This window comes from Antechinus flavipes, chromosome 3 (genome assembly GCF_016432865.1).
Source record: "Antechinus flavipes isolate AdamAnt ecotype Samford, QLD, Australia chromosome 3, AdamAnt_v2, whole genome shotgun sequence".
Lineage (NCBI taxonomy): Eukaryota > Metazoa > Chordata > Mammalia > Dasyuromorphia > Dasyuridae > Antechinus > Antechinus flavipes.
The window spans coordinates 454,255,004-454,359,641 of record NC_067400.1 but is presented as its reverse complement, the minus strand read 5'-3'; the positions used below and the strand labels follow the sequence as shown (position 1 = coordinate 454,359,641).

The window sequence follows — 104,638 nt, the reverse complement described above, 5'->3', positions numbered from 1 at the left end:
AGGGCAAGTAAAAGAATGTGGACATAACTAAAGATAACCTGGAACTAAAGTTTGGTCTATGAGGTGATTCATGAGTTTTACAGTATATAGAAGGAAGGTGGTCATGCAACCAATAGCACTATGATCTGTGGTAAGAAAAGGTGCTATAGAGACATAGCTAGGTCTGGAGCTTCTTGTGTAGTGGCACACAGATGTGTAACTTGTGTAACAAACACAAGTCTATAATAGAAAAGAGAGTCGGATAATAGGCAACTAGATGGCCCAGGGAAAAGAGCCTGGAATCAAGAAGACTCCAATTCAAATTTGATACTTATTATCTGTGTGATTTTAGCAAGTCATTTGACCCTCCATTTTGAATCCTCACCTCCTTGTCAATGTTATATAACATTGTCCTTTTTGATAAAGAATAATAAAAAATTATATTATTATAATTACATAATAATAATTTAATAAAACATAATAAATATAAAACAAATAGCACATGAAAGAATGCAATCCACTATGAAAATAAAATAAAGCAAAAAAATTTTTTTCATCTGTCAGCCTAGTTTTTTTCTAATGTAAAATGGGCTTAATGACTGTACCTATCTGGCAAGATTGTTGTCAGAATAAATTTGAGATATAATTTGTAATGTACTTATCACAATTCCTGGTACTCTGTAAGGAGTAGGATGTATGAAGTGTTCAGGGAGAACCAGCACTTCTGGTGTGATGGCTTGTGAGTACTATTCATTGACTTTTGGTGTCTATCTTTCATCCAATAGCTTTTGTTTGCATCTAGAAGCTGTCCAAGAAATGTATAACCATGATATATGAATGTTATGGAATATTATTGTTCTATGAGAAATGACCAGCAGGATGATTTCAGAGTGGCCTGGAAAGACTTAAATGAACTGATGCAAAGTGAAATGAGTAGAACCAAGATACCATTATACAAAGCAACAAGAAGATCATATAATGATCAATTCTTTTGTACGTGGCTCTTTTCAACAGAGAGGTGATTCAGGCCAGTTCCAATGGTCTGCTGATGGAAAGTATTATCTGCCTCTTGAAAGAGAACTATGGAGACTGAATATGGTTCACAACATACTTTTTTTTACCTTTTTGGTTGTTATTTGCTTGCATTTTGTTTTCTTTCTCAATTTTTTCCTTTTTGATCTGATTTTTTTGTGCAGCATGATAATTATAGAAATATATATAGAAGAACTGCACATGTTTAACATATATTGGATTGCTTGCCATCTTGGGAAGAGGATGGGAGGAAGGAATGGAGGAAAAAAATTGGAACACAAGGTTTTACATATGTATATGTTTTGAAACTAAAAAACTTTAAAAAGAAAAGAAAAATGTATTCTGCTTCATCACCTTTGTGCTTTTAGTTTGACCCCATTCTGCCCACTCTCTCTATGTGGTGGGATGTGCTGTAGGATTTGGGAAAGGAGAGATATTTTGTACCAACTATCCTTATTATGTCATCTTAATAAAGATCTTTACTGAAAGCTTAAAAAAAAACAACTGCATAACCAGATTAGTCAAGATCAAACAACAGAACAATTAAAGGGCAAGGGAGATTTAAAAACAAAAAAATAAAATAAAAACCAGCACTGTTACATTATATAGCACTTTAAGGTTCACATGTGGCGCCAAGAAACTAGAATATGCAGCGATCACACCTTGGTAAATCTGCCCTGACAAACAGCTAAACTAGGTTGAACATAATCAATAGAACTCAAATCTATCGTTGAGTTGGGAGTTGTACACCACAAGAGGTGAAGATTTCTCCTAGCAGAATGGGTACATGAGAACAATTCATTTCAAAGGCCATGAAGGCAATTAAAATGGGCATTGTGGAGCACTTAGAGCTTGGTTGGATATTGAAGACCCCAAAGTCTTCCACTGCATCCCAACTATTGTCAATCACCCTGATTTTTGTCTTGCCCCTAAAAGAGAGCGTGAGACCAGTGAATTTTTCCACTGTCTCATTTAAGTCTAGTCCAATTGAAAGTCAAGACATCATTCCATGATGTCATTGGTCCTCTTCAAAAACAAAGAATGAACAAGAATAAAGGGCTTATGTAAGTATTTATTCCCTTCCCTTCCCACCAATCCACCCTGATGGTACAAAGAACAAATCTGAAAAATGGACTAGAACGTATATATGGACTATAATATTCTGAAGTGAAGAATCCTGGTCCTCCGACTAATAAATTTTCTCATTTATAAAATAAGAGAATAGATAATCTCGAAGGTCTCTTCTGCCTGTATGATTCTGTGATTCTAACTACAATTTAAAATAAGAAAACAGCTGAGCAAATTCCAAAATTAAGGTTGGGGTGGAGAAGAGAAATAAATGGAGGGTTAGTAAATAACAAGAAAAATAAGAGCTGAAATAATTGAAATAAATATTAAAAAGCCATGGGTGAAATAGAAGATAGTAAAGAATATAGCCAAGAAGGAAGAGGTTTGTGATGTGGATAGCCTTAGACAGAGAATAGGAGAGGAGGAGTGTCAGTGTACTGAAGGTTTTAGGCAATGGAAGTAAATGGGAAATTGGATGCATAGCCCCAAATTGTGTTGAAGGAATTTCTCTAGTCCAAGGGAAGCTTTCATGAAGAGATTTGCCTTTAATTCCTTACCCTTAAGGAATAGAAATAGAAATTTTAGTTAGTTTTTCTCCCTTCAGTTTTAAAAGGATAAGCTTATGTTTCAATTTATCAATCTCTTCTTGGGTTTACAAATCCTTACTTTTTACCTACTAAAATTCCCTAATCTCTAATAGGAAGACTGCCAGATTTTTCTTCATCTCATTTCTCCCTCTGTTCCTGATTAGGACCCCAACCTCTTAAGTACGCAAAACAATTTGCCAAGATGCCATAGAAGGAAACATGCAATTGGATGATTTGTGTGTGTGTGTTCTATTGAGTGAAAAGACAGGAAAGAACATTTTATAAAGGTTTTTAAATTAGGTGACAGCTATTCTTCCACCAGCTGTAGGACATTTTCCATTCTACTTAGCTTCTCCCTGACACTAAATTCTTCTTCTCAATTTGGACTTTGATTTTAACTTAGATCTAGTTCCATGGCCTTGGTCTTGACTGTTCAGAGTTATATTTCACAGCCTTTGGAGACAAGCCTCTTTAGCTTTCTCCCTCAGGACAGAGGTGATGGAATTGGACAGAATATACATACTATCATCCAGGGTTTTTATATCAGATGTTTTTGCTTAATTGTTTTCAGTTTTCAAAAGGGAGATTTTGATCTGAGAGTGAATGTGGAAAATGACTACATTAAAGAACAAAAATGATTTTTAAAAACTTAATTCTTTGGTTCTCACAGACCTATATAGACATCTTATCCACTCAGCTCAGTCCACTTGGGTCTTCAATGTCAATCTACTTTATGAAATATGGCATTTATTTCCCTTCCCACTTCACAAAAGAAACTATAGGTGTGGAATATCACACATACTCTCAGATATAATTGATGTATTGAATAATTTTATTGAACTGGTTTTTTATCTCTTTTAAAATTTTTATTATAAGGGATGGCTTGCTGGTTAAGGGGGAGATATATATTCTGAAATAGTGATGAAAACAAAGATACTGAGAAAAATAATAATTTTTAAAAGAAAAAAGGAAATGTGGTAACCCAAACTGAACATCAAGCTAATTTAATAAATATGTATAAAATGCCTATTACATAGATACAAAGGAATAAACGGCATAGTACATGCCCTCAAAGAACTTAGAATCTAATGGGGAAGATATGGTTTATATGAAGCAACTAAGTAACATTGAAAATAGAATACCAGGCCTGGAGTCAGAAGGTTGTAAGTTCAAATCTGAACTCAGACACTTACCAGCTGTGTGACCCTGGGCAAGTCACTTAACCCTGTTTACCTCAGTAAATGGAGCTAGAAAAGGAAACGGCAAACCATTCCAATATCTCTGCCAACAAAACTGAAGTATTAGTCATGAAGAGCTGGTCACAATTGAAAACAACTGATCCACAACAATGAAAAAAAAACTTCTACCTTGCTTATCTGAATTAGCCATGTGAGTTTACTTAATAGAAAAATCTTATCCCTGTGATAAGCATTAAACTTTTAACAAAGACAGCCAAATTCTCTCAGCACTAACTCAAACTGCAGATTCTTATTGTGTCCACTAGCAATGCCTGGGTTTTTTCATAGGAACTACTTTCTAACCATAGTTCTCCTTCCTTCCCCTTCCCCTCACTCCCACATCATTTATTTGTGCAAATAATTTTTAATCTAAGTTTTGGAGTTTATATTCATCCTTACCAATCATCTTCTTAACTTCATTTTATTCTTCCAACCTACAGAGATCTTTTTGGATCCCAATTCTTTAATTCATTATATTAGTAATGCCTCACAGTTTTATGTTAAATTGAAGAGAAAAAAACCAAGGATGGGATCTAGGGATATTCCACTGGACATCTCTTTTCAGGTTGACATGAATCCACTAATGAAAGCTTTCTGAATCCCAGTAACCCAATTTAAATTCCCTACTGTGCTATTATTCAATCCAAATTTCTCCATTTTGTCTATAAGGATATTGCAAAAGATTGTCAAATGAGATATCTGCAAAGCACTTAGCACAGTGCTGGACACACAACAGGTACATTTTTAATTTCGCACTTCCTTCCCTCCTCCCTCCCCCCCTTAAAATGCCTTACTGAAAGCCAGCTGTACGATTTCTGCAGCATTTCTCTGATTTAGTATAGAGATGCTGTCAATAAAGATAATCAAGTTAGGCTGGCACAACTCATTCCTAATAAGCCTATGATTACTCTTAGTCATTATATCCTCCCTTTCAAAGTGCTCACAAAATACTCCTTTAATAATCTATTTCTGAGTTTTACCAGGAAGTGACATTAAGCTCATGCAGCCTAATGTTTACTATTTCTGTCTGCTTTATTTTTCCCCTTTTGAAAATTGGGATATTTACATCTACCTCCAGTCCCTTTAACCATATTTTTCAAAAATCATGTACCTGAACACAAATGCCCTCTACAGGGGTTTGAATAATGGTCATTCAGCTTCTAATTGAAAATCTCTAACGATGAGCTCACTACTTCCCTAAGCAATTCTATTCCACTTTTTGTTCAGTTGTTTTTTCAGTTGTGTCAGACTCTTTATGCCCTCATTTTCAGGTTTTCTTGGCAAAGATATTGGACTAGCTTGCCATTTCCTTCTCCAATTTATTTTTACAGATGAGGAAACTGAGGTAAACAAAGTTAAGTGACTTACTCAAGGTCACATGGCTAGTAAGTGTCTGCGGCCATATTTGATCACAAAATGAGTCTTCCTGACTCTAAACCCAGCTCTCTATCCATTAAACCACCAAACTATCCAATGTCCTTTTGGATAGCAATAATTACTGGGAACTTTCTTCTTACCATTTGCATGTTTGCCCTTTATATAGCAGAATAAATCTAATTCCCTAACCAAATGATAGCCCTTCAAAAACTCTGGATGGAAAAAAAAAACCAATTATGTCACCTCTCAAACTTCTTCAGGGTAAAACATTTCCAGTTCCTAATAATAAATATAACAATAAAATAATAATAATAATAATAATAATAGCATTTATATAGCCTACTTGTGATGACCGCATATTTAAAATCAGCCAAAGTCAGGAATTCAGGTTAAGGGGAAAATCTTCAATCTTTATTCTCAGTAGAGGAGAAGAAGGACTGTGATAGCAATATGGACAGCTGCCACAGGAAGACAACTAGCAGAGGGGGATCAGAGGTGAAGGGCGGTTGCGATGGCAATATGAGTAGCTGTGTCAAGACGCCAGCAAGCAGTCTCTCCTTCCGCTTCCCTTTCCACTCCCCTGCCTCCACCCACCAAAAACGTCATTTCCTATACAACACATCAGGACTTGCACAAAGAGTGGGTAGGGGCCATTCTTTCTCCAAGCATATATATTAATAGAGTGTGGTCCAATTGCTATTTAGCCTCACGTGCTTGGGACCTCAGTGCATCAACTCAAGCCTCATCCCATTACATCTCCCATGTGCCAAATATTGTGCTAAGCACTTAACAAATATTATTTCATTTGTTACTCCCAACAACCTTGCTATTACTATTCCCATTTTACAGCTGAGAAAACTTTGCAGAGAAAGGTTAATTAGCTTGCCCAGGGCCACACAGCTAATGAACGTCTGAAATCAGAGATGAATTCAGGTGTTTCTGACCTTGGGTCCAGCGCTCTGTGCCCTAATGGCACCTCCTACTTGCCCTTAATTACTAACTTCCTATAGCATGGTCTGCACTTTTCTGGTGGCACTCTGGAATCCTCGTTCTGGCTTCTCAGCTTCATTTCACATACTCTAAAACTGGCTATTCCGACTACTAGATATACTGATTTTATTTTGTTTGCATTGCCCCTAAATAAAGCTCAAAAAGCATTTTTAAAAAATTTTTGTTGTCTGTAGTATCAGTTCTTCTGCAATATTCTAGAAGAGAAGCCATCTACTTCAATTCTCCCATTTTAGAGATAAAAAATTGAGGGGCAGCAAGGTGAAGGGACATACAAAGACCACATAACTAGAGAGCAGCAGCGTTAGACCTATAATCTAGGCCTCCTGATTCCCAGTCTAGTGATCTTTCCACTACAATGTGTAGCCTCTCAATAGGGATGAATTTTATTTGGCTTGAAATTTCCAAGACTTCATCTTTTAGTGGTGACCTATGTTATACTTAGTTGTTATTAAATTGAGTTCCCCTTTTAGTCCAAGTCAAAAAGCATCTATGAAGCACCTAATTCTAACATGTGCAAGCCACCATACTAGTCATAAAAATTTTAAATATACCATTTTACTCCTCTAGAAACTTAAAATCAAAAAGACTAGAGAGACAAAGATTTAAAATATGATATTTTGATCTTCTGGGAGCTTGGAATTCAAAAGACAGACCTACACAACAAGAATAACACAAGACTGAGGGTGGAGAGAGAGGAGCTGTCCAAACAAAGTGCTGAGATTGGAGTGCCATTGCTTCCCCCACCAAATTCTCCATTCCACAGAATAATATCCTATTAAGACATCATATGCAGGGCAGCTAGGTGGCGCAGTGGATAGAGCACCAGCCTTAAAGTCAGGAGGATCTGAGTTCAAATGTGATCTCAGACACTTAATACTGCCTAACTGTGTGACCCTGGGCAAGTCCCCAATTGCCTCAGAAAATTAAAAAAAAAAAAAAACCCATCATATGCATTAAATGATCTGAATGAAATGGGAAAAGACAGAATATTGAACATATCTACCCCCTCCCAAAAAAAAACAATACACAGGAGTAATTCTTTTTGTTTTTTTCTTTTTGAGAGGCAATTGGGCTTAAATAAATGATTTGCCCAGGGTCACATAGCTAGGAAGTATTTAATGTCTGAGACCAGATTTGAATTCAGGTCTTCCTGACTCCAGGACTGGTGCTCTAAACACTGCACCATCTCGTTGCCCCAAACTAATATATAAATTAATATATCTTTCTGTTTATACGTTAAAGATTTTTGTTTTATTGTTATTTATTGTTTATTGATTAATGACCCTAATAGTCATTAATAAATAAAAATATTGTGATACATAAAGTAACTATAGAAAAAATGATGAACTTGGACTCCTGGAACCTAAGTCCATATCCCAACCCTACTACTTATTATTTCTGTCTTTGGACAAGTTAATCTCTAGAAGCTTCAAATCTTCATTTGGTTAGACTAGAAGCCCTCCACAGTCCATTCCAGCTCTAGATCTATACTCAAGTACAGTTACACCCAGGCCAAACTCAGTGCCTCGTCTTCTCACCACCTGCCTGTACCAAGAACATTATACGAGCTCTTTGAAAGAGAGGACGTGATGACTAAGAGTAATCATGGTCTATTAGGAATGAGTTGTGACAGCCTAATTTGATTTCCTTTATAGACAAGACTGCTATACTAGATCAAAGAAATGCTGTAGACATAGAGAGTGTATCTGGATTTTAGGAAGGCATTTGAGGGGGAGAAAGGGAGGGGACAAAGGAAGGGATCAAAGTGAAGATGGGCTCTCACATGGCAAAACTGAGGTGCAAGAGGTAAGCAGCCAGTGTTTTCTACGAGTGCCCTCATGACATCAGGAGAAATAAAAAATGCCTCTAGCATGCTGGACACCTTGCAGCAGCTTAATGGGGACATGAAGAAGAGTCACATAGGGCGGTCTCGTGTGGATGGTTGTGACCTATATCACTGGAGCAAACTCCCAAAGAGAGATGGTCAAGGTCCACACTAAGGCTACTGTGCGGCCGTAGAAAAGCCATATAAACTCCATCGGATCTCATTTTCTTCATAGACAAAATGTGGAGTCTGGGCTAGATCTTCCAACCAGTTCCATGACCTTTCGACGAGTCATTTCGTTTTCCTAGCTCTCATTTTCCAATTTTATAAAATGAAATGGTTGGATTAGATTGTGGTCAAGTTCCCATCCAGCTCTACAATTAATTGTGTAACTCATCCTGCTGGGATAGTCTTTACAAGTCATCTCCACAGGGTTCGTTCACTGCCGTCGGCTCCCCGCCACCCAGTGGCCTAAGCCCTAATTACACCTTTTATACACTTGGAAGGCAGGGCAAGTTTGGAGAGAGCGGGGAATGCCAAGGGTGTGCCGGGTGGCCATTTTCCTCGTTCTTCTGCAGACACTGCCATCTCTGAAGCAAGGAGGGTCCTGTTTTCCTCCTGAGCTGGTTCAGAAAAGCTTTTCTTTCCATCGCTTCATCGGCTGCAACCGCTAGATATTTCTTCCCTTCCTGGACTGACTTTATGTATAGATGGAGAGAGCAGACCGGTACAAAATGGCACAAAAAGCCAACCCTGGAACAGTTCCCCACTAACCTGGGCCAACCCGCAGAAGTCCACGATTAGATGCCCATCTTTGGGTAGACATGTTGGCTCTCCAGGGGGCATTTCTTAAACTGCAAATACATAACCTGGAAAAGAAAGAATATTAAAATCATAGAATCATGTTTACAACTAGAGAGGACCATGGATAATAAGGGATAGAGCCTTCAGATACATGTGTTAGAGATGTTCTAGATGACTATTTAAAGAGGATTCAAGTGAATTACCCAACATCATAAATCAAGCTAGTAAAAGAACCTGTTCTGGTCTAGAGTTCTTTTCTTTTTTTCCTAAAGTTTTATTTTTCTGAATACATGTAAAGAAAGTTTTCAAGATTTATTTTTGTAAAACTTTGTGTTCCAAATTTTTGTGTTTCCCTCCTTTACCTCTCCCTTCCCAAGGACAGCAAGCAATAGGTTAAACATGTGCAATCCTTTTAAACATATTTCTATCTTTGTCATGTTGTGCAAGAAAAATCAGATCAAAAGGGAAAAACAAGCACAAGAAAGAAAGAAACAAATAAAAAGGTGAAAATAATATGCTTCCATCCACATTTATTTCTCCATCATTCTCTCTGGCTGCAGATAACATTTTCCATCACAAATCTATTGGAGTTGCCTTGAACCACTGCTTTCTTGAGAACAGCCAAGTCCATTACAGTTGATCATCACATAATCTCATTACTGTGCACAATATTCTCCCAATTCTGTTCCCAGTGTTCTTTTCTAAATCCCTACTACAAGTACCCACCAAAACATTAATTTATCAGATGTTGTTGTCCCCATCATTTCAGTTATTATAACTTTTCATGATCCATTTGGGATTTTCTTGACAAAGATACTGGAATTGTTTGCCATTTCCTTCTCCAGATCATTTTACACATAAGGAAACTGAGACAAACAGGATTAAGTGACTTGCCCAGGGTCATACAACTTGTAAGTGTCTGAGGCCAGATTTAAACTCATGAAAATTAGTCTTCCTGATTCTAAGCCTGGGTCCTATCCACTTTGCTACCTAGCTGCCCATAGCTTACCTGATTAAGCTATTAGATATTAAACAGCATTCCATGGAATGTAACATAGAATAGATGAATTTTAATAGTGGAGACAACTGAAACAGGAAAGAGTTTAGGTGGGGAAGAGTGCCAAGTACAGTTGAGGGAATGCCAAAAGGAAAGGATAGGAGTCCTGGGAGACCAACGAGTAATATATGAAAATACTAGTCACTTGGGGATATGGGGATTACATGCTGATAAAGAGAGGGCGGATACTAGAAAACATCAGCTGTGCAATAATTCTGAAGAATCATCCTGAGGAAAACCTATGATACCAAGAGGGTAAATTTCAAGACATCTTAAATTAACACAAATAATTCATCCATTTAAGTATCATAAGTCCTACAATGCCAAGGAGTCCAGGAAAAAAAAGTGTCCAAGTTCTTAGAAGTTCTCAAAGATACAAATCTTAGAATAGAATGTAAAGGAATTAGTTAGAGAGATACCATTTACTTGATTATTATTAAAAGGAAATTATGGCAGTATAAATATATCTGTGTTTATTGAATCCATAACTCTGAAATGCACTGAGCTTATGAGGAAATACAATCCTAGGTACTCAGGACAAAATAAAAAAAAGAAGAAGAAGAAATCTGTGCTCTCAAAAAATTTACATTCTTCAAGAAACAATCCTAGTCCTTAATGAGATTACATTCTAGTTAACTTTTTAATGTGAAAAAAAATAAATGGCCAGAAATGATAAACCAAGACAATGAGCATTATGAAAGTTCTGCAGAAGAGAGAGGAGTAAATGAGGGAGAGAGAAAAAGAGAAAGAGGAAGAGGAGAGACAAAGAGAAGGGGAGGGAGGGAAGAAAAAGAGAGAGACATAGGGAGAAGAAGAAACAGAAACAAAGAGGGAGAGAGAGAAAGACAGAGGAAAAGAGAAAGACAGAGGAAAATAGAAAGAGAGGAGAGAGAGAGAAAGCGAAAGAGAGAAGGAGGAGGAGGAGGGAGAGAGGGAAGAAAGAGCGAGAAGAAGGTGTGGGCAATTTTTGCACACAGCTGGCCTCTGATCTGCATGGTTTCTATTCTACTATTTCCCTATTTTGTGTGTCCACAGGAAAAGTCTCACACTTGGTCATGTATAGGCTACAACACATGCTAGTGGTCACTGATACTCCAGGGTCCTTCTGAGTCCTTTCCCGTTCTCTCCAGAGTGCCCGTGGCAATGTTCCCAGGACCCTGACAACAACTGCAGCATTTCAAGCAGAAGGTGATAAGGATCTGAACTGGCAGCAGAAAAAAGAGAGGGGGCAATTGAAAGTGCTGAATAGACTTAGAATTTTTCTGGCAAGATTCCTTGAAAATACCTGTCGACTGGGACTACTTTTTATACTGGAGGCAATTAGGGAACTAGTAATTCCTGACTGTTCACACATGATAGGCTAGGAAATTAAGGAAATTAAAAAAGGAAGCAACAAGAAGTGTCCCTAAACAGCCTATGAATGCTGGGACCCCCAAATCCTTGATGATGGTGAGACAGGTGCAGCCAACAGGCAGTGTGCCACCAAAGTTCCCTGCGGGAGTAGTTGAGGGGAACCACAAATAACAGAACATCTCAATGACAGCAGCAACAGAGTGCCAGGGAACCACTCTGGTCCCCTGCTGAAATCTTATTGTGCTGCTATCAAGCAATCAACAAATACACGTGAAATAAGTCTCTCTGCTAAGAGGAGAAAGTGAAAAAGGATTATATTCTAATGACCAGGATGCAAATTTTCCCAAGGAAGAGGGATGAAAATACTCAAAAGGAAAACAAAAAAAGGGAACAAGGATACAGGAGAATCCAAGCCGAGGTTATGAGGATCAAGAAGTTAAAAGTGGGGAGAACGTGAGAGCAACAACTTGTCATGTTCTACAAAAGGTATAAGGGGAGTCTGTGAAGATACCCTCAAGAACAAAAGCACCTATTACTGTCCCCAGGAAGGAACAAGATGTTGGGTTGGTAGGCAACATCTTGTTAATAGAAACAGAAGTCTCCATATGTTGACCCAACATGAACCCAACATGGATGATGTGCTGTCTTCCAAGGCATGAATTCGTGATGTGACAGAGAGCCTCCTGAGACTTGTCAAACCTAAGGACTGCTATCCACTACTGGTGACCCATGTGGGAAGAAACAATACAGCCAGAAGGAACCTGAAAGCAATCCCTAAAGATCACGAACACCTAGACAAGATTTTGAAGAACTGGGAGGCAAGACTGATTTGTATCTCTGCTGTTTATTGAGAATAAAGACCTAAAAGATAGGATGAAAAGTAAATAGTTGGTTAAGAAAAAGGTATGGAAAATAGCAATAGCATTTGACTTTCTTAAAATACATGAATGATGGACTCTAGCCTAGGAACAGAGTACATCTAAGAAAAAAACCTATTTTCTGAAGAGTTGTAGGTCTGATGGACAAAATTTCCAAATTTGTAATTGCATAAGTAAAATGTCTAAAATGTAATTGGATATCACTTTATATTCAATAATATGAACAACAAAGTGGCCCAGTGGATAGAATGCTAGACCTAGAGTCAGAAAGACCTGAGTTCAAATGTAACCTCATATATCTACTAGCTATGTGATCTTGAACAAGTCATTTAACCTTATCTGCCTCAATTTCACTCTCTATAAAAAATGGAGATAATAATAATAATAATAATACTTACCTCCTAGAATTGTTGTGAGAATAAAGTGAGATAATATTTCTCAAGTATGTTGCATGCTTTAAAATGAAATATAATGCTAGCCAGCTATAGAGAAAGCATAAACCTAATCCAGATAAACTGATATGGATCCATAAATCTAAGGAAAAATCAAAGGGGATGATAATGGAGATATGTCAATCAATTGATCAATACATATTTGTTAAGCAACAACTCTGTGCCAGACACTGTGCTAGACTCTGTGCCTTTAAGGAGCTCACATTCTATTAGGGAAGATAACATATATATAAAATAAGCCAATTTTCAAATTTCAATTGACCTTACAATTTCTCTCAATGTATATAGTAAAAATTATATTGGAAAAAAAACCAAGAATCTGCTGTTAGAAAGTTTCCTATAGCAAAATATGAACAGGATATTCTAGGACGTTTTGGATTAAGATAGAAAAAGGTAGGTGGACTTATTCTCTGTTGCTTGAGTAGTAGCATAGAACAGAATGAAAAGAAAGCAATACATGCACAAGGTTCCAAAAGAAAAATCAATGCTATTTATATCTGATTTTATATAGGATATATAAGATGTGAGAGGCCTAAAAAGACTGAGTTTTTTAACCTGGGTTGAGTAGAGAAATGGTACTACTATCAATAGAAACAGGAAAATTAGGTAGATTTCAAGGGTAGATGAGTTAATGATTTTTTAAATAGTATTTTATATTTTCCCAATTGTATGTCAAGACAATCTTTAACATTCATTTTTATAAGATTTTGAGTTCCAGATTTTTTCCCTCCCTTCCTCCCCTCCCTTATTTCTAACATGGTAGGCAATATGATATAGGTTATACTTTTTTGTAATTATGTAAAATACATTTCTAAATTAGTCATAGTTGTGAAAGAAGAAACAGATCAAAAGGGGAGAAAAAGTGGGAAAAAATGAAGTGAAAAAAGCATGCTTCTATCTGCACTGGGTCCATCACTTTTTTATCTGGATGTGGATAGGATTTTCCATCAAGGGTCCTTTGTACTTGTCTTGGATCATTGTGTTGCCAAGAAGAGCTAAGTCATTCATAGATGATTATCATATAATATTACTGGTACTTTGTACAATGCCTCCTAGTTCTGCTCATTTTACTTTGCATTATTTCATATAAGTCTTTCCAGATTTGCTCGTTTTTTTAAAATCTGCCTGCTCATCATTTCTTACTGCAGAACTTGTTCCACCATTCCCCAATGATGGACATCCCCTCAGTTTCCAATATTTTGCCATCACAAAAAGGGCTGCTCTAAATATTTTTGTACAAGTAGGACTTTTTCCTTTTTTTTAATCATCTTTTTGGGATACAGATCTAGTAGTTGCATCGTTGGACCAAAGAGCATACACAGTTTTATAGCCCTTTGGGCATAGTTCCAAATTGCTCTTCAGATTGTTTGAATCAGTTCACAACTCCACCAACAATGCATCAGTGTTCCAGTTTTCTCACATCTTCGCCAACATTTATTATTTTTCTTTTTGTCATATTAACCAATATAACAGGTGTATGGTAGTACCTCAGAGTTTTCTTAATTTGTATTTCTTTAATCAAAAGTGATTTAGAGTATTTTTTCATATGTCTATATATAGTTTGGATTTCTTAGATGAGCTAATAATATTAACAGTTAATTAGAATTTACATATTACTTTAAAGTTTCAATATACTTTATTAATATTATCTAACTGATTATCATAACAACTGTGGGATACAGGTATTATTATCATCCCTGTTTTATAAATGAGGAAACCGAAGTGGGCAGGTGTTAATTGACAGTATATGAAGTTGGGTTTTTCTGATTTCAGGTCTAGCATTCTCTCCACTGGGCTGTATAAGTGTTTGTCTTGTTCATAAAGTGATGCCCAATTAGAAATACATAGTTAGTAGCTAGAGATAAGGCTGTGAGCAAGGCAAAATGATGGACATTTTGTTCCTGAGTGCAGAGTTTAAAAGACTTTAACAATTCAGTTGTCCCTTCACATCACAGGGGTTAGGGATGTGGAGCCCCCACCATCTGGAAAATCTGTATAAGAATTTCTGACCCTCTTTTTGTACTAGAGAAGTCTGAATTATTATGGTATTAAAAGATAAAAAATGTTATACAATGCATTTTTGAATTTCTAAACTTTTTTCTGTGTCATCTACTGTACTTTGCAGCTTCTGCAAAACTCCCCCAAAATTCTCATTTAATCTCTCAAGCCAACCGGTAATAGACTGAAAACATGATAGGAAAAGTCACAATGTGGAAGAAATAACTGTATTCACCATACAGCAGCAAAAACACCAGAGTTTAAGTAGGGAGCAAGAATAATTAGTTAAAACAGGAAGCTGCCAGATGGTATGCAGGGGTGCCCCAGATAACGGTTGATTCTCCGAGTGCAAAAATTCCTAGTTACAGCTCTAGTTGGAGACACAGGAACAAAGCTCAGAAAAAGGAGGTCAGGATGAGGATCTGGGAATCATCTAGAAAGGGTTCTAAATGAAGATATAGAAGTTTAAAGATAGACATGATCAGAAAGTAATATCATTTCAAGATCCTATAGCACCTAAAATAGTATTAGGTAAATGGGAGATTCTCAAATATTGCTTAATTGAGCCTAAGGAAAGAAATAATCAGGTTAAAAAGATAATACCAATCCATTTAAGTTTTAAATCATTATGGGCAATACTATAAGACCAAGCAGCTAATTTGTTCTCCCTTACAAAAGCAAACATAAACAAAAGTACACAGTAAAAGGGACACTCAAATGCTGACAGACCAATTTAATTTTCTTTTAGGATACATACTATAAATAAGGGAGCAAGCCAATAGATTTAATCTATCTGCTATGATACACTACTTTTAGGTCTCTTACACGCAACATATTCATCAACTAAATAGAAAAATACAAGTTAGATTTATAGACCTGAATACACAAAAGGCTAGAGAAATATCACCCAGAAAGTGGTCATCAGAGGCTCAACATCAACCTAGACTATATGCTGAATAGGCCCATGCTGGAGTTAGGCCCAAAGCCAACAAAGGCATCTTGGCTGAAGTAATTGAGAGGCCCTCTATTAAGTTTGTAGTTCCTGCCAAATTGTGTCAAACTGCTAGCATTTTCAGATAGAAACAGAATTCAAAGTAATCTTGACATGTTAACGAAACGGTTTATCAAGAACAAGATGAGCAAGTAATGATGGTGCAGACCCATAATCCCTGCTACCGGGGACCTCTACTGATGAGTTCTGAGCCCCAGTCAGACTCAGGCTCATCAGGCACCCTCATTAAGTATGGCCCTAATATGTGAAGCCCCAGGAGGAAGGGCCACCAGTTTGCCTGATGCAGTCAAAAATAGATGGTCACAAATAACTTGTACAATTAGTAGTGGGATTGGGTCCATGAGTGGCTGTTGCACTGCCCTCCCTGGCAAGATAGGGAGACTTAATCTTTTTTTTTTTCTTTTTGCTGAGGCAATTGGGGTTAAGTGACTTGCCCAGGATCACACAGCCAGGAAGTGTTAAGTGTCTGAGGTCAGATTTGAACTCAGGTCCTCCTGACTTCAGGGGTGCTATTCTATCCACTGCATCACCTAGCTGCCCTAGGGAGACTTATTCTTAAAGGGGAAAAAAAAAAAAAAACCAGGATCAAGTACCACAAAGATATACAAAGGGGGGAAAAACAGACCATAAAGAAACCAGGTGAGATAAACCACTTTGTTCAAAAAGAGGCAAAAGCAGTAATTAGTTTGGCCAAAAAGGCTAACTAGCAGATCCACCCATTAAATAGCACTGTGCACTACGGGCCTGCTTAAAGTAGAGTAAGAAAAGGAAGAAGGTGATGAGATAAAGGAGAATGAACAAAGTCCACTGGATAGTAAGGTAGGGGACAGCATCTGTACCTTCAGCGGATCCCACTGCAAGTTTGCAGGTGGCTGGCCAAGCCTAAAGCCTAGTAAAGTAGCCCATACCTATTTACCTGATAACCAACAGAAGTGCTCTACCCTTCTAGGGTTATTATTTCCTCAAATCCACTCATCTCGGCTGAAGGGATACTTCCCATTACTGTGCTTATAATGCAATTGGCAACAACCTCCTTGTTAACTCCTCATGTGTAAAATGTCCTACCATCACCACCACCCTGAAAAAAAAATTCCACCTTTTGAACGCCTGCTTATTTTTCAAGCCCCAACTCAAATGCTATTTCTGTTAAGCTTTTCCTGATCCTAATATCTCATTCTACCCCAATCATCTGCAGAGAGGCCACAGAACAGCTTCCTATTCCCCATTCCCATTTCTCTTTCCTCTCACTTTCTCCCTAGTTAACACTGATTTAATACTTGGTTTGTATATAGAAAATAATAATAAATTACTGAAGTAATTTAAAGGAACTGCTTACCATTCATGTCTATCAAATAGCAAATAAATTTTTTATTGAAGCTTTTTATTTTCAAAACATATGCATGAATAATTTTTCAACATTGACCCTTGTGTTCCAAATTTTCTCTCCTTCTTTCCATCCCCTCCCCTAGATGGCATGTTAAATGCAATATATGTATACATATTTATATAATTATTTTCCTGCACAAGAAAAATCAGATCAAAAGAAAAAAAAAAAAAACAAAATGCAAGCAAACGAGTGAAAATATAACAAATAAATTTAATCTGATTGTAATCTTTTTTAAAGTAGTTTTTATTTTTCTAAATATATGCTAGATAATATTCTTTTTTATTATTAAAGCTTTTTATTTTCAAAACAAATGCATAGATAATTTTCAACATTTATCCTTGCAAAACTGTGTTTCAAATTTTTTCCCTCCCTTTCCCCTATCCCCTCCTCTAGACACAAGCAATCCAATATAGATTAAACATGTGCAATTCTTCTAAAGATATTTCCATATCCATCATGCTAAACAAGAAAAATCAGATCAAAAGATGGAAGGAAAAAACAACAAACATACAACAACAAAGTGAAAATACCATGCTTTGATCCACATTCAGTCTCCATTGTTCTTTCTCAATGCGAATGGCTTTTTCCCTGATAATCTTAAAATCTGTTCAATTATGCTTTTTCTTAACAGTTTGTTGTTTATACAACATAGATATTCAATTAACAAATTTTTTTCTTTAGTGAGTAAGATTTTTGGTGAGGGGTTTGGAAGGTTAAAAAGGAATTATTGAAGGAACCAGATATATTTTAACTTAAAAAGAAGAAATCTAAGAGAAGGCATAATACTTGTCTTCACATTTTTGAAAGATTGCCATTTATGCAAAAGAAGGATTAGACAGATTCTGGGTTCTAAAAGGCAAAAGTAAGATCATGGATAGAAATCATTGGAGGTAAAACATAAAGAAAGAGCTTTCTTAAAAACCAGAGCTCTCCAAAAGCAAAATGGACTTTCTTATCAGGTAGCAAGCACACTCTAACTGGAGCTGTTTCAATAAAAGGTAGATGATAGAAGATCATATGTGTACATTTATATAGTTTACTTGATGTTTACAGAGACTTTTCATATAGTCTCATTTGATCCCTATAACACTACAAGGTGGGGAATATACGTATTATTCCCCTTCAGGGAGGCTGTAATTGGTCCAACATTGAAAATCTAATAAGTGACAAAGCTGGGAATCAAATCCAGGTCTTAACGTTCATCTCCAATCCCTCTCCAATTCAGCCTCCACAGACCTAGCAAAATAATCTTCCTAAAGCATGGATTTAACCATGTCGTTCCTCTGTTAGAAAGCTTCCAGTAGCTTCCTGTTGGCTCTAAGATACACTATAAACTCCTCATTTGGCTTAAGCCCTTCCCAATTGGCCTGAAACCTCTCTCTCTCCAGACTTTTGATTAAATGATCTTCCTCTCCGGTCTTGGAATTCTATTCTGCTTCCCCTTCTCCACTCCCCTCCCATCACTTGAACATGCTAATTCTTGTGTCTGTAATGTTCTTCCTTCTTCTTGACCATCTCTCTTAAAAGCCTTCAAGACTCAAGTTTTCCTGATCCTCTGAGTTATTAGGACTCTCCTCAAACGATCTTGCATCTACTTATTTTTGTATTCACTGTATCAAATATGAATCTTTTTAGCAAAGAAACTTTTCCGCTGTGTCCTCGGCCCCTTGCACAGTGCCTTCTATATATTAGGGGCTTAATAATTTTTTAATTGAATTCATAGTGCAAGGGAATGTTCAAGAAGAAAAAAGCACTCTTTTGACTGGAGTGTAAGGTGAGAAAGGGCCCAGATAAGATCTGATACTCTCCAGTTAGAATAGGGCTTAAATTACATTAAGAAAAAGTTTAGTTAGGAAGGGCTTCTTCCAGCAAAACAGGATCACAGAGTAATAGAATTTAATCAAGAGAGGAGCTTTAGATACCAACTAGTCCAATGCCTTTACAGATTTTTTACAGATGAGGAAACTGAGGCTCCAGGAGAAATAAAATGTTAAAGATCCTGCCAGTCGTATGCAGCACAGTTGGATTTTGGACTAACTTCATCTTTAAATAAAACATACTTTCCATTGCCTCTCATATAATCTCACAACTACTAGAACTCATTATCTTGTTCAGACCAGTTCCAATAATCTTGTGATGAAAAGAGCCATCTACATCCAGAGGAAGGACTGCAGAAACTGTGGACCACAACATAGCATTTTTACTCTTTTTGTTGTTGTTTATTTGCATTTTGTTTTCTCTCTCAGTTTTTTCTTCTTTCTTCATCTGATTTTTCTTGTGCAGCAGATAATTGTATAAATATGTATACATATATTGGATTTAATATATATTGGATTACCTGTCATCTAAGGTAGGGGGTGGGGAGAAAGAGAGGAAAATTTGGAACAGAAGGTTTTGCAAGGGTCAATGTTGAAAAATTACTCATGCATATGTTTTGTAAGTAAAAAGTTTTAATAAAAAAATAATAAAAAAAGAACTCTATCTTTTCCCCTCAGTTCACTCCTCCTGAGTCCCCTATTTCTGTGGAAGGTACCAATATTCTTCCAGTCACCCAGATACACAACCTAGGAGTCATCTTCTTCAGTATCACTCCCCTCCTCTCTCCCCCATCAGTAGCCAAGTCTTCACAATTTCATCTTTCTACTTATCTTGAATCTATTCACACTATAGCCATCTTAGTCCAAGCCTTGATCATTCTAGCCTGGATTATGATTGCCTCCTTACTGGTCTCCCTTTATCCCTTTTTTCCCTTTTATTCTCCATCTAATAATAATGATGATGATAACTAACATTTACATAATATTTACTATGTGCCAGATACTATGTAATATAGTTTGTAATATAGTACTATATAATATAGTATGTATATATATGTATATGTATATAATATAGTCAGGACTATGTACTTTTAAAACATCTCATTTGATCCTTATAATAACCCTGAGGTAGGTGCTATTATTATCCCCATTTTACAGACAAAGAAATTGAGGCAAACAGGTTAAATAACTTGTCCAAGGTCACACAGCTAGTAAACGCCTGCCTGAGGCTGCATCTGAATTTAGATCTTCCTGACTCCAGATCCAATTCTCAATCCATTATCCTGACCAGTTGCCATCTATCCAAAGGATGCACACTAAAGCTCAGGCCCAGTCATGTTACAGTCTAGCTAAAGAAGCTTCAGGAGTTCCCCCTTGCCTTTCAGATAAAACACAGATTTTAAAGGCCTTCACAATCTAGCTTCTGTTTATCATTCCCAGCTGATGACATAGCATTTCAGTTTACATGTTCTAGACCCAGCCAACCCAAGCTACTTGTTGGGGATGCCTGGGATGCTATATCTTCTCCCATGTGTCTTTGCCCGTGCCTTGAGCAGACATCCTCCTCAACTCCTACCTCTCTTCGAAGCTCAGATCATATACTACTTTCAAGAGACCTTTCCTGATTTCCCCAAAGGGTAATCAGTCATTAATCAATAAGCATTTATTAAGCACCTGCTATGAGCCAGATACTGTGCTAAGTGCTGAGGATACAAAGAAAGGAAAAAATAAAGTCCCTACTCTCAAGGACTTCTAATGAGAGAGATGATATAAGCAATCAATTATGTGAAAATGGTTAATAGTTAATAATTATAGCTATCATTTATTTGGCATTTAATATGTGCTAGGCAGGATGCTGAGTGCTTTACAATTATTACCTCACAACAAGCCAGTGAAGGAAGAGCTATTATTACAATGCTCATTTTACAGATGAGGAAACTGAGGCAAACAAGAATTAAATAATTTGCCCAGGGTCAGAAAACTAGTGAGTGTCTGGGGATGAATTTAAAACCAGGTCTTCCTGACTCTGGGTCTCCTGCTCTGTGACTCTAGCTGACTATCTCATACACACCCACAATGTTTGTATGTATTCATATTTTTGTGTCCTGTTTACATATACACATATGTATATTATATACACACATATGTGTGGTAACAAGTATGTTCCTGCACAATCCTGTGAATTACTAGTGCAATTACTATTATCACCATTTTAAGGACCACTAAGTCTCAAAAAAGTCACTCTTTCCATTGCCCAATCACAGCACCATTGTCAAGTCAAGGAATAAAACTCAGTGCAATGTAATTTCTACCATACTGCTGTCTCTCAAGAAAAGCGATTAAACCCTCCTCCAGCCTAGCAAGGGACACTGTCTGTCCCAAGGGGTCTCTAAAAACAAGATTGACAAGCATATGCTTTGGAGGGTGCAAGTATAGACTGGCCAGTCACAGGACATAATATAGGATGATCTCCTGGATTTTCTTCCAGAGCCATAATTTCATAGCGTGAAAGACGACAGAAGATGAATAGACAATAGTCAAAAGAGGCTCTCCTCCTTTTCCACTAACAGACAGATATGTGGCCAGTGAGAATTAATTCCCCAAGCCCCTGTTTATGTTGAAAACTCAATAAAAGAAATTACCTTGGAAATGTAATATTGGGCCATATGAACTTATATAGAAAGTCTACAAAAAGTCTAGGTCTTAACAGAAACATACAACTTATTTTAACTGCTGGATGACATTTGAAGAAATAATATCTATTTGAACTGATGGAAAAACATTTGAAGAAACATATGTATGTATGTGTGTGTATATATACACAAAGAGACAGAGACAGACAAAGAAAGAGACAGAGAGACAGAGACAGAGACAGAGAGAGATTCGGAGAGAGAAAGAAAGAAAGAATGAGAGAGAGAGAAGAGAGAGATAAAGGAGGGGAAGGGAGAAAGAGAGTAGGTTAGCTCTCAAAGTGGCCAATAATATATTGGGAAGGTGTTGGGTTGTTGAGATCTTAACACTTTCCCTTTAAAAGTGGTCAAGTAAGAATGTAAATGTAAATACAATCGTCATTTCATATTAAAGCTTTTTCCCATTCAGAATTCCTGGATGTCATTTTTTTTTTTCAGTTCCCAAGTAGGCAGCAGGTGGTTTTGTTGTTTCTTGGAGGAAAAGGGAGGAAACAGGATGGAGTGGGAGAATTGTTTTATGTAAAACAGGCGACATCTCCTCCTTGATATCTGCAAATAGGGATTTTCTTTCAGAAAATTGCTAGATGTTCAAACATAGATGACAATTGTGTCTGTTTTATAAGGGGCAAAATTCCATGTGCTTTGTTATTTCAACCTGTTAGCCTGATGATCATGAAAAGTCAACTGTCTCTCAGAAAATTTTGGTGTGTGATTAAAAAAAAACAAAAAACAAGTAAACCAAAAACGAGCTCCCAAGGAATAGACTGTGTAAGAGTGCACGTTTACTATTACTGGAGAAGCTGTTTTCAGATCGTCAGCCTTGAATGACCAGTTCCAGTTATCCAGTAAAGGCAGCTTAGAGAAGGCTGAAGGAATAATCCATATGGTTTCCTCTCATTTTCACTTAGCCAAGTCACCCAGCCAAACCACTCAGAGAAAGAGGCTTCAAGAGGTTCAAAAAAGCCTGCTTATTTACACCTCTGCTAGCTGGATCCTCCCTATTTTATTGTACATTCTTCCCTCCTTAGTCAGGACTCTATGGGACACCTCCACTCATTTCTACTAGCCATAAATGCATTTGCCTTTTTTCTTATTTTAAGATCTGAGTTCTTTTCTTGTACTACTGTCTTGAATCATTATACAAACAAAAGCCACTGTAGGAAGCATACCACAGCCCTGGGGCAGGAGTGACAAGGAAATTCATTCCAGTGACTTCCTCTGTTTACCTACCCATTAATCGAGTTTTTATAAAGCCTGAACACACATGCATAGTCAAAGCATTCAGCTTCTCTTCTAACCTGCTGATAGAGTTTTCTTTCTTAGGAATTCCCTGCCAGGAAAGAAGTGGCAAGTCTGGACCAATACTAGCTATTCTTTCATTCAGAACAGTTCCTTTATGTGAATTATAGTTCCTACTCTCTAGGTCTTTCTTGTCCCATTATAGTGATACCTTCTACATCGCAACTTTCCCCATCATGGTTTCAATATATTGTGGTTTCTTTATATCATGCATTGGCATAAGAAATTAAATGGGAATTTGGGGGGGGGGAAATTTTGTGGAAGCCACAGATGACTCATCCAGCAGAGGACAAAAAACAAGTTTAGAAACTCAGAAATGCATAAGATATTGTCATATTATATAAAATCAATATTTTTATCTTTTAATACCATAATAATTCAGACTTCTTCTCGGGTGCAAAAGGAGGGCCAAAAAATTTTGCATGAGTGCTACTACTGGGCTTATACCCCAAAGAGATACTAAAGAAGGGAAAGAGACCTGTATGTGCCAAAATGTTTGTGGCAGCCCTGTTTGTAGTGGCTAGAAACTGGAAATTGAATGGATGCCCATCAATTGGAGAATGGCTGGGTAAATTGTGGTATGTGAATGTTATGGAATATTATTGCTCTGTAAGAAATGACCAGCAGGATGAATACAGAGAGTCCTGGAGAAACTTACGCGAACTGATGCTGAGTGAAATGAGCAGAACCAGGAGATCATTATACACTTCAACAACAATGCCATATGAGGATCAGTTCTGATGGAAGTGGCTATCTTCAACAATGAGAAAATTCAATTCAGTTTCAATTGATCAATGACGGACAGAATCAGCAACACCCAGAGAAAGAACACTGGGAAATGAATGTAAACTGCATTTTTGTTTTTCTTCCTGGGTTTTTACCTTCTGAATCCAATTCTTCCTGTGCAACAAGAGAACCGTTTAGTTATGCACACATATATTGTATCTAAGATATACTGTGACATATTTAACATGTATAGGACTGCTTGCCATCTGGAGGAGGGGGTGGAGGGAGGGGAAAAATCGGAACAGAAGTGAGTGCAAGGGATAATGTTGTAAAAAATTACCCTGGCATGGGCTCTGTCAATAAAAAGTCATAATTATTTTAAAAAATACAATTAAATTTAAGAAAAATTATCTGCTTTTAAAAAAAATTGATTAAATATCTTTTTGTATGTAGGTCATGTATCCATTTAGAGTTGTTATCTAGGAAATGCTCATAGAATTATATTTTTTTCATTCATAGTAGTTATTACCTTGCTTTCATTTTTAATTTTACATTTTGTTTTGTGTGTCTTTTATGTTTGCATATATGTTCATAGTTGATAAGTTCCCTGAAGAATTTAAGTTCTTCAGGAACAATGCCATTTTTGTCTTTATAGCTCAATGTATTGTGCCATTCCTATTAAATTAAATGTGTTTAATAAATACCTTTTGAATAAAAAAAAATTTTTGCATGGTTTTTCCAGATCAAAGGGTTCCATACTCCTATCCTTTGCAATGAGTAAGTAATAACTATATAATCTTCACCCTGGAAGATGATCTTGGTTGTGGAACTAAAAAGACCCTTTCCAAGAAATGCTGAAAGGCCTGATACATGTTAAATGAATTTAGTAGGTCTGATACAGATGCCCAATGACTCACTTATCCTGGAACCTGTGGACCAACACCAACCCTCTTATTTTTCAGTGTTTTCTTACTACTGATTCAGCATACACTGATTAAGCCTCTATTATATTCAATGAGTTTTGTCTTCTCTAGGTTGGACTTGTGATTTTGCTGTAGTACATATACTTAATCTATGTCTTTCTGATTCCAAGGCTAGCCCCTGTCTAGTACTCCATTTTAATTCATACTAAGCTCTTACTAAAAGATTTTTAAATTATCTTTGTAGTTTCAATAGCCCTGCAGTCAATAAGGCATGAGGGTCAAAGATAGATGGCAACACAAAATTTCTAGGACCAATTATGGGCAACTGCCAATTAACACAGAAGTTAAGTTCTTTCAGAAAATATTTTATTATATATATATATGTATATATATGTAGGTATGTATATATTTGCAAATTACGATAACTTTCTTAGACCAGCCCTTAAAATTCATTTAATGTCACTTAATCAGCAATCTGATAACTTATTGTCTAGCATTAAAAAGTTAATATCTTTATAAAGCATAGATTCAAAGCAAACATAAATGTAAAGAACAAAGTACATTCATGCTTACTGTTGGAATAATTTTAAATTATTATTGTTATTTGTACTTTGTTTTCGAAGATGACCATGACATCAGGGAGGTGATGCAATGACATGCAAGTGAATTGGATTTAAGTAAAAGAGATCTGGGGAAGATCACCTGCCTCTAGAACCATCTGAGCCCAGTGACAACATATAGATCAGGACAACTGGAGATGACCCCAGATGAAATGGGAGACTTTGGTCTTTTTAAGTTAAAATCTTTAATAGGTCTCAGTTTGACTGAAACAACCACACATTCAGTGATTAAGACTAGGTAAGAAATAAGGCAAAGAAAGGCATTGTTTTACCTAGTCAAACAAATCAGTCTTGGGGGGAAAGACCCTTCAGGGTTTCTGGCCAAAACTTTAAAATAGCACACTAGTGGAATCACGTATCTTGCCACTATAACATATTTGTGAACTCTGAAATTTTTTTTTATATTTTATTCTACTAAAGACTACCATTTTGACAGATGTCAATCATCACATTTTGAAGTTTGGATGTTTACTGTTTTTGATATGTGGACATCTGTGGATTAGTTATAAAATATTGGCAATTTAATATAGTACAAGAAATATGTTGCTTTGGGGAATATTTTTAAATTTTGGCTAATTCAATTGAATATTTTCAAAAACAGCAATAAATCTTGATTCAGTATTGGTGGGAGAAGCCTATTTAACCCACAAAATACCTCAAGCTTTCTGTAGTGATGGTTTTATTATTCCTTTTTTTCTTTTTCCAAGGGAAAAATTGTTGTTTGCTTGCATTGTGTTTTCTTTCTCTCATTTTTTTCCCCTTTTTGATCTGGTTTTTCTTGTACAACATGATATTTGTGGAAATATGTATAGAAGAATTGCACATGTTTAACAAATATTGGATTGCTTGCCATCTAGGGGAGGGGATGAGGGGAAGGGAGGGGAAAAATTTTGAACACAAGATTTTGTAAGGGTGAATGTTGAAAATTATCCACATAAAAAGCTTTAATTTAAAAATATGTTTAACATAAAAAAGAAAAAAGGTAAAGAAAAAAACTATTATAATCCAGTACATTTTAGATGTACATCTGCAAACAAGACACCAAATAGTCTCATTGTAAAGATTTACTGAGGAGGGCTTCCTAAAAAAAAAAAAAAAAAAAAAAAAAAGATACCTGCAAAATCAATCACTCACCAGGTACTCTTAATTATGAAATAAAAGACACTGGTCTTCCCTGGACCTTTTCTGACTTATTACCATAGAGACGCAGATTCTGATCCCAAGGTTAGGGTCTTCACTCTTAGGATTCAGAGGCCCCCCAAAACAGGCCATTAGAAAGACCTACCCCACAGCTGAAACAAAAAGACCGCTCCAAATTCCTAGCCTAATCCTGAGCAGGAATGTATATGTGAGTTCTTCTAAATCGCCTCTCAGAATGTAACCTAATTTAAAACGGAGAGCTTTATGTGCAAGGTACTGTAAGTGGAACGTTCACCTGCTTTTTCCATTGGCGGTAGAAACTTCTTTGTAGTTTTGAAATCTGAGGCAAGCTGCTTTTGATTTACAAGGAAGAATCTTTCCTCTCACTTTATAGTCCTCCTGATGAAAGTTGACAGGGCAAATTCTCCCAGTGCAGCTTGGAGCAGGCTGACAAAATGGACGCTCCATTTCATCAGGAATCCAGAATCCTTCCTCTGTAAAACAGTAGGGGGTCTTCCTCACTCCTGCAGGGGCCTGGAGCATCTACTAAAACAGATGTCTGAGTTTAAAAAAAGCCTCCACACCTGCCAAACCACCAGTCAGCAGCTTCCTTCCTCCTTTCTTTCAGTCTCAGAGTAAGCCGAGCATTTGAGAAACAGGGAGTGGACTCTAAGGTTTTCACTTTTCCCTGAAGGCACACTATCTAATCTCTTCAGAGGAGAAAATCAGACCATAGTTCTTCAGACAGGAGAAAAGGAGTGAGCTACAGAGCAAAATAAGAGACCTCCAATGGCTTGGTTCCTTAACACAAACAGCTTAGAGATGCGGGTTCAGCTGAATGCAACTGAAAGTCCACTAATTAATGACAGTAGCTAGGATCTCTATAAGCTGCTGAAGTTTGCAAGGATGTTTTATGTAGAGGCAGAATATCATTTGATCCTCACAGCAAACCTGGAGGTAGGTGCTCTTATAATCCCCATTTTACAGATGAGAAAATTAGACAGAACAAAGTGACTTGCATAGAATCACATATAGCTAATAAGCTTCTGAGATATATTTGAAATGAGGGCTTCTGGAGCTCAGATTCAGTGCTCCATTTGATATACAGCTAATAATTTCCTGAGACATGTTTAAAATGAGGCCTTCTGGACCTTGGGTTCAGTGCTCGCTCCGCTGTTCACACACAGCTAATAATCTTCTGAGACATGTTTGAAATGAGGCCTTCTGGGCCTTATATTCAGTGCTCCCTCCACTGTTCACATACAGCTAATGAGCTTCTTAGATATGTTTGAAATGAGGCCTTCTGGAGCTTAGGTTCAGTGCTCCATTTCACATACAGCTAATAAGCTTCTGAGCTATGTTTGAAATGAGGACTTCTGGAGCTTAGGTTCATTGCTCCATTTCATATACAGCTAATAAGCTTCTTAGTTTCAGTGCTCCCTCCTCTGTGCACATACAGCTAATGAGCTTCTGAGACATGTTTGAAATGAGGCTTTCTGAGCCTTACGTTCAGTGCTCCCTCTGCTGTTCACATACAGCTAATGAGCTTCTGAGACATGTTTGAAATGAGGCCTTCTGGAGCTCAGATTCAGTGCTCCCTCCCCGTTCACATACAGCTAATAAGCTTCTGAGACATGTTTGAAATGAGGCCTTCTGGAGCTCAGATTCAGTACTCCCTCCACTGTTCACATACAGCTAATAATCCTCTGAGATAAGTTTGAAATGAGGCCTTCTGGAGCTCAGATTCAGTGCTCCATCCGCTGTTCACATACAGCTAATAATCCTCTGAGATATGTTTGAAATGAGGCCTTCTGGAGCTCAGATTTAGTGCTCCCTCCGCTGTTCACATACAGCTAATGAGCTTCTGAGATATGTTTGAAATGAGGCCTTCTGGAGCTTAGGTTCAGTGCTCCATTTCACATACAGCTAATAAGCTTCTGAGATATGTTTTAAATGAGGCCTTCTGGCCCTTGGGTTCAGTGCTCCCTCCGCTGTTCACATACAGCTAATGAGCTTCTGAGATATGTTTGACATGAAGCCTTCTAGAACTCATGTTCAGTGCTCCATTTCACATACAGCTAATAAGCTTCTGAGACATGTTTGAAATGAGGCCTTCTGGGCCTTGGGTTCAATGCTCCCTCCACTGTTCATATACAGCTAATAAGCTTCTGAGATATATTTGAAATAAGGCCTTCTGGGCCCTGGGTTCAGTGCTCCCGAGATATGTTTGAAATAAGGCTTTCTGGAGCTTAGGTTCAGTGCTATATTTTACATACAGCTAATAAGCTTCTGAGACATGTTTGAAATGAGGCCTTCTGGGCCTTAGGTTCAGTGCTCCCTCCGCTGTTCACATACAGCTAATGAGCTTCTGAGATATGTTTGAAATGAGGCCTTCTGGAGCTCAGATTCAGTGCTCCATTTCACATACAGCTAATAAGCTTCTGAGCTATGTTTGAAATGAGGCCTTCTAGGCCTTACGTTCAGTGCTCCCTCCGCTGTTCACATACAGCTAATGAGCTTCTGAGATATGTTTGAAATGAGGCCTTCTGGAGCTCAGATTCAGTGCTCCATTTCACATACAGCTAATAAGCTTCTGAGACATGTTTGAAATGAGGCCTTCTAGGCCTTACGTTCAGTGCTCCCTCCGCTGTTCACATACAGCTAATGAGCTTCTGAGATATGTTTGAAATGAGGCCTTCTAGGCCTTACGTTCAGTGCTCCTCCGCTGTTCACATACAGCTAATGAGCTTCTGAGATATGTTTGAAATGAGGCCTTCTAGGCCTTACGTTCAGTGCTCCCTCCGCTGTTCACATACAGCTAATGAGCTTCTGAGATATGTTTGAAATGAGGCCTTCTGGAGCTTAGGTTCAGTGCTCCATCCACTGTTCACATACAGCTAATGAGCTTCTGAGATATGTTTGAAATGAGGCCTTCTGGAGCTCATGTTCCGTGCTCCATTTCACATATATCTAATAAGCTTCTGAGATATGTTTGAAATGAGGCCTTCTGGGCCTTGGATTCAGTGTTCCCACCACTGTTCACACACAGCTAATGAGCTTCTGAGATATGTTGAAATGAGGCCTTGTGGACCTTAGGTTCAGTGTTCCCTCCACTGTTCACATACAGCTAATAAACTTCTGAGACATGTTTGAAATGAAGCCTTCTGGGCCTTAGGTTCAGTGCTCCATCCACTGTTCACATACAGCTAATGAGCTTCTGAGACATGTTTGAAATGAGGCCTTCTGGGCCTTGGGTTCAGTGCTCCATCCACTGTTCACATACAGCTAATGAACTTCTGAGACATGTTTGATATGAAGCCTTCTGGGCCTTAGGTTCAGTGCTCCCTCCACTGTTCACATATAGCTAATAAGTTTCTGAGATATATTTGAAATGAGTCCTTCTGGAGCTCAGATTCAGTGCTGCATTTCACATACAGCTAATAAGCTTCTGAGATATGTTTGAAATGAGGCCTTCTGGGCCATAGGTTCAGTGCTCCTTCCGCTGTTCACATACAGCTAATAAGCTTCTGAGACGTGTTTGAAATGAGGCCTTCTGGAGCTTAAGTTCAGTGCTCCATTTCACATACAGCTAATGAGCTTCTGAGATATGTTTTAAATGAGGCCTTCTGGGCCTTAGGTTCAGTGATCCCTCCGCTGTTCACATACAGCTAATAAGCTTCTGAGACATGTTTGAAATGAGGCCTTCTGGGCCTTATATTCAGTGCTCCCTCCACTGTTCACATACAGCTAATGAGCTTCTGAGATATGTTTTAAATGAGGCCTTCTGGGCCTTATATTCAGTGCTCCCTCCACTGTTCACATACAGCTAATAAGCTTCTGAGACATGTTTGAAATGAGGCCTTCTGGAGCTTAAGTTCAGTGCTCCATTTCACATACAGCTAATAAGCTTCTGAGATATGTTTGAAATGAGGCCTTCTGGGCCTTAGGTTCAATGATCCCTCCGCTGTTCACATACAGCTAATAAGCTTCTGAGATATGTTTGAAATGAGGCCTTCTGGGCCTTGGGTTCAATGCTCCCTCCACTGTTCATATACAGCTAATAAGCTTCTGAGATATGTTTGAAATGAGGCCTTCTGGAGCTTAGGTTCAGTGCTCCATCCACTGTTCACATACAGCTAACGAGCTTCTGAGATATGTTTGAAATGAGGCCTTCTGGAGTTTAGGTTCAGTGCTCCATCCACTGTTCACATACAGCTAACGAGCTTCTGAGATATGTTTGAAATGAGGCCTTCTGGAGTTTAGGTTCAGTGCTCCATCCACTGTTCACATACAGCTAACGAGCTTCTGAGATATATTTGAAATGAGGCTTTCTGGGGCTCATGTTCAGTGCTCCATCCACTGTTCACATACAGCTAATAAGCTTCTGAGATATGTTTGAAATGAGGCCTTCTGGTCCTTGGGTTCAGTGCTCCCTCCGCTGTTCACATACAGCTAGTAAGCTTCTGAGACATGTTTGAAATGAGGCCCTCTGGACCTTAGGTTCAGTACTCCATCCACTGTGTCAAGTAGGCACTTTGAGGGGGAAGGTTAAAATGAAGGTTTAACATTGTCCACAGTATTAGCAAGATTATGTAATGATCAAGTGTGATGGACTTGGCTCTTCTCAGCAATCTGATGATTCAAGACAATTCCAATTCCAGAGACAGAACTATGAAAGCTGAATGTGGATAAAAACATAGTATTTTTACCTTTGTTTGTTTGCTTTTTCTTTCTCCTTTTTTGGTTTGGTTTTTCTTGTATAACATGACAAATATGGAAATATGTTTAAAAGAATTGTATATATTTAACCTGTATCAGATTGCATACTATCTTGGGAAGGAGAAAAATTTATAATACCAAGTTTTACAAAAATGAATGTTGAAGAACAATACTATACAAGGATGAATTCTGATGGAAGTGGCTATCTTTGGCAATGAGAGCATCCAAAACAGTATCAATTGATCAGTAATGAACAGAACTAGCTACACCCAGCAAAAGGACACTGGGCAATGAGTATGGACCACAACATAGCATTTACACTCTTTCTGTTATTGTTTGCTTGCATTTTTGTTTTTCTTCCCAGGTTATTTTTACCTTCTTTCTTAAATTCGATTTTTCTTGTGCGGCAAGATAATGGCATACATATATAATATTTAACATACACTTTAACATATTTAACATGTATAGGACTGCCTGCCATCTAGGGGAGGGCATGCAGGGAAAGAAGGGAAAAGTTGGAACAGAAGTATTTGCAAGGGTCAATATTGAAAAATTACCCATTTTGTCAACAAAAAAGCTATAATAAAAAAAAGAATGTTGAAAACTATCTTTACACGTATTTGGAAAAATAAAATACTATTGAGAAAAAGAAAAATGAACATCCAAGTTTTGCCAGATTATGAGTACACAGGTCATTTAAATTCTCAGTGTGTCTAGCTCACACTCTAAGATGACTGAATAGTTATAATTCTGTTTTATGGATATACATACATATACTATAAGTATATATGCAGAAATAAATTATATGCAATTTGGAAATATTAATTATTCTTTAATTTAGTACAATTAATAAGTTCATTTCTTTTTGTATATATTATGTATGTGTATATATATTTGTGAGTATATGTATATTTGTTAAATGATGAAACATAAGATACTTTCAGAAACTCTCCTACCAAATTAAACTCTTCCAGCTAAGGAAATAAAAGAACAATACTTCTGTGGGAAGAGACTAAGGTCTGTTTGATGGATGTAAGAAAGGGATAAATGGAAGGAGGGGTGTGAATAGGTAATCACTACAAAATGGAGCTGCCAGATGATTCAAAAGAAGAAAGAAGTGTCAACATTGATTAGGCATAAGGTCTTGCTAGGACAAGGCAATAATTGGGCCAACTCCTCTGTCCAGATTTAATCTGTGTTTTAAGAAGCCCTTATAATGTATCTTTGTTTCTTAGTAATTCTCTGAAGTGTTTCCAGACCAACCTCTTATTCCAAAAATGCAGGAAGATTCAGTGTAATAACTCTGAGTACTTACCCCGAGCCTGTCATTAGCTGAGCTCAAAGCACTTTACCAACATTGCCTCATTAAAACTCTCATCACCACACCCCAGTGTGGGAGGAGGATAAGAATATATTATTCCCATTTTGCAGACCAAAAAAAGAGGCTTTAAAAAAAGTCAGTAGTCGAAATTGGATCTCAAAACACCTTTTCTGATTTCAAATCCAGTGTGCTGGCCAGACATTCACAACAAGCTAATTTTAATATAATAAACATTTAGTGAGCATCCACACTTACCATTTCCTACAATCCTGTGTTAGAAAAGGAGACTTTTAAAACGGCTACAATATACATCACTCATTACAGTTATTTACAAAATGTTATAAAATACTAGCCATTGCCATATTTGCCAAACCTTATGAAATTCCATGACTACACCTCCATGAATCTCTGTTCCAATCAGGTATATCCCTTTCCTATCCTGTGGTGTGCCAAAAAGAACTTAAGATCTAAAATTAGGAGGATCAAGGTTCAACTGAAGTCTCTCACTTAATCTCTTTGTACCTCAGTTTCCTTATTGGTAAAACGGAATATACTTAAACTTAATATCTTAAAAATAATATCTTTGTTATAAAGAAAGTGGACTAGATAGATGGCCTTTTCTAACTCTTAAATTCTGTGATTCTGTGAAACCTGAAAGCACATGCAAATGGGACATTATTAAAATTAATCAATCCACAATACTTATTAAGTACTTACTATGTGCCTGGAACACATACAAAAGTAAGCCAATCTCTGTCCTCAAAGAGCTTATCTGAGTATACAGAATATATACAAAATAAACAGTGATGGGGGGAAATTGAGATACTAACGGGGAACATCTTGCAAAACCTCTTGAAGGAGATGGTACTTAAACCGAGCCCTGACTGATAGCAACCATCTTTCCAACACTGTTTTCAACGGGTCTGTGACGACTTTCCCCAAGGGAATAGGCAGATGAGAACAATTTGTTCATGGCCATGAAGGGGACTAGAGCAGGTGCTGTGGAGTTCTTAGAGCTTGTTGTTCCTGTTGTGTGCACAATTTATACTGGCTTGATGTATTACATCTAACATACAGCTTAATACATTTATTATAAAAAGACAAGTTAATAAGCATTTATTAAAAACTTATCAAGTACACAAAATGGGATTGCAGTGGTGAGAAAGGGGAGTGGGGTGGAAAGCGGCCAACCTCTGAGCCATGGTATTGAAGACTGGACAGTCAAAAGCAGGACTAGAGGTGAATGAAGGTTAGCTGGCCTGGCTCCCCTACAAAAATAAAGGTCCCAGGAAAAACTCAGCAATCGGAAAAAGCAGCAGGCTTCCAAGAAATAGGAGGTACTGGCGCAAATAAAATGGCAACACTATTGTTAACAATGGGTTTTTAATGAATAGTTTGTCCCTTTTTACTGATGAGCTCTCTCCCTAAAAGAAAAAGTGTTTTCCCCCAATAATGTACAATTCTAAATCCTAAAATGCTAAATTAACTAATATTCGTCCTACTCCAAAAGTATCCCTTTCTTGGTATGGAGTTTTCTTGGATTTTCTACAGGAATGCCAATGGTGGATAAATTCTTACACATTCTACAAACTTGGAAAGGCAATTAAACAGAGTCCAGGTAACAGATAAGTATCTGTTGTCTAAGGGCCTCCTTTACCATGTTTTATAGCTACTACACAGGATCTCTTCTCCAAGGGTGCTATAACATATGGTAAATTTATTCCACTTCGTCTCTTCAGGGAAACTCCCATAGCTCTTAGGTCATACACAGTGTCCTAATTTCAGCTGATAAAAAGTTTATATATTTATATGCAGTATGGTGTGACTAACTGACAACAGTTTCTACTGCTCCCACATGGCACATGAACTCAACTAGCCAAGCTGGTGCAACAGTCCTTATCTCTTTTGACATCTGCCTTACCCCTCCCTCTGAACACAAAAAAAGTCCTGAAAGACATGGGAAGGATGAAAACAAGAGCAGCATCTAACATCGCAGCAGCAATAGCAGCATGGGACTTCTGGCAAGAAAGTCCTGCATTTTGAGAGGGAGGCCACTGAAAAAAAGATCCCACTTAAGATCAAACTCTCATCCAAGAAGGTAAAATGTGAACTGGCTAATTAGCAGCCTTTTAAAAACTAATGGGGATGTATGGGGTATTCAGGGAGTACCAGTGCCTCCGGTGTGGGGACTTGATGAGGCTTTTTCAGGTGTGCACTTACCACCCAACCTGTGGCTCCAAGATGTCCACTTCAGGGGTCCGCTTGCCACCTAACCTGTGGCTCCAAGATGTCCACTTCAGGGGTCCGCTTGCCACCTAACCTGTGGCTCCAAGAGGTCCACTTCAGGGATCCGCTTGCCACCCAACCTCTGGCTCCAAGATGTCCACTTCAGGGGTCCGCTTGCCACCCAACCTCTGGCTCCAAGATGTCCACTTCAGGGGTCCGCTTGCCACCTAACCTGTGGCTCCAAGGGGTCCACTTCAGGTATCCACTTGCCATCCAACTCTCTGGCTCCAAGATGTCCACTTCACGTATTCACTTGCCACCCAACCTCTAGCTCCAAGATGTCCACTTCATGTATTCACTTGCCACCCAACCTCTAGCTCCAAGATGTCCACTTCAGGGGTCTGCTTGCCACCCAACCTCTGGCTCCAAGATGTCCACTTCAGGGGTCTGCTTGCCACCCAACCTCTGGCTCCAAGAAGCTGTCACATGCACAGAGACCTTACCAGATTGAAGATAACTGACTGACTGATGTGAGTTAGGGGAAACTCTACCCTTCACATGTGAAGACTTCCTCCAGTGGAATGGGCAGATGAAAACAATTTGTTCCAACAGCCCTGAAAGTGCTGAAGCAGGCCCTGTGGAGTGCTCAGAACTTGGTCAAATAAATATCAAAGCAAGACACCAAAGTCACCACTGCATCCTGGAGCACTGCGATCATCTTGACTTTTGTTTTATCTCTGAACTTCAATGAATCAGGAACTGACTACTTTGAGCAACTCTGCCTCACTTAAGTCAAATTCACTCACAAACCATTGATTCTCTTCAAAAATGAAAAGCCAAAAACAAAAACCAATGATGATAAAGCTTGACTGTTAGCTTCCCAGTAGATTATACTTGCTAGCACTGATAAGTTACCAGATTCAGTTCTGATCAACCCTATGATTCTTTATTGCTTGTCATTCCTCTTGATGTAAGAGAATAAACTTTGAATTCTACACCTAATTCAGTAAGGTACACCAGGTATCTTTACCCTTTTCTGGAGAAAACTTTTAGATTTTGATCTCATGAACATATCTAAAATTAACTCTCATAGAATAAAATTAAATTAAATTAGCAACTTTCTAAGTAGTAACTTTTCCTGGAGTAGCTGAGTGAAGAGTCAATGAATATAAGAATCAGGGAGCCTACTTGATTTATTGAGAAGCTAATCAATCCCAGAGCAAAGAATCTAGGACAAGCAAAAACAACAGGTACAAGACAGAGACTTTGCAGGTTGCAAGCTCTGAGGGTCTCGGCTTAGAGAATTTAGCAATCCACTCTCCTAGCCTAGACTTTATTCCAAGAGCTGGTCGTGTCACTATCTTAGTTCCAAGTCAATGAATACATTGTGGCAAGATATGTGTGTTTTAGTGATCACAGAATTTATTCCTCCAATTCTTACAAAATAATAGAGGCACTAAATCATGTAGAAAAACTAATCATACCCCAAGCAGAATAATGCAAGAGAAGTCAAAGCAAAGTACTATGAGAACTATAGGGAGGGAGAGTTCACTTTCAGCTGGAAAAGGGGAATAAATCAGGGAAATCTTCATAGAGAAGTGATAATTGAGTTGGGTTCTGAAGGAAGAAAAATTGTAGAGGCAAGGGTAATGATAGAGAAGATAGAAGAAAGAGCTTTCTTCAGACATATGGTAGCAATATGAACAAGAGAGCAAGAAAAGATGACAAGAAGTTAGTGAGTGTGAGTGACAGAAATAATATTAATAGTATTTCAGATTTGTATAAAGCTTTAAGCTTTCCAGGGGAATCTGCTCACAAAAGATAGTGTGAAAGTGAGTGCGAGTTCAGGTTGGAAAGATGAGGTGAGTTCATAAGGAGTCAGAATATGAAAGGCCTTGAATTTGAGAACCAAGAATTTATACTTTTTTTTGGTAGATAAGGGGGTTTACTGAGGACCAAACCAAAAAGATAAGTGTCAGAGGCAGAATTTAAACCTAGATTCTCCAACTAACAAAAGAGTGCTCTTTCTATTATACCACATTACCTGCCCCAGGCTTCCTCTATGGCTTTCAGAAACGTTTCTAATGTGATGTGATCACATGTATGTATATATATATATATATATATATATATATATATATATATATATATATATATATATATATATGTATATATATATATACACACACACACACACACACACACACACACATATATACTGAGAGAGAGAAAGAGAGTAATCAAGAAAATAGTAAAATAGTTAAAGTCTCTTTAGCTCAAAGCTGAACTCAGGGCACAACTTCTCAGAAGTGTGATAACTCCTTGCAAGTATGGATTGGATTAGTGACCATTAAGATCCTTTCCAGCTCTTAAATTCTATGACTTGGTCATTGCAACAGTTAAGGAAAAAAGAGATGAGTAAATATTCCTTTATAAAAGAAAAAATTTTTTAAATTGCATATGTTTAACACATATTAGATTACTTACTGTCTAGGTAGGGGTGGGGGGAGGAAGGGAGAAAAATTTAGAACACAAGGTTTTGTAAGAGTGAATGTTGAAAACTATCTTTGCATACACTTTGAAAATAGAAAAGCTATTATTTTTTTTAAAGAGATAAGGATTTCATGATGAGATTTGGTTTTTAATGATAACTTGCAGAGTGAGATTGACAATTTGGATAGGTCTACATCATTGAATGGAATTGTATTTTAGCTCCTCCCCAATTGCCTGTACAGGATATTTATCAAGTAGGAGGTAATACTACCAAAAAGGGATAAATTCTAGATAGCAGCTAATACAAAAACTGCAGAATGATGCCTCACTCAACAGAGCTTCCCCCAGCACTAACTTAGAAGGAGAACTAGGAACAATGGGTCTCTAAGTCAACATAACTTTTTTTAAAAATTTTTAAATAATATTTTTCCAATTACATGTAAAGATAATTTTAATATTATTTTTTAACATTCATTTTTTTTTAATTTTTAGTTTCAAATTGTCTTCCTCCCTTTCTCACCTTCTCCCTCAGATGGTAAGCAACTTGATATAGGTTATACATAAATAATCATGCAAAACATATTTCCATATTAATCACATTGTGAAAGAAGACACAAATCCTCCCCCAAAAACAAAAACACAGAGTTAATAGTATGTTTCTCTGTTTTCAGAAACCATTTTCTCTAAATATGGACAGCATTTTTCACCACAAGTTCTCTGAAATTGTCTTGGAACATTATATTGCTGAGAGGAGCTAAGTCATTCACAGCTGATCCTCACACATTATTGCTATTACTGTGCTATTACCAGGTTCTCTTGGTTCTGCTCACTTCACTTTGCATCAATTTATGTATGTCTTCTGAGGTTTTTATGCTATCGGCCTGCTTGTCATTTCTTATAGCACAAGAGTATTCCATTACAGTCATATATCACAGCTTGTGTAGCCCTTTCCCACCTGGTGGGCATCCCTCAATTTCCAATTCTTTGCCATCACAAAACAGCTGCTATAAATATTTTTGTACAAATAGGTCCTTTCCCCTTTTTATGGTCTCTTTGGGATACAGATCTAGCAGTAGTATTGCTAGATCACAGAGGATGCACAGTTTTATAATTCTTTGGGCACCATTCCAAACAGCATGATTTTCAATACCCTACAGAGTCATTCAGCATTCTACTTCCCAGCTAAATTCTCTTTCTATTTGGAAACCTTTTACTCTACTCAGGTAAACTTCAAGGAACACTGAACTCCTTGAGAAAGGAATTGGAGTATATTAAATATATCTATATATATATATATATTATATACATAATAATATATAATAATGATATATATTATTGGGTGTATATAATAATATATAGTATTATATATTATATAATGATTAACAAGGTAATATCGAAGGTTGGCACAAACCTCAAGGGAGGAGAGAATGCAAAGTGATAGTGGCAGAGGAAGTACCAAGGAGAGGGGAAGAAAGCAAGGAGTTTACCATGTCTTCCATCTAGTCCCGGGTGTTAAACTTTTAAAGCAGGTGCAAGTCACATTAGATAGGAATGTTATTTTCTTCTTGAGAGAGCCAGAAGCACCTAAAGAGTCAAAAAACCATAAGATAAAAAGTTTGAAGATGAAAGGGTATTTGTTTACAATGGGGATACAACAGCATTCTCTCCTCCCATATGAACTCCTACTACTTCAAGGCTCTTACCCTGGCTGAATATAGATCTGCCTCCCTGGTTCCAGCTCCAGCTTCCATTGAAGAGCCAAGTCCTCACCTGCTTACCTTTCTGCACTGAAGAAGCTTGTGCAAAAGATGACTCTATTCCAGGAAAGAAATGAAAGCTTGCAAGAGACAGGAAACAATGGTGGGAGGAACCAAGGTAGGACCACAGGAAGCAAATCGAAAGATCTGGATCCAATTCTAGTTCCTCTACTTCATAGCTCACTTCACTTCTCTGTGCCTTAGTTTCCCCATCTGTAAAAAAGATGGATGGTGGACTATATGATCTCAAAGGTCTCTCCTAGTTCTAGATTCTATGATCCTATTATAATAAGTTCATTTTGTGTACAGTTAGAGATTTTTGAAGACTTTGCAAATGGAGCCCTGTGGACCCAAGGTATAAAATTAGCAACACTCCTACATTTAGAAGGTAAGGAGTGGGGAAGAAGATGGAGCTAACTTTCTGGACAATGGCACCAGCAAATTGGTACATAATCGCAATACATGTCAGTACTTGATGAGACCTCCTTTCTGGTCCTATTGTCACATGAGAACTCCAGTAGGTCCCCACACTATCCAACCATCCTTACCTTCATTCTGGCTTTGCCATGGGAGATAATTTCTAGTTCAGGAAGTCAACAATTTTTTTTTAAACTGGCAGATCTGAAGAAAAGATGAAAATCGTAGGAAAACATTAATTCTGATAATAATAAATACGGATGTTGAAGATAAAGAGATTTCTATCTTTCCATAATGGTGTATTCTATTTTTTTAACCACACTTAGATATCATACTATAAGGTAAAATTTTATAACCACAATCAATTAAATTAAGGTTTCTTAAACTTTTTCCACTAGCAACACCCTTTTGCCCAAGAAATTTTTACATGGCCCTGAGTATATAGATCTATAAAACAGGTATACAAATCAAACATTTACTGATTTCAAGACCCCCACATTCAGTTACGTGACACCATATGGGGTTGCAAACCACAGTTTAAGAAGTTTTGACTTACAGAATACTAAACGATTCTGGTCATTTTAAATTTACTTTATAGATGTATGGTGTCCGGAATTACATTTCCAATTCAACATTTCGCATTGCTTGGCAGAAGTCCCCAGATGGAAAAAACAGAATTCTAAAGAAATGGATAAAATTCAAGCTTCGCACATTGAATTTCTTTTTTAGATATAATTTTTTTTTGTTGAATCTTTGCGTCTGTGAACTCTATTTCAGTGTTAACAATTCAGAATTTAAAATGCAATTTTTTTGTATCATCCAATAGTCATATAGCCCATTTTTGTCAAACCACATTGGTTCTGGGTTTAAAATTTTCAAATTTAGAGGGTTTTGATGATATAATCATTCAGAATGTGGTTTGGTTCATGCTATTGTTATTACCCACCCAAATCCTTATATTAATCTCAGAATGGCTTTCTGCTTCTTCTATGTTAGTTTTTTAAAATTTGTGCTGTCCTTTTGCTTCCTAGGTAAGCACAAACAAAATTATAAAGCTATATACTACTAGCAGCATTCTTTATTTAACATCCAACCAAGGAGAGGAGGCCCAGGTATCAGCAGACTAAAGTAGACTTTTTTACCAACCTTGTCTGCTTCCATCTCAGTCACCATGGCCACCAAACCCTTAGCATCCCCCCCTCCCCCTGAAATTGCTTTTTTCCCTCTCTGCTCATTGTGTAACTTGCTCACAAGCGACCTAGTTTGTTTGGCAAGATCTGATTTTTTTTTTATAAACTCACACTGCTTTTACTGGTCACGATTCTCTAGTGGATGTTTAGAGATTGTCTCTCAGTATTTGTTCGGATGTGTTGCTAAGCTTAGGACTGATAGCTTTCTTGCCAGCTGCTCCTTTGCAGGCTCATCCTCACTCCAGCAGATCTGGGACACATTTGCCTTTATGCAGTGGTTCGCCATCTCTCTAGTTATCTTTAAAGTAGATTTCAAAAAATATTATTTCCAAGATTAAACCGACACTGGGACTAATGGTGGTTTTTTAAATAGGCTAATTTGTTCTAATTAATGGGAATATGGTGGAGAAGAGAAAAACAGGTAAAATTTGTAAGAATTATGAATTATAGAAGATAATTAAAGAAATGTCCTTTTACTTTCAAGTACATGTAGTACCTACCACCTCATTTTCCTCTGTAAAGTGGGGATAATAGACATCATTTTTTCTATCTGAAAGGATTGTCATCAGGATCAAATGAGATAAAATATTACAAAGCATTGTAATGGTCAAGCTTAGCCCCAAAGAAGAGATATCAGAATGCAGCTGCTTTTGTTCTTTGCAGAAATAGGAGGGTATAGATATAGAACATTAGATAGAGCAATCAGTGGATCAACAAGTATTTACTAAGCAGCTGTATATACCAGGTACTGTGGAAGATATTATTGTTCAGTCACTTCAGTCGTGTCTCGTTCTTTATGACCCCATTTGGGATTTTCTTGATAAAGATACTGAAGTAGTTTGCCATTTTCTTCTCTAAGAATGGTTTGCCATTTTCTTCTCTAGATCATTTTACAGAGGAATAAATTGAGGTAAACAGGGTTATTGACTTATCTAGGAAATGTATCTGAATGCAGTTTTGAACTCAGATCTTCTCGACACTAGTCCTGGCACTCCATCCACTGTGTCATTTAACTGGACACAAATACAAAATCCAAATAAAAAAATTCAAATACATTCCTAGGAAAGAATTGAAATATTTGAAATGTTGAAATTATTATTTCTCTCTCATATCCACAGCCAATGATTAAAACGGGGAAGATCCTACTTTTTGTCCCTGTCCTATTTCCTCGTCCAAAAGACAGAACTGATGGAACACAGAATTAACATTCTCCTCATTCTGAGTATTGTTATTCCACCCAAATAGCTCATCTTGAGTGGGATATAGATTCTTTGTCTAGTTTGCCCAAAATCAGGATGGTCTAAGGAGAGAAATAATCTCTCTGGCCAAGAGCGACATCATGTCACTCACAGGTTCTCATTGGAATGAGCTCACTTCTCTTTGTAAAATCTACCTCTCATTAATTGTGAATTAATCAGAGTTAATTGCCATCCTCAGGAACACTTCTCTTCCAAAGGGCATATAAGCTGTGAGCCACCATCATGATTGTCAATGACATTCAAGAGGGTCACTGATCTCTTTTTATTAAAATGCTGGCATTATTAATAAAATGACTAATTATCCAAAAAAAAAAATGACTCTCAAATTGAGGAATTTTTTTTCTCTTTTTTTATTCTTGGTGATAAGGGTTGGTTCTCTGGAAAAGAGACAGAGGAAAATAGAGGACAGGGAATGAATAGGTAATTTAACCAAAACAGGGAACTTCCAGATAAGGAATTACTCCCTTCTGCAAAGCAGGCCAGTAAAAACTTTCTTGGCAACTTTCTGTCTTGGTAAATTGCCTAAGAGCAACAATTTTCAACCTTTTTAGCCTTAAGGCCCCTTTAGCCGCTGAGAAAATGATTGTAGACCCTTCCCCCCCCCCATAGACTTTTATTTCTGTGGAGTTTAGTCTTTGGTATTGGTATTCGAAATTAACATATCTAGATATTATTCTGAAAATAATTTTGACCTCGAGGATCCCAAGCAAGAGTTTCAGGCTCCGTGGAGGATCCTGGACTCACTTTAAGAGCCTCTAAACTTGAACACTGAGAGAGATGGAATGGCTTGCCCCCAGGGTCCCTCAATCAGTCTAAATCAGAAGCAGGAATTCAACTCAGGTGGTCCTAATGGCAAGGCTGGTTCTCTCCTCACTGTACCACATGCCTTCTCTTCTTAAAACAAAAGTTAACCAGTTTTTTAAAAAATTAAGCAAGAATTTGAAAAAACACAAAATGCTTTATAAACTACTAAACAAGCATTTATTATAAATATTCACACTGTATAAAGGGATAACCAGAGTTTAGATAAGACAGAAGCTTTTTGTCCAGTAAGGGGATAAGATAGCAACTTATACAATACTACATGATGAAGGTAAAATCCAGTCTTAAAGCCCATTGCATTGGGTGTTGATCTCCATCAATAAGGAGAGAGTCCCATATCAATGGGCTTTGGGACTGGGGTTATAAATGCTATCAATGGGCTTTGGGACTGGGGTTATAAATGCATTAAAGAGTTGAAATTCTACGAGAGATCCATGGGCAATGCTGAAGATCAAGAAAGGCTTTATAGAGAAGGGGCCACATGAGCCGGGCTCCAAAGATGGACGGTAATTCAAACTGAGGGAAGAGAGACATTCCAGCCACAAGGAATGAGTGGGCAGAAGTGGGAAGCACACGCTTGTCTAGTTATCAGGTCCTGGAAGGGAAGCCCCCAAATGGCTCTGACAAGGATGAGTTCTTCCACACTCACCTCATTCTGAGTTACCCAATTAGCAGGTGAGTGGGTCAGCGTAGACACAGGTTTACCCAAATTTTAGCAAAGCATTTGATTAAGCTTCTTGTGCTATTCTTTTAGAATAAATGGGACAGCACTGTTAGGTGATTTCAGAACTGGCTGAGCTGCTGGACCTGAAAACTGATCATTAACAGGATAATATCAATAATAAGGCACTACTAGAGAGTGCACCAGGAACCTGTGCTTTCCCCTGAGTCATTTAATATTTTTAACCAATGACTTAAAGGCAAAACTGGTAGATGATATAAAAGTAGAAAGGATAGCTAACATGCTAAGTGACAATCAGAAAGACCTTGACAGGCAAGAACACTGGGATAAATCTAAAAAAAAAACCCTTAAAATGTTTATTGACATCTTTGTTTTAATGTTACCTTCATTTCAAATCTCTCTCTTCCTCCTCCCCCCTTCTAGAAAGCCATCCCTTGTAAAATAGGGACAAAGAGACAAAAAGAGAGAGAGGAAGCAATTCAGCAAAAGCATCAAATCATTCAACCCAGGCTGAGAGTAGGGGCAATATTCACACCCATAATCTTCCATCTCTGAAATGAAAGAGGGAAATGTTTTCATCTCTTCTTCAGGTCCAAGCTTGGTCATTGTAATTATACGGTGTTCAGTTTCAGGTGTTTTTGTATTTTTTTCGCTTCCATTTACTTTGCTGAGGTCATAGCATAAGTTGTTTTCCTAGCTCTATTTCATTCTGTATCCGTTCATATATTTCTTCCCATCCATCTCTGTTTCCTTTGTATTCTTGTCTCTAACTGGTGTTTGATCACATTTATGTGCCACAATTTGTTTAGCTAGCCCCTTAATCTTTGGCAGGGAGGTAGTGCAATGGATAGCATGCTGGGCCTGGAGTCAAGAAGGCTCATCTTTGGGAGTTCATATCCAGCCTCAGACACTTATTAGCTGTGTGATCCTGAACAAGTCAGTTAGCCCTGTTTGCCTCCATTTCCTCATCTGTAAAATGAGTTGGAAAAGGAGATGGTAAACCATTCTCAGAGAAGGAAATGGAAAACCACTCTTCTATTTTTGCCAAGAAAACCCCATATGATGTCACAAAGAAATCAGCCATGACTGAAAAACAATTCAATAACAACAATTACCAGGTACCCATTCTTGTTTCTAGGTCTTTACTTAAAAAAAAAAAAAAAGTTTGTACAACAACACTATATGATGATCAATTCAGATGGACCTGACCTTCTTCAACAATGAGATGAACCAAATCAGTTCCAATAGAGCAGTAATGAATAGAACCAGCTACACTCAGCAAAAGAACTCTGGGAGATGACTATGAACCACTACATAGAATTCCCAATTCCTCTATTTTTGTCCACCTGCATTTTTGATTTCCTTCACAGGCTTATTGTACGCTATTTCAAAGTCCGATTCTTCTTGTGCAGCAAAATAACTGTTTGGACGTGTATACATATATTGTATTTAACTTATACTTCAACATATTTAACATGTATTGGTCAACCTGCTATCTGGGAGAAGGAGGTGGGGAGGAAGTGAAAAGTTGGAACAAAAGGTTTTGCAACTGTCAATGATGAAAAAACAAAGCTATAATATAATTTAAAAAAAATTTTAAGTTTCTCTTTTTAAAAAGGCTGACATAAATATTTTTATGTATCTAAGACATTTATTTCTATCTTTGACCTCCTTGAGTGATATAACTGGCAGCAGTATCTGATTCAAAGAAAATGTACATTTTGTCACTTCTTAGCAAATTATTTTCCGAATGGTTCAACTACTCACAAAAAAGGCATAATCACAAATATACAAACTTGCTTCCCTAACGTAAGCCATCTCCCACCTTCCCTTTGCATCACCTCCATTTCTTTGGAAAAGGGAAGTTCCTTATCTTATCCCTATAGTCCAAGGTTTCTTTAAGTTTTTCCACTTGCAATCCCTTTTGCCCAAGAAATTTTTATGTAACTTCAACTTTGTAAGTACATAAAATAGGTAAATAAATCAAATTTTTACTGATAATAAATCATAATTTTGTGACCCCCACATTTAGTTGCAAGACCCCATATGAGGTTGTGACCCACAGTTTAAAAGCCTGGACTATATAACACAATCCCATTTCCAGTTCCAATATCCAGTGCAGCTCAAGGCTCAGGCTCTCCATCTTCTCAGGGCTTCCATCTCCCCCATAACACTGATTTTGAGGCTATCATGGCTTTATATGTGGGGATCCCCTTGGGTTTCTGAAACTGAAGAGAACAAACAGCACAGGACAGAAATAAGCAATCCCAGATCCATTTCTTGGAGTCTGGGGGAAGGAGGGAGAGAGGAAAGGAAAGTCCTTCCTTTCCCACCAATTCAGTTCATAGTATCCTCCTCGCTGTGGATGAGCTGGGATCCTTACCCTCTGGATGTAGTAGATGCTTGTCACTGAAAAGAGCACAGCTGAAAGATGGTAGGAATGTGTAACATATATTGGATCGCTTGCCATCTAGGGGAGGGGGTGGGGGGAAGGAGGGGAAACTCTGAAACATGAGGCAGTGCAAGGGTCAGTGCTAAAAAAAATTATCCATGCATATGTTTTAAAAATAAAAGGCTTTTATTTATGTATATGTATATACAATAATATATATGTTTATACACACACACACACACTTTCTTGGGGAAAAAAAGTAAGAAAGAAAGAAAGATGGTGGGAAAGGGAGAATCAGAAAGAGAGAGCAGCTGGGTCTCCCCAGTTGCAAAGGCAGTCAGTCAATCAAAGATGCTCCCCGCACCCACTTGGTAGGAGATGAAGAGACCTCCATTTTTGGCAACTGTAACATGCTCCAAAGACCCCTCAAGGACACCTCCATATTGGAAATGGACATACCCAGAGATGCCCGTGTTCCGTGACATTGTATTCAGTTCTGGGAGCCACATTTTAGGAAGGGCATTGACAAAGTTTAAAACATTCAAAAGAAAAGGTCCAGAATTTCGGACTTATGAAGGAACTTTTCATCTGGAGAAAAAAGACTCAGAGAACAAAAGATGACTGTCTTCAAGTATGTGAAGGGCTTTGTCAAAGAAGGATCAGTGTTGCTATGTTAGGCAATGGATAGAAGTTGCAAAGGAGCAAATTTAGGCTTGACATCAAGGAAAACTAAATATAGAGGCAACTAAGGGTTATCCTGGGAGTCAAAACTCGAGTTCAATACTGGCTGTAGACACTAGCTCTGTGATCCTAAGACAAGTAGACCAGTTATTTAACTTTTCTCAATCCTAGTTTCCTCATCTGTACAATAGGGATAATAATAGCATCTACCATACAGGGTCATTGTAAGGATTAAACAAATAACACAGGAAAAGTGCTTTCTAAACATTAAAGCATTATTAATAAATGCAATCATCATCATTATTATTATCATCATCATCAGTCTTCTTCCTCCATAAAATTTATTAATGGGCAGTTCTAAATTATTCAAAATGAAGGAAGGAAATAAACATTAATTAAGCTCCTAAGCACTTTACAAATATTATCTCATCTGAGCCTCACAACTACCCTGAGGGGTTGGGCGCTATCATTATTCCCAATTTACAGGTAAGGAAATTGAAGCAGACAGCTTGCTTGGGAACACATAGTTATAAAGTATATCAGGTTGGATTTGAATTCAGGTCTTCCTGATTCTGGGTGTCATAAAATGGCAGGATTCCCTGTACTTGTTGTTCAGTCATATCTGACTCTTCAGGACCCCATTTAGGGTTTTCTTAGCAGAGATATTGGAGTGGTTTATTATTTCCTTCTAGAGCTTCTTTTGCAGAGAAGGAAATTGAGGTTAGACTTGAAGTCAAGAAGATTCATATTCCTGACTGCAGGCTGGGCCATCTCCCTGCCCCATTAGTCTAATTTGTGTTTTCCTGTGATCAGGTATTTTATTCCACTGTCCCCATTCAAGTCATTGTTGGAAAAAGCTACAGCCTGCTTAAAGTCTCCATGCATCTTTCAAGTCCCTTTTTGATGGTCTGCCATTTTGACTCACTTAAGATTGGGATGTCCTATAATTCTTATCCATATAACATTATCTGAAAAATTTTGGTTTGGGGTCCAAAGCTATGGTTTTCATCAGGGTAGGGAATTTCTCCTATAGATACAGATCTGGAACTCTCCAATAATTTAAAGTCTTTATGAGTTACCTATGTTACCAAGAGAGTTAGTGATTTACCTTGAGTCACATAGCAAGAACATGTCAAGGTTAGAATTTGAGTCCAAGGCTTCCTTCCTCCAAGGCCATTAGGGTTCAAAAAAAGACTTTGTATCATCTTTAAAAAGCTAAATGAATTGTGACATACAGATATAATGAAATATCACTACATAATCAAAAATGACAAATACAAAGAATTCTAAGGAGGAAGACTTGTACATAATCAGAAAAATAGACAATGATTTTAATGTAATTTTTTTTTACTTTTTTTTGCTGAGGCAATTGGGATTAAGTGAGTTGCCCGGGGCCACACAACTAGGAAGTGTGAAGTGTTAAGTGTCTGAGGTCAAATTTGAACTCAAGTCCTCTTAACTTCAGGGCTGTGCTCTATCCATTGTGCCAGCTAGCTGCCACCTAGCTGCTCCCTTAACATAAATTAAGACAAAAAATTTAAGTGGCTCAAAGTGATCAGTTGATTCTATCTGACTGGTGTTAAAGCATACTTTACTGTTTATTATATGTTTTTATTCCATTACTCTTAGCTATGAAATTGTGAATGTAGAATGATAAATATACTATAAATCCCAATTGCTAGGCTAAGTATCTTTGTTTAGAGCTTTATTTTTTAAAGGGAATATACTGGGGAAGCCAGGGGGCTCACTGGAGTCAGGTATCCAACCTCAAACTCTTGAGTTCAAATCCAACCTTAAACCCCTTACTTTTATTGAAACTTACTTTTATAGCCTTAACCATCAGAGAAGGAAAAAGGAAACCACTTCAGTATCTCTGCCAAGAAAACACCATGGATAATAACTTATACAGGGATTACAAAGGGTTGAGTATGACTGAATAACAACAATTGGGCAAGGAGAAGGAGATTACTGGGAAATGATTGTGTCAAAATAAACTACCCCAATACAAATTTTATAATAATATAAGTCAAAGAAGAGGAAAGTGAAAATACTGCTATTCCAATAACTAAAACTTCTAGTAGACAAAACTGGAAAAATATCAAACAATTTGCAGGGAAATTAGAATATTGTATAGCCTGGAGTGGCTATAAATCTGGAGCAGATCTGAAAAAAAGAGACAATCTGATAAATTGAACATTTGAATGTCAATTGGATATTGAATGTTAATGCTATTTTTATCTGAATATTCATCATTAGATATTACTTATCTAACATGCAAAACAAAATCTCTCATTTCCAAATTTGAAAAATAAAAGCTGAAAACTAAAAAAAATCAAGCTTATGTAACAAAGTACAATGTGTACAGTGATTGCTGTGATTTTATTATTGCTGAGTCATTTTTCAGTTGAGTCCTACTCTTCATGTCCCCATTTGGGGTTTTCTTGGCAAAGATGCTGGAGTGGATTATCATTTCTTTCTCCAGCTCATTTTACAGATGAAGCAAACAGGGTTAAGTGACTTGCCCAGGGTCACACAGCTAGAAAGTGTCTGGGACCACATTTGAACTCAGGTCCTCCTGACTCCAGGACCGCAGCTTTATCCACTGCGCCACCTAGTGGTCCTCTATGATGCTACTTTCTCCTCTCCCCTGTTAAATTCTGGGTCCAATTCACTATCCATCTAAGCAACCACCTGGAACTTTTGAAAGACTCTTTAACCTGGAGTCACTGGCCCTGAGTTCAAATCTTGATTATGCTCCTCTTTAGCTATGTGACTTTAAACAAGTGACCTGACTTCTCAGGGTCTCAGTTTATACACCTATAAAATTAAAATCTTTAAGATTTTTTCTTGTAGAGCTATGACCCTATATAATAGCCAGCATTTATAAATTTAAGATTTTTAATCTTTTTTCATTTAAAAATTTAGTATTTGCAAAGCATTTTACATATTTTATCTCATTTGATCCCATAATCACCCTATGAAGCAGACATCATCATCATCTTCATAACTAAAATAAATCCTAACTATGTGACAAGCACTGTGCTAAGCACATTACAATAATTAAATTGCATCCTCCCCAAAACCTTGGGAGGTTATTATCATCTCCATTTTACTGATGAGAAAACTGACTTGCCCAGAGTTACGTAGCTAATAAATGTCTGAAACCCTGTTTGAACAATAACACTTGGATCTAGGACATCTTTGATGAAGATATCACAGAAGGGAACAAGTAGTTTTGCAAGTGATACTCCAGAACTAACCACATCTTGATTATCACAGAACTGATTGAAAGCTACAGCAAGTCTGGGACTCCTCTATGCAATTCAATTAAGTAGAGCAAAATTTCACCTCTTCCAAGCATATGACAAAATCATAGCAGATTCCTTGAAAAATATAATGATAGAAGTAACTTTGTTAAATAATCCTCTAATTCGTGATATTAAATGATGTTTAACATAGGGAATCATGATCTCAAAGATATTCACTGTTATTACTATGGAAATTCTTCTCAGTGTCTGATACTTGGGTACTTCCATTTGAAAATGACCTTGTACTGATTCCATCAAGCCCCCAACACTTCAAAGCCTCCTAAATGAAATTAATAAGCTTCCGAGAAATTTATCCACACAGGAAAAACCAAGTGGATGAAAAATACTTATCTTCCAAAACGTGCAGTGGACAATTTAAGGAACTCATGCAGCAGAGCAAACCTTGCATTAGACAATGAGCTGAATCTGAAATTGCATTGAAAGAGGATTAAATGACAAAAGCTTTAAAACTAGATCTCACTTAAAGGAAGGAAAGGGGCCCACGTGTGCCAAAATGTTTGTGGCAGCCCTTTTTGTAGTGGCTAGAAACTGGAACCTGAGTGGATGCCCATCAATTGGAGAATGGCTGGGTAAATTGTGGTATATCAATGTTATGGAATATTATTGTTCTGTATGAAATGACCAGCAGGATGATTTCAGAAAGGCCTGAAGAGACTTACATGAATTAATGCTGAATGAAATGAGCAGAACCAGGAGATCATTATATACTTCAACAACAATACTTTACAATGATCAATTCTGATGGACGTGGCTCTCTTCAACAATGAGATGATTCAAACCAGTTCCACTTGTTCAGTGATGAGGAGAACCATCTACACCCAGAGAGAGGCCTGTGGGAGCTGAGTGTGGATCACAATATAACATTCTCATTCTTCTTGTTGTTGTTTGCTTGTATTTTGTTTTCTCAGTTTTTTTTTTCCTTCTTGATCTGATTTTTCTTGTGCAGCAAGATAACTGTATAAATATATATACATATATTGGATTTAACATGTATTTTAACATATTTAACATGCACTGGATGGGTTATCTGCTACCTAGTGGAGGGGATGGGGGGAAGGTGGGGATAATTTGGAACAAGGATTTGCAAGGGTCAATGTTGAAAAATTACCCATGCATATGCTTTGTAAATAAAAAGCTTTAATAAAAAATATTTTTAAAAATATAACTAGATCTCAGAGAATGTTTGACCTAATTTTCTCATTTTGTAGGTGGGGAAATCAAGGTTCAGTCAAGATAAGGGACTTTCCCAGAGTCAAATAGCTAGTAAGGGTCAGAGGCAGGATTTGAAGGCTGAATTGCTATAGGGAGACATTGATCCCAATGACCCCAAACTTTTCCCTAAAACAAAGAGAAATTAAAATCAAACAGCACCCAAAGTGGGTGAGAAGTATATAGTTGGCAGGAGCACTGATAGAAAGGATATCACTAGAGAAATGTATAAATAGAAAAATGATGGGCAAGGCATGTAATGAGAGCAACTGGTAATTGAGAATGCCCTACAAGTATTCACACAATGTAAAGAGAGCTCAGACTTACAGTCAGGACACTAGGGATCAAATCCCACCTGGATACTTAGCCGTGAGCAAACCAATTCTGTATTCCAGGTTTCTTCACCTACAAAATGAAGGGGCTGGATTCCATGGCCTCTAAAATGCCATCTAGCTTTAAATCTGTGAGCCTAAGAATGCAAGAAATAATCTGACAAGGTGGGAGGAATCCCCGAGCTGGGCCAGGATGGGCAGGCATATATTGATCACAGTCTATATCACTGGAAGGAATACCTACATTAATGCGACCACAGAACCATTGGAGTATTTAGTCAAGTCTTCTTAACTTCATTTTTTAAAAATCAGAAGCATTTACTATCACTGTGTGCCAGGCACTGGGAGTACAAAGAAAAAGGAAAAGATTTCAAAATATTGCTTTCCCCTTTGCCCTACAGAGCAGGCTATTTCTTGAAACAAACATTTTAAAAGAAGGGGGAAGGGGAGAAAGAGACAATTCAACAAAGCCTGAAACTTCATCTTCTTAAATTATCATTGCCAATTCCTCCCAAAGTTACCTGTTATTGGAGTGTTAGAGCCCAAAAGTGGAGGTTGTGCTACTGTCATTGGTGAAACTAAGTTGCTGTAGAATTTCCAAAACAGTAAAGAACTGTATTTTCACATCTATTGTTGGTATTATTCCCAGTTTCATCTATAAATCTTTTAGAAAATATCTGTTCTAACTAGATCTCAAATCAAAGATCCTTTAGGTCCATTTTTCCTAATTATTTTTCTACTCTTCCTAAGACACGGGTATTCATAATAATGAGGTCCATAGAGGCAAATAGGGGGTTCAGTAGATAGAAGACTAGACTAGGAGGCCAAGATTTGAATTCAAATTTGCCTTAGACACTAGCCTTGTGATCCTAATCAAGTAGACAAGTTATTTAACCTCTTTCCATCTCGGTTTCCTTATTTGTAAAATGGGAATAACAGCACCTGCCATACAGCGTTGTTGTGAGGAGATAACACAGGAAAAGTGCTTTGTAAACATTAAAGCATTTTAATAAATGCTATCATTTATATTATTGTCATCATCATCAGTTGTCCTCCTTCATAATATTTTGAAATGTGTACTCTAAACAGGTATTATACTCACAAGTCAGTTAGTAGACTGTACACTTCTTACCCTTAATTTCCTCACTAGAAGACCAGATTTTTCCTATTAAATTTTAGTCAGTCGTGGGTTTCGTTTTTGGTTGTTTTTTTTTTTTTTTTGGGGGGGGGGGGAGTGGAGAAGGGAGATTGTTGTTGTTCGTCATGTCTGCTGTCTTTTAGCTCTAATCCTGATGGGAAAGTTCCTAATGTACAGGTGTAAAGGTTTGGAGTTGTTTATATAAACTTTGACATCTTTTTAAATCTATTTCATGGTTTGGGATGGTCAAAAATCTTGTCTCCTGCTGGCCCACACTCTGGAGGTAAATATCTTCATACTTTGTCCTTGGGGCAGTTGCGTGGCACAGTGCATAGAGTACCACACCGGGAGGCAAGAAGACCTGGATTCAAATCTGACCTCAGACACTTAAAAGCTTGGTGACTCTGGGCAAGAGTCACTTAACCCTGTTTCCTCCTCTGTATTATGAGCAAACCTCTCCAATATCTCTGTCAAGAGAACCCCAAACCGGGTCACAGAAAGTCAGATGTGTTTGAAATGAATGAATCTGGAAGGACCGTCTGCTGCAGGTCCACTCTTAGGTCCTTCCAGCTAAGTAAAATTTGAAAGGGCTTGCTTTCTTTCTGCTGAAAGCTTTTAAAAATGTAAAAAGCTCCAATGCTTTGACAAAGAATGGAAACAGAACTTATTGCTACACCTAATAGAAGCAGCTAAGTGCAACAAGATAGTTTTGGATTTCAAATCTGAAAGAACTGAGTTCAAATTTTGCCTCTAATATTTATTAGTTGTGTGATTCTAGATAAATGACTGAACCTCTATTTACCTCAGTCCTCATCTGTAAAATGGGACAATAATGGCACCTACTTCAAACCTATTGTTGTTGATGTCTTGGTCAGTCACAGTTGATTCTTCTGACCACACCAAGTTTTTCTATCCTCCACTAGCTCTCCAAGTCTGTATTAACAATAGTCACACCTAGCTTTTATTTTATTTTATTTTATTGCTGAGGCAATTGAAGTTAAGTGACTGCCCAGGGTCACAACCTAGCTATTAATAATAATATTAACTGGCATTTATACAGCACATTCACATCTACAAAGTCCCATGCAAACGAACTACTCAGTTAACTAGCATTTAGTAAGTATCTACTATGTGCCAGGCACTATGCTAAGTGATGGGACACAAAGAAAAGTAAAAGAAAAAAAAAAGATCTGTTCTCCAAGATATACAGTATTTCATTTGATTTGGTGGGAGAATCAAATGAGATAATATCTGTAAAGCACTTTATTTAGCATCTATTATGTGCTAGCCACAAGGAAGTACTGAAGACACAGACCAAAGTAAAATATCATCAAGAAACTTCTTCCATTGTTGAGCTGAATTAAATGGAATCACTAAGGGTTTCTAGGCCAAAGTTCTGCAATGATCTATATTGGACTGCTTGCTGTCTTAGGCAGAGGGAGGAAGAAAAAAATTGGAATTCAAAACCTTATAAAAATGAATGTTGATAACTATCTTTACATGTAATTGGTGGATAAACCACTGGTGGTTTTGTTTTACAAAAAAACTAGAAAAAAAGTCGAGTGCTTATCAAATAAAGACTGACTTACCAAATTATTGTACATAAATATAACAATATTATCATGCAGTAAAAATCAACAACAAAAGCGTTATATTCAGAGAAATCTGTCAAGACTTTTATGAACTCGAACGGAGCAAAGGGAACAGAATCAGAACAATGTATATGACTGTATCATTGCAAATCAAAACAATTTTGAAAGCATTAAGAATAATCATTATCTGATTTTATATTTATTATATTATTATAAACAATTATAATGATAACAACAACAAATATTTGTAAAATGCTTTAAGGTTTGCACAGTGTTTTCTATATATTATCTCATTTGATCTTCACAACAACTCTGATAGATAAATGGCATTTTTATCCTCATTTTACAAATAAAAAAAAAATGAAGGTAAGTGACTTGTCTAGTGTCAAACAACTAGTATTTGAAGCAGGATGTGAATTTAGGGCTTTCTGATACAAGGCACTGTTCCAAATAGCTACCAATCATGGTCCAGAAGACTGATGATAAATCATGCTTCCCATTTCTAGGCAGAGAAATAAAGAGTCACATATTTGGGATGAGATATACATTTCCAGTCATAAACCCTAGCTTTAATTTAATGTAGACTAAATTTATTTGCTAAATGAGAATTTTTAATTTGATGGGGGTAGAGAATCATTCAGGGAATGAAGAGGAATAGTAATAGAGATGGGAAAAGAGTCCCTAAAATATTTTTAATATACAGAAAAAAACAAAAGATCATAAAAAATATATAATTAACCAGGGTAGTGTTGTCACTACCATGTTAAATTTAATATATACTTTTAAAAATAAAACATAATTTCATACATTACTCTTGTTTTTGTTCTTTGTACATGGAAATATTCATGCTTGTTGGTATTTTTTAAGCCTATAATAAAACAAAGACATTTGGGATATGGGAGGGGAGAGGTTTCCCTCCTCTGTGTGTGTCTGCAAAAACTATCTTAGAAACCAAATTATTAGTGGGTTCTTTTTTCTGGATATTCACTTTGGCCCCATTGTTCTTTTTAATCAGCTTAATTAGTATTAATTCATAGAGTTTCCTTGCTCCTTCTTTTCCCTGAGATCTTAAACTGATTAAGCATGAACTCCCCCTCTCCCTTTTCCATTCCCTGTTCCAACTTGTCTTTAATCTTTGCAAAAGTGCCCCAATCATTCTCTTTCTCTTTTTACTTTTCTTACAGAATAACTGTCATCTACCTCATAGCTCACATTCTCATGACCTCTGATCTTTTCAAATATTAACATGGTCTTTAGGCTATTCCTCTTCTTAAGCACTTAATATAAATGACATTATGACAGCTAAATACAATAGAGTGCCAGGCCTGGAATCAGGAAGATTCATCTTCCTAAATTCAAATCTGATCTCAGACACTAGCTTTGTGACCTTAGGCAAGTCACTTAGTCCTATCTGTCTCATTTTCCTCATCTGTAAAACAAGCTGGAGAAGGAAATGGCAAATCATTTCAATATCTTTGAAAGAAAATCCCAAATAGGATCCAAAGAGTCAGACACTGAAAACAACTGAACAACATAAATGATATTTAATATATTTATTATTATTTAGGATTATTAAGTATATCTTTCCTTTTGATTGTGTTTCTTCTTTGGCACCATCATAATTCACATTTTTGTTTTATTTTAAAGGTTTCAGAGATTAAATACTTAGGACAAATATTATTATCCATTTTATAGATGAGTAAATGGAGATCCAGTAAGTTAGAGTAGTTTGTTCAAGATTACACAAGTACTAAATATGAGAAAGAGATTTGCAATCCAGACCTAAAATCCGCTAGTGCTCTTTCTACAATTCCTTTATTTAAAATCAAAATCAATTTTTCGTTGCATGTACAATGACACAAATTTAAAGTATCACAAAGCAACATATAGAATATTTAAATGATGTTCAGATATTTAGAAATGTGGTTCAAAATGTAATAGTTTATTTTCAAATTTAAATAAGAAATATTTCATGATTATATAGTTTTATGATAAAAGATATGGAATTAGATTGTAATTGAGCCATTTTCAGTTGTAAACAGAAATATGTTAAGAATACCACCTGATAGGTTATATTAATTATATATGGTTACCAAAAAAAAAAAAAAAAGTAAAAAATAAAAATGACAGAACACATGTTTAAAGGTATGAGAAAGACTTTATATCTCCATATAAGTAAAGTGATAACAAACCCTCCAATACTTATTGATCCTCTAAGACCTATAACTTTCCAGATAGGCAAGAAATGTCTTGGGAAAATCAGATTTCAAATATAACACTTCCAGATCTGGATTTTTTTCTTTTTTTTTCTTTCCCACAAAACTACTCTTCATTCTGATTTCTCAGCTTCAGTAAATGGCACTTAGATTTTGAACTTTGATATTACCTTCTTTGATATTTTTCTCCCTTTTCCCCAAAGTCCAATTAGTGGTCAAGTCTCTTTTTCACAGGAGACAGCCCAATATTTTCCATTTCAGAGTGCTTCCTCCCATCCTAATTCACACTCTCATTTCCTCTCACTGTGGTAATAGTCTCCTAATTAACGTTCCTGCCTGTAATCTTCCCTCCATTGGAATCCATCCTTCATATAGCTGCCAAATGAAGTTTTTCTAATTCACAAGTCTGATCAGGTCATTCCCCAGCTCAAAAACCATACATAACTCCCATTACCTATAGGATAAAATGCAAACTCCTCCACTTGGCATATAAAGCACTCCAATAAATTTGGCTCCCACTTACTTTTATAACATCTTTTTGCATTATTCTCCTTAAAGCCAATCTCTATTCCAGCCAAAACCAGAATATCCTGGTTTTGCCTTGAAACTTTCAGCAAGAGAAAAGTACCTTTTCACTAACTATTGAAACCCTTTTCTTCCTTGAAGATTCAGTTTATTTCTCATTTCCTCCAAGAAGTCTTTCCTGGTCCTGCCAAGTGCAAGTAACCCTCCCTGCTCAAATTAATTTTTGCATTTTGCAGGGGCAGCCAGGTGATGCAGTGCATAGAGCACTGGGCCCAGGCAAGGAGACCTGAGTTCAGACATTCACTAGCTACAGTGATTCTGGGCCAGTCACCTAACTACTGCCTGGGTCAGTTTCTTCAACTGTAAGATAGGGGTAATAATAGTATCTATCACCTGGCGTGTTTCTGAAGATCTAATAAGAAACTATTAGTAAAGTGCTTAACACAGTACCTACCTACATAGTAAGTGCTTACTAAATAAAAGCTTCTTCCTTTCTGCCTTTGGCATATTTCATTTTACATCACACTTTTTTTTTTTTTTTTTTAGTTTTCAATAGTATCTTATTTTTCCAATTAGTTAGTATTACTTCCAATAAGTTAGTTTTCAACCCTCATTTTTGAATGGTTTTGAGTTCCAATTTTTTTTTCTCCTTCCCCTCCCTTACCTCTCCCTTCCCCAAGACAGCAAGCAATCTGATATAGGTTCTACATGTACAATCATTTTAAGATTTCCATATTAGTCATGTTGTATCACACTTATTTATGCACACATCTTATTCACACCCTAAGTATCAGGGTTGTCTCCTTCCCAATGCCAGCCCTAACGTCTATACTGAGCTACAGCATCAACAATAATGATATGTTGGGAGGCTCCATTTCTTGTTGTCAGTCACTTTTTAGCTGTGAATAATTCTTTGTAACCTCATTTTATGGTTTTCTTGGCAGAGATACTGGAGAGTTTTGCATCTCCTTCTCCAGATCATTTTACAGATGAGGAAACTGAGGCAAACTGGGGTAAGTGACTTGGCCAAGGTCACACAGCTGGGAAGTGTCCCGTATAGGGCTGGCACTCTATCCTGCCCCCACTGGCTCTATTAGGCCCATCCAAAGCACTATACCAATCACCACAGTCTGCAAGTGAATACCTTCCCAGGCTTTTGGGGGAAGGTGCTGGGATCGAGTCAGTTCTACTCTCTGCCTGCTCTCTCCACGAGGGCTCCACCTATGCCCTAGCTGCAGAACCTTCCTGGGCCTCTTGCACCTTTGGCCCTCTACCTCCGCCATGGACCTGTGTGTTACCTGGGCAATATACCTCAGAATCTCTTACACTGCTCCCCCTAATGCTCTGTAAGACACCTGGAGAGGAGGACATTTTCCTGCATACAGAATAAAATCAATTAATCAAACAATCAACACTCATTTATTAAGCAATTACTATGTACCTGTTACTAGAGTATAAATATGTTAGTAAGTTCCTGTACTGAAGCAGTTTATATTCAAAGAAGGTTGGGGGGAAGAAGAGAGAGAAAGTTTTCATAGATCATTAAATACAGGATATATATTTTTTAAAATATTTGGGATAATATTTAGTATAACTCAGTATAACAGTCTTTATTATAACTTGGTATAATTAAGTATTAAATATAACAACCAGTAGAATTAAGCAGCTAAGTGCCACAGTGGATGCAGTGTCATTCCCAGAGTCAGGAAAACATTTTTGAGTTCGAATCTGACCTCAGATACTTACTAGCTGTGTGGCCCTGGGAAAGAGACTTAACCTGTCTGCCTCGGTTTCCTCATCTCTAAAATGAGCTGGAGAAGGAAATGGAAAACCACTCCAGCATTTTTGCCAAGAAAACCCCAAACTGAAAAATCACAACCAGTAGAATTAAGAAAGCTTGCTTGAGCCGAATCCTGCCGAGTCCCACAATCTCTAATAGAGAAGACATTTAAGAAGGAAAACATAAGGGACAGTTTGAGCAAAGAAGGCATTGATGGGAATGGCAGACAGAATGTCATGCAGATCACTCCCCACCCTCAATTAAATGTCAGGTTTAGATTGGACAAGAGGACGTCCTGTAATCTGTCATAGCTGGCTCATTTCTGGATAGGAAATGTTCTCTGACTTGCAGCAGTTACAAGGTCTCCCCCTTTAAAGCAAACAATCACAAATAAAGCCTTCCTAACTCATCCTATTAAGTGACAGTAGACACAGCTGCGGACAAATGTTTCAGGACACCGAGCCTTATTTTTCCAGCTGCTGCCTGTGTGTGCAGAAGGGGCGCCCCAGCCTCCACCTAACAGGGGAAGCTTTGCCCCAACAGCCACTAACAGAACAGGGCACAGGTGTTCTGAGGTGCAAGAACCCCGGAACAAGCAGTACCCGGCGAACTGAAAAGAACAGAGCAGATGCATGAGTAACTGGTATAACTGCCAGGCCTGAGCTGCTGCAAATTCCAGCCCTGTGGGAGGCCAGGAGCCTGCATCCCTCCCTTCCACGCAGACTGATTTATAAGGAGCAAAGTGGTGGTTTGCAGCGTTGGAGCTGACTGGATGGGCAAAGGGTGGAACGCGGATCTGGAACCCCCCCCACCCCGACGGGACCGCTGCATCTGGATGCTGGGAAAGACAGGAGAGTCTGCAGCTGGCCGGGGAGACTGCAGATCCGTTAGGCTAGTGGAGCGTGGCCGTCAGTTACGAATGAAGGCTCGTTGTTGCCAAGCTTCCTTCGGGTTTCTTTTTTGGTTGTTGTTTTGTTTTGTGCAGAAAGAGGCGACTGCTTTTAACGGGCCAGACCCTGATGTATGTTGTGACTATGACACAGAAATGCTCTTCCCGTTCATCTTTCGAAATTCGGGAATAGACTAATCCTATTTTCCTGGCTCTCAGATTTTGCCATTTGAATTCCAGTTGTGCCATTTGTAAGAACTGACACCCTGACACCGATCTGAACCCAAGAAGTTCTGTCCTTGGTTCCAAAACTGTAACCTTTAGTGGTGGTGATTGCATCAGAGCTGCTTCAATCTTTTTATTGTAACAGCAGTAATAATTATGATGATGATGATAGGGCAGCTAAGTGGATAGAGCACCAGCCCTGAAGTCAGGAGGACCTGAGTTCAAATCTGGCTTCAGACACTTAACACTTCCTACCTGGGTGACCTGGGCAAGTTTTTTTGCTGAGGCAAAAAAAAAAAAAAAAAAAAAGATACTGGAATGGTTTGCCATTTCTTTTTCCAATGGATAAAGCAAAAAAAAAAAAAAAAAAAAAAGGCTAAGTGACACTTAAGTCTTCCTGACTCCACAGCCCGAGTTTAAATCAAGGTCACACAGCTAGTAAAGTGTCTGAGGCTGAATTTGAATTCAGGTCTTTCTGACTCAGGATTTTTCTAAAATGAAGATAACTCAGATAGTACTTACCTTAAAGGATGGTAAGGAGAATCTAAAGAGATAACAGACCTAGCAATGTACTTTAATTGCTATTTTTTAAAAAATCACATATTCCAAGTGGTCCATGATTTTGGTGATTTGTCCAGCTAACCAAATTACCTAAGATAAACATACACATTAATGACAATATAAAAGTCTAAAATAATTTCTAGTTATTCCCCAAAGTCTAAACACAGTCTTTCCCCCAACATACAACTTTTTAAAAAGGTTCAGAATTCTAGAAGAAAATCAAACTGTATTTCAAAAACAACTTCAAAATTTTTAGGAAAGACATGCGACAATAAGAATGAAAATAGACAAGAGATACTTAAAATGAATTTTGGAAAAATTTATCTGAATTAGAAAGGAATGTGCAGATGAGGAAACTGAATCAAGCAAGCAGTAAATGGTAGAGTCAGGATTCAAAATCATGTGTTATGCTCCAAAGCCAGCACTTCTACCGTCTCCAGCTGCCCCTTTAAGCAGCTTGATGGAAACAGATACACTTGTATAAAGAAAATAATTTTGAAAACTATTTTCACCTCTACAGAAAAGAAGAAAGAAAATATTTAACTCAGGTGCTGGGAAAAGAATTCTGAGTTTTGAGCCCATGCTTGCATTAAGGAAAAATGAAGTTAGGCCCCCAGGGCATTAATCCTTTAGGAGCTACTTACAATACAATTCCCTTCAGAATAGGGGAGTGAAATGATAAGTATAATGTTAAAGTCTCTGCATTTGATTGTTCACAGAGTTTGAGTGGGAAGGACCTCAGAGCTCTTCTAATAATAGTTTGAATTTATATATTGCTTTAGGGTTTGCCAAGTGGTTTACATACATTATCATTATCTCCTATGTCACAACAACTCTGAGAGATAATTGTCATTATTACCTTTATTATTATTGCTATTGTACAGATTCAGAAACAATCTGAGAAAGATTAAGTGACTTGCTCAGAATCCCAATGCCACAGAACCCTCTTTCCTGACTCCAGGATTTTATAGTGGCCTGGCAGGATAAACATCACAACAGCATCTGGTGGCAGTATCTTGGCTGGAGGGTATGAGGAAGGTCAGAGTCAGCAAAAAAAGCTTCATCATACCTAAGAGAAATACCTTGAAGACCCCCGTCCCCCCCCCAAAAAAAAAGACTTCCTAAGAGGAATGTTATTCCTTTGACTGGTGCTATATTGTAATACATGGGAGCTGTTGGATTACATGAAAGCCACCTGACAGTGGCTGCTGGAGATCCAACCCAAACCTGCAGAATGGATCTCCTCTTGTGAGAGGATGATGCAAGGAGACTGAGAGGCCGTTGCTGTTCTCTGACCTCTCTAGTTGCATTGTCTGACCTCTCTCCCCTTCCCTCTGCCTCCAATTAATCTCATTCCCATTCCACAAGCAACATCTGTGTCAGCAAAGGCTGCCCTGCAACTCCTTCAGATGCTATGATCCACAGCTGTGGAGGCTCTCAGAGAATTGATCTGTCCCTTAACAGTGCTATTTGAGCCTGAGTCTCTGGGATTGTATTTTATGAGAGAGGGTTTCAGAGGGAGGCTTTGGGGAATGTTTTATATCAAATGTTGTTACTATATCACTTTATGTAGTCTTCCTGACTCCAAGCCCAGTGCTCTATCCATTGCATCACCTAGCTGCCCATCTTAGGTAACACCTTTTTGTGGTTCACTCACATCCAACTCCTCCATCTTCCTCTCTCTCTCTCTCTCTCTCTCTCTCTCTTTTTCTCTCTCTCTCTCTCTCTCTGTATATATATATATATATATATATATGCACATTCTATTCATGTTTATTGTTTCCATGACACTATCTAATCATCCCATGCTCTACCATTCCCTTTTCCTTTCACTCTTTTTCAACATGTCTTTCTAATGAATTTCATCTCATTAGAGATGATTGTCATTATTACCTTTATTAGTATTGCTATTGTACAGATTGGCTAAAGCATTTAAGCTTCAGTTTCAGTATCTGACCTTCCAGTAAAAAATCTGAATTAATTTCTCTAAGTATTCACTGATTTAATCTTCTTACTATTTAAGGGCCTTTCAAAAGTCTTCATCACATCGATTCTGTGACACTCAACATCCCTCATAGTCCAACTCTCACCACCATAGCTTTGACTATGTGAACCTTTGTAAGCAGATAATGTCTCGGTTTTTTAGTATGCTGTCCAGATTCGCCATAGCTTTCAAGGAACAAGCATCTTTTAATTTCATGACTACAGATAATGGCTAAGCAATCTTTGAACCCAAAAATATAAATCTGACCTGATTCTATTTTTCCATCCTCTCTTTGCCAGAAAGTTTTGGAACTAGTTGTCAAGATCTTAGTTTTTTAATGTTAAACTTCAAGCCAGCTTTTACATTCCACTTTAGCCCTTATAAAGAGGCATCTTAATTCCTTTTCACTTTCTACCATCAGAATGATATTGGTATCCTTAATTCCAGTTTTTGATTCATCCAACCTGACATTTCACATGATGTAACATTTCACATGATGTACTCTACATGTAAGTTAAATAAGTAATGTGACACAATAATTGTATAAATATGTATATATATTTTGCATGTATATGTATGGATTTAACATATATTTTAAAAATATATATTTAATATATATTGCCATCTAGGGGAAAGGGTGGAGAGAAATTTAGAACACAAAATTTTGCAAGAGTCAATGTTGAAAAATCTTTCATGCATATGTTTTGAAAATAAAAAGCTTTAATTTTAAAAATAGGTAATATATCATATAGCCTTATCATACTCCTTTTCCAATTTTAAACCAATCAGTTGTTCCATGCTTGGTTCTAACTATTGTTCTTTGACCTGTATATTTTCTCAGGAGACAAATAAGATGATCTGGTACTCCCATCTCTTTGAGGACTTAATACATTTTGTTGTGATCAATATAGTAAAAGGAACTTTAATGTAGTCAATGAAACAGAATTGAATATTTTTGAAATTCCCTTTTTTCCTCTATAACCCAGTGATGTTGGCAATTTGGGTTCTAGTTCCTTTGCTTCTAGGAATACCAGCCTATTCTGGCAATTCTCAGTTCACATATTACCACAGTCTAGTTTGCAGAATCTTAAACAGAACTTTAAAGGCATGTGAAATGAACACAATTATTTGGTAATTTGAACATTCCTTCCCATTATCTTTCTCTGGGATTGGGATGTAAACTGATCTTTTCCAATACAATGGCATTGTTAAGTTTTCCAAATTTGTGGGCATATTGAATATCTTATTAAAAGCTAATTAAGTCTGGCTGACATATTAACTGATGATCATGGAAATAACCATGCTGGTGAGGATTTGTGAGTTACAGAATTAGAAATTGGGGTTACCCCTAACCCTAAAAAGTATGGATTTGGGATAAGTAACTCCACAGCATATGCTAAATTAATAAAGCTCAATGAGTGTCTAAAGGCAATGCAAAGAAGTCTTACTCTAGAGATTCCCTGTAAAGTTACTGAGACTTCAAAGGCTTGGTACTCATTGCTGGGGCTTTCCGGGAGGATGAATTTCCTTCAGCAAGCCCTGTAGAAAGTCAGTGCTGAAAAGACTTGGCATTTTAGAATGACATGGCAAGTTTGAAGTGATTCTTGTGTCTTTCCCTGTAACAATGGCAATGAAATGGGACCCTACTCTGTTAAAAGAAACTCCAGATTAGCATCTCTTTCTCAGTTCACTCATGTAGCACCTAATGCCTACAACTGACTGATTATCCACTGCTCCTGGAAAGCCTCTGCCTCTTGTTTTCTTACAACTAGGTCCATTTCTATTAGGGATTAATTAGGAAAATTAGGGATTTTCCTAAAATACAGGTCTCCCCTCCACTCCATAAACTCCAGCGGTTTCCTCGTTGCCCCCAGGAGCAAATACAAAAGGCTCTGTTGGCTTTCAAAGCTTTATAACATAGTTATCTCCTATTTTTCTAGCTTCTTACATCTTACTCCCTTGTATTCCTTAATCCTGTCACACTAGCCTCCTGGCTGTTCCATAAACAAGACACTTCATCTCCTGGCTCAGGGTATTCTCTGGCTGTTCCCCATTCCTGCAACATTCTCATCTGCTCCAGACTACTAACCTCTCTGGCTCCCTGTAAGTCTCATTCAATTTCTATAGTCTTCCCAAGTCCTTCTAATTCCAAGGTCTTTCCTTTCCATTATTCCCCATTTATGCTGAATATAACTTTATTTGCATATTTTCTCCTCCATTTGACTTAAGATCAGCACTATGTTTTGCCTCGTTTTTATCCCCATGACTTCGTACAGTGCCTGATACATAGTAGGGGCTTAATAAATCTTTACTGATTGATTGATTGATCTGCTTTTTGACTTGGAAAAGTCTGAAAGTCCCAAGACCAGAAGCTTTGGTGTCCCTGGAGCAATAGTGAGGGACAGGAGCAGAAGCTTCTGCACTGGAGTAGATGACCATACATCAGAGATCTTCCCAAACCTGACCTGGATTTCACCAGTAGCATGTAGCAAGTTTTGTTTGCACAGTGCCCAGGCAAGCTACTTCAAGTTTAGAATTTCTTTAAATTGGTGGATTAATGGAAGTTGAATTGTTGAATTTAATACCAACCAGACAGGTAACATAAAAGACAATCATTTTGCTGTGATGTTGATTTCATGAACCAAAACTTGGTAAATCTGAAGTAGACCCTCTGTTTCTGACTTTTTTTACCAGGTAAGTAAAGGTTATATTACTACATTCCCAGAAAAATACACGTAGACATCTATTCATCCAAACCAATAATATATCAAGAGTACTGGGTTGAGGAAGACACAGAAATAAATGTGATCCACTCTACCCTCTCTTGTTCGGATAGGGCTTGATCTGGATGATCTCTGAAATTCTCTGTGTGATCTTTACAAATCTTATGTGGGCAATGCCCCTTTTGAAAGAGTTCAGTGACTTTATAAGGGAGTCAAAGATTTTTTTTTATGTGAAACCTAGAAGCCCAGAAAAATTCACCATAGTCCATTATACTGGCATTTATTAGAACATTGGGTACAATGTATGAGAATAGTGTTTTACTAAAGAGAAAAAAATAAAAGATAAACATACTCTGTAATGGGAAAGCCAGAATAACTCATGAGTCTTCAATATCCTTTTTTTAAAAACTAATAAACATTTATTCCCACAGTGTCATCATCTCAGGATAATAAACTTTATTCACAATGGTATCTTTGACCAAGTAATTCCCCCAACCCCATACCTAGGTTGACATAATCAGAAGTAATATTGAATATTGTTCAAAGTTTTAACCCTAACAACATCTTTCTCTGATTGAATTGGAAGAAACAGTAGTACTGTTAATAATAATAAAAATAATTAACACTTATATAGTGCTTACTATATTCAAGCACGGAGCCAAGCTCTTTTGAATTATTTTTTTGATCCTCACAATTCTGAGAGGTAAGTACTCTTATTGTCCCCATTTTATAGATGAAGAAATCAAGGCAGATGGGGTTGAATGGTTTGCCCAGTGGAGGACCAAAACCTCTGGTAGATGGGCTTGCATGTCCTTTTCAGGGCTGCTCATCCACTTTTGGTGTCCACTTTTACCCAACTCCCCCTGGGGCTACAAGAACTGCTGGTAGCAAGCAGAGCAGCCACACACTAATCCTCAGTGAATTAGGGGGGTGTCTGCCCCAAGCAGGGAAGACTTCCTAGTGCAATGGACAGAAGAGAAGAATTCGTTCAGGGTTGCTGACGAGGACAGTGTGGAGCACCTGGTCAGACACTGGTCACCAAGGTCATCCGCTGCACTCCAGGACGTGTCCAGTTGTCCCAATTTTTGGCCTGCCACTGAACTTAGATGCAAGTCAGCCTCACTTAAATCCAACTCGCAAGCAAATCAAGACTTCAGCTGGGATGTCCTCGGTCCTCCTCAGAAACAAAAGCAAACAACTTTCTGAGGCTGGTTTTGAATTCTGCTCTTCCTGACTTCGAGTCTAATTATTCACCTAGCTCCTCATAAAAAGGAAGCTGGTGTATTTTGTTTTTGTCCTCATTTTTTTCCTTTTTGACCTGATTTTTCTTGTACAGCATGAAATGTGTAGAAATATGTATAGAAGAATTGCACATGTTTTAACACATATTGGATTACTTGCCATCTAGCTGGGGGGAAGGGAGGGAAAAAATTTAGAATACAAGGTTTTTTGTAAGAGTGAATGTTAAAAGTTATTCATGTATGTATTTTGAAAATAAGGTTTTTAGAGAAGGAAGGAATTTGTGGCCAAGTAAGAACTTTAGTACATTATTGAATGCAAAATGGATAATTTTGATTATATTAAGTTAAAAACATCTGTACAAACAAAACCAATGCAAAGTTAGAAGAGAAGGGATAAACTGGGGAAAATTTTTACATTCAAGGGTTCTGATAAAGGCCTCATTTCTAAAATATATAGAGAATTGACTCAAATTTATTAGAAATCAAGCCATTCTCCAATTCATAAATGGTCAAAGGATATGAACAGGCAATTTTTAGATAAAGAAATAAAAACAATTTCTAGTCATATGAAAAGGTGCTCTAAATCATTATTGATCAGAGAAATACAAATTAAGACAACTCTGAGATACCACTATGTACCCTCTCAGGTTGGTTAAAATGGCAGGAAAAGATAATGACAAATGTTGGAGGGGATGTGGGAAAACAGGGACACTGATACATTGTTGGTGGAATTGTGAATACATCCAGCTATTCTGGAGAGCTCAGAAAGCTATCAAACTGTGCATACCCTTTGATCCAGCAGTGTCTCTACTGGGCTTAAACAAAGAGATCTTAAAGGAGGAAAAGGGACCCACATGTGCAAAAATGTCTGTGGCAGCCCTTTTTATAGTGGCCAGAAACTGGAAACTGAGTGGATGCCCATCAATTGGAGAATGGCTGAATAAATTGTGGTATATGAATGTTATGGAACATTATTGTTCTGTAAGAAACGACCAGCAGGATGATTTCAGAAAGGCCTGAAGAGGCTTACATGAACTGATGCTAAGTGAAATGAGAAGAACCAGGGGATTATTATACACGGAAACAAGAAGACTATACAATGATCAATTCTGATGGACATGGCTCTCTTCAACAATGAGGTGAATCAGGTCAATTCCAATGATCTTGTGATGAAGAGAGCCATCTACACCCAGAGAGAGGTCTGTGGGAACTGAGTGTGGATCACAACATAGAATTTTCATTCTTTTTGTTGTTGTTTGCTTGCATTTTGTTTTCTTTCTCACTTTTTTTTTCTTTTTTTGACCTGATTTTTCTTGTGCAGCATATTTGTGGAAATATATAGAGAGAAACTGCAAAAAGAAAACAAGTTTTTCTTGTTCATCAGTTCATGTAAATCTGTCTTTCTAAAGCCTTTCTAAAATTGGCTTGTCCATCATTTTTTGTAGTGCAATAATATTCCAATACTTTAATATACCATAACTTATCCAACCATTTCCCAAATAATGGACATCTACTCATTTCCCAATTCTCTGCCACTGCAAAAAGAGCTACTTTTTTTGTATATGTGGATCCCTTTCCCTCCTTTAAGATCTCTCTGGGATACAAGCCCAGTAGAAACACTGCTGGACCTAAAGGTATGTACAGTTTGATAGCCTTTGAGCATATTCCAAACTGCTCTCCAGAAGGGCTGGACAGAACTTATTCTCTGTTTATCCATTCTTCCCCCAGGTAGTTATGTATTTGTGGGAGAGTGTCCCAGGCTTATGGGGGGGATATTTTATTGTTACTTTTCTTACCTTGGACTAAATTATATCTAAGATACCAACGTTATTTCTTTGAATGTCTCTGCTTAGAACCGAGTCAGAGGGTTTTCTGGCACCAGTAAGCACGTCAGTGGAAGCCTCTGAGTAATGGTTTTTTGGCAGAAATGGAACCACAGAGTACCTTGAGTCTAGGGGAGGGCCGCCTTGGAGACCTGTCGGGATGTGGGTATAGCATGTCAGGGTGCCTGTATGGACTTACGCTGCCGTAGCCACGTCCCAAAGCTGAAGCTGGATAATGTCACCGAGCACACGGCCAAAGCCCCGCTCTCAAATTCAGGCCCAGTCTGTTCGGGGCTTCCCTCGCGGTGGAGCAGGCAGTCCGGTTAGGCTGACCAGATCACATCAGGCCCTCAGTCTTTAAACCCTTATTACTGAAGTATCAGTTACACCTTCTGATTTGTTACTACTGTTGTCTGGGACAAAGGTTCACATCTGAATATAGTAGGTTTTTTATTCTGAAATTCAAGTGGGAAGACTCCAATGAAAAATTCACTTTCCTCATATAACATTAAATAAGTCTCGTGAGCTTAAGAAAGTCAAGAACGCCCAGCATTTAGAAGCAGCATTTCTGTCTGCAAAAGCAATAGTCAGGGCTGTGGGCCTTCCTCTTCTCCTATCTGGTACAGTCATAGGATGCTCCAAGGGGAAGCGTATTTCAAGCAACTCAACAAGTCTATTAAACTTTCATTCATTGGATGCCTGAAACACCCACAGGTTCCCCTCTTACAAGCCCTCAAACCCAAAATACCGCTGCAGAGGGTGTTCTTGTCCAAAACCATCTGAGCATATTCTCGAGACCCAACTATCACGAAGCAGAAACTGGAGGACGGGCGTGAAAGGCGCCATTTAAAAGAATGAATAAGGAAATCAATCCATGGCTTAGGACTCTGGGGCTCCTGCTTCCAGACCACGGATCAGAAAACAGAGAACTTGTCCCCATCGCCACACTGCAAGACTTCTTCCAGCCTCACAGAAGCTCATAACAACAGTCAATAAGTGGGGTTGTTCAGTAGTTTCAGTCATGTCCCACTCTTCATGACGCACCTGGGGGTTTCTTGGCAGAAATAACAGAGTGGCTTGCCATTTCCTTCTCCAGTTAATTTTACAGATGAGGAAACTGAGGCAAACTGAGTTAAGTGACTGGTACAGGGTAACACAGCTAGGAATTCTGACTCCAGGCCCAGAGCTCTCTCCTCTAAATTACCAAGCTATCTCAGTGAATATGCTCACTGTGTGGCCCACATCCGTACTAAACACTTTATAATAATTATCTCTATTATAGAGCTGTTGAGGCAGGAGGAAAGAGATGACCCTGGCTTCCCAAATAAGATTCCAAAATATGTTTTATCCCATAGATCAATGTTAAAAGTTCTTAGTTTTGTTTTTTTTTTCCCCTAGAATAATTGGTTTCAACTATATTTAGAGCTATTTAAAACTGGTCAAAATGGGAAAAAGAATTTTAAAGTTAAAAGTTATATTTCTATGGAATTAGAAAAATAAAATATTGAAATTCAAAAAAATAAAAATAAGAAGCACTTCGCTTCTCTAGTAAAATCCCAGCTAAGCTGTACAATGATAGCAATCCTATGGGATAGAAAGAATTTTGTAGGCTAGACTGAGAACCAAGCTTCCCTTTATGCATTCATTCATTCAAAAAAAATTTATATTGATCATCTACTAAGTTCTAGGTCCTGAGAGACAAAGACATAATCTATCACTCCTAAAAATGTCCAATTCTGGGTCTTTGGCCCCATTACAATCTATTTTGCCTTAATTGTGTATATAGATATGAATATAAATTTGTAAATATGTATGTGTATATATACATGCACACTTATTTCACCATTCTTTTAGAGTGTATACTTTTAAGACTGGGACTATGCTTTCCACATGGCAGATACCTAATTAGCAGAACAGCTAATAAATTTTTGATGCATTTTAATAATTATTTTATCCTTCAAATGTTAAAGGAATTTGAAAAAGAAAAAATTCTTTTCTAGAGGTGAGTCTCACTAATAGGGAACTGGTAGCTAGGGTCACACTACTAGTAAGTCTCTTAAGGACATGTTTCTTCCTGACTCATTGCTTTATCCATGAGTCACCTAGCTGCTCCCTCCAGGAGGTATACTACCTAAATGAAATAATCAAAAGCAAAACAAAGTTCTTGATGCTGAAGAGAGAAAAAAATTAAAACAGAATAATATCTCATGTGTCCTCTTAGACAACTGGAGAATAGATGAACAAATTATGGTGTATGAGTGGATTAGAATTTTAATACACAGTAAGAAATGACAGAAGAGGATTTCAGAGAATTCTGACTAATATAAATTGAAACAAGTTGAAATGAATGAGCAGTTTCTACAAGGAGAATAACATGGTAAAGAAGAACTATTTTGAAAGACTTAAGAATTCAAATTAATGTTATGTTCAATCACATCTCTAGTGGACCAAAGATGGAAGCATATTACCTTCCTTCTAACAAAAAAGTGATGGATACAAAATTGAGAAACATCCATTTTTTGACACAACCACAGTGTAGATTCATTTTACTTGACTTTTTATTTGTTTTGAAGGGTTTTCTTTTTTCTTCTCTCTGAGTTTTTAATTGGGGAAGGGGAGGGTTCCATTAGGAGAGTTAACAATTATTGCTTACTAGTTGTGTGACCCTAGCCAAGTCACTTAACCCCAACTGCCTTACCAAAAAACAAAATAAAACAAAAAAAAAATAATAACAATTATGTTGCTAATAAAAAGAATGGTTATTGGAACATTTTTAAATACCCCAAAGAAAAGAGAAGGAACAGACAAAAAGTTTTGAAAGTATAGAATTTAATCATATACTTTTTTTTTAAATCAAGGGTTATAAAATTGAAATTCAGTTTCATACAGAATCCTCTTTGTGTGCTTTGCTACTTTTTTATGTTTAAGGATTCATTTTTTTTTAATTGACAAAGATAAAAAGACTAAAATGAATCTGGGTGATCAAGCATCTTGAGATCACTCCATATGAAGATCAGATAAAAGAACTAGGGAGGTTTCCTCTAAAAAGGAGCTGCAGAGAAGACTGTGGCTGTTTTATAATACATATATGTATGTATGTATGTATATATACACACACACACACACACACACCCCACCTAAAAGGTTAGGAACCAGAAGAGTCATTAGTCAGTCATATTCTGTTAGACCCTCATGGGCACAACTATGAAGAATAAGTGGAAGTTTCACAAAGATAAATTTAAGATTTATATAAGGAAAACATCCATTTTTCTACTCTCCTAAGAGTATGGCAATAACCTTGCGTGCCTGAAGGTTATGGCAGCTATCCCAAAAGAGTACAAGCATAGCAAAAGAATGTGCACTTTTCCCCCAAGGACCAGCTGAGCAATTGGGTGGCCACTTGGTGATGAATTCTTTGATCTCAGCAACCCTTGAAACAAAGAAAATAAACAAAATGACCTTCAGTATAATGGATAGCCCATTGCAATGTCAGAAGATACCTCTCCCCTCACTGGGCAGACCAAATGGCGGCAAATTTGTTGAAGAAGAGAAACAAATTATATGGGATAGACAAACACAAATGGGATGGTTAGGGGTCTGCAGGACTGAAGGGAACACCCCCATAACAAAATAACTTATAGTAATGAGACTATAAGGAAGAAATCCTTTCCAACAAACATACTCATAAGTTGATTCATAAATTTACCCATAGGTAGAATAAATGGCCTTGGGAGATAGTGGGTTCCCCCCTTTCTGGATATCTTCAACTAAAAGCTAGATGACTTTTTGGCAGGCTGTAGCAGAGGAGGCACTTGTTAGGTTAGACTAAATGGCCTCTGAGATCTCTCTATTTTATTGTATTTTAAGGCAATCAGAGTTAAGGGACTTGCCCAGGGTCACAGAGCTAATGACCATGTGAGGTGGGATTTGAACTCAGGTCCTCCTAACTCCAGGCCAGTACTCTACCCATCACATCACCTAGCTGTCCCTGAGGTCTTTTTCAGCTCTGAGGAGCTATTGTAAGTGGTTTAAATTACAATGCAACTATACATTCATTTACCATTCTCCCTTTTTGTTACCACTAGTTACCTGATATTTAAAAATGTTATAGCCTAATACTTTGAGACCAAGAGACTTCAAGCCAATATGTATGACTAATATGAAAATTTCCTTGAATCAGACAGACCAACCAACTACGAAAAATTATGCATGATTACCCAAATTAAGAGATTTCCTGGGCAAGGTCCCTAGAGTCATTTCCTCATCTTTAAAATGACTTCTAACTTTCCTTCCTACTCTAAATACTATGATTCCTATTTTGAAAAGAAATGTTCTTTGACTACTGACCATGGTTTAAGTAAGATCTTTATTTGGTGAATTAGAAATGTAGAGGAAAATCTAAGAACTATGTCCCCTCCCCTCCCCAGGCTACTAGGCAACTGAGCAAGGAAGGAGAAGGTGGGAGTCAGAGCAGTTGGTCAATAAGCATCTATTAAACACCTACTATATACCAGCTAAGTATTAGACATATTAAAAAAGGTCAAAGACAGCCCTTGAGGGGTTCACATCTAATGGAAAGGAGACAACATGCAAATAATTATGTACAAACATGCTTTTTATGCAGGATCAGATCACATCATATATGTGTGTGTGTGTGTGTGTGTGTATACACAGGATAAATGAATCCCTAAAACTGGATCTCTAGATATCAATTTTCAGGGTAAAACCAAACTTGGGCTGCGGTGAGTGTTGTGTCCCACTCTTTGCGACCCCATTTTGGGGTTTTCTTGGCAAAATACTAGAGTGGTTTGTTTACCATTTCCTTCTCCAATTTATTAAACAAATGAATAAACTGAGGCAAACAGGATTAAATCGATCACACAGCTAATCTGAGGCTGGATTTGAACCCAGTCACCATTAACCCACCAAGTTCATTCAACTTATTCATACCACTAAAAAAAAGCAAGACTTTTATCAATTCAAGCAAATACTCAGAAGGAGCGAGTCATTGTTGCCGCCATGTGAGGTATTTTTTATGAGGTATCTAATGTAGTGGGGAATGTGAATACAAAAATGAAGCAATCTCTACCTGAGAAGAGTTCATATAAAAGTAGAGACTTAGATTCTAAGCAATAGGATAAGCAATTTCTGCTTTTCTTTGCTTGATAATCCTCTTGTTTTTGTCAAAAGCAGGAAATGGAGGTTAGAGTTCAGCAAATGGGTTGAACACCATTTCTGAAAGTCTTAAGATTTCATTTCAAAATACTGTCTTGGGAAAAGTGTTTTGCTTTTTTTTCCCCCTAGTCCACTAATTAAAGTCAAGTGGAATAAAAATGAATGATTTCAAACAATCCACAGCCTTTTTAGTGTACAATGTAGAATCAACTTTCCTTAGTAGGATGAGGAATTTGGATGTTTCTGTAGGCTAGGGAAGGTGTAAGCTTCCAAACCTTGGCCTGAGCTGAGAATCTGTGTAAATTGATAACTTCTCTCTTTAACTTATAGTTAAGCTTTTCCATGATACTCTTCACCTGCCCAACAGAAAGAGAAAAAAGTTCACAAAAAGCAAGTACTCCACCCTTCAGGTGCCAAGAAAGAAAAAAAAAATTGTTAAAAGCTTGAAAAACTTGTAAAAATATAAATTACCTCCATGATGGGGTCTTTAGAATACTAGTTATAAAACTTGAAGGGAGCATAGACTACACTGTCCAATTCCCTTATTTTACAGATTTGGAAACTGAAGCCCAGAGGAACAAAATAATGTTTGGGGGCATTCCTGCAACATAAAACTTGTTTTGGGGGAGCGGGGGAAGATAGATAGATAGATGAGCAATTCATTAATTCTACCTTAACACAAATATAGAAACCCAATGATAGAAATATAGCAGGTATCCTATAAATGATATAACAAACAGGGCATCTTCTCTATATCTGAAAATATATTCATACCTGCAAATCAGGTATGAAAAGATATTCAATCAATTAATAGTATGTATTAAATGCCTACTGTGTGTCAAACTTTTGTTCTTTTGAAGGAGACAATACATGTGGACATGTGTGCATATAAGATTTACACATGCATACGTGTGCATAAATACAAGTCAGTTTAAGGAGGGGTTTCAATAAAACTTCTGGTCAGTGTTTGAGTTGGTCTACAAGTAGGGGATTCTACTAAGCTGAGATGAGGAAGTAGTACATTCCAGTAAAGATGCAAGTCAGGATGAAGTTCCATGTGTGAAAAACAGCAAGGTTAATTTTATTAGACTGGAAAGGTAGATTGTGGCCAAATTATAAAACGCTTAAAAGTCAAACGGAAAACTCGATATGCAGTAGAGAGTGGATGTATCAGATCAGCAGATTTTTTACCCCAGAAGAAGAAGTCATTAAAGATAGAGATAGTTAACAAAGAAAGGCTTAATGTCTTCTAGAGAGTGCAAAGAAGGATTTTCACTTTTGGTCTCTTTTCAAGAATAAAAGTTGTCCTTGATGGAATTATAGGTCAATTGGACAAAAATAAGCCATGCCTCTCATAGGCTTTAGAAAGTTAACTTGCCAGGCAAGCACTAATAACAGCCCTAAGGACCCATGACTTCTTTGGAGAAGAGAAGAGCATCAGTTCAATTCCAAGGAAGGAAGGGGAAGAATAAGCATTTCCACATCTATTATATACAGTGCTATGCTATTCCAATTTTTCCAATTTATTTTTCCAATTACATGAAAAGACAGTTTTCAACTTTCATCTTTATAAGATTTTGAATTTCAAATTTTTTCCCCCTCTCTTTTCCCTTCCCTCTCCCCATGTTATCAAGTAATCTGACACAGGTTATATATGTACTCTAATTTTTACTTTTTTTCCTCTTTTTATTGTTTTCTCTCTTTTTTTCTAGTTATACATATACATTAAAATTTTAAAAATACATATTTCTTCATGAATCATGCTGGGAGAGAAAAATCAGAAATAAAAGGGGAAACCACAAGAGAAAAAAAAAAAAGGGAAAAAAAGTGAACTTGGCATGTGTTGATTTACATTCAGTGTCCATAATTCTCTCTCTGGATGCAGATGGCAAGTTTATTGAAATTGCCTTGGTTCACTGTACCATTGAGAAGAACCAAGTCTTTCATAGTTCATCATTGCATAATCTTGCTGTGACTATGTACAATATATTTCTAATTTTGTTTGTTTCACTCAGCATCAGTTCTTGTAAATCTTTCCTGGCCTTTCTAAAAATCAGCTTGTTCATCATTTTTTATAAAACAATAATATCCCATTACTTTCATATAAGATAATTTATTCAGCCATTCCCCAATTGATGGGAATCTGCTCATTTTCCAATTCTCTGCCACCACAAAAAAGAGCTGCTACAAACATTTTTGAACATGTGGTTCTTTTTTCTTCTTTATGAATTCCTTGGGATACAGAGCCAGTAGTAGCACTGCTGTATTAAAAGATATGACAGTTTCATAATCCTTTGGGCATAGTTCCAAATTGCTCTCCAGAATGGTCAGATCATTTCACAATTCCACCAACAATGCATTAGGAATACATTCATTTTTAACACATTACTATATGAGTCATATAGGGAAAGAGAAACCAAAACAAAAGGGAAAAAAACACAAGAAAAGGGGGAGTGGGGAAGGTGATGATAATAGTATGCTATGAATCACATTCAGTCTTCATAGTTCTCTCTGGACGTGGATGGCATTTTCCATCCAAAGTTTTTTGAAATTGCCTTGGATCACTGAATTGTTGAGAAGAGCCAAGTCTAGCATAATTGATCATAACTGATCTTACAGTTGCTGCAAACACTTATTTTTAAAAACAAATAATCAATTACATCTACTTAATTGCAGTAGCTGTCCAAGTGGATAGGGTGCTGGGCCCAGAGTCAGGAAGAACTAAATTCAAATCCAGCTTCAAATTAGACTGTGATTCTTTGCACATTTTACATGTTTAATAAATATTTTTTTGAACTTAACTCACAATCCAACTGGGATGCAGAAAAGACAAGTAATAACCAAATAATTTATATACTGTATTATCTCTAGGTGCCAATGTGCATTAAAGTACTGAACTTATGAGTCAAAAAACCTAAGTTCAAATCCTACATCAGTTACTACTAGCTGTGTGATTCTGGGCAAATCACTTTATTTCTGTCTGACTCAGTTTCCTCAACTTTAAGATAGAGATAATAATAGCACCTATCTCGGAGTAGCTGTAAAGATCAAATGAAATATTTGTGACGTGTTGAGCCCACCTAGCAAACAGTAGTACTTAATAAAAGCTTGCTCCCCCTTAATCACTCTTAGGGAGCCCCAAACCTCTTTAGGGTTTTCCCAGTTAGATTTTTGGGTTTTTTTTTTTTTAAGCTACCATGCTTGTGCTAATAAGGAGAGTTCAGAACTCCGTTTGGAATGTCTTGTGTGTTCCAGGGTTCCAGTGGAGAAATTTGAGGTGCCCCAGATATGCCAGGGACACAGAATTTTTACCTAGGTGGTCTGCTTTCTGAGGAGCCCAGGCTTTCTCTCTGAGGGGTAGAACTCAAATTCCCTCCCCCCCCCACCCTTCTTTCTTTTATCATCTTTGTGTTTTCCAAACATCAAGACAAGTTGTAACCTATGAGATTTGTGTAAAAATGGAATTTATTTGTCGAGAACAACTATATATTTGGAAGTGGTGGGTCCTCCAGCCACAGTATATAACTCGGTTTGGAGGTTAAGCGTTGTACCACAGGAACTTTGCTTAGATGCTAAAAAGGTTAAGCTTGAGCCTCAAGCCCCGAGAAAACTCTGCCATCGTATTCTTTGTACCTACTCTTCCGGTCAGTACTGGGAGTTTGTGGAGACTGTACCACAGACTGGCTGGTTTGGGGGAAGGGGAGTAATAATGACATGACTGTTAGAATTCATAAGGTTTACAAAGGCTTGATGTTATTTGATGCCCACTGTAACCTTGGGCTTATCAGTATCCCCATTCTACAAAAAAGGAAACTGAGGCTGAGATGAAATCACTTGTTCAGGGTGATATGGACAGTGTCTGAGGCAGGATTCCTAACTATTCAATGCACCACTAAGCTACCTGTATGGCAGTGATAAATGAATTCATGAGAGCTGATAAAATCACTAAGTGACAAGATGGAGGAGTAGTTTCCAAACTTTTTGGTCTCAGGACACATTTGCATTTTTTTTTTTTTGGCTGAGGCAATTTAATCCCAATTGCCCAATGACTTGCCCAGGATCACACAGTCAGGAAGTATTAAGTGTCTGAGGCCAGATTTGAACTCAGGTCCTCGTAACTTCAGGACTGTGCATTCTTAAAAATTGCTTAGCAAAATTTTTAGTTTTTGCTAAACAGAAATTAGCATTTGTTTAAGTGGATTATATTTATTGATATTTACTGCAACAGATATTAAAACTGATATTTTTAAAAATATATATTTATTTTCTTAAAAAATAAAAATAAGCCCATTACATGTTAACATAAATAACATTTCTATGAAAAATAACTATATTTTCCAAAACAAATCAAAATGTAGTGAGAAGAATGGCATTGTTTTAAATACTTTTGCAAATTTCTTCCATGTCTGGCTTAATAGAAAACAGATGGATTCTCATATCTGCTTCTGCATTCAATATGTTACAATCTGTTGTTTTGGTTAAAGTATATGAAGAAAACCCAGCCTCACAAAGATATGTAGTTGAAAAAGGGAGGAGTGTTTTAATAGGCAAATAATATCTTAGTACTATTATGAAAATAGTTTTGACCTTGTGGACCCCTTGAAACCTCAGAGATTCCCAGGGATCCAAGGACAACATTTTAAGAATCTCTGGAATAGACAAAGAGGAGGAGAATGTTTTGTTATTATTGTTCCTAAGGTGCCATCTCAGTAAATGCCTTCCTTTTAAGCTTTTTGTGTTTATTAGCCAACCTGTGGGGACTACAGCTACAGTTTTTTAGAGGAGCAGGACACACAAAATACCTTGAATCCTGAGTGTTTGTCCAACCTGAGGAACCAATCAACTAAAAAGAATTGAAGAGCTCCTTCAGAAGGGCTGTGCATATATTTTGTCCTAGAGGTATAATGAAGATGATGGATAATAACTAGCATTTACAAAGTGTGTTAAGGTTTGCAAAGTGTTTTATATATATTATCTCATGCGATCCTCACAACAACCTTTGAGGTAGGTACTATTATTATTTCCATTTTACAGATAAGTCAAGTGTCTGAGGTGGGATTTGAACTCAGGTTTCCCCTTCAAAAGTCTCATTTAAACCATTTTGTTCCCTAAAGGTAAAGAAGTTTGAGTGTATAAACCATCTAAATATTATTTATCTTCTTTGCCTCCCCAGTTGGATTGTAATTGAAATTCAAACAACTCTCTATTAAAGCATCTAATATATGCAAAAAAAAATCATTCCATAAAAATAAAGGATGACTGGCCTCCACTCTTGCTACTTTCTAACAATAAGTTTTTTATGAGGAAAACAAGTGCATTGTAAATCTTAAAAGTTCTACAGAAATATTAGCTATAATTACAGTCATCCCTTTGAATGGTTGTTTTTTTAGGCCCATAATATTTATCACTGTGCCACGTACCCAGAAGCTCAATAAATATTATTTGATAGCTGATTTATAAAATGAAATTGACTACCGTTCTCAGGTCAGACTGACAAACCAAGTACTCACTGACCTTTCCTTTTTCTATCCGTTTGAAGGGTTTGACCAGGAACACAAGGGCACTTGGGCTTTCCAAGGATAGAAAAGTCAAACAAATTATCCCTTCCCATAGTAGGGAAAGTGCCCTTCCTTCAGTTTTAAAAATCAGCTCACCATAATATTATTAGGAAGCAATGTAGACCCTAACAGTGCTGAATAGATGGCAGTTACTATTCTCCAAAAGATTGTGGAGTGAAATATTTAAAGCAAGAAATATCTTGTACATTTAAAACTTCATTACTAGAACTGTTTCTTTGATTCGAAGGCCTGCATTTTAAGGCAAAATTGCATTTTCGGAAAATAATGAGGGCAGCTTAGGGTGGCCCTATAGCCTGAGTATAGGTTATGTAGTCAGGAGAATATGAGTTTAAATGCAGCCTCAGATACTATATAACTCTGAGTAAATCACTTTGAACCATCCCACCCCCCACCAAAAAAAAAAAAAAAAGAAAGAAAGGGGGCAGCATGATGGCAGAACACAGGAGCATGTTTGTTCCTGGTTTCCCAAATCCAAACAAAGCATAAAATTAAAGCTTTTTGTGTGTTTTGTATTCACTTAATAAGCCTATGGCTACAAACTTGAATAACATACAGTCCCTGCCTTCAAAATACTTCTAACTTGTCAAGTGAGATGAACTGGAAAATAACTAACATAACTAAATAACAAGCATTTATTAAATTCTTTGTTGTTGCTGTGTCGTATATGACTCTTTGTGACCCCATTTGGGATTTTCTCAGCAGAAATACAGGAGTGTTTTGCCATTTCCTTCTATGGCTCATTTTACAGATGAGGAAACTGAGGCAAACAGGGTCAAGTGACTGCCCAGGGTCACACAGCTAGGAAATCTGAGGCTGAATTTGAACTTAGGAAGATGAACTTTCATATGACTTTCCATATATTATCTCATTTTATTCACAGAACTCCCCCTTTACAGATGAAGAAATAGAGCTGAAAGAGGCTTAATTACCAAGGTGGATGTCCGATTCAAACTCGGTTTTGTGTAATCCACCAGGGGAGAAACAAGGGGATGGAGGAGTGATACAGGATTCCAAGCCTGGATCCTAGTCCACTGGAAATGTGATGGGGCTTTCCAGAGAGAGAGAATTTGGGGGACAAAGAAAATGAGTTCTGCTTGGAGATCTCTCAGGGGCATCCGGTTCACAGCTTAGGAGAAAGACTAGGGCCAGATGGAATCTGGAAATCATCTACACAGAGGGAAGTGATCAAGTCAACCCACATGGAGGAAGAGGAGGCACTGAGGTCCAGTGTAAAGTAGATAGAATAGCCCAGCAAAGACTGTTCAGTAGAAGCAGTAAGAAACTTGAGTAACAAGAAAGCACCATCAAATCTGGCAATTAAGGATTCAACAGCAATTTCAGGAACAGTCAAAAGCCAGACTGCAAACCTGAGTACATGGAAACAAAGGGAAAGTCAGGCCTGCAGAATGCTTTTTGTAATTTGGTTTGAAAGAGAGGAGATATGGGATGATAGTAGGGCCCAGTGAGGGTAGAAGCTGAGGGAGATCTGGGTGTGTTTATAGAAAAGAGAAAGATGAGGGCAGGAAGGGGCTTCTGCTGAAGAGACCAGAGGGACTAGGCCTTTGGAAGGCTTGCCAAGTTAAGAAAGACCCTGAGATCTTTATGATCTAAGAGATTCCTGTTGGAAGAGATTGGAAGGAATAAATCAAGGAAGGTAACATTTGATGTTACCTGAAAATTGGAGATTGAGAAAGATCCATTTATTAGGGTGACTGAAAAATAGTAACATATTTGTCCTGATTTTTTTTCCCTTCATGTATTTAATCTACTTTGAAGATGGAGACCTGGGCCTTTAGCAGATGTAGTGATGGGTGTGGTGAGCAGAGAGAAACAGAAGAATTGATAAAAATTATTCCCTGGTGCAGGGGGGAAGAAGGCTCTGATAATTGAGAGCAGTTTAGTTCTGTGTTCCCACCCACAGGAGATAATCCAATCAGAAATTCTAGTTACATCAAGTTCCTGAGGCTAAATTCTCCGGAAAAGATACAGCACTCACCACAGTTACTGTCCTCCTTTGGGTCAGTCCACCATGGGACTCTGCCTTAAGGTGTTTTTCCCCTTCCCCATTCCCCATGCCCTGTGTTTCTCCCCTAACTCCTTGATGCTCCCCAACTCCAACTCTACTCCTCACAACTAACTCTTTTAGGGGGTTAAGTCCCTCTCAGATCTGGCCTGCCAGCTAAAAGCATGTCCCAACCTCATAGGGGGCTCCACTGAGGAGCTAGTCTTTCATATGCTTTTCCACTTTTTTCATATTTACCATTCCCAGTGCCCGCTGTATGCCTCCACTTTTGTCTGTAACCTATTCCTCTAAACAAACCCACCTTTCGCCAAAGACAATGGCCATTGTGAAGTCTTCACATGACCGAATCCAACTTTTGGTGTCTGCCATCAAGACCATCCCCCCAGCAATCACATAATCATCACTACAGCTTGCATTTATAGAGCACTTTCTCCGTGCCAGACATTATGCTAAGCACTTTATAAAAATTATCTCCTTTGCTCTCTCACAACCACCTTTGTGAGCAAGATGCTATTATTATACCCATTTAACAGATGAGGAAACAAGTCAACCTAAAATCAAACAGCCAGAAAATGTGTGAGGCTGGATTTTAAGGGGGGTCTTCCTGAAGAGCAGAGGTCAGGGTCACTTTAACAGAAAGTCACTGCTACCTTAAAAGTGAATTTGTATGATAAGAACAGCCATAAAGGGTTACTCTTTTCTGGCCCCTGATAGTAAGAGTTATTCAATGGTTGGTCACTAATGTTTAGGGGGAGTCAGTGGTACTGCAGTAGCCAGAGCAGTGGGCCTGGAATCCAGAAGTCCTAATTTCACAACACAGGTGACACTGAGCAAGTTTCCAGTTCTGACTCAATGTCCCTATGTGTAAAATGGGCACAAGAACAGCACTTATCTGCCAGGACTGTGGCCATCCAATGAGGAGAGTCAGTGTTCAGCACAGTTCCTGGCACATTTATTGCTCAGTTGTAAGCCAGTCGGAGAAACAACTGGGTTTTGTTGGCAAAGACACTGGCGTGGTTTGCCATTTCCTTCCTTTTCTGACCCCAGACTGGGTGCTCTATCCACTGGGCGACCTCTCTACCCCACCCCACTGGGGGAATAAATGTTTATTCCGTCCCTTCCTGCCAAGAGACTAGACAATTGGCCTCCGGTCCGTTGCCTTCGGCCTCGTCCACTTCCTTTCCTTGAGATCAGACTTCAGGAGGCTGCAGGAAGTGGGATGTCTCTGAAGGGCTATCTGGTCCGGCTGGTGGAGTTACAGCAGCCCACCTCTGGCCACAGAGCTGACCTAATTAACACTCACTGATTGTCTTCACTGAGGGACTCTTCCAGCCAAAGCAGCGCGCCTTTTCCCTTCCATTCTGTCCTAACAAGCCAAGAAGAGGTGATTCATCGGCTCCTTGTGAAGCACAGAAAGCCACCTATTTCAGAAAGCAGTTGGTCTGGGTGGAGCACTGGGAGTTGAGGGTAAGGGAGGAAAGGTAACGACAGTGGGAAAGGCAGCCAGATCAAGCTGGCCTCCCAGGGGGGAGGGATGGAACTTAAAAGATAGTCCGGCCATCCTACCAGTTTTGCTCCCTTAATTGCTTTTGCTGTGAGAACTTGTGAGAGAAGGGGGAAGGAGGGAAGAGGAGATGAATTAAATAGAGTTCAGGTGCACGGTCCTGCAAATATTTTAAGTTGGCTCAACTCTAAAAATAAAGGGTTATGCGGCTAAATCTGCGCCAGTTTGTTTTAAGGAAAGAATAATACTACAAGGCTTGTCCAACCGTTCCCAAACTTGATTCCTTCTCTATACTTTGTCACTGGGAGCCCGTACAGTCTTGTTACTTGTTCTTACCCTACAGGGCATGTCTTGCCCTACAGACTTGGGCTTTTCATAACCAGCAGCTGCCCTACTGAACTCAACACTTATTAAGCACCTACTTTATGCATTGAAAAACGTCTAATCAAACATGGGTTTACTGTATTCCTTTAATCTGTAAATCCTTTAGGACACATGAAATCAATCCAGGGTGACCCCCTACTCCATGTCCTATATCAATTATCTTTTTGATGGGAAAGCTCAAAAGGAAAGTCTTGAAGCTAAAGTTTAATTTCTGCCGATGTCAAGGAACCAGAAAATTGCCCAAGTTTCCCTTTTTTTTCTTAAATATGGCCCCAAAACTCCCAGTAAGAATAAAAATCAACTCTCCTCCCCTACACGCAGTTTTCTTTCACAACAAAGAGCATATTTATAAGGCAGCGTTTTGGGAAAGATATTCTGAGTAATAACAGGGAGTGAATACGCATCTAGGCCAAAAATTCACTATCAGCTTCTAAGGACACAGGCCTGGTTTGGTTTGGTTTTGCTTTTTTTTTTTTTTTAAATTTACCCTCCCTCTCATTCTAGAAAGGATCCCAAAGTCCTCGCACAATCAGCAGTTACCTCCCCTACTAAAAATCCCATCCATGCGTCTGAAAGGTTACAAAGTAAAACTCCACAAGTCAGAGCCGGGAGGGAATGTCCAGAGCTTCAGACTTTTGTTGTTCTTACCAGGAAAAGGGCTTCAACTCTTGGTTTTATTTTTCATCTCTGGGTGACCAGGAGGAGCCAGGGGTCCACCACCTCCAGTGTACCCCATCGGGCTGCCAACCCCGGGTTAATTCCACGCCCAAAGGGAAGGGCCACGCAGCTTTAATTAAAGTCACAACACTCTAATCACCTCCCTGCTTTCCGAGCATTTTCCCACTCGGTGGGATGGGGGTGCCCTCTCCCTCCGCGAGGGGCAGGCGAGCCCGGAGGTAGGGACCTTGTCAGGGGCGGGGCGGGGGCTGCTTCCCGCGCGCCCGCGTTTGTCCTTAACGCTCCAGGTGTAGGGCGGGTGAGGAAGCCTTACCACTAGAGTTTCCAACACATGGCTCTTTTTGCCCTGGGAGAGGAAGGGGAGAAAAAAGCCTCTTCTCGGTTCCCCCGGAGTCAGACTACCGATTTTGTTATAAATGCGGACTTTAAAAAAAAAAAAAAAGAAAAAAAAATCCCTTTTTCTGCACTTGGGGAAAGCATTTAGTTAATGATTGCTGAGTGGCCGCGCCTCCCCGCATGACTGGCGCATGTGACTGGTTGCCGCCTGTGGGGATAGTTGTTAAAAAAGAGCAAACATACACTGCCGCCCCCCCCCCCCCAAAAAAAAATTAAAAGCCTGGATAACTCGTCAGTGCGATACGATTTCCCTGCAAATTGCACAACCAACTGTAGCGTTTGTCATTGCCCGGGGGCATCCTAAAGCTTCTCTTTTCAGTAGCTGGGCGGAGGGCTGTTTTCTGAAGTCCATCAAACAAAGCTCCAGTTATGTTTGGGAGTGGGAAATGTTATTTTCCAGTTGAAGCAAGGGTGAGCGTTCTTGGAAATCGGATCACAGGACTCGTTCGGTCTCCGCTGAGCCAAGCACCATCTTACACACTCACGGGGAAGAAGCAGAGGGCCCTTTTATTCAAACAAACCCTGTCCGTTTTAAGGAGGGAGAGAGCGGCTAGACCCGAGGCTCCCTTGGGATGGGCAGGAACTCCGACGGAGGAAATCCCCTCTCCCAAGGCAGACCAGGCCCTTTCTCCGCTAGCCATTGCCCATCTAGTGTGTTCCAGAGCTCCTTCTGTGCCCGGCCAGCCGTTTTCCACATCATGCTGACTTTCATGCTGTTAATAAGGATCACAGACTGCTAGGTATGGCTGCAAAGGACGGGCAGTCCGAGACCTGAGTTCCAATCCTAACTCACACTGGCTATGTGACCGGTTGCAAGTCATTTAATTTTTTAAGTATCTTCCATGGTGCTGGTGGTGGGGAACAAGGGGGAGAAAGGGAGAGGGAGGAGAGAGAGACAGAGGAAGAGGAAGAGGAGGGAGAGAGAAGAGGGAGGAAGGGGGGGATAGAGGAGAAAGAAATGGGGGAAGAGAGGGAGTGACTGAGACAGGGCTCTGATTTCCTAACTCCTGGGTTTGTTGTGAAGTTATTTATTTTGAGAAATGGATGGGCATTCGGTTTCCACTATAATGAAGATTAAATTGGAGAAATGAAACAAATTAGAAAACTGAAACCCACAAGGACATCAAGGAATAATCAAGGGTGGAGGTTTATCTTCCCCCAAAAGAATGTAAGCTCCTGGAGGGGAGGGACTGACTTCTGCAGTAAGGGGTGGTAACCTGATATTTGAAAAGAATCTTTTGTTCTTTATCCTTAGCCCCTCTCTCCCTCCCAGAATGTAAGATTCTTGGGGGCAGGGACTGGCTGTGTACTGAGGGGGAGATTTCGTCTTGTGCGACTTTGGTAACATCCAGTTAATGGAGAATCAGGGGAGGGACTTGTGCTTCAGGATAGGAAATAAAATGCTGCCTTTGGAATTTCAAACGGGTGTCTATATACCTAGTCACCCATTCTTGCAAGAATGCAAAATAAATCTTTCCTGCATTCATCAGTGGAGTTTTTGTTAAGATATTTAGTTTCTTACAGTTAGGTAATTTAATTTTAAAATTTAACTTTCCTATGATCTTCCTAACCTAGATGCTTTATAATAGACACAGTGGACTCCCCCAGTGACATTTTTGCAATACTACAAAACACAGATTATCTACCTATTGGCCCTTAAACCTGCCTTATTTCTGGCTTATCTTCCCCCCCCCCCTTTCAGTTATGTATCTCTGATAACCTTGTAAATCTTCAAATACCAACCATGCCAGGCAGTAAAGGATAGAGCACAGAGCCTGAAGTCAGTAATAGCTGAGTTCAAATCGGACCTTAGCTGTGAGATCCTAGATAAGTTTTATTTTGAGATTGTCAGACTTTGTCCCAAGATGTCAGACCATTTGGGGTTGTAGAGATGGAAATTATTTTATCTCTTAAAAGAGAGTAAGCCTTTGTAAGGATTGCCTATCTTCCACCTGCTATTTCAGGATACTAGAGAAGTAAAGTAGTACTGCTTTTTCCCACCTCTCCTCTAAGGGGTTTTTAGTGTCTTTGTTGTTGCTCAATCCTGTCTGAGTCTTTGTGACCCTCCCATAGGGTTTTCTTGTCAAAGATAGGGAATGGTTCACCAAGTCTATCTCTAGAGTGTCTCCATTTTACAGTTGAGGAACTGAGGCAAATAGGGATTATATGATTTGCCGGGGGTGACATTGCTGTTACCTGAGAGCCCATTTGAACTCCAGTCTTCCTAATTGCAAACCTTCTATCCAGTGTTCCATCCATGACATCTAGCTTCATTTTTCCAATGAAGTATTTTATACTTTTTTCCCCATTTTTCATTGTTTTTAGTTTGATTATTAATGTCTCAGAGTCATTAGTTTCTATTTGCCTGGTTCTAGTTTTTAATTCGATTTTCTTCAGTTAGTTTTTATATCTTTGTTAGTCCTGCTTTTTAAGGTGTCATTTTCCTCAGTGCATTTGGCCAATTTTTAAGAAATTGTTTTCTTCTGGGCAATTTTTGTCCTTCCTTTTCCAAGTTGTTGACTCTCTTGCATACCTCTAGTTTCTTTTCCCAATTTTTCTTCTATTGCTCTTATTTGCTTTTTAAAATCTTTTATGAGTGCTTCCAAGAAGCCTTTTTGCTTAAGACCAAGTCATATCACTCCTTGAGATTTCCCCTGTGGACATTTTGTCCTATTCTGAATCGGTGTTTTGATCTTCCTGTCACCATATTAGCTTTCTATGGTTAAGGTTATTTTCTGCTTCTTTTTCTTCCCCCCTCCCTATTTTGTGACTTTTAAAGTCTCTTTTTAGGGAGCTCTGCTCCTGGGATACAGGGATTGCTGTCCCAGGCTTCCTCTGCAGCTCTGAGCCTTGCCTTTGAGCACAGCATGGGGTAACCCTACCTGCTCTCTCCTGCAAGAAGCTTGGTTTCAGGGGCTGGCAATTAGCCTTCTGTTCTGGGACTCTGTTCTGAGGCTCATTCCATATTCCCACCTTCCTGTCTTCCCTCAGTTTCCAGATAAATTCTCCCCTTCCATAAGAAGACTCCTGCTGTTAATTAGCTCCACTTTATACTGTCTATAGATTTTTTGCACAATTGTTTACAGACTGTCTCCTCCATTTAACTGTGAGATACTGGAAGTCAGGGACTATCTTTTTTTTTGTGGGGAGAGGTATTTCCTGGCAGAGATACAAGAATGGTTTGTCTATTTGCTTTTCCCCAGTTCATGTTACAGATGAGTAAACTGAGGCACAGTGAAGTAACTTGCCCAGAGTTGCATAGCTAGTCAGTGCCTGAGGTCACATTTGAACTCAGGAAGAATAAATGCTTATTGACTGACAGAATAAGAATTGAAAATGAAGTTAGGATAATGTGAATTTTGGTGTGTCTTAAATGAGCTTTCAGTTCGACTTTGATAACAAAGAACTATCATACCTGTAAAATAGAGGGAATGGAAGAGACATTTACTAAGCCTCCTTGAATACCTAGTTCAGCAGCTGTAGCAAGTTCTGATCATTGGGGTTTTTTTCCTCCTTTTTAAAGAAAATAGCTTTTTACTTTTCAAAACACATGCAAAGATAACTTTAAACATTCACCTTTGCAAAACCTTGTGTTCCAAATCTTTCTCCTTCCTCCCCATTGCTTGAAATCTAACAAGCTAAACATGTGCAGTTCTTCTAAACACACATTTATCATGCTGTGCAGGAAAAATCAAATCAAAAGAGGGGAAAATGAAAAAGAAAAAATTCAAGTAAAAAAAGTGAAATCATATATTGTATCTAGGATATACTGTGGCATATTTAACATGCATAGAACTGCTTGCCATCTGGAGGAGGGGGTGAAGGGAGGGAGGGGAAAAATCGGAACAGAAGTGAGTGCAAGGGATAATATTGTAAAAAATTACCCAGGCATGGGTTCTGTCAATAAAAAGTTATTAAAAAAAAAAAAGTGAAAAGATTACACTGTCATCCACATCCACCCACAGTCTCTCTCTGGATGAGGATGGCTTTTTCCATCACAAGTCTATTGGAATTGGGCTTAAATCACCTCATTGTTGAAAAGAGCCAACTTCACTGTGTACAGTGTTCTGGTCCTGTTCACTTCACTCAGCATCAGTTCATGTCAATGTCTCCAAACCTCTCTGAAATCATCCTGCTGGTCATTTCTTACAGAACAACAATGTTCCATAACATTCATATACCATAATTTGTTCAGCTATTCTCCAAGTGATGGGCATCCACTCAGTTTCCAGTTCCTTTGCAATACAAAAAGGGCTGCCACAAACATTTTACACATATGGGTTCTTTTCCCTTTTTTATGATCTTTTTGGGATACAGACCCAGGAGACACTGATGGATCAGAGTATGCAATTTTATAGCCCATTGAGCATAGTTCCAAACTGTTCTCCAGAATGGTTGAACCAGTTCACAACTCTACCAACAATGCATTAGTCTCCCAGTGTTTCCACATCCCCTGTAACATTTATCATTATCTTTTCCTGACATCTTAGCCCATCTGAGAGGTTTGAAGTGATACCTCAAAATTGTCTTAATTTGCCTCTCTCAAAATAATAGTGATTTAGAACTTTTTTTTATATGACTAGAAATGGCTTTAATTTCTTTTTTTTTAATTGTCTGTTCATATCCTTTCACCATTTATCAAATAGGGAATGACTTGTATTCTTATAAATTTGAGTCAATTCTCTACATATTTTAGAAATGAGGCCTTTATTAGAAACACTGGATGTAAAATTTTTCCCTAGTTTTCTGCTTTCCTTCTAATCCTGGCTGCATTAGTTTTGTTTGTATAAAATCTTTTAAATTTAATATAATCACTTTGCATTTTATACTGTTCTCTAGATTTTGATCATAAATTCTTTCCTTCTCCACAGATCTCAGAGGTAGACCATCCCTTATTCTCCTAATTTGCTTATAGTATCACTCTTTATGTCTAGATCATGAACCCATTTCAAACTTATATTGGTATATGGTGTTAGATATTAGTCAGTGCCTAGTTTCTGCTACACTATTTTCTAGCAATTTCTGTCAAAGTTTTTATCCCAGAAACTGGATGGAGTCTTTGGTTTATCAACTACAGTCATTGACTATTGCATCTTGTAAACCTAACCTATTACACAGATCTCCTACTCTATTCTTAGCCAGTACCAAATGGTTTTGATGACCATTGCTTTATAATACATTGTAGGTCTGGGACAGCTAGACCACCTTCCTTTACATTTTTTCCCCATTAATTCCCTTGAAATTCTTGACCTTTTGTTCTTTCAGATGAATTTTGTTATTTTTTCTAGTTCTATAAAGAAATTTCTTGTCAGTTTGATTGGTATGGCACTGGATAAGTAGACTAAATTAGGTAGAATTGTCATTTTTTATCATATTAGCTCAGCTACCCATGAGCAGTTGAAAGAACATTCTTCCAAATGTTTAGATCTAACTTTATTTTTGTGAAAACTGTTTTCTCATTGTGTTCATAGAGTTCCTGACTTTGTCTTAGCAGGTAGACTCCCAAATATTTTATATTTTCTACAGTTATTTTAAATAGGCTGATCACAATTGTAACAGTAAGGCCAACCATGGACCTCCAACAATGGAGTTCACCTCAGATAATTTCCTAAAATGTGCAAGAGAAGAGAGTAGTTCACACTCTTGAATATTAAGCCGTAACAGACCAAATGGGGACTGCCGTGTGGAGCCGATGGATGAAAATCTAATTGGAAGTGGGGGGGGCAGGGGACCGTTGGAGAATCATTCTTTGATACTAAAGACTTAACCTATGACTATGAAATGGTTTTCTTTTCCCAAGTTACTTATGTATCATTTTCTAAGAAGTGTGGGGCAAGGGGAAGAATTCTGGAATTGGAGTCACAGAAACCTGAAATCAAATTTTGTCTCTGCTATTTATTATGTGGCCTGAAACAAGTCCTCATCCTTCCCCCATCCCCACCCCCACCCCCCCAAGTGAGGGGCTTGTACTCTAAGGTGGCCTCTAAGCTCTCTTCTGGCTTTAAGTCTGTGATCTTATGATCCTAATTTCTCACACATTTCTAAGATATAAACAAATCATAACTGCCTTCTGTTTACAGAAGCAGAGACTCAGAAATAAAGTGAAGGAAAAAATTTCATGATGTTATGGAATATTATTATTTTATGAGAAACGACCAGTGGGATGATTTCAGAGAGGCCTGGAGAGACTTACATGAACTGATGCTGAGTGAAATGAGCAGAACCAGGAGATCATTGTACATAGCAACAACAAAATTATACAACAATCAATTCTGATGGACGTGGCTCTCTTCAACAATGAGATGATTCAAACCAGTTCCAATGATCTTGTGACAGAGAGAGCCATCTATACCCAGAGAGAGGACTGTGGGAACAGAGTGTGGACCAAACATAGCATTTTCACTTTTTTGTGGTTGTTTTTCCTTTTTGATCTGATTTTTCTTGTGCAGCATGATATTTGTTGGAAATATTTATAGAAGAATTGTACATGTTTAACATATATTGGATCACTTGCCATCTAGTGGAGGAGATAAGGGAAAAGGGAGGGAAAAAATTAGAACACAAGGGTTTGTAAGGGGGGATGTTGAAAATTATCCATGTATATATTTTGAAAATAAAGTTTTAATTTTTTTAAAAATGGAATAATGGACCATCTTTCTAACCCAAAATATCAATTTCATAGATTTTATTTAGATTATATATATGCAATTATGGAAATAATATTTCCACATTGGTTATGTTGTGAAAGAAGAAACAGAATAAAAAGGAAAAGCCACACACATACACAAGTGAAAATAATGTTTCAATCTGCGTATAGATAGACTACATAGTCCTTTGGACGTGGATGACATTTTCTGTTATGAGTCTTTTGGGATTGTCTTAGATCATTATATTGCTGAGGAGAGCTAAGTTTATCATAGTTGATCATCATATATTGTTAGTGTTACTGTACACAATGTTCTCCTGGTTCTGCTCACTCCCTCAGCATCAATTCATGTAATTTTTCCAGGCTTCTGAAATCCACCTGCTCATCATTTCTTATACCAGAATCATATGCCATTACAATCATATATCATAACTTTGTTCAGCCATTTCCCAATTGAGGGGCATTCCCTCAATTTCCAATTCTTTGCCACCACATAAAGAGCTGCTATAAATATGTTTTTGAACATGTAGATCCTTTTCCTTTTTAAAATGATCTTTGTGGGATACAGACCTAGTGATGGTATTGCTGAAGTAAAGGGTATACACAGTTTAATTGCCCATTGAACATAGTTCCAAAGTACTCCCAAATGATTGGGTCAGTTCACAATAATGTTAACAATGCATTAGTGACCCAATTTTCCCACATCTTCTCCAACATTTATCACTTTCTTTTTCTGTCATATTAGCTAATCTGATTGGTGTGAGATAGTACCTCAGAATTGTTTTAATTTGCATTTTGAAGAACACACATTTTAATGAAGTTTTTCCTTATGTTGAACTGAAATCTGCCTATAACTTCTGTAGGGATTTTACCAGTCAAACATTTTGCACATGTTCATTAGGCTGGGTTCATTGGTCAGTCCTCTGTTATAGTCATTAGGGGCATAGAAAATTAGTTTTGCCTGTTCTGCCCAGATTATACCCACTGGTGCTTAAGCAAAACAATTCTAATCCCTCTGCCATTTAAGTATATGAAGACCACCATTTCTTTTTTCCAGACTAAATATATCCAGGTCTTTCAACCAAGGCATATTTAGGAATCATTTTATTGTCCTAAACGCAGATCCTCAACTTAAGAAAGGGCCTCAAAGATTATCTAACCCAACCCACCTCTAAACAAGAATTCCCTCTACAATATCCCTCACAAATGGGGATCTGGCTATCACATGATAAATAGAGAATTCATCCTCTCCCATTCAACATTTGAATAGCTCTAATCCTTAGGAAAATTGTTCCTTATCTCTAGTAAAATCCATCTCCTTTTATTATCCTCTTCTACATATGCTCGTTTGTCTTTCTCCTTCCTATAGTGTGTCACCCAACACTGAACATATTATTCTAGACACACTGTAAACAAGGCGTCATACAAGGGAAGGATTACTCATCTTGTTCTCAGTAAATGTTCTGCAATGTGGCTGATAAAATTTGATATTCTTAACTAGCACAAATTACTATTTGTCATTAATATTTCTTATGCTAGATAATTTCAAGGGAATCTTATGTCATTTTTGATTTTTAACGGCATCTGACAGAAACAGTTTGGACAGAGCTTTCCTTCTCACAAGTACTCAGTACTTCTGATGATTTGTACTCAAAATGCTATTAGTGGCCCCCATACAAAGTGGGTGTAGAAAACATGATATCTAAAAAAAAAAAAAAAAAAAAACCTTAAAAATTCATAAAAGCAGCAAAAAATAAGCTTTTGAACATGTATGGAAAACTACTTTTCCTACAATATTCTTCCCATTGTTTAGGCCCACCTGCTTCCTCTAGTACCGGGTTTTTCTCTGGACAAATCTCAAGAGGAAATAATGATTATTAATATTCATTTAGCATTTTAAGTTTTGCAAAGCATTTTTATATGTATATGCACACACAAACATTTCCACATACATAGATGTATACATATGCATATATATGTATGTGTATATATACAAATACACACATAAAATATACTTTACACAGCTTGTCTTTAAACGTGTGTAATTCTCTATGCCCCTAACAGGGGACTGGCCAATGAACCCAGCCTAATGAGCAGGCACAAAATGTTTGTCTGGTAAAATCCTTGTGGACTCTGGAACATGGATCAGCATTCTTTAAGTAATTCTGGTCTGTTAAGTGGTGAAGACTAGTCTTCTTGATTGGCTACTTATCTGGGCGGAGTGGGGAGGAATCCAAAAGGCACTGCCTGCTGGGGCTCTGGCAAGAGAAGACAGCCGTGGAAGAGGGCCTTGGGCCTTCCCGATCCGAGCTCACATATGGCTCATGAAATAGAGGCTGAGGTTCTTTCATTTGAGATGGAGACTGGAAATGACTACGATGCCATCAGTCCTGAGAAGTGCTGGAATTAAGTCCAGGCCAAGATTTTTGCCAGCTAGGCCCAAGAGTGACGGCCTTACAGATCCGGCCGCAAGAGAGGGACTAACCTACTAGAAGCGCTGCCTTTGGGCTTGAACTTGGTGGGACCAGGGGTGTAGAAACTGCATTCAGTCCAAGCCCACTCTCCTCAAACCTCGGTGCCCCAGTGGAAAGTGTTAAGGTAAAGGGGGTTGTAGTTTATACCTCTGTTCTTGTTCTGTCTTCAAAGTTAATATCCCTTTGGGCTGTATGGGGCCTCCAGGCTGAGGGCTCCCGGAGCCCTGTTCAGGACTGCTCACCCACCTTTGACGCCCAAACCCTAAGCATGGGAAGACTTCCCCCCGTGGAAACACTTTGTCCCAGTTGCGTTGTGAGGGCCCAGAGCTTGACCAGACACAGAAGCCGCCAAGGCCCTCCACTGGGTAATCACCAGGTGTCCTGACTTTTGCCTTCCATGACTCTGGAAAAGAGTGAAACTGATGAGCTAGTAAAATTCTGCCTCACTTAAATCCAATTCACAAAGGAATCAAGACCTAACCCAGGTTAAAACACCCTGTGATGTCACTGGTCCTCAAAATGAAGAACAAACAACAAATATCTTTGTAAAAGTTAATTAGTTAAATTAAAAGTTAATTAAGTAAATGGAACTAGGATGCTTGTCATTAGTGCCTAACTATGCTGGTAATACACTACTGAGCTGACAGTATTATAAACATCCCAATCCCTAAGGGGTGCCCCAGGACCCCACTGGAGACATATAGCCATTCTGGAAGAGTGAGGTCAAAGCAATCCCTACAAAAGTATAATAGCCTCTAAGCAAATGACAGTTAATAAATGCTTCTGTTTTCCTGATTTCAAATTGAGTGATTTTTCTTTTGCTGCATGTCTCTCCATCATCTAATTACTTTGTTATTTTACATTTTTATGGTACTTTATGCTCATAGAATTCTCACACATCACAGTTAAACCTAAAACAAGCCTATGAGTTGAATAGTTAAACTTTATTACTCCCATTTTGAAGATAGGACTAGTTTTCTCATTCTACTCTTCTAATTACTTAGTATTCCTTTCTGTAATACCCAAGAAGTGTTCTGTTTTAGATTTTACATAATTTTCCTCTTCTATCAAAATTTACCTGTTTTATATCCCATTCCCTCTAGGCCCTGAATAAATTACTCATTACTAATATGTTGGTAGCTCTTAAGAGATAAATGTATTTTCCCACTTCGTTTTTAAGAGGGACCATTTCTAGATATTATGTCTTACCCCAAATAAATGGTTCTAATGTTGGAATTTCAGGTACTCTAATAGACCATAAGAAGAGCTAATTGGGAGCAAGAAAGCATTTCTTGAGTCTCTCAATTTACACTACGTATAGGGCTAGCTTTTAAAGGAATTATTGCTCCCAGACCTAAGATGTGACCTTATTCCTCCTTGATTAATTGCTTCAGGGACCATGTCATTAAGCAGAAAGATTAGTGCCTCCTGTAGTCCTTGCCTTGATTTAATTAATCTGGGTCAATTGGCAAGATGTTAACAAGTGAGGTTAGCACCAGCTCCTAGATCTTTTCATGGAGAACTTTTAATATTATCAGGAGATTGAAAGTATTAAAAATGAGGAAGTTTTGAAGAATGTTAAATAAATACTCATGGAAATGAATTGCTTTGTGGAGGGTATGAAAAGTGACCACCTATCTTTGAGTCCCTTCCTGATTCTAATCCCTCATAGTCTATTCCTAATTTGATTTCCAAAAATAGGTTCCCATTCTAACAAAGAGACATTTCCCATTGCAAAAAAATAATAATACATTTTAAAAATGATAAAAATCAATCTGATCATCTCAACTGGAGTTGGAAGATGAAATATAAATTGGAAAGATGAGAGTAACTATAGGTTTTCTCCTCTCCCCATCCCCTGATTCTAAAATCATAATATATGAATATGAGATTGCCCAGTTTCCTCAAAAAAGTTTTTACTTGAAAGGAAAATATGCTGCTTATAATTGATTGAATTTAACCATTAGATAGGCCCTTGTGTCTCAGTTAATGTCTTTAGCCAACATCACAGTAGTACAAAGAATAGATAGACAGATATAGGATAGATGGATGGATAGATTGATGACAGATAATAAAGATATATAGCTAGAAGATGGATGGACAGATAGTTGGTAGATAAAAGATAAATGGGTGGATATAGATGACAGATTAAGGATAGCGATAGATAATATAGAGAGATAGATAATTGGTGTATTGGTAGATGGTAGATAAATGGATAGAAAGGTAGATCCTTCGGATGGCTAGCTAATTCCTTCTTTCAAGGATCTTGCATTGTAATGGAGGAGATGGCACATTAAAGGGGAGCTAGAAAACAGAATGTCAGGGAAGCCCAATGAATACAGTCATAGGAAGTGAATTCTAATCCTAGCTTTGTCACTTACCACTTGTGTGACTTGGGCAAGGTACTTCACCCCACTGGGTCTCAGGTTCTTCATCTGTGAGACAAAGGGATTGTACTAATTCTCTTCTACCCTGAGCTATGGTTCTATGAGCTTTTCTTCTTTTCAAGAGCTTCTAGCTGGGCTTTGTTGTGCCCACTCATCTCCATGTATAAATTTCCTATAGTATGTGTAATAGGTAAGTGACGCCTGAGTTAGCTATTTATTTGCCTTGGCTACACACCCATTATTAAGGCCCAATCTCAGTGTATGAAAAAGAGGATAATTCCTGTATCTACCTCAAAGTGTTACCGTGGAGTTCAAACAAGATGATGTATATAAAGGACTTAGAAAACTGTAACGCAAAATATAAATGCCAGTTACATCTGTTGTCAATAATAATAAAATAACATTGTTAACTGCCTAATCTAAACAGAAAATACTGGTGTGTTTTTTCCTTCCTCATCCTCTGTTATCTACTTATTAAGGCCAAATGCATTCAGTGACCATTCCATATGCTATTCAATTAAGGTTGCCAAAAGTCCCATATTTTACACCTTGTTCTACTTTCAATTCATGTAAAGGTCATGTTTGAAGTTGGTCACACATTGCTGATGACTACTATTAGCTCACCTAGCAAAATAGTGGGCAAGAGAGCTATGAAGGTTAGAATTCTAAAGCCTCCTTAGTGTGATAAATGATATTTTTCCAGTTCTGTTTTCATTAAAAATAATGGAAAATGGCTATTCTGCTTTCTTCCCCTTTCTCCTTTCTATTCATTCACACTTAGTCCCTTTAGCCTTTTAAATTTACTGCTGCTTAACATATGTACCTGAGGTCTAGAATCCCAAATGGGGAGGTAATATACCAGGTAATATATCATAGCTAGTGTTAAAGTTATTGCATTCTGGCTTCCAAAGTCTAGTTAGCTCTAAGATAAACATGCTCTTTCCACCATGCACTTAAATTCCAAAAACACATTGGTGGATAAAGTGCTTCAAGTAAAGTAATAATGTCAATAGTATAGTAAAACTTCCAAAGATTATCAATTACCTCATGTTCAGAAAAAGATATATAAGAAAAAGTGTCAAGTCAGCAAGCATTTATTATGTACTCCTACAATAGATCAAGCACTGTGCTGAGTTCTGGACATACAAAGAAAGGCAAAAAGTCTCTGCTGTCAAATGGCTCACAGCCTAATAGGGAGACCCAGTATATAAACAATTATGTACAAAGACATATGCAGGGTAAATTGTAGACAGTCTCAAAGAGAAGGCATTAGACTTAAGGACCAAGCAGACTTCTCTTAGAACCAGGAGATTATCTAAGATTTCGAGGAAGCTAAGAGGGAGAGATGGAGAGCAAGAAAATCATAAATGAAATTTCCTCCAAATCCAGCCACTTAAATTTCTCATCTTGGAGTGAATAAAAACAAACTGTGAGAGTCTTTGAGGATTTTTTTTTTTCAAGTTGTGGGACTAGAAAAAGGGAAGCTCTGTCTCTGGTTCAGTAGTTTCTAAGATCCTTCTCTAAGGACACATCCAAGTGATCCTATTTATAACTATCCCTGTGGACTAAGTGAAATAACGGACATGAAAGGCCTTTGAAAAGTACAAAGTGCTATATCTAAGATACTCGTCAATATTTTAAAAAGATCTATGATTCCATCAGTACTGATACTCCCTTCACATCTTAGCAGACTTATCTTCCCAAGTTGTCTTGGACTCCAAATTCATTCCTTGGTGACTGGCCTTTTAGTGAGAAGTCTTAAATTAGCTGGTCCTTTCTACACTCCCAGACACCCAAATTTGTGCAAGCCTTAGTTGATCGGAACTATAGCTTGTACTCTGGGGACACAGCCTTTGAGAATTCAGGGTCATAGTTCCAATGATCTTGTGATGAAGAGAGCAATCTTCACCCAGAGAGGCCTGTGGGAACTGAGTGGTTCACAACATAGCATTCTCATTCTTTTTATTGTTGTTTGCTTGCATTTTATTTTCTTTCTCATTTTTTTCCTGTTTGATTTGATTTTTCTTGTGTAACAAGGTAATTGCATAAATATGTATACATATATTGGGTTTAACATCTATTTCTACCATGTTTAATGGTATATTAATAATTTAATGGTGTATATAATATATTTTAGACTACTTGCCATCTAAGGGAGGGGTGGTAGGAAGTGGAATACAAGGTTCTGCAAGGGTTAATGTTGAAAGATTATCCTTACATATGTTTTGAAAATAAAAAGCTTTAATAAAAAAGAGAAAGAGAGAATTCAGGGTCAGGGTCATGTCATGATGAAGTTTTGAAATAGGTCGTTAGAGGAAGTCCATATTTAGGGAGTACGATGACTTAGTTGCTAGTGGAAAGCAGGACCAAGTTAACCAACTTCACAATGTGGAAATGGGTTGTCGATGAGAAATAGGACAACGGTCATCAGTTTCCCATACCATTCTCTTTCTAGTTTTGCTTCTAAGGTGATTTATATAGATACCTGATACATGATGGGCAGCTAGGGAGAGACTTGCTAGGGAGCCCAGCCTAGAGTCAGGAAGATCTGAGTTCAAAAACCTCAGACACTAGCTGTGTGACTCTGAGCAAGTCACTTACCCTGTTTGCCTCAGTTTCTTCATCTGTAAAATGAGCTGGAGAAGGAAATGGCAAAACATTCCAGTATCTTTGCCAAGAAAACTCCAAATTGGGGCCATAAAGAGTAGGACACAACTGAAAAACAATAGGGACTGTTGGAGTCTCCCACTCACATGCCTAGTTCTGCCCAGCTCCTTTGCAGTTTTTATTAAGCAGAATTTCTAGAATGATTTGTAAGGATTCAGGTATCCTGGGGTTTGATAGGAGTTCAAAGGAATTTTCTGACCACAACTCAAATAAATAGTTTAAACTGAATCTCTATGAATGGCAGCAGGGAGTTTGATTCAAAAGGCTTTAGGCTTTCTCTAGCTAGCTGCACAGGTGTAACTGGCTAGAATGGAAAACTGTCAAGAGCTCTATAGCCCCTGGAGCCATGTACTGGGTAAGAGCTGGTGGGGGCTGAGACAAAACAGCAGCTGAAGACCTGGGGGGACCGGCTCAGGCGAGATAAGAGCAGGGGGAAACCGAGAACAGGCCTGAGACTTCGCCACAGGAAGGCCAGGAGCTTTTGGAAAAACAGGGTTCTGCACCAATGTCACCTCAGACTCGAGTCGCCTTAGCTACAAATGCTCTCTCTGCACGTTCCCTGGCTATGCACATGTTCCTAGGGTGAAATCCTTTCCCCTAGTGATGGGGTAACCTGGGGGAGAGTGTCCCCGTGTGCTTGGGAAGAATCTTTTCTTGTCCCATTCTCGCTTAAAACAAACTCATTGATGGGAACTTGTAAGATACATAGTTTTTAAGTGGATTTTGATTCAAAACAGCCTTGGGCCAAGGGTCACTTTCAGGGGAGGTCGTTTTATAAAGGCTATTGGTTAAAATCATGGTGATGAAAAGGCCAGGATCACAGGAACAATCTCATGAATAGAAAAATTAAATATGCCAAAAAAAAAAAAAAAAAAAAAGAAAGAAACATTGTTCCTTGCTCAGAGATTGTACTGAAAAACTCCAGCCAGATACATGAGTGATCAGGGTAAAAAAATTGTGAATGGTTCAGCTACCAAAATAATAAACTAGAATTGTATTGGCAAGGAGATTTTCACTTCCAGAGATGAAGGAAAACACTCTGTCTCTACTGACTTTATTTTATCTTATTAAAGCTATTTTTTTTTCAAAACAAATAATTTTCAACATTCACTCTTGCAAAACCTTGTGTTCCAAAATTTTTTTCCCTCCTTTCCCCTACCCTCTCCCTTAGATGGCAATTAAACAATATATTAAAGATGTACAATTCTTCCAAACATGTTGCCATAATTATCATGCTGCACAAGAAAAATCAGATCAAAAGGGGAGAAAAGTAAGAAAACAAAAAGCAAGCAAACAACAATAAAACAAAAGTGAAGATACTACATTGTGATCTATATTCAGCCCCCATAATCCTCTCTCTGGATGCAGATGGCTCTCTCCCTCACAACTAGCCTGAATTACTTCACTGCTGAAAAGAGCCATATCCGTCAGAATTGATAATAATGACTTTTAAACAGGAATCCATCCAGTACAGGGACAATTTTTACCTCAAACCCCTTGAAATGAAGAGAATATAGAGATAAAACAAAAGATCATCATTCAAAATTCCTAAAATCACACTTCCCTCAAATACTAAGCTCTTAATGTTGAAATTGATGCTATCTCTCTGCAGAAAGCAGCCCTGGGAAAAACTTTAAATAATTCTCTCCTTGTATGCCTTCCTGTAGCTGCCTGGGCTTGTTTACAAAGAAACAAGGCCTTTACTTGCTGGAAAAGAAGTCAAACCAAACCTCACAGACTGAACTGTGTGGTTTAAAAATAATAATAATAATAATAATATCATCAATCCTTCAGTTTATCAAAGGTTTTGCAGGTTGGTTCCTGATTTCTCATTTTTCAGGTTTCTAACTTGTTATGATACTCAGGACCTACAAAGCCCAAGCCGCCTATCAGATTTTCTGGGCAAGCTTGTTTTTATGTAAGGTTCCCATTTAAATATCTTTAGAATTCGCTTTTGCCTTGAAGCAACAGACAAGTATGTGCTGCTCTCTTCTAAATATGGGAACAGTAAGTACAAATAGAAGATTGAAGATCTGCTTTGAAGCTAAACTTTGTAACTGGGTAGGCTCTGGAAACATCAGAAGCAGCAGCAGCCGCAGTGGTAGAGGGCAGGGGGAAAAAATCTTTTAATTGCTAATGCACTCATTCTGGGAGGTCTCTTGTCAGATGAAGGGTCAGAGTCAGGTTTGGGTTTTCCTGCTAATGGAGATGTTGTGGGAGTGCTAAAATGAGTGCCGTGATATTACTAATAATTAATGACGATAACAACGTCTGAGCAGCCCACGTTTAGTGCCTTTCGTCCCCCAGGGTCTTCAGATCTCTCCACAATCACCCACTGTCGACCTAGAGCTGACTCAGGCAGAGAATGTGGTCCAAGCTGCACAGGACACAGTAGGCTGATTTAAAACATGAGTGAAAGAAAAATACCCATTCAAAACTGAAGTGTAAAATTTTGGGTAGGCTGGCTGTAATTATCCAACTTGAAATTTTGCCAGGAAACAAGTTTTATTACCTCCCCCCACCCCCTTTTGCAAAAAGCACATAGAGTGCTTTCCTGACCATAAACAGATCTTGGATTTTTATCTGCTTTGTAGCTCAACAACTTCTAATCATGGAGAGCAACCCAGGGAGAGAAGGAGAGCAGCGGCACCTGAAGAATCCAGATTTCTGCCTTGCACAGATACTGGTTAATCCCCGACAAGTACTGACACACCCTGACCTTGAAATGCAGAGATGCCTAAAACAAAATGGTAAGGCTGTGTCCATGGAGGAGGGGAACAAGAGAAGGAAAAAAAAAATTCCAATTAATTATCTCAGGTCACTTTATTCTACAACAGAGTCCTCCAGGAAAATGCAACATTCTCATTTTAGTCAGATTTGGGGCAGGGGGTGTTTTTAACTTTAACAAAGTCTTTTTTTAGGGGGGAGAAAGGAAGATGGTTTGACAGATCAAGACCTAAGTGATTTCAACATCCAAACCGACAGCTTTTCAGATCCTTTGGCCCTATAGTCCCTCCATCTTTTTTGACCTCCTCCCCACTTGCATCTCAGACTTTCTCACTCTCCAAACACAAATTCTTCACTTTCCCATTTCCCATCACATCCACAAAAACTTCATTCATCCTTCCACCCCGATCCAAATCTCCAAACTATCAACTTTTCCCATTTCACCCAGTTCATTGGCTGCATCAGACTTCTCCATCCACCTGGTTCAAAATCCACTATTTCTGTTTGAATTTGAAGACCAGCTCACTTAATTCCTAACCTTGCATCACCTGCTCACTATCAATTTTGTCACATTCCTGCTCCTGAACCGCAAAGAATTGCTGGAGCTAAATGCAGAATTGTGCCGATCTAACCAATTATGCAGAATCAGCTGGTGCATACCAGCAAACTTATCAGGAATTGTACAGCTACTTGATGCTTATAGCTGTGTGACTGTGGGCAGCAGAATAGTGGGGAATTTAACTCATATTCCAGCTTAGAAATATATGTCACACTCCATGTAAAATAAATTCACTTTAGGAATATTTTAATAGCAATACATTATAGGGGGCTCTATCTTAATTAGATGCCTAAACATGTTTCTGAACTTAGTCAACTGTGATATATACACATCACCAAAACCTGACAATAATCAGGGAGAATAAATTAGCTTTAAAGTACACCTCAGGTGTACAGCTTTGCCCTGTTAAAAATGCATTTGTTGAATGTCAGTCCTAGACTTCCACCTTAGAATCAGGGGAGCTAGTTTCAAATATGACTTTGCTATTTAACTACTGGACAAATCACTGAAGCTCTCTGGGCTTCATTCAGTTTTCCCATATGTGAAATGAGAGTAGTGGACTAAATGATCTTTAGCTCTAGCCCAGCTCTAAAATCTGTCACTTTTGAATTTTGGTTTCCTCTGCTAGACAATAAAAAGGGCTTTCCTCGTGACGATTCTGTGATGTGAGGAGGGCAAGTATTAGTATTTTTATTTTGTTTTTTTATTTCTTAAATGATTTCTCATGCATTTGACTCTCAACAAAAATAAAGTCAATTAAACATACTCTGGCAACTACTTGACTTTTTTTATAACTTTTAAACATTGTTTAAAACATAGTATGTCCTAATAAGTTATTGGTTATACCCTCAATTTCTTCTTCTGTTTTGTTTATCCATTGGTCTCTGTACTTTTTCATTTACAGACTTAACGCCTGCTCTGTTCTTTGAGCCCTCATTGGCCATTTCTACCCTCCTGCCTCCTAATTACCAATGAAATTGCTTTTACATTTTCAAGTCTAAGAGAGCAAATTCAAATTAATATACTACTGAAGAACTCAGACATGTCAATATCAGTATTTTTGTGATAAAGAAAACGAAAAAAAAAAAGCAATTTGTAGTAAATAAATGGAAGGATGGATGAGTTTCATCTTATAAATATTAAGAAAAGAGTTAAAAAGAATTATTTCATTGTGTATTCAAAGGCAACAAGAAATATCATTTTGTCTTTCAATGTTCATGTAAAGAATAAGTGGTAAAGAACTATAATAACAAATGCTATTTTATTATTATATAATGGTTTATATACCAACACCTATTGCAAAGGAAGAAAAGATAGAGAAATTCCTTAAAGAATTTGACAATATTCTGGAAGTCAGATCAATATATTTGGATACTCAGTGACTTCAATTAGAAGGTAAGCTCAGGTAAGAATAGTCTACTCATAGCCTTCTGGCTATATATCATGAATATTTTCTTTCAGACATGAAAACATTTGAGTATTGGATATTATCAGAAAAAGTAATACTGGTTATATCTTAATGGACAGGAAAGCTGTCTACATGCAGTCTTCAGCTAATTAGAACAAAGTTAAAAAAAAAAACAAATTAAATTTAAAATTAAAATAAAAAGAGATACTGAACAAGAAATTACAATAACTTTTCCTTGACCTATTTAAGTGAACCTCTGATGATAAAATAAAGAGGAAAAGAAAAATTTCTGCAAATTTTAAATTAAGTAAAACAGTTGACACAACTAGGAAGCCAAAAAAGTTCAGAAATCATCCAAGTCCCAAAATACTTGATCTCTGGGCCATGTTTTATAAATGATTTTGGTTATTAACAGTAGAGTGGGTTTAGAACACAAAATAATTTATAAAACATTGTGGAGAAGAATAATAATAATGAAAGTGAACAATATCACCTCATAAAAAAGTAAAAAAGGCAATATAACTGAAAATAAATGTATAGGAACTCAACATAAGATCCCAACTAAATGACATCATTCTAAGAACATCCATGGATGAAACAGGCAGAAATGGAATGAACAGGATCAATAATTATTTTTTATCATCAATGATAACAGAAACAACAGATTTAGATTCCCAAATTTTAGTCCCCCATAGAGTTGTGTCACATGAAGACTGAAATACTATGCAAGGACACAAATTTGCAAAGGGGCCAAATTAGACATATGCCAAGAAAGCACATAGTGAAGTTGACACAATCTTCACAAAACTGAGCAACAACTGCAGGAAATCTCTCAAGAAGAAGATATAGGGAACAAAAATAGAAAAAAAATATAGATCAACAAAAGGTAATAATAAACAAGTCACTCATATATCTTATCTTTATAAAAATCATTTTAAAAATTGATACTAGAATTACTATTTTCTCACTATAGTCCATTTGGCAGAGACAACACATGAATTTGGGTTTTCTTGACTCCGTGGCCAATTCTCTATCCATTGCCACATAGCTTCTCAAAAGATCTGTCTGTGAATAATCCATATTATTGTATATTTATAGTGCAGACTGGAGAAGAGAATAAGAAATTTTTACAGATGATTTTATATAGCAGATTTTATTCTTACAACATAACTGTAAGCTGACTGAAAGGTATAAAAAAATTAGATATTACTGTATATTTTGTTATAATATATATATATTTAACTTTGTAAAATCAAACCACAGACTTAAAAGCTCTTTAAACAAGGAATTTCTGATGTATATATTAAAATCATTCAGGATTTAATCAATCAACGAGCATTTGCTAAGTGCCTAATATGTGCCAGGAACTGTGTGAGGTAGGCACAAGTACAAAGGAATAATTCTTACTCACGAGTTTATATCTTACTGTGGAAAAACGACTACATATAGACAGTATAAATTTAAAGTAAATAAATAAAAAGTGGCTAAATAGAAAGTAATTTGGGAGGTAGGGACCTCAGAGCTGGGGAGATCAGGAAAGCCTTGGTGATGTGGGACAAAGTGCACTTCCAGGGACTGTGAATGGCTATTGGAAAGGGTCAGAAGGAAGAGACTCATATGTGAGGAAAAGAGAAATCCAGTTTGGCTGGCTTGGAGTGTAGGTGGAAAGAGAAGTGGACGCTAGGTTGTACACGGCTTTGAAAGCTAAACAGAGGAATTTCTATTTTATCCTAGAGGCCACAGAAAGCCACTGGAATCACATGGATATGCCTTTATGGAAATTTCCTTTGGCAGCCATGGGTAGGATACTGTAATGGGAAGAGACTTAATGCAGAGAGACCATTTAGGAGGCTGTCACAATCATCTAGGCCAAGGGGGCATGATGGCCTGAACTAGGGTGAGGGTCCTGGGCAGCACTACCCCTAGACCTCAGCAACTAAGTATCTAAAGCCATCTTTGAACTAGGTCTTCCTAACTTGAGACCTGGCACTCAATTATAGGTTCCCTATTAATAATGATATAAAACCTTTTTTTATTCTCACTAAAATATTAATTTTTTAAACTTTAAATATTAATATTAGAAGCATACTCTCTATGTTCTGAGCAGTTAACTACTGCTTTTGTCACATATTTGCTTCTCAGTATTTCAAATATATTTTATGTTGGCTGTTTAAAAATTCTGGGTGCTTTACCTAAATTCTGAATAATTTACAAATTAACCTACTATTTCTT

At 37.7% G+C, this 104,638-nt stretch overlaps 3 long non-coding RNA genes across 3 annotated transcripts; 1 reads left to right on the top strand and 2 right to left on the bottom strand.

The window, feature by feature from the left end:
• Positions 1-5,664: 5,664 nt before the first annotated feature.
• LOC127554702 (uncharacterized) lies at positions 5,665-38,993 on the bottom strand. The gene is made up of 3 exons (XR_007952045.1): positions 38,811-38,993; positions 38,520-38,616; positions 5,665-8,986 (listed from the first exon to the last, which is right to left on the bottom strand). It is a non-coding gene; the product is annotated as an uncharacterized LOC127554702 (long non-coding RNA).
• Positions 38,994-50,261: 11,268 nt separating this feature from the next.
• On the bottom strand, positions 50,262-84,345 carry LOC127554706 (uncharacterized). Its single transcript, XR_007952050.1, has 2 exons — positions 83,113-84,345; positions 50,262-50,515 (listed from the first exon to the last, which is right to left on the bottom strand). It is a non-coding gene; the product is annotated as an uncharacterized LOC127554706 (long non-coding RNA).
• Positions 84,346-99,673: 15,328 nt separating this feature from the next.
• On the top strand, positions 99,674-101,763 carry LOC127554707 (uncharacterized). The gene is made up of 2 exons (XR_007952051.1): positions 99,674-99,719; positions 100,307-101,763. It is a non-coding gene; the product is annotated as an uncharacterized LOC127554707 (long non-coding RNA).
• The last annotated feature ends 2,875 nt before the right edge of the window (positions 101,764-104,638 follow it).